Source organism: Oxyura jamaicensis, chromosome 4 (genome assembly GCF_011077185.1).
Source record: "Oxyura jamaicensis isolate SHBP4307 breed ruddy duck chromosome 4, BPBGC_Ojam_1.0, whole genome shotgun sequence".
NCBI classification, from domain to species: Eukaryota; Metazoa; Chordata; class Aves; order Anseriformes; family Anatidae; genus Oxyura; species Oxyura jamaicensis.
This window is the reverse complement of record NC_048896.1, coordinates 64,395,973-64,536,469: the sequence shown is the minus strand read 5'-3', so window position 1 is coordinate 64,536,469 and position 140,497 is coordinate 64,395,973. Positions and strand designations below refer to the sequence as shown.

The window sequence follows — 140,497 nt, the reverse complement described above, 5'->3', positions numbered from 1 at the left end:
GAAGGGCTACGAAGCTGGTGAGGGGCCTGGAGAACAAGTCTTATGAGGAGCGGCTGAGGGAGCTGGGCTTGTTCAGCCTGGAGAAGAGGAGGCTCAGGGGTGACCTTATTGCACTCTACAGGTACCTGAAAGGAGGCTGTAGCAAGGTGGGGGTTGGTCTGTTCTCCCACGTGCCTGGTGACAGGACGAGGGGGAATGGGCTAAAGTTGCGCCAGGGGAGGTTTAGGTTGGATGTTAGGAAGAACTTCTTTACAGAAAGGGCTGTTAGGCATTGGAACGGGCTGCCCAGGGAAGTGGTTGAGTCACCATCCCTGGAGGTCTTTAAAAGACGTTTAGATGTAGAGCTTAGGGATATGGTTTAGTGGAGGATTTGGCAGTATTGGGTCAGAGGTTGGACTCGGTGATCTTGGAGGTCTCTTCCAACCTAGATGATTCTGTGAACAGCACACCATTCAACCAGCTCAACGAAATTGCTGGTTAACTCCCTTGCAAATGGGACCTTCATAAAATAGCAAACCGACCAGCAGCATCTCTTTCATGTTTCCAACTTCTGCAAGCCTTTTGTCCCCCTTCAGAAACTGCTGTAGCAAAGCTCATGTTGCCCTTCTCCCCTCTCTGCTTGAAGATGCTGCAGCAAGGTCCTGGCTGTCTGCAGCCCCCAGTACCTCCCTCAAACAGATAACATGCCAGTGTGCCACAAAATGTTTGTCTCCAAACAAGACCAAGCCAAACAGATGGTGCTGAAGTTGAAAAGCACAGCCTCACATCCATCTGCTGTTGCTGGACGTGCATCTCCATTTACGCACATAAACACGTTATGCCAATTAGTGCCACACACATACCCAACATGCTAAAGTCAGGGAGAGGATCTACTACAAGTGAAAGCGGGGTGTTCTGTAGAGTCAAAAAGGAAGCATCCTTACTACAGGTCTACCATTATCAGCTACAGACCCCGGGCAATCACAATTTCCCATAAAGCTGCCATGGCCAAGCCAAAAGCAGACCACTGAGCACCTCTGAAGAACAAAATAAGCTAGCACATCCCAAATTTTGGCAGGGGAAACTCTCACTAAACACATTCTCATCAAGTCCTGAACACTGTGGCCCAACATACAGCCCAGAAGTCAGTAACCTAAAAGCTACTCCTCAGTCTCAGGAAGTCTCAACAGGCAGCATCACCTCACAGCACAAGCAGGAGTAACTTGGTAGGGTGCACCCCGTGTCGCAGCCTGAGGAGGAGTCAGAACTTGAGGACAGGCCAACAAGAGAAGGATCGATTCTGTCAGAAAAGGGAAGAGAAACTGCACAGTCAAGCTCAGTATCAAAACGGCTGCAGCTGCTGGGTGGTGTTCAAGATGAACTCTCTTACAGCCCCCCTCAAGGCAGAGAAATGCCTTTCAGCCAAACCATTATTAAATATTTCTGGCTCCACCTAATGTACTTATGAACATAGGGACATCAATATAGCTTAGTTCTAATTGGCAGAATAAGTTTAATTAAGAATGCTAAAAACCAACATCCCATGAAACAGTCTCAGTATCAGTGGGGAAAAACAAAACAAAACAAAACAAAAAAAAAACACTGAACTATTCAATGTGCAGAAATACAGAAATATGTACTCATGTTTTAGACAACAGCTAAGTCTTCTCCAAAATGTAAAGTAACGGAAGGAAGTTATGGATTGGCAATGAGTAAACCCCCAAACATTGTATCCAGTGGCAAGATGTGAGCCGCGGCACGAAAGGGATCAACTCATCTCTTGTGGCACTGAGTTTTTCCATCCAGCATGTGTCACCCAGGCATGCTGCATGGCACACAAGATGCCAGAGGAACAACACAGTGTCCTCATTTATCCTGCTGGCTGGGAAAACCCATGTCTTCCACTTGTCATAAGTGAGTCAGCTGCTGCTGATCACAAAGACCTGATTCTTCACACCTCCAGGACCCCAGCATTTTTCCTTCTGGAGAAAAGAAGCTCAGCATATTCATCTGCAATGAACAGCACCATACATAACAAACGTACTCATTTTAGGGAAGCCAGCCCCAGGCTCTCACCAAGCTGCCACCCAGCCCACCCACCTGCAGCTCCGTGCTGGGACACCGTCCTCGTAACTTCCTAACGCCCTGCGTGGCTGGGAGGCCAACACAGAGCCCTTCAAGGCAGCGTGTGTCCCTTTGGTTCGTTAAAACAGCAATCACCAGAATGCTCTGGTTGATGCACGTGCCAGAAAAGCGCCACAGCGTTCAGCTTCAAAATGACAAAGCAGGAGAGCACAATGGCCCATGAGATATCCCTGAACTGACTCACCTCATTCCTGCCTTACTACCTGATTTAAAAAAAAATAAAAATAAAAAAAAGGCTCAGGCCAGGCTCCCTCCTCACCTCACAGGCATCAGCAGAGGTCCCCAAAGCCCCTTGGCCTCACAGGCCATCGCCTCAGCACTTCGCATCCCCAACAGAGCTGCTCAACCCATGGCACAGCCCAAAACTGGCACCACCCGAGGTGGTGGTGGGGCAGCTCTGACCTTGTGTGGTGTTAGCAGGTGTCAGAGGGCTCCATTCTGGCCACTGGTCATTGGCAGCAGGAGGATTTGCGAGGGCAGCACCGGGGACACGCATACAGCCACCAGGTGAACAGGGCCACCATCGATTCCGGGTGCAGTGTCCCCCGAGCCCATACCACAAAACCAGTCCCACTCACAACAGAAGAGCGCTCCACTTGGGGGCCGGGAGCGGCCGCTGCATGTCGTAGTTCTCTAAATCCTCAGTACACTAACCAGCTTTTGCTTAATTGTAAAGTTGAAGAAATCTTTTGAAAAATTAACAAGCAGCAGAGAAAATTAACAAGAGGCAAAAGAAGACTTGTTTTTTCATGTTCTTCACCAAGGAAAAAAAATGCTTGAATGAAATGATTTGAGCTTAGTACTGGCAGAGGATCGGTCAAGAGGCATTTCTGTATAGTTTCCAAAGCTCACACATCCTGGGAATTTGGCAGACCTCCTGATAAAACAAGCCTCGCTCGCCAGTCGCCTGTCATCCCCGAGAGGGGATGGGGTTCACTGCACCCTCAGACTGTGCTGGAGCTGCAGGAGCAAGCAGGAACTGGGAGAAACCTGGCCACAGCCAGTTTACAGGGAAGGCAGATGAAAGGAAATTATGATCTGCAGACCATTAACTGAAGGAAGCACCTTACGAGCATGCCCTGCCTCAGGCTTTTTCCAAACCAACTAAACTCCATCACGATCAATAAGCCCTCGAAGTGGATCCCAGCCAATTCATACAGAGAACAAAATAAATAAATCCCTTGAAACAGAAGAATAGCCAAACAAGACAAAAGGTAGAGGCTGCAGCTGAGTGAGTGCAGCCAAAGGTAACATGAAAGGCTGCACTCAAGACACAGAAGTCCACTGGAGCATCTCAAAGCACCACCACTGTTATGCTGTACAAACCATTCTTTTCTCCTCTTGGTTTTTATTATTGCTCGAGTGGACGCCAGGTGTTCCCTAAACAGAGCTTCAGTTTCAGAACTGCTCCACTCAGATGAATAATAAGTAATTCCAAAAGGAAACAAATCCGAAATTTCAAATGCACTTCAGCAGCACAGCAGTTATTTCTGCTCATTGTCTCCACAAGCGAACCTTACTGCCTTCAAAAGGGTCTGTTTTCCACAAGAAAGGTTTCTAAACAGCAGAAAACAGGATTACTGTTAGCTTTTGCTTGCACAGCCCAGAAACCTTAATGCGAACCTGAGCGCAGACCTGCTTAACTCCAGACAGAAAGCTTTTAAGAATTTATGTTTTAAGGACTGTAATGACAGCAGTTGTCACACTGCAAGGAGCAAAATACTCCCATTTCCTTTTTATCCTTGTCCATTTGTACTAGCTACACCACGGTCCCCCCCAGTTTGGATACATTAGGACAAGGCAGGCAGGCGTGGTCCAGGCTTGACACTCACTTCGAGTGGCACAACCACTTGGCATCAGAGTTGTAGCAGCTAAAGAGCTGTTGACTGCTGCACCATCTCTCTTCCCTGACCAAGCTGAAAGGTAAAACTTGAGTTTTCCAGGGCTTGGATTTTCATGTGAACTAAGCTGTCCTAGGCTACAAGAGCATCAGAACAACTTTTATCCATCTTCTATCCAATAAATGAATTCTATCCAACTTTTTTAGCCCCAATCTGTGCACAACGATGCCAACAGCAGAGCTCCAACATAGCGAGCGCTGCCAGGAACATGTGCACGCGACATACTCTCCCCATGATGCTCTTCCTGTTGGATATAAGCATGTGTCACAGAAGGCTTGTTCCAAACTAAGTAAACTCCTTCAGGATCAGTGGAGCCCTTGAAGTGTGTTCCAGCAAATGCTACGGAGAAAAGAGTCTCTCCAAACAGAAGAGCAGCCAAACAGGACGAAAACGCTTACATAAATACTAAAAGTTTGGTAGCCAACTTTCTAAAACACTAAGCCTTGCAAAGAAGATTTAAGCGAGGAGCCAACAGCAGTTAAAGTGACCTTTACTAAGTCATTTCCTATACTGAACGATGCACAAAGATTTAGCTTTATCACAGTCAGCTTGATGATAACATACAGCCTCTGAGGGAAAAAAAAAAAAATGGGCAAATACCCTCTGGTGACAACATTTTTGCCTGCATGCCTTCCCAGCCCACCTAAGAAATGACTTAAAGGAACTGAACAATAGGAACTTGTCCTAGCAGGAGCATGAACTGTGGGACTGTTCCCTTCCCGAACACATGGCTTTTGTTATCTGTTCCCTTTGCAAATACCTGCAATTGCCAAAACCACCTGAACCACCTGCCGCAGCAGCACGCAGGGCCCAAGCCCTTCCCTTACATAACCCCTTCTCCTTTTGCACGCCATTCTGACCACGGTGCAGCTGCAGCAGCAGCAAGAGATCCATGCCATCTGCAGAAGAGTTCAGGCTTCTTCCTGGGGACCACACCTCCAAGAGCACCTCCAGCACTCATTCCAGCCACCACTGCGTGCCGTCCCCAGTACTTGAGCTGTGTTTCCATTAGCATTATTGTTCTCCAGGGAGGTCAGAGATGGCCCCACCTCCACATTCGAGCTCTGGCCCACTCCACCCCTTCCGCACAGAGACAACTGTTTGCCAAAGTCTGACCTCTCCCCATCGCTTCTCAGGTTTTTTTGTGACCCACCATCGGTCTCTCCCTGTTGGGCTAATTGCTCAGAAGCACAAATGCTCAGTCCGGGATGCTCAGCAGCAGGGCCAGAGCACACTGTCCTTTATGAGCCTTAATGTCCTTAATTGTACTGCTGCCAAACATGGGAAAAGGAAGCATCTGCCTGTCCCATCTGAATGCAAATGTGGTACAATGTCGGGGAAATCCCTGTCAGGCAGAAAAGGAGGGTACAAGTTGATTTCATCTTCAGTTGTGAAGCACTCACTATTACCTTTTTGTCTTCCACCCTGCAGAAACCAACAGCTTTCTCCAGGTAGCGTTTCAGGCCCAGGGTCTGAAGCAGTCATTGCTCTCTTGGCCTTACAGCTGCAGGTCACACACAGGGGGACACCAGTAAGGGCAAAACACGCAACAGAAATTGGTAAGCCTGCCTAACCATTGTTGCATTCCTCAAAAGCTTAAGAGCACTTGTTTTCCTAAAAAGAAGGAAAACCTTAAAAGATCTGGAAGCAGTTTTCTCCAGGCCTGTGATTTAGAAGTACTTATCTTGGAGACATCTGCAGAGCCAGTGAGAAGCACGCAGCATTCACAGGTGAAAGTTCTGTGGCATCGCTCAGATACAGCAACTCAGTCCCAACAAGTAACTGCCTGAGATAGCTCATCCCCAGATAAAGGAGGATGTGTCACGTTCTCCCATCAGAGCCAGTGAACAGTCTGCCCGGGTGTTAATATCTGTAGCTTTCCTCCTGGTTCCTGCACAGATCAGTTGAGGCTGGCTCTTCTCAGAGTCTACACACCCCCTAACAGAGGAGCTCAGATCCCATGCCCCTCAGACCCCAGGCGCTGAACCCAAATGGAAGGGGAGGGTGCTGAAGAGCAGGTTCCCTGCTCACAGTTGGCAGGCTGGGGAATGTTGGTTCGAAAACGAAGAAAGAGGGGAAGAGCACAACTGCCAGCAGCTCCAGGGCTGCGACGCCAAGCCCATCTGCAGCTCTGAACTGAGGAGCGCCACGCCACAGAGATCAGCTGGCAGGGGCAGAAGCGACAGCTCCAGGTGACGAGCCCATTCTGCGATGCAATTAGTAGAATGCAAACATTTGACAGATTATTTTGCTGTCGTGTATGGAAAAAATGAGATAAAACAATATTTTAAGGTAGTGCAGAGCAACTGTTCAAAAAAAGCGGAGTCTGAGTGCCAGTAAGTGCCAGCATTGAAGCTTCCCCAGCTCTACAATCTTATTGACACCCTAGATCACTATCAATTATTGTGCAGGTGTCAATGCTGGGCAATTGCTGCCACATGCTTGTGACAGATCAAAGCGCTAATCCTTTGTTAACTGACATTTGCTGCATTAAGCCTGCGTGAATGAAGTCAAGTTCAAAGGTACACAAGGATGAGATCTCACTTAAGGGGATGAAATCTGACACAAACTTAACCATTTCCCTGCTCCAGAACAGTTCTTCTGAAAGCACATTTTTTTGGTGCAATTACATTTTCTCAAAAATTACCTCTACCTATTTGCCCATTACCAAACAGGAACAGGGCTGAAATTTGCAATGCTCCCAGGATCATGGAAAAAGTTTCCATTGCTGTAGCCCACAGTTCCTCCTATTAAGCACCAGCTTGGCACTTTTGTCACAAGGGGCACATAAAGCCCATTACAGTGGGAGCAGATGCATCACTCTGATGGGAAATCCATGAATTCACACCTTCGTGCGCAAACATTGAAAGTTCCTACAAGTAACCTTCTGTTGTACGGGAGACAGCAAACAGGGCAAACATTTGTCGGGTTGTCGTTAGCTAAGGAAAGCAGTAGGGAAAAAATATTCATCAGCATGTCCTGGACCTGCCAAGAACATACACAAAAGACCTGGGCACCTACAGTTACCTAGCTATGGCTTGCAGCTGAAGTTGCATTAGAACCACCAGTATCACAAACGGGTTCACCGTTTTGTTCTGTCACAGAACCACCGAATATCCTGAGGCGGTACCAATCCACGGAGGATCACTGCCAGAAACATTGCTAACAGCTACATGGGCACAAGCCACGACGGTTTGGCAGAGGTCTCAGTCAAGCAGAACAAAACAGCAGAAGTCTTCACAAGTGCACACGGTTAGCCTTGCCCCTGTCTGATAACAAATATTTTACATTTGTTTTAGCTAAGAATGTCTGCCTAACACGTGTTATGAATCCGACTGACTGCAGAGGAGGTGTTTTATCAGATCTCCACTGCAGATTTATTTTTGAAAGCATTTTTAATTCAGCACATGAGCATGAGAAAGATTTAAGCTTGGCTCTTTATGCATCAATAAAAAACGTGCCACAACTTTTAGACATTTTGTGATATTTTTTTAATAGCAAAGGTATTTCATTTCAAAGGAAGCTTACCACTGGTACAGGAAGCGTTTTGGTGCTATTCTAGAACCCGTTCCAGAAAACGGGTAATTAATTTGGCTAAAATCTTTCTGATAAGAATTTGAATTAAGACCAAACTGGAATCCTTCAACGTGAAAATCTTAATTAATGGCTGCCCTGCACACAGATTGAAAACTTAGATCCCCACAATGGAAAGTCTTCAGAGAAATATGCAGCTGTAGAGCAGACACCCTACTTGGCCCGTGGGATCAGCCTGACCTGTGCCTGTGGAAAGCCCGCTCACCCTAGGCTTCGTGTCCTCAGACACACCTCCTGTGCTTAGGTCTGCCTGAGGATGGAGACTTCCTGCTTCTCTTTCAAGGTTACACTCAGGTTTCACACACAGCTTGATCCTCAGCTGTTCAGTGCAGCTACGCAATTTGCATTTGAACTAATGGGTGTTAAATATACACGTCTCTGGAACCATGCCCACCAAGCTGAGAATTCCGATGGCTACATTTGCATATGTCCACTTGAAACATGCATCCTTCTGAGCAGGTAAAATATTCCCACCTGCTGCAATTCATGGATTCCTTGATTTCAAGTCTAAGAGAGACCCACAGGACTATGCCCCCTGATCTCCTCCGACCTGGCAGGAAAACACAGAGCATCTGCTTTTGTGTTTTGTGTACAGGGAGCACACTGCTGGTTGCTCTCACTGCCCGATTCACTCCCTGACATCTAGCGTCAAGGCAAGAGCAAAGCCACGTGGCATAGTGTGGAATATCTGATCCTGCTGCAATCAGAAAACTCACTGACCTCAAAGCTTAACAAGTGTAAAATCTCAGCTAAGTAATTTGCTGTAAAAACTTCAAGTTATTTTTTAATTTACACAGTAATGTCCAGCAAAAACTAGTGGGCATAGCCCTGCAAAACAAAAAATGAATTTCAAATTACAGCCCTCTCTACACTGAGGTGTGCGCACCTCATGAAAGGAACTCTTCCTTCAAGATGGCTCTTGCTATAGGGAGATGTGGCATTTCTTCCCATCCAACTGTTTTTCCTTGACTCTGTCCACAAGTTTGCCTTGGGTGCTTGTTTATGGTGTGAAAATAAATTCATGATGCAAACTTATATAAATATCCTCCCTGAGTAATTCTGAGTGGGTAAGTTCCAGGAGAGAAATAGATTGCCTTGGAACAAATGGTGATTGTCAGACCACAGCCAGGGTAGTATTACACAGACAACTGCAGCTAATTTTTTAGAAGGCAAATGCAGCAAGAGGCTCTATTTCACTCCTTTTTCTCCCATGGCCACGTCTTTCTACTTCAGCTTTCAGCACATTTCCTTGCCCCACGTCACATGACAAGATCCTCACTTTAATTAGATGCCCTGTTGCTATTTCCTCCTTTTTTTTGAGAAGTGCAACCGTTCATTCTATATCTGTCTGTAATTTGCCTAAGCAGCGGTTATTCACATGGCTGTAGCAGCAAGCATCCACCATCCACAGCATCAAACTCCGGTCAAACTACGCTGGTGCTGGGGAACCCATGGCAGCACGGCTTTTTTGTGGTGCCACTTCTCAGGAAAAAGAGAAGCCCTAGAAGCTAACAGATTTATTTAAGAGAAGGCAGACTCATGCAGTTGTATACGCTATTACATTACAGTTGTCGTGTATTACATTACAATACAGTTGTAATTATTACTTCACAGTTTTATACTTTATTACATTTATACATTAGAGGGTGGTGAGGCACTGGCACAGGTTGCCCAGAGAGGTTGTGGATGCCCCATCCCTAGAGGCATTCAAGGCCAGGCTGGATGGGGCTTTGGGCAGCTGGGTTGCCAACCCTGCCAAGAGCAGGGGGGTTGAAACTAGATGGTCTTTAAGGTCCTTTTCAACCCAGGCCATTCTATGATTACTCCTTGACACTATTAGTGAGAGCTAAGAACTTGTCAGCACTGCAAGACAAAGCACACCAAAGAAGGTTCCAAATCCCCGTAGAGCATGAAGAGCACTGCTTTTTCCATGGCCTTCTGGAAAGTTTGGTCACGCTCTGTACAAATTTCTGACAACTACTGCTCATCTCTGGGCAGTGTTTTTCTCCACCTGGAGGAAGGATGATCGCCTCAAGCTGCACAGCTAACCAGCTGTTCTTGCCTGAAGCCCCTCAGAGACAAGCACTCTGTGATGTGGTGGCCCTTCAGCAGACACTCTCAGGACGCCTTATGGGACCAGCTGCGCTTTCCCTAGCACAGGGAAGCTTCTGGAGGCTCTTACGTGGGATGGCAGAAAAGCAAAGCAGGTTTCTAGACTGACCTGACCAGAGTGCCAGGTATAATTAGGGTGTGTATAGGGATTTCAACTTCAACAGGAGACTGACTGTTAGGAAAAAAGCAACAAAACCCCAAAGCTCTCAACAAATAAGCTGGACAACACTGGGTAAAGCCATGTTACATCCCTGTGGTTGTCTGAACTGCATGCCCCAGGGCCACGGAACTCGAGGCATTCCTAGTGCTTGCTCAAAGCACAGTACAATTTCTTTCCACACAAACTAATTTAACTCATCTTCACGAGGGCTGTTGCATGCCTTAGTGTCCTCCACAGCACAGCCAGAGCCAGAAACGGGGAGGCTTCTCCAGGTCCTGCTATTAATACATGCCACTTGTGGCTTACAGGGCCATTAAAACTGGCAGGGAAAAGAAACTGAAAGCAGACAGGCAGGAAGGTCTCTGCTGACCTCAAGAACAAACAGTCAAGCAAGAAAGCAGCAACTGCAACTGTGATCACAGACTGAACAGCTGTGCTCACCCAGCCCTCTTCACGGTAACTGAAAAGCACAGGGTGACAACAAAGCTCTTCACACATTTGGAGAGCTTTTCTCAACCTTGTGCTCGCAGCCATCAGTCAGCAGCATCTGACCCTTCCTTCTCAATTATGAAGAAAGGGACAAGAAGGTTGGATGGCAATTCACTTGAGGACACGAGAAACACCAGCTGACTTCAGTCAGAAACAGACAGACTGTAGATTATATCAAGTTGTAGAAAATACAAAGTTGTGTTCATCTACTTTTACAGAACTATGAGCAAATCCAGTGATCTATGTTTATAATTTTACCCTTCCAGACAAAACTCATACAGACTTACCACATAAATGGCTTTCTACTTAAATCTTCAGAGAGAGATTTGTTGCCTTTTTATAAGCTTTGTACCAATAAAAGAATAACCAGTACAAGAGCTACACACCTATATATTCATTGCATACCTGAGCAAGGTAACGAATCAAACCATAGCCGAGCTAGGTAACAAATCAAACACTAAACCACGTTAAGATGCCAGAAGGAAGCAGTGCCAGGCTAGAGCAGCAGCAGAGAAGAAAACAGTAACCATTTTATCCCGCACAGTATCGGTGCTCACTAACTTCTGACACCTGGCCCACCTGCAGGGTCCCTTTTGAATCCCTGACGCCAGATGATTGGTGTGACTTTCACTAAAATATACTCTGTTAAAGGTTAGCATCTCCTCATTCTCACGCAGCCACCCTTATTGCAATTGTCAGTGTCTGAACTAAGCTTGCAAGAAAACAACGCCTGAAATAGCATCGCGTTGTTGTTGGGTTACTTGATGCTGAGGAGCACCACAGGGGTCCTGGTTTAGGTTTTTGCTGCTTCAAATATATCACGTATAATGTCATATCTCCTAGAAGGATCATGCAGACTGGGATGTCAACACATGGTCCTTACATTTAGCTTTTTTCAGGTCTTCTTTACTAACCCACACCAACCATTTCTATTGGTCATTTTTGGTGCTGAAGCATTCCTCCGACACTGGAGGCCTACACACAGAGCACTGTCGCTCTGTGAACACAGACCGCACCCGTGACCGGCAAGCAGCAAGAGCCAGAGAGACACCAGATTTTCATACTGACCACAAGCACCCCAACCACTGCTAAGAAATCCACGTCTGACTCCAAATTTACCACTTCACAGAAACTTTTGGCACTTAGGCACAAAATCCCAGCACAAGAGCAGAGCAAGAGGGTGAAACCCCACCGGAAACCATCACACGTTTAGGGAAGTTCCACGCCAGTGCTGCTAGGAGCAGCAAGGGGCTAGTGCTGGGATATCACCTGCAGCAGCGTGCAGCTCTCCAGAGATGCAAGGCCCCACGTACCCAGACGCCACTCGGTTCCTGGCTGCTTCTGCAGCCCCGGTGCCCCTCCTGCCCAGGGCCAAGCCACGCAGCCCAGGGGTGCGGGAGGCAGCCCGTGGGTGTAAGCTAAATGCAGGCTCTGCGGGGCTGATGGTTAATACTGAAAACAAATCAGAATGGAGTGGCGGATACTATCCACAAAAGAGTTAATCTGGTGGGCAAAAGATTAAAGCCCAGCAAGGAACCAGGATAGCTCGTTAAAAATGAAATACTCTGCCTAATGTTTGCCCTTTTACTCATTCCATTCCAGAGCCGCTAGGGTAAATCTGCTAGCGTTTTGGCTTGTAGATAACCCGACTAGTAAATCAAAGACCAAGAGCACATAATTAGGAACTCATCTGTTCCAGATTATAGAATATACAATTTGTTTTCACAAGCAAGAGGACAAACCCCGTAATTTACTTGACATTTCACCACCACCTTGACATATCATCTTTCTGCTGGTGAAAATAAATTGCCTAGCAGCTGTGTTATATATTTTACCTAAATGTATATTTGGATCTGTCACGTGCAGTTTATGAGATTTGTGGCAGTTTTAAGGGGCAGAGACTGCTCCTACTCAGCTGCACACAGGCAGCATGAGAAAACATGGCAGTACATGGCATGGGGGTAAGCACGAAAGCAGCACAGGTGAGCAGGACAACTCCTTCACACCAATTCATCAGCACCAGCTCACTAAACATCATCCTTTATCACATTTGAATTCAAATTGCACGGCTGCAACACCCCAGTACTTGGGATCAGAATGGCACGAACAGAACAATTTTCAGAACTGACACCTAAATGGGTCTGTTGGGAAGCCCTGCACCCCTGGACAAGCACAAGGTTTTGTACTGCCCGGGGTACCAGCAGAAAAGCTGCCGATCTGTGCCTCACGAGCACATACACGCAATCACATGCCCTGCCAACAGAAATCCCCCCTCCAGCAGACAGCCGTTTACGGAGACGCATCATTAATCCATCCGGCTCGTGCTATATTCCCCTGGGAGTTCATTTCTCTGCTCCATCCATCCCGCTTAGATGGTGCGAGTGTTGAAGGCACGCTGAGGCACTCTGCAGGAACCTCAGCTCCAGCACAGCCAATTCCAGCCCCCAACAACCAGCTACGTAATTAGTAAGGCAGTACACTTGATTGAAGGCACATAAGAGAGAATGGTGTCTGCACGTCTCCATCTCTTTTATGGGGCCGTCCATTCCACCACAGGCACAGCTCTGCTCTACTTCCCTCAATCATAAGCTTAATGGGGGACTCTTGAAAGGAATAAGTTTCTGCAGCTGCAAGCACTGAAATAATTCCTGCTGCTAAAACCAACTATCAAACCCTAGATATCCAGTCATTACCTGCATGACAGCTGCCTTCAGAACCTGTTCCCTGGTACTCCACGACTCAAGGGAAGTCTCTATTGCCATCAGAGTGAAGATCCTCTCCTTTCACCTGGGAGTAACACTGCCCCCTACACCCAAGGCAGCACAGGCCACAGCTGTGACACATCTTCCTTCTCGCCTCTGACAAGGAGCTGCTGCAGAGACCGTGGCTGAATGTGAGCTCTTGCTTCAAGCTCCATTTGGCTGATTTTATATACTACTACCTCAAATACCTCCTTGCGAGGCTGGACTTCTCATGTCCCATACCGCCAGCGCTCTCATCAACTGATGAGCTCAAGCACAGCCCCGAGCACCACGGAGCCCTGGTAGCTCTGGTTGCTCAACACACTGCGTATTGCACACAGGAGCCAAATTCACTTCTCTCTCTAGCCTTTTGCCCTGAGAATCAGCATCTGCCAAGGGGCTACTTGCACACCCACGCAGCCAGGTGGGGCACGCGCATTGGCAGGCACATGGCAGCTAGCTTCCCTTGCTGCTCTCTTTCTCCTAACCAGACAGATGACATCAAACCATTAATAACATGCAACTGCTCTTTATTAGTTCGCTTGCAGCGTAGAAAGGAAAAACATCTCCCAAGAGTTAGCCATCACCAGTAAGTGGCGAAAAAAGCTCAACAACTAATTGGCTGAAGTGCATTTAATCCAGAAGGTCAGCTGGCTGTAAGAGATGAAAGGGCACCTTCCAAGGGATCAGAGTGCAAGCCCTGATCATAAGGGAAGCATCCTCAGGAACATTTTTATTACTCACAAGTTAAAGCAATGACTGGGACAGCCCCAGAAAATCCTTCATACACAGTAACATACTCTGCGACAAGGGGAAGAACCCACCTTGGTCCCATTCTCTCTATTTTGACACGCATAGGCTAGCTTTTTTCCCCTGTAGTCTCAAGTGACAACACTCGTGTACCATCACATGCTGTAGTAAAAACGTTACCACCAACACAAGCAATTTTTCCATCCACGTGAGCACATCCGTAGCTCATTTTGAAAATCTGCAGAAGGGCTTAACCACTCAGAGAGGCCGGAGTATCACACCTACATTTGGAGCATGACTAATTCTCAGGGGAACTGTTACCCTCGGGAGCATGCAGCTGAAACTGTCGTGACCATGGGGACTGTGCTATGAACAGCGTTCATCTTGCCCGCTCAGCGCTGCTGAAAGGAATAAGCACATCAAATCCATGTCGTCGTCTCCCCTCCACAGTCAAGTAAGAAAACCAGCGCTCTGCTGGGTGAGGAACGCACCCACCGGGTGGCCCAGGATTAACTCCCCAGAGCTGTGAGCCAGCACTGCAGGACGTGGGCACACCTCCTCCCTCACCCAAGCCCCTGGCATTACGGGGGCTTGGGACAAAGTTGCATTTTGCCTCCGAGAATTGCCTGTACGGGGCTTTTTGTGGCCTCCCATCACAGCCTCCAGCTGCTCCTTCCAGGAGCCGTCTCCAAACCCAGCAAAGCTGAAAAATTCAACCCCCCGAGGGATCCTAAACTTTTACATAAATCTTGTCTGCCTTCTATAATTTTTTCTTGTCTAAACAGATCATCTTTTCTGAAGAGGAACCGATAGAAGAGCACAGCCTAATTCCTGCCTCCAGGTCTTGGAACACAAACACTCCTGCCGAGCCTTCTCTCAAGCCTTCCTCAGAGGAATTTTAAGCCCAGAAGGTGCCACCAGGGACCAGCATAATGCAGCAGCTTTCCCTCCAACGCTAGAGATATTCCTGCAGGGCATATTCCAGCTAACACAAGTACATGGGTGCCTAACAAGCTACATAAACATTCTCACAAACCACCAGGAGGATGTTTGATAGAGGAGACATTAGGTTTTGAATAAAAGTTATTTAATATGTTTAAGAAAGGTGTTTTTTTTTTTTTTTTTTTTTTTTTTTTATAGTCCCAGCTCAGCAACCCGTAGTCTCTTCCTGAGACTCCCTAACATGCCAGCCTGGAGGGTTCTCAAGCATTCAGCACGACTATGCCTAATCTGTGCAAGTGCAGAAAACAAACTGCACCACTGCAAATCACCCACTAAGAGCAACCCATGTGATGAGTGGCAGGAGTCTGAGAATCAAGCAGCGTTGCTCAGGTTTTGCTGCAGAGGAGAAGTTGCTCAGTTCTAAAACAAGAGTTGAAGAGTAGGCGCAGCCTGCAGAGACCAGAGCCTTACGAGGCAGTTCCTACTGGCACTCAGGGGAAACAAGTCCAGCTCCTGTGAAGCTGATGAGCTGCTGCTGGCAGGAAGCAACGCAGTGAGGTCAAAGTCTGACAGCAATTTTCACAAGTAAGTGTTCTAGGGAAATTTTCGTCTCCTCTGCAACACGTTCCCCTGTGCTGGGCGCTGTTCTTGCTGCCCTGATTCAGGCTTTTACTAGCCAACTGCTATAACCACCCTTACAGAAGGCAGCTCAGAAGTTTCCAAGCAATTAGAGCTGCTCTAAGCCATGCACAAATTAATTACATCCTGGTACAATTAAGAGATACAAAGGCTACCCTTAACTGAGCACATCCAACAAGTTTGGTACAACAGCTCAACATTTGGTGTGATTTTGTCCTGCTTCTCTTTGCAAAACAGCTTGTATGCTTGTACAGCATGCAATCTTCTGCAGCTCAGACACTTCAGGTGAAGGCAAGGCTAGAAGCAAATCCCCATTCTGCCAACTGCCTGTCTAATGAGGCAAAAGCTGAAGACAGTGCCTTGCAGCAAGGGGCAGCATGGCTTCTTGTCTCGGCCTTCCCTTCACAGGTCCCAGGCAGCCGCTGCCACCTCCTGCAGAGGAAGAGCGTGCAAGAACTGCTCGCCACATCCTGTGGTCGCAGCCTTCCCCTGCAGTGGAATCTTCCACCATGGGATTTGGCTGCTCTTGGGGGAAACCTACCCGTTTTTATCGCCCTTGCATTAGTGGAGCTGCCATCTAGATTTTAGGTAGCTCTCCGGGTCACCACACACAACAACCATTCCCAGGAAATCAAAACCAACTGGAAAGCATGAATAAAACATGTCCTGTGCACAGCAGCGAAGAAAAGCTTTTATCACAAGCTAAAACAACACTGCATGCAATTGATTCCTTAGGGCACGCACCGAAACAACTCGCCGGTTTAAAGGGTAACTTTTTAATGGGATGTAAATCACGAAACATTTCAGGTACCCAAAGCGATGCCATTTCACAACAGACCTTTGCATCACCAGGCAGTCAGACAGGAGAGCTGCACTGGCTTCCCTAAGTAGCGTCTGCTTTCTGTGATCCATTGCACTGAGAAACTGCTCAGCCACGGCTCTGTGCAAGCAGTGCCAACACGAGCTCCCCTTTTACACAACACCAGCTTTCACGATTACAGCTCTGCTACCTCCAGCCAGGTGCCCTCCTGTAGTGGGTTTATGTGACAAGGTTTTGGTAGCAGGGGGCCATAGGGGTGGCTTCTGTGAGAAGGATCTAGAAGCTGCCCCATGTTTGGTAAGGGCCCCACTGCTGACCAGAACTGAGCCAATAAGTGATGTTGTTTGCGCCTCTGTGAGAGCATATTTAAGACAGGGGAAAAAAACGCTGCGCCACACAGCAGCTGGGAGAGTGAGAGGAGTGAGGAACAGCCCTGCAGGCGCCAAGGTCAGTGCAGAAGGAGGGGGAGAGGTGCTCCAGGGGCCAGAGCAGAAGTCCCCTGCGGCCTGTGGTGAGGACCATGGTGAAGCAGGCTGTCCCCCTGCAGCCCATGGAGCACCACGATGGAGCAGGGTTCCACGCTGCAGCCCGTGGAGGAGACCACGGTGGAGCAGGTGGCCCTGCACCGACGGAGACTGCGGCCTGTGGAAGACCCCTGCCGGAGCAGATTCCGGGCCGGACCTGCAGCCTGTGGAGAGGAGACCACGCAGGAGCAGGTGACCTGGCAGGAGCTGCTGCCCGTGGGGGACCCAGGTTGGAGCAGTTTGCTCCCGAGGGATGGACCCCATGGTACGGACCCATATCTGGAGCAGTTCTTGAAGAGCTGCTGCCTGTGGGAAGCCCACGCTGGATCAGTTCAGCAAGGACTGCATCCCGTGGGTGGGACCCCACAGCACAGGGGATGAGAGTGACCAAGAAGGAGCGGCAGAGAAGAATTTCTATAGACTGACCATAGCCCCCATTCCCCCGTTCCCCTGCGCCGCTCGGGGGGAGGAGGTGGAAGAGGGTGGATGGGGGGGGGAAGGTGCTTTTGGTTTCTTTCCTTTGTTTCTCACCTCTCTAGCTCATTCGTAATAGGCAATAAATCTTACTATCTCCCTATGCTGAGTCTGTTTTGCCCATCACAATAATTACTGCGTGATCTCCTCGTCCCTATCTCAACCCTTGAGCCCCTTTCATCGTATTTTCTCCCTGTTCCTCTTTGAGGAGGGGGAGTGAGAGAGCGGTTGTGGTGGAGCTCGGTCACCCACCCGAGCGAAACCATCACACCTCCCCATCCCGCGGAGGAGTCCCTCGCACGGGTTGGAGGGTGAGGGCACCCTCACAGCTCTGCCGGCACGGCTGGGCAGAAGGCAGCAGCCCAGGCTGGGTCATAACCCTACCGCCTGCACAGGGCTTGTCAACTTGCGGAGTACTTGAAAGGCACTGCTTTTACAGCATGCCATTCATCCCACAGCCTGCGAGTACAGCAACTCTCACCTGGGCGCAGCACCACCAGCTTTCTGTCTCCCAAGGCCAGCACCCAGGAGAAAGCCAGCTGCAAAGCTGCGCTGTGCTGCAGGAAGCCCTCTGGTCACCCCCACGAGAACAAATCAAGAGTTTGTCACAGCACAAATAGTCAAGTACAGCACCAGGTACAGCTCGGCACCGCCTGGTCTCCTGCGTGAAGACTGATGACCCTACTTTCATAATTTTTTTTTTTTTTTTTTTTTTAAGTCAACTGCCCATTTTGGAAAGTATTTCAAAGAATTCACTTTAAAAAAATGAACATCAGTAAGAAGGAGGAGCTCTCACTGCCCCAGACACCTTCTTTGATGGTGAAGTCTGCGACAGCAGCTCAGAGGGCAGTTACAGCTGGTGTTAAATTTACCAGGCGCTGACTCCACGTGGCCGTGCTCAGTGTAGAACAGCCAGGCCAACAACCTGGGTGAGATCTGCGGGTGCTCGCAGAGGCCTGTACAGCTGCCACAGCCCAGTTGCAGTTGCGGTGAGACAGAACCCATGTTTAATTATTGAAGCCCTTTAAATGTGACAAAGGCAACCAACTCCCTTCCAGGTACCACATCTAACTCCTGGAAACACAAAGACGACATCCTGGTCCTCTCTGGATTATCAATCCAGCTAAATCGGGGGGCTCCCTCCACCAGAAGGAACATCTCTCACCTGGGGGAACGCAATGACTTATTCTGCTAGTCCCGGCAGCCTGGGAATGACAGCAGCGTACCAGTGAGAAAGAGCTCAGCCTTTGCATCAACTCCCTCTTCCCATAATACAAGTTAATACTGCGATCTGTGCTGACAGCAGCCAGAAGCAATCGCAACGTGTCAACAAAGGAAGAGAACGCCTGCCAAGCCTGCAAGCGTGAGAAACAAAGAAGCGTCCTTGGCAGGACAGATGAAGCCTTCAACCATCTTCCCCTCTAACCATCCTAATTGCTTCAGACCCTCAGGAACAGGTAGCAGCTGGCTTAGAGCTGTCTCCTAGCAAGACATTTGAGTTCAAGTCAGTCAGCAGGAAGCTACGCAACAATTAAAGGATCACAGTTAAAGCAAGGCCCAGAAAAAGCCACCTACCCAGTGCTAGCGAGTGCAGGATCCGTGCTCTCCAGCCCCACGTGAAGCCATTCCTCACAGCGTACATGCAGAGCCAACTCCACCTGCTCCGTTTATCAGCAGTCCTGCCCACAAGCTTACTTTCCTCACAGTTCCTGAAGTTTTTCACCTTCAAACAGCTTCAGAAAGCTTCAGGCCTGACCAGACCATTAGGTCATCCTGTCTGACCTCCTGCAGATCAGACCCTGGCATTTCTCCGCTACCTCTGGGCTAAACTCAGCCAGCATTAGCTGACAAACAGTTTCCAGCAAACCTGCCAGTCTGGATGTCAAAGGAAAAAGTGGAAGTCTACCCTTTTCCTGCTTTTAGGAACTGCAGCCTTATTTTCTAGTTACAGTTGCACGTTCCTAACTTCTACCCATTTGTTATTGCATCTCTCACCCTACTTTAGTAAACATCCTTTCCAGGAAAGAAAAAGTATTGTAACACAGAGACTCCAGGGACTGCTTTTGAAAAAACTCAACAGCAAAAGTTCCTCAGGTCCTCCCTAAAAGGCATTTCCTTATTTTTTTAAACGCAAAAAAAATAATCTGACTTGGTTTTGATGTGTTGCCCCAGTACTTCGATATCCCCTTTAAAAGGGGTATCAAAATTTCTCTCAGTGGCTTTGCCAGGGCTAGCATGCAGACTAAGAAGCAATGACACACTTGCGTATCTGTGCCTAACTTTGCACGCACCCACTTTAAGGTCTTTGTTGCTTTAGTGACTCACCTGCATCCAGACCATCCTGCCTACCAGCACATCCTCACTGTAGTGCAGCAGCCACCAATTTAATCTGTTTACTTGCAGACTGCAAACCCAAATGCTGGACTGTGGCTGTTTCTGACAAAAGCCTGCAGCAGGTAATGATTCCTTAATCAACAGCTAGAATGAGATCAGTTCTCTCTTGGCCAACCAGCTGGGAACAGCTAGCACTTGCAAATCACCAACTCCTGCGATGCCGAGTACCTCTTTTTTCCCAGACCTATTACACCTGCACAATTATTTTTTTTCCAAGCTGAATGCTTCTACTGAAGAGACACCACGTGGCTTCTTTGCCAGCAACTGCTTTCCTGTAAGCCAGGCTGAATTGCACTACCACATTGCCAGCCTCTAATTCTTTATTGAATGAATCTTGTTTGACTTCTCATCTATCGTCCCTGGCACTATGGGCAGGCTAGCAAGCCTACCGATGAGCTCTGAGATCTTCTGAGCTCCTGGTGCACTGAACAATGCCCCTCTCCTGGCTCACTGCACACCCCACTAGGCAGAGAAACACCACTTACCACCCAAAGGTACATTTCAGCTAAAATTACCACCTACAAAATCACATCAAGCGTGGAGCAGGTAACTAGGGATTCTCGTGGCAGAAGCTGCAGCACCAGTTGCACAGATCAGCACAAGGCCTTCTGGCCCCATCTTGGGCGCCCAGCTGCCCCTGCAGTACAAACCTACTCTTCAGGCCATCTGTGTGGCCACTCCAGCCCTACTGGCTGCAAATGCATCCTCAGCTCCCAGCCAGGGACCTCCAGGGACCTTCATACTCACCTTCCCTTCTGTGAATCTCTATTCCGCACGACAGCGAAAAGGCTCTCCGATCAGAGAAGATGCCCTGAGGCAAGGGGGGCAGTTATTGAGCTCCATTAGCAAAACCCAATAGATCAAAATAATGAGTCAGCAGCTCACAAAGGAGACTTAAAGGCAGCTCTAGCTTTCCATCCCCATCTCTGTTCCTTCTGCTTTAAGCAGAAGGACAGGTGTGATGTCCAACTACAACTTCAGTGCTAGATGTAACTTCTATTCTTAACTTCATAAAAAAGCCTTCAGCAAAGAAGTAGGTTTTGCAGTTGTTTAATCTATATCCACAACCTTTTATCTTCATTCATTCTTTGTACCAAACTAAACTTAGGAAATACGATCAAGCCTGCCTACAGGTGTTTTTAGAGAATTTTAAACATTCTAGCACAGAAATAACCTGAAATTAAGCTGTCGATAACAGCCCAGTAAGCTTCTTTATAGAGAAGACTTTGAATTGTTCCAGCACCTGGCCTCCCACTGCAATATAGTCTTGAATGTTGTTCCCTCCTCTTTTTCCTGTACTTGTATCTGTTTACAACTTAAAATTATATTACACCATATCTATGTTTAAAGCCCCTGTAGTGCTGTAACACAGTTGAAAACAGCAACACATCACACATGGGAACAGACAACCACCAACTTGTTCCATTTTTACTCTGCAATGTCTCTAAATCTTAATTTAAGTCTCTGTGATTATTAAATGTACGCTTGTGGTTTGCAAGAGGCCTGGCTGCTCAGCTGGGGAGTGACAGGACTCCTGTCTTAGGGCGTCCCTTACCTTCATAAAGCAGATGACAAGAAAACAAGCACTACAAAGAAAGTTCAAGCGATACCATGATTTTACAAAGACGGTAGTACTTCAAAACCAAAACATCTTCAGGAGCTCTTATATTTTTTGCCACTTTTATCCATCACTGTGGTATGTACCACAATCATCTCTCTCCAGATTATGCATATGCTAATTCAAAGAACAAGAAAACAGTCATGCTGCTGCCTGTGACACTAAAGGCTAATGGGAAGCACAACAGAATGCCATGCCCAGGACTGACAAGATCAAGAGCAGGAACTATAAGGAGGGATGATTTCCTGTACTTCAGAGCTGAGGATTACAGCTGACACTGCGCTATGAACTTATGAAGTCATTACAGAACAATAACTGCAGCTTACCACGCCTTACCATTTCTTTCAGATTTTATACCTGGGGCAACAACTTAGACTGTCTCTATAGAGCAGAGTCAAGCTACACCGAGCATGCAGGGTAATGCAGTCTTCTTGCTTACTGGCTTTTTAGAACACTCAGTGGCCGTTTAAATGGAGCTCAGGTACGTAACTGCATGGTTTAAAAGCCAAGTCTCTGCAGCACTGCAGAGCTTGGTATCCAGAAATGATCATATACTCAGGTATCACTCTCTGAAGTCTCCTACAAACAAAAATGGAAGTGTGTATGTACCCTCAAGCGTGTAGAAGTTGAGATGATGATTGCAGCACTCGAGAGCCAACTAAAACATAACCATGCCAAACCTCTCCTTGAGCTGGGTAGTTTCTGTAACACGCAATTTCTTCAGTTGTTCCCCCAAAACCTTCCCTTCACACCGTGCTGTAAAATGCTTTGTCAATTACTTCTTTTGGAGTACGGTAGCACACAAAAAGGAAATTAGGAAGCACTTCTCATTCAGCTGTAATAAAAACGCTAGCAACCTGTTTCTGCCTGGACAGTGGGGGAATAGGAATTGTCATGATGGTAACCTTTGCTTTGCGACGAAACCAGGGTTTGTCTTTCCTGTTAGAAAGCAGATGAGACTGTACACAGGTTTTGCGCTAATGAAACCAAAAAGCAGCAAATAAAAAAAAAACTTGAAAGGAGACAGCTTTCTCTACTACACACTCTGCATTGAGGTTTTTTAACAGTGGAGTTTAGCAGAAACCACTAGGCTTGTAAGGCACAGAGTGAGCTCGCTTGCTGCATAGCCAAACAATCTCATTAACAAAATGCACTTGAACCAGCTCACTATAGTCAATAAAATAAACTGCTTCTTCAATTAAAAATAGCTATAGCAGAACGTGTCAAAGACTTGAGACCTTCCCTTATTACGGATGAACGCATCCTCCAAATCAACACAAGTGACATGTTGCCAGTTCTCCCACAGATATATTGAGCGCAGCAATAAGGATCAAAGTACCTAGTAGTAAACCTAAAGCTATTGAGCAGCTAACCAGCTAGTGATACCCACACAGTAACATACTCTGGATTATGAAATTGCCTTCTCTTTTTACAAAAACCAAAGCAAACAAACCAAAAAGCCAAAAGCATAATAAACATCTGTATATAATACCTGTGAAAAGTATTTGTTCCTAGAACTTTAGAAAAAATGACTAAACTATTGTGTGAAAAAAGCTTAAAACAATAATGAAAGTAATAACAATTTTTAAAACTTAATTTCTAAGGCAGAACAAAGAACAATATACTAACTCAACCTAAGGAAAGTCTACCTACCATACAAGTTTATATAAACTTCAAGTAATTTGGCTTAACCAAAGCACTGATCAGCAGTGAGTTAGCAGGGGGGAACAATCACTAAAGCAGATGGAGAAAGAAGCAAATAACTTGTCTGAAATATGATTCTTTAGGCTACGATTCAGCTTCTTAGGATTGGGATAGTAAGTGGCATTTTATTATGTTTTAACATCTGATAAAGGTTGAATAATGTCTTAGCTTTTTCAAGCCATAAAATATTGTTAAGGTTGTTGTAATGTACTTTGCTGTTCGTACTGAACAGGTAATAAAAATTGTTTGTTTTTTTTTGTTGTTGTTATAAGTTGCACAGCTCATCAGTAGTGACTTAATCTACACTAATACTTGCTAGGACACGAGAGGGAGGTGTACAAATATAAATGCTTCTTTTTTATTAGCCTGTACTGCATAAAAGTACTGTCATACTATCTATTTGCATTTTTATTGCTGTTTTAACTTCTATCTGTTAGATTTTTATTGCTGTTTTAACTTCTACCTGTTAGATACCTCAGGAATCTAGAAGAGAAGCTAAATAAAATAATGGTTGGTAGTGAAACTTTAAGCTGTCTGAATATGCTTACTTTTCCACTAAAAAGTGGAAAAGTGCTTTTTAGCAAGCATGAGAGCCATAGTTTTAGTTCCTGTAACCATAGAAATATTCTATGGAGAGCAGCACAGGGAGGGCTGGAATTGGTTTAGTTATCCAGATTGTTTTCTACAGTCTATTTACTAGTAAAGCTGGGCTCTAGAAGTGGTTTGATCTTTTTTTTTTTTTTTTTTCTAAATAAATGGTTATACTTTTAATTCTTTGCTGCTGCAATGAAATAGATGTTGTATGGTCATTAAGCATCAACTGAAGATGACTGACCATATCCCAGCCTAGCTTTCTTAATCCAGTAAGTTTTTTTTTCCTCATGAGATACTTTATGCAGTGATAAAAAATAGTTGACTAACTATAAAGAAAAAAGTCATTACATTGAAAAAATGTCTTGTGTTAGAAGAGATCTCTAAGCTTTCTTAGAAATTCTAAGACCTCTAAGCTTCCTTTCACATGTTTTTTTTCATGGAAAAAGTTATTTGGAGGTTATTAGGGGTGTCTTCCTAATGCATAGTTTGCACCAATTTGAAGGGTTTTCTTAGAAGTTGTTTTTACCAGATCTCCATAAGTAAAGGGAACTACGGTTCTGCTGGAGCAAACCATAAAACCAACACAATCTCAAGAACCCCAAGTTCAGTTACACAAACTACTTGTAAATAATGTTACATGTTCCCTTTAATCAGCCTGCAAAACTTGGGGAATATTTGCTCCTTGACACAGTATCCTGACCTTATGCCTTTTTCACCTATGGGAGAAAAAATTCACTCTGCTGTGCAATGACCCATCTGCGCATGCTGCGTAACGCGATCTGAATACATGTAAAGGCTCAAACCTAAAAGGCTTGGAGGCTGAGGACTTCTTTCTTCTGTGATCACTAAGGATGAACACAGTTTAATTGCAATACCCAAGTGGAAATGTGCTTGTTCTCCAGAAGAGCCCCTGCAACAGCTGTGTGCCCATCTCCATCTAGTGGGGAGCTGCCCATTTTGGCTGCATTAGGGTAGCCTGTAGCTAAAACGAGAAAGATACACACACCTCAGCCAGTAGTGTGGTTCAGGCTCAGAGGGATCAGCATTGCCCCTGTTCACATGCTGTCGTTGACCAAAGACCACTTCTGTTTTCAGCCTAGAGCTAGCCACCTGGCTCTCTGTTTCAAAAAAGGTTTCAAGGCACCCACCTCTTGCTTTCCAGAAGTCACTCATTCAGGTCCACAGGGAGAGAAAGTATTGCACAAACTAGCTTTGGACACATCCTGTTATGTTTTTTCAGAGCTGTCTTCTGAGGTAGCAAATGCCCTAAATTGGAATGCATGGCATAGCCACCTCCATGCTGCAGAAGACATACTCCCAAGAGAACAGTTGTGGGCAGAAGTCATTGTGACTTTCTTTGCACAAATGAAATTGTTTCATAAATAAAATAAAAACCACCAACCCTAGCACCAGACTAACGGTGACTGCATTTGTAGTTCTGTACCTAAGATAAAGTTCTCAGGCACTACCACTTCCAATAAGCAAAAGTAATTTCACTTGAAAATGTGGTCAAAATACTCTCCCTTTCCTTAAAAATTGACACCCATTGATGGCACTACCCATCTGCTCGTTTGTCTGAAGCAGTTGAATTAAGAACAATTGCACAGTAAATATTATAATTGTAAACTCAAATGATAGCTTGTTATTGGATCATGGAGGCAAGGTACCTTGAAGTGAGCCACCTCTCCCTAACCACCTAGATGATGGAATCACAAGTTTAGCAGTCAGCATGCTTTCTGTGTTCTTTCCTGTATGAAATAACCTGATTCCATAGCAGCTTCTTGCTGCTGTGAAATTATTTGAAGTAGAGATGTGCTGTCAGCCTTACCTTGCCATCCTGAAAATCCCTTTCTTTCTGGAGGTTTGCCCTGAAACTTCAGCACACTCTAGTAACTTGCAGCACACTCTATTACAAGGGCAATCTACAGGAAACTGAACTACATCTTGCAAACAGAACTGCCTGCACTCATTCGTCTAAACACTGCATTTGGGAGCTGTCTTGACTTTCCCCCACCAAGGCTTTCCTGCACAGATGACGTGACAGCAACTATTACAAGATGAAAATAGTTGCCACAGGCTACACCTGCATCACACAACGCAGCACTGAGCTTCGGTGTGGTCGAGAAGTCTGAGCAACAAGACTGCGTGCAGCACAGGTCTGAGCAGGGCAGTGGCAGCAGGGAGCACAGCCAGCCCTGACAGAATCCCAGCTGCAGCTGATGCTGCTCCCAGTGCTGGGGCCCACTCACCAGGGGCGTGCTGGGGAATCTGAGGCAGCGCTCTTCTGGCCTCGTCACCCAGCTCTCTCTGCTTCTGTAAACAGCGAATGATTTGGAAAGGATCTGAGGTATGAAGCTAGATAGGTGATAGAGCTTTCTTCTTTTTGTGCTGCTGGGGTTTGCATTCAGTCAAAAGCCTCTGCAGAGTCAATGTTTGTCACATCTTTTGATATCAACAGCAGAACTGGAAAAAGAGTCGGAAAGTGCATTAACATTTTGTGAATATCACTATCACTGACTCCTTCAGGAAAAAAAGTTATATAAGATACTTACTATTAGCAAATAGAAAATTTTCCAGGCGCTGTCTTTTCTCCTTCAGTTCCAGAGCCAAGCAAATCCTTTGTGGTTGTCTTTGTTTTGGAAATAGTGGCTCTGTGCAACTGTTCCTTTCAAATTCAGATGGTTCTGAAATTGCATTTTCTCCCAGGTGGGAACAGTGAAATGAGGGAAATCTTGGCAACAAACATTCTGTTGCAATAGGATTAAATTATTGTTATTGCAAAAGCACAAATTCATTTCCTTGTAGAATTAAACAGACAATAGCTTGTGCATCTAACTCAACCCCAAATCTAGAAGCAACATATGTTGGATGGGTCACTGAAGTTCTGAAGGGCCAACAACAACGTAAATGGAATCAAACACAAACATAAGCGATACTTGGTGGATAAGCTATGCAAACAACGAACCACTTTAAAGCACTGAGGCAGCGATGACAGATCCTCCCCAGAACAGTTGTTAACCAAGGTTACACCTAAAATGTCAAGCTGTAATAGTGCGACTAGCTAGAGGAGTGAGTTTACCACACAACTCAGTAGTTCACATCTGGGGTATAAAGTAACTCCCTGCACTTCACTGAACTGATCAAAAGCCTAATCACCAGTTTGTAAGGATGTATTTTTCCTCTGTTGATACTCTGACTGTGCATCAAATTGTCTTACATTGTCTACATCAATGTCTTTTTTCTTTGCCCCACTACAGTAGGCTTTAAAAAATTGGGAAAGATTTAAAGAACAACCTTAGAGGTCACCTGCAGATAAAGTCATTTATCCAGTGATTAGGCAAGGTCAACTCTAAGTTCTGATGATGCTGACTTGGAAAAAGGAGTGCGGCAAAGATGCATACAGTAGTCAGGATTTGTTCTTGGTCAGCTGGGCTTCTACTGCCACCTAGTGAAGTACCCAGCATCTTACCTGTGGCCGATACACTATATATTAAATAATATACATCTGCTGCGTTGGAGGGAAGCTATTTTATAGAAGAAAAGTGACCCTTGTGGGTATTGCATGCAAGCAAATGGAGTACCCAAACACATCTCTAGTAGACTGAGACACTTGTACTGGAAGCAGTCACCCCACAGTGAAGGACAACAGCCATCCAAAACCATCTGTGACAAGGATCTGGAAAATCTCCTACCTCTGCTCTCTTAGAGGAACTTTGTAAAGTGGGCAGCTTCTCCCTGTTCCCACATCAGCTCTGCCACCACTCAGCTTAAACTAGATAAACTAAAGGATGTTGTTATCATCATTCACCAGCTATAGATTGTTCAAAAAAAAAAAAAAGTCTAACAGCAATACAACTCTCAATGAATAAGTACGCCAAGGAAAACAAAACAAAAATCAAGGCATTCTAGCTGTGGATTTGGTAAAACCTTTTGACTGGTACATTGAGAACCAACATCCTCTGGCTTTTGAGACAAAAGAGTATGAATATTAACTAATAACTCAGAAAGTTATTACTGAAATATAAAAATAAGGTAAGAAAACTTGTGAAAACTGGAATTGCAGTTCGAACAAAATGATATAAGACTAAAAATCTAACCTCTAGGTAGGAAACAGCTCTTGATGGAACTTACTCTTGGCTCTCCATTATCAGAAGAGCTCTGTCAAAACCTTTCCAGCAGACTGCACGTTAAGATGTTTATCAGCAGACCACATGGACATGAATCGCCCAAGTATCACGAGAGCCAAAGAACAGCCATGCTGCCTGGCCTGTACACATAGCAGCTCTAAGACAATGGCTGAGTAGTGCCAGTAAAATTGACTCCCACACTGAGAGCTCATCGGTTACACAGAATATTACAGGGCTGTACATATATTGAACAGACACCACACTGTGTTGGTGAGCTCAGGCAGAGCAGAAAGGCTAAAAACTCAATTTTATACCATTAAAAACTCTGTGAGCTGGGCCATAGCATCTTGCTTCTTGTGATTCAGTAAGAAGAAGCGTAAGAAATGTTGATGCAGCAGTAAGTGCAAGCCAGTTAGGACAGAATTCATAAGCATGGCACTTGACATTTATTTGCTCTGAGCCACTCATGTCAGCAGCATTAAGTACACAACGCTTCCTATGCTGGGTGTATCTCATTGTGCACAACTGACCTGCACCACCCGTCCCGTTTCAGGTGTTTAATGCTTTGTGGTGCAGAATTCTTACCTGGCAGGCTCCTGCTACAGATACAGTTCCAAAAACACTAATGATACCTTTGCTGATTTACCACCTCATGCTGACCTAGAGAAGAAAAGAGAGCGTGCTTGGCTTCCCATACTTGATTTTCCGTTCTCATCGTCGGCCACGTCACTGCAACAAGTTCAATGTAGAACATTGGCCACTACCCCACCTTTTTTCTACAGCCACCTGTAGCCTACAGGATGACACATCGTTCTGGGCCCTGCTGCACCAATACAGTAGAAGGATCATTATTTTCTTTAGTTAGGGCTGAAGACCTGCGTTTCACAAACAAAGGAAGAACAGAACCGCTTGCTCAGTTTATATTTTCAGGGGCCAAAAGCAATGTTTCCAAATACCACAGTTACTAAGTTACTGCTTCAGGTGGGAAAAAAAAAGCCAGGTCCCTCCAACACTTAAACCAAGTGGCTCACTGCAGCCTTTATTAGAATAGTTACAACTAAAAGAAACATGGCACTTGCATTTTTCACAGTGGGATAAGCACCATAGAAAGAAATGGGCTACAAAGCTATAGCAATACAGTGGAAAACCAAATAACATTAAATAAACCAAAACCCCAGCTTGCTGCAGACGTGACAGTTTCTTCTACGTGGAAACCACAGCTTTCAGGGCAGCAGAGTGCAATGCAGGGGCAGCAACAGCATCATCCTATGCTCAGAGAACAGGGGGACTCTCACGCCAAACACAGTATCGCCTAATTGTGTCCTAAGCCGGAGTGAAAACAAGAGGTGTGGCCGTGAAGGTAGGCCATTCACTCAGTCCTCAGCCCTGTTCAGCTCGCTTCCTCCAGCACAGCAGGCGACTGCCTCCCCTCAGGCCACGGCGGCACAGTCACTGAGCCATCTGAGCCTCCATTGCCTGCGCTGTCCACTCTGGGGCTGTCTGACTGATCTTCTCCAGCAGGTTGTTAACCTGGAAACACAGTGACTGGATCTGCTTGTCCCAAGTTGGCAGAGCTTCGCGAGCTGCAGAAGGGAACCATACAAAACCAAGTCAGTCCTGGTAATTCCCTGTCTGTTCAACCACAACCTCCTCCTGTGGCACTGCCCTCACCTACCACACAGACAAAGCCTTCCTTGCAGCTACATTGTGCTCACTTCTGTATCAAAAGCTACAATGATTTTGGCTGTCTATTACAAGCCTAACTGCTGCCTTGCAAAGGAAGAGTGAGCAGAGAACATCCTGCAGAACATGTTCCTACAAGGAGACTGACAGAATCCAGTAGGTAAGAGAATATGTAACTGTGTAACTGGGATGGGTGAAGTGTGGTCCTCTGCTAGGGCAAGCTCTGCCGCCTCCTGGCCATAGCGAGGCACAGCGAGCTCACTTCCAACAAACTAATTTTCTTATATTGTCAGACAGCAACTCGAGAAAAGGTGATTCTGAATGATGCCAACGAAAATCCTGTACTCCAACTTACTCTCAAAATGAACAATTCCATCAATCTGATCAATGAATCCATTCATGCGGCCCTCAGTTATCATCTGAGAAGCTATCTTTTCTGCCTGAAACGGAGAGAGAAATATGTTAGGTAGCTGCTCGGTTTTGGAAGAAATGAAAAATGAATATGGTTCTGACAATTCTTATAGGTTTTTCATCATCTCTATACACGAGGGAGGAGGAAACCCTACAGAAGTGTCCAATCACACTCACTATAAGCAACATGAAACTTGGCTATTGTCTATTCCATATTCTGTACCTTTTCTCATAAAGTATACATTTTTTTTCATGTCTAGTATTGAATATTTAGTGATTTCCTATTCCTTAGCTATTTATTCTATTATTTACTAGAGTTATTCTTGTCATGTCTCTGAGGTAGCTTGTTTTTGTTTGCTTTTTAAATAAAAGAAAAAAGGCATAGAAAAAACAATACCTTAGCTGCAGGGATCTCTAGTAATGCTCCAAGCTCTTCAAAAGTAATGTTGTTGTAAAGTTTGCTTGCAGATAGCAAATTGTGTTCTATAACAGCTCTGTCCAGGATACTGGAACCTCAAGGGTTGGGCGAGACAACAGTTAAATTAGTATGAATCAAGTATTTGGCTTGTATTTTAAAACAGATGAAGAGCGTTGTTTTATTTTTTAAAGGTTGCATGTGCAGAACGTTCAAGTGTGTCTCTTTGCCTTGCATCAGCGTATACGACCAAAAAAAAAAAAAGAAAAAGTAATGGATTCCATGTGGTTAATTTTTTGAGACTGGCGGCTTTAACCCTTTTAGTTAATTTCCAGAATATTGAAATGGAGATAATCCTTTTGCTACAAGACCCAGCATCTAAGCTGAGGGAATATGACGTCTTGCAGCAAGTTCCTGGTTTGCCCAATGGTAACAAGTTTATTCCTCCCCTCTCCCCCTCCCTCCCCCTCCCCAATTCTTAGCAGCACTTAGGAGCTTCATCCAGGCCCCTGAGACGAGAAACCCTCATCCTGCTTGTCTGCTCTTGATTTGACTCATTTGCCCTGTAACATACAGCCAAAGATAGGCATCTTTTTCATTATGAACTAACCTGTATTCTTCAACAGAAAAGATACACAGTACAGGTCATGTACAAAGAACAGATTGACTTAAGGAAGACTGCAGCTTCCTCATAGAAAGTCCCTTTAAGTAGTTTTCACCTCTGATATTACAACAGAACTGTTTTTCTGTCTTTTTACTTTTTGTAAATTTACATTTTGTATATTTTTGCGTTGTTTACTAGGCAGTCTTGCTAGTTGAAGAGGTATTTCACTCCAGTGTTGTCATTCAGGAAACTGAATGAGACCGGCCTATTTAGGCTTCTGAAGTCATTGCTTTGCACCGTTGATCACTATTCAGAAGTTCCAGGAAGAATAAAGGTCAGTGTGACAGATCAGAAAACAATTCAGAGACCACATGAAGTCCCCATCATCCCACCACAATCTGTCAACAGTCAGGAAGAAGTTCAAATGCAGACTTTTCATGACCTAGAACATTTTCCAGCTGTCCTAGCTCATCCAAGTCACATTTCTAAGCATCCTATCCGCCCTCGGAACTGGAGAAGCTCAAAGGGATAAACTCACGTAGAGTGAGGCAAGAGTCAAAGCTAAAACAACCGGGAGAGCGTTAGTAAAAAGGACTTGAAATGGACAGAAAAATTAGCTTTTTGGAATTAAGTTTCTAGAAGATAATTTCAAAGTCTTAATAGCCAATGACAAAAGCAGCTTTACAACTGTACTCATGAGGGTAACAATCCAGGAAGTAATCACAAACAATACTGTGTTCTTTTCTATCACACTTAAACACTGCAACAGGCAATGCTGGATGAACAAGCGGCATTAGGATGCTTCAGAGAAATGCTTACCATCAGCTGTGGTTGCCTTCTGGTGAGGCATTAGCATAGCTGCAAACTCCTGCAGTTGGTTTCCACGTATAATTCGGTCAAGATACATTTTCTCCAAGATCCCATAGGCTGCAAGCTGCTGGCATCTTTCATCTTTGAAAAGCGTAGCAAGCATGCGAGAACGCTGCTGTCCTAGAAGAGTCAAGAAGAATGCTCATTAACTGCCACCACAGAATTCAGAATTTACAAGTAAACAACAAAAAGTTGTCTTCTTCAATAGACATGATTAACCACCAAAGCTCCAGCAGAGAGGACTCAGCTGCTTGCAGTTCCAGCATACTGTTTGACACTGACTTACTTTTGCATCTTTAGACAAGATGGCACCTTATCACTGGCAAAGGTGCAAGTATTCCAACTCCAAATTAAAAGAATGCCAGGAGATTATTGATGGTGTTCACAATTCTGGATTCCTCCATCAGTCCCCACATATAATGCGCAAGCTGACTTGCTTCAGGAACGTGCAATGTGTGCATGGGATCTCCAGCATGAAAACAAAATAGGCATTTTACCTGCTGATGCTAGAATAGTACAATGCAAAGCATGCTTCAGTGCCTCCAGTCGTTCGCTTTCATGGACTATGCTCTTATAGGACAGCTCATTGTATCTTTGGGCAGCCTCAATAAACTTCCTTCTGTAATCAAGAACTCGAGCGTAGCAAACCTAGAAAGAAAATATGTCTGAGTAACAGAAAACTAACACGGGACAGTTAGTTTTACATAGCATAATTTGCATTTGCTATAATTACTGCATTAGCAATTTTCAGCTGCCATAAACATTGCTTTAATGAATCATCAGCAAATCTGCGTCTTGAAATGATTAGCTTAGGTGAGGCCTTGACAAGCCAAGTAACGCAGCAGATGACTGAAAAGGCCTTTTCCAGTGCTGTTCACATGCTAAACTCTGCACACATCTAAAAACAAAGCAAATGAAATACTGTACAGCTGATAGTGTTTCTAAGCTTTCCCTTCACTAATGACATTAACAGCTAGCACTTAGTCAATTCTGTTTTTCACGTGTTTGCTTTTCTCTCAAAAGCTGTATCAGCACCTGATATTTCTTTACACTTTTTGCTATTCTAATGCATTCTAATCATTAGATTTCCCACCCAATATGCACTTTAAAAGGTAACATGAGATGTGTTTAGGGAAAAAGGGAAAAACAAACTAAAATCTCTTACTCTAAGTTGCAACTCTTGTCACATCTGCTGTGTTGAAGAACTTCACAAGTCCCCTTTTAAACCGCTTGATTGGTACTGTCACATTAGACCAATCACCGTCATTCACAGTTACTAAGATTTCATTTTATTAAATTTCATTTGAGAAAATAGTGTCCAAACTCTAAACACAGTAAATTGTTCAATAAACAGAAAGGTAAATTAATTGACTACTTTGGATGGAAAGCTATTTTCACAGATGGTACTTGCTATTTATTTACTGCTGGGGGGAAAAAACATCAACTGTTTCCAATATTGGACATGATTTTGTTTCCCCTTAGACTTACAAAGGTAGGGGACAATATTATCAAGTAAAACTCAGTTATTCTGAGCCACTAGAGCTGGCACATAAGCAACCTTTTTGGGTTTCTCTCGAAGTTTTAAGGAATCAGCTACCTAACTATTGCTAAGATAGAGCTCTCCTGTTCTCAAGGTCATTTAGAAGCTTTTCCCTTTGTCTCTTTTTGTGAAAGTTTGTGTGGCACTGTCTAATAACCATCTCTCTGTAGAATCATTTCCCTTTAGACAGAACTTAGTAAAGTTATACAACCTTATAATGGATTTGCAGTTGCTCATTAGTTGATTCATTCTGAAGCAGGGAAGCTCGATTAATATAAGCTTCTGCTTGAACTGGGTCATCATCTTCCAGATACAGCCTGGCAATTTTCAGGTAGGTCTCCAGTTTATAATCTACATTGTACTGTCTGCAGCAAAACAGAAAAGAGTGCTCAGAGACGCTCCGCTACTTCCTCTGCTCTTTCCTGTTCTAAAGGCATATTATGCTTCTTAAGTACTTGGCAGCTTCTGCTTTACCCTGCTTTATCTTCCCAAAATTAGTGCCCTCCATTCAGAGTATAGAAATTTGAGACGAAGACTAACTTAAATCTGGCTCCTACAAACACCAATAGAAATGGGTTTCTAATGGGGTGAAAACTTGCCATGAACAAGGAGCCACTTGGAGGTAGAAGGCAAATTTGCAGTGGAACAAATAGGAGCTGAATGGGTAAAACCTACTGCAACTCCCTCTACATACAAATTGAGAAAGAGAACAGAAAGGACAGCCAAGAAAAATAACAGCAAGGGTTTTACACTTGGAAAAAAAAACTAATATAAAATTTCAAATTATGTCTTCATTTTGAACTGTAGAAGCCAACGTTTCTAAGAACTTGCACAGACTATGTCAACATCTAATAAATAATGAAACATTTCCAGAGCAGTGTTTTGACAGACAACAACAGTTACTGCAAGCAACAGCCATCAAGCTATACTTGCATCGCCTGGAAAGTACTTTGGCCTAAACTACCTAAACTCCAAGAGAATAAGCAACCCCAGAATTCCCACTCACTGGTACAGTTCACTAAGCAGTGAGAAAGTATACTTTACAAGGTAGAACGATGTCTAGCATGGTACTGCTCACTTTTGCCCTGTTTCCAAAGGGATCCCCACCAACACTTGTGCTGCGTTCCTCCAGTCTTCTTCTTTCTCATAGATAGACGCGAGATGTTGCCTTATTGAAGCAACCTAGGCAATAATAAAAGTCACTAGCAAACGCTGTAAAATTTGAATGGTTTAGGGTTAACATTCACAGTCCTTTTCCTTGTTTGTACATTCCTCTCCACCTCTCAACTAATGTCACAGCAACCTGCATAGATACAACTCTTCTGACATGACGGTTTTCAATTCCTGCATCAAGTCTTTAAGACTGTAGAGTTTAAATACGGGTGCTGACTTGAACTATTTCCTATTAAGCTTGCAACTAGATAAAGGGAATCGGTGTTCAGGGAATAATAAGTAGCTATCTCTTACCAAACTTTTAAAGATGAAACAAGGCTTTTGACACTAGAACACCAAGATTCACAAAGCATTTCTTGCAGTTACACCTCATATTAGGCTGGAAAGATAAAAATTAGGTGAACTGTGATTGGATCCTAGCTCTGAAGCTTCAACTTTGTAGAGCAGCTGTCAGCAGGTAAACTCTTAAGTGGTAGAATCAGGGTTTTATAAAAATGCGTGGTTAAAAAAAAAGAGACATCATCTGATGCTGAAGATGTAATTTATGCATAATTATTGTAACATATGGGAAGGTATGGCAGTGCTAGGTTAAAGGATGGACTAGATGATCTTAGAGGTCTTTTCCACCCTAAATGGTTCTACAAAAGTGAGTTCAGGTAAGATATAGAGCAAAAGCTGCTTAACAAGAGTAAATGCAAAAAGACAAATATAAATCATGACAAACTGCCTTTTCTCCTCTAATATTAGATTACACAGGCTTTTCACATAAGCATCTTCTATAAGAATTCTCAAACAATGGTGAGTAATTGTGGAAGAAAATTAACAGAAAGGAAAAGATGTGGCACATTCAGCGGGTAACTGCAGAATAGGAATTTCAAAAATATTTTATCCCCCAATAAAGTGATTTTGGCTTAAATATAAGCATACGTATCTACAAATAGTTTGTTGTTGTTTATTATTATTATTTAAACAAAAGCTGCTTGTCAAAACAATTCAGTCCTTCCATCACTGACCTGTTCCCCAGTCGTGTACAATGCAATACAATGAGTACCAGTCAGTCTCAGGACAGTGCCTCCAGTTGCTCAAGCACTGTTTCACTGTAAGAAGACATTTTCTGGCAACAGAAGAGTTATATGCCTGGCATCCTGATAAGACACAATGTCAGTATTCTCTGCATAGTTCTAAACACTCCCTGCATTTATCTCTTTTCACATATATAGGAATGAAAAATGGACTCAAAATAGGAATGTCTGTTTTGACCAGTATTTTTAAAGACTTAAAATAGTCAGAAGTTGAGAGGAAAAAAGCCTGCAAACCTAAACCCACTGTCACTGGATTTCTCACCTGTTCTTCAAACGAAATAACTCTAGGTTGTATCTTCTCCAAGGTGAAGTGGTATATGTCTTTGGCTGTGCTGTCAGGAAGACTCGGAAGATGGGTACAGAAGTCTGTCAGCAGCTGACGTGAGATCACTAGACTGACATTTTCGTTCACCACTGGTTCAGAGACACATGGAAGAAAAACGTAAGATGGACACAATGCTTGTTAGTGCCTTCACCGTAAGCAATCCCTAGCCATCAATCCCTAGCCAATCATTTACTTTTTTATTAAAGTAATTCAAAATTTTACGTCTGTGTATCAGTGAAGCAGTGTTGTTTGTTCGAAAGGTGAATTGTATTCCTCCAGCAACACTAGAGGTCAGAGTTCTAACACCTAACAGATAACAAATAAACGGTTTCTCACTCTCATTTATAGTTTTTATAAGCATTTCATTCAGAATCATTGTTCTCAATAGGACATAAGAAATATCTTGGTCAAAATAAACCAAGTCACTACGTTTATTCACAATTTAAAAAAATTAAAACAGGTATAATTCAGAGGTAATCAATAGGCCACATATGTAATACAACACAAAAATACCTAGCCATTTATTCTGATTGCTTTCCAAGCTAATTTGAGACTGAAGGAGGAGTTTGTTAGTTAAAAGACTGCTAAACATCCAGTATCCATTTCAGCATTCAGAGCTTACTTGGATTTTACCTTCACACACTGTCACACAGACAGGTTGGAAAGTTAAACTAAAGTTAAACTAATTTAGAAATCTTACATCTTTCTTCAACTTTTGAACATGGTGTTGATATTTCCTTTCCTAATCATTTTTAAGTTCCAATAGGACCAAAAAATAATGTCTTCATGTAACCTCTTGGAGGCCTAACAAATGTGATCCCATGTATGTCTGGCTTTCACTCAGTTTGCAATTAATTATACCAAAAGCACTTACTTGCTTCCACAAAAGCTTTCAAAGCTTCAAGTTGTTCTCCACCCACCAACTGAATTGCTTTTTCCAGTATTTGACGATATCTGTCCAGAGGAAGAAAAATAAACAACATCTGAGATGACGTTTTCACTCACCATTTCCGCTGTTCTGCCTATTTTCTACCTGAGCCTTCCTCCTGCTTTTATTCTCTCTGCCTGTAAGGTGGATGTTTTTCCAAAGCATTGACATTCAAGTGCCAGGCACATTCACCTGAAATTGGTACCTGGCTCTTACCGAAACCCAGGCCAAAATCATCAATAATTTATCCAATCATCTCCTTATCTCTTATTATTTGTGCAATTAAGATGTTTTTGTTTAGTTTATTTATATATCCTTACACTAGCGCAGCTTTCTTTTGCCAAAAAGAGGTGGTACAGAATAAGTAAAGAAAATTGTAACCCTTGTGGAATAGCCTTACTTAAATTAGACAAAGGTTTAAACTGCCACATTCAGCGAAAAATAGGAACTGTGGTGGAATATGGAAGTTAGTAGCAGGTTCTGGTCCCGACACAAACGCATGCAGAATACGCATTTTTAAGTTCTAGGGAAAAAAAATAATAAAAAAAAAATAAAACATTATTTTTAATTTTCATGGTTCGAAAGGCCAGTGCAACTCTGGGCTTTAACCTAAGGACGCGTACTACTTAAGAAAAGCAAAAAATATCCAAAATGTAAAAATGTTTGAAGTGCTTTCCTCAAGAGACAGCTTAGATATTATTGGGGTTTTTGAAGAAAACGCTGGTTTTTTTTGTTTGTTTGTTTTGTTTTAACGTGAAGCTCCAAAAGGGAGAGAATTCCTCCAGGAAACAGAGGTAGTCAGGGAGTGAAGAAATTTTACTGACTGATCGGCTTCACAGCCTCAGGGAAGAGAAAAAAATCCACGTGAAAAATCACACAGCGAGAAGTGGGGTGCAGCACCCAAAACACGCGTGTAAGTTAAAGGAGAAAATTAAAGAAGAAAAGGGAAAAAGAAAAAATAATAGTATAAAAAAGAAATTGAATAAATAAATAAGTAATAAAATAAAGTAAAATAAAATAAAATGAAGGCTCACCGGCATCCCGAAGGACCCGGCCCTGGACTTGCCGCGCGGCCCCAAAGGGCCACCCACGCAAGGGCAGCACGGAGCCTCGGTCAAAAACGAAAAACAAGTAAAAAACGACCAAACCCTGAGGTAAAACCCCCTTTTTTCCCCTTCTTTTTCCTCATAACCCGCGGCCGCAGGGCCCCAGCCGCCACCCCGCCCCGCTCCGGGGGCCCCTCTCCACAAGAACAACCTCCCCCTCGTTGTCCCCGCCAAGGGACCCGGCCCCCGGCACTCACTTGCCCGCCAGGTCCTTGTGGGAGCCGCTGGAGTTCATGAGCTGCGCCAGCTCCTGCCGCGCCGCCGCCGCCATCTTGAAGCCCCGCCGCCCTCCTCCTCCTCCTCCCCGCGCCCATGGAGCCCCGCGGCCGGGGGCGGGAGCGCGGCGGCGCCGGTTGCCAGGGCGGCGCGGCGGAGTATTATGGGATGCGGCGGGGGAACGGCGCGGGGCGCGTGATTTTGAACAAACGCGGCCGCGGCGGGCGGGCGCCGCCGGGCGCCGCGGCGGGGGGAGCGGGGCGGCGGCGGCGGCGGGGGACGGCGGAGCGGAACGGAGCAAGAGGAGGACGAGGAGGAGGAAGAAGGGCAGCGGCCGCCCGGTGAGTGCGGGGGGCGGGAAGGCAGAGCCCTGCGGCGGCGGCGGCGGAGCGCTGACAGCCGGCGGCAGGGCGCAGGCTCGGCCCCCGGGGGCCCCTCCGCCGGTGCGGGGCGCTCCGCGAGGGGCTGCGGGGAGGGGGAGGCCCCCCCGGGGCCGGGGCAGGTGCGGCGGGGCCGGGCGGAAAATGGCGGAGCTTTCGAAACGGGGCCGGCGGCTCCCGGCCACCCCCGCGCCGCCGAGGTGAGGCCCCGGGCCGGGGGGGGGCGGCCGTTGGTGGCCGTTAGGGGCTGGCGGCGGCGGGTCGCGGCTCCTGAGGCGGCCCCGGGAGACTGCAGGGCCCCGGCCTGGCCGGCGGGGAGGAGCCGGTGCCCGCCCGGTGCCTCCCGGGGCCCGGCCTTTGTCTGAGGGGGGCCGAGGCGCTGAGGGGCTGGGGGCGGCCTCCCGGGGGGCCGGGGATGGTCTCTAGGGGGCGAGGAGCAGCACGACGTCGGGCCGGGGGTGGTAAAAACCTAGCGCCTCGGGCCGTCCCCTCAGCCTGCCTCGGGGGCACGGCGGGGGCAACCCCAGGCGGGTACCGGCTCCAGTACCTCCTCCGTGCCGGGGATCTTCCGTGGAGGGACCCCCCAGCGAAACGCAGCAGCCTGTCGTGCCCCAGAACACCCGCTTCGTGCACGCCGTGGCGAGGAGAAGCTGCTGGGTGCGTGCCCCGTGCGGATGTGCGTGGGGCGACGGAGCGGAGGTGGGAGCCGGCGCTGTGCTGTCGGCGAAGCGCTCCTCAGGGCTGCCGGGGACACTGCTGGAGAGGGCAGCCCAGGCAGCTTCACGGCTTATAAACGTCCTTGGTGCTTCCTGTAGCGCTATCGCTTTCAGAAGTTGGTTATGCAAGGCTAATTGTTGAGATTACGTATCGAGAAGTATCTGGTGTTTGTTTGTTTTGCTTACACTTGTGTGCGTGTCCAAGCCCTGACAGCCTGTTATCGAACACTGAGCGGTTCAGCTCGGTTTCTCAGAAAAAGCAGTCACTGGGTTCAGGTTGAGGAGCTGCTAACTGCTGGTCAGCTGGAAGTGTGACGATGGAGAGTGCTGGAGGATTCCAGCCTCAGAGATGCTGACACCTCACGTGTAGAGCTATCGCCTTCTTCTAGGTTTCAGAAAGCGCTCAGTCTAAGCCTCTTGGTTTCATTTTCTTTATGCTTGTTTCAAAAATATTTTATGGGAGAAGTAGCAAGGCACGCTACAGAGGGTTGTTGAGCTCTGCTTCTGCAACAAACTGTGTTTTTTTATGTCACTCACTTCTGTTTGTGCTCTGTTCCCTTCCTATACTATAGAGGTGGTCCTTTCCTACTTCAGATGTGCTTAAAAATGCTTTCTAATGTCCTAAAGAATCTGTATATTGCAGTGGTAGAATTCATTACAAATGCCCAGGAGAGAATCTCCTGTTTTTTTTTTTTTCTTCTTAGGGCAGGATCTCCCAGAGAGAAGCAGAAAAAGCTCTCTAAAAGGTTTGCTCCTAGGGCTTGTGTTTTAGCAGGCCTTACTCTTCAGTAGCTTGGATTACTCTGCCACTTAGAAAACCTGCAAAGCAGCATGGGGTTCCCAGGGCAGCCTACAACTAGGCTGGCTAGCTCTATAATGTTAGAAAACAGAAACATTTGTCTGACATGGAAAAAAGAAGACATCCAGAATAACCCCTCGATTGGCAGTGAGATGTATAGCTATGCAACACAACAGGTTCACGTTTGTGATGTTCCAGACCCAGGTACAGACTGGTGGCTCCTCAGCTCTTCCATGTGTGTCCCTGCCCTTTGCAAGCTGTACTTCTGCTCTCAAAGGCGTTCCTGCCCTGGTCAGAGCTCCATCCCTGCTTCCGGGCCGTGTTCTGATCCATACGAGTTCCAGGTACATACACAGCCCCCCAGTCTGTTTATCCCCTGCTTGTTTCCATTCTTCCTTGAGGTATCTGCAGTTTACTCTAGATACGTGAAGCCTTTCTGAAGAAGGTTTTACAAGCCTCTTTAGATGAATCTGATGTTCTTGGGATAAGTCATCTTCTGGTTTTCCTGGGTTCTCTTGTTTCGATGTTAGTTTTACCAAAAAAAAAAAACTCCTCGTGGTCTCATGACTGCCTATATAATTTAATCTGCTCTTTTCACCCCCATCTCACTTTTATTTCTCTTAAATGAAACAAGAGACCAGATCTGCAAAGCAGTAAAAGCTTTCTGTTAGAAAACGTAGTTAATTGTAAATATTGCAGTGTCGGGACAGATGTCCTGCCAGCTTTCATAGTTTTGCATTTGTGCTTTACCTTTTTTTCTATACGTTACTCTCCCATTTCTTTAGGAGGCTTGGAACACATGCCTATGCGTGTTCACAGCACTACTTGCTGCTGATGGCTCAGCTTCTCCCTGTCGGTTCATTGCTCTTGCATGCTTTCCCTTTTTCTTATGCCGTATAAGCATTTAGGCAGCTACACGTAGACCATGTGCCGAAAGGCTAATCTGCGTGAATCCCGACCTGGGCTTGGTTGGAAGCTGGAGCAAATGTGGGTACGTCCTGCCATCACGGAAGGACCTGGTTGCACTGTCCTCTCCTGCTGCTCTTACTTGCTTGGAACTGACTTTTTTGCTGCAAGCTGGCGCTGAGCTGAAGCATCCCCATCTCCAGGCACAAGCTGTGTAGGGAGTATTGATGCCAAGCTGGGAGGGGCAGGGAGGAAGGGAGATCGCTGGGCTTCCCTGGGACCCCAGCCCAGCTGGATCGTGTGCTTGGGCGACGTTTCTTGCTGTGGCTCTGGCACTTGCAGCTTCTGAGCAGACCTGTCCCATACACTGACTTGGCCGGATCCGTTCGTGGCTCTGGGGAGTGGGGTCCTGCTGGGTTAGCACGTGGCAATGGCTTTGCCAGAGGCCTGTTGGACCCCAGCATCAGCAGTTGGAGAAAGGAGGGCTGTGACAGCCTCGGGTTGGGTTTGGAAGGCTGGATCTAACCCAGCTCCGTTCCTTGATGTGTTCTGTCCCTGCAGCTACGAGGGAGAGTGTTGGGAGGGAAACAGATGGGCAGATGCCAAAGGAGGACAGGAGAGCTTGAGTAGTAGGGATGGTGTGGGGACTTGGAATATAACCAATTAATGCTGATGATGACAGGCCACGTGGCGGTCAAATTTGCAAAAGATGATATTTGAAATAACCGTGAAAAGATATTCCTCTGATGTTTTGCATTATTAATGTAATAGAAATAGGAGCAGGTGCTTAGTAGACAATTGCCAGTGTATTGACAAATAAGTTTTTTTTTGCTACTGGCGTTCCTTTTAAAATCATAATGGAAGCCGACATGACCCACAACTTGCCAAGGGAAGAAGGATCTCCTCGTAACTGCTGAGTGGGCAAGTGGATTTAATTTTTTCCTCCAGCCCTTCTTAAGAAAATGTCTAGCACCTCTTGTAAACATGGCAGAGGGACACGAGCCTAATCTTTTCCCCCATTAAAAATGAATGTACCAGCAGAGTTGAACTGTGCAGTGTAAAGCTGTCACATGCTGTGGGCTAGAGGTAGGTGACTTCCAAGGGGTACAAATTGCCGCAAGGCGCACCTTGCCTGCAGTGGGACTGCACAGGGCACCATGGCCAGCGTGGCGCGCAACAGACCATGCAGTCTTGGAAGGGGCTGCTGTGCCTCGAGTGAATTACGGTTGCCTTGGGAACCTTTATTTTGAATTTTGTGCCTATAGCTGGATGAATTTATGGTGAAGAACATGAAATGTCTCCTTAGATGTAACACCTGATTTTTTTCCTGGTGTTCCTCGCAGCTGATGAAAAAAACCTGCTACTTACCCGCATTATATAATAAGCATTTGGTAAGGAGCAAGGTGGTTGTTTTTTTTTTTTTTTTGTACAATAATTCGTATTGGCATGGTATTTGATAAATCTAGAACTGTGTTCCTCTGGGAAGGATGCAGACCAATTTCATCTATCTTGTCTTCTGTAGACAATGGCAAAAAGAATGGAAATTATTTTATCTGTTCCACATGGGTATTTTTTTTTTTCCCATGTCATCACAATTTGTTTTCACTTTGCTGTTACATATACAAACATATTGAGTTTGCAGGCTTAGATGAGTAATTTTCTCTCTTACCTCTGTTAATTGTAGCTTTCTTTGGAATGCTGTTTTTGAGACATGTATTTTTAAGGCCATCTCCAGTCCAGTAAGCTGAAACAAAAGACCCTCTGTTGAAAAAAAATAATAAAAATGCAGTGCTGAGTGATTTTGTAGTTCTCTGCTTTACAACAAAACAAACCCTGCAATTTTGAAGACAAAACATGAAGCAGAAAAGGGAGTAAGGAAATGGGGAATGCATAAAATGAATGACGCTCCTGTGCCTGTTATTGAAACAGTAGCACAATAGAGGGGTTGCAAATAATTGAGAAAATTGGCTTGTACCCTGAGATTGCCTACACACAGTCATGGTCTTAAATGTGATGATGTAGTACCAGACAAATCTTGGCTATACATATGCTTCCATGAAAGCTTTGCTGGCAAATGAGAGGAAAGATTTTGACTGTTGAGAGTCTGTTTAGAAGTGCATTTTCCCTCTTTTTGCACCATTGAACTTTGTGAGTTTTGGTGACCTGGAACAGTTGATGGGCACTGTACGTAGTGGGCACAAAGAGATGCAAGAATACAGCAAACAAGGAAGTGAGTTGGCATGTTCTTTGTCTTGCTTTGCTGTATAAAATGACCTGATAAAATGGTTTCTCTAATATATTTTTTTGCTGTTGAAAGCACCTGACACCAGCAAGTGACCTTGTTGTCTCCTTCTGACCTGTGGCTTGTTTCTGCGTTGCATGGGCTGCTATTCAGCATCCGTGGCACTAGGCAGAAGGCGGCAATCTGCGGGAACTACAAGCCTTGTATTTTTATACTGCTAATTCCAGCTTTTCTTGAACTAAGGTTGTTCTGTTTGCTGGGGTAATGTCCAGAACTTTAAACAAAGTAGCAGTGTTTTGTTTTTTTTGTCTCCTGCACAGAATGGGTTGGTGCTGGTGCTGCGAACTGGCTGCAACCCTGGCAGTAAGGAGACTGTAGTCAGTTTAATATCTACGGGAGGGAGGAAAGGTTATTACTCGAGTTGCCTGTGAAGAAAAAATTACCTGTTGTATATGAGGTATGGGATCTACTGGGGAGAAGCAGAAAACGGAAAGGAGGAAGGCTACAGGGAAATTTTTGCCTTATTTATTTGAACAACTGGCGAAAAATAAGAGCTGTATGCCTATGCACAATCTCGTCTTGCCATCGCTTACCATCTGCTGTTGCAGCCAGGCATTGGCGTTGCGGACCTTGGTTTGAGGCAGAGCTGTTGCAGAGTCCAACGTGCGCTGGGCTCTGGCGGGACATCGCAGGGCACCAGCTTGTTCTGGGCACCTCGGGCATCTTTATCGTGGACGGTGGCACAGCACAGCAAGGCAACCCCGTGGGACGGTTTGTTGGTGCAGCGCTGAGTCATGGCACACAGCCTGCCGCAGCTGGCTCCTTGTGCACAGCCAGCTCTGTGTCTCACCCCGTGTGACAGTGCTCATCTCCAGCTGCAGAAGTAGGAACCAGCAGCTTGCAAAATCTTCTCTATTGCATGTGTTTCATACAGATACTTGAGAAAACTTAGCGTAGCAGTTGGTGTTTGTGTTATACATATAGAAGCTCTGGGACCCTTCATGATGCCATCTTCAGGCATGTGAGAAGCTTGCATTGGAAGTGGCCCGTGTAGTTCTGGAGAAGAAACCAAGATTTCGCTAAAATTCTCATTTCACCTATTGGATTGGTATTTTGTCTCAAAAGCTTAATGTGATTAAGACTGGCACAAAAGCCAGTCAGATACTGTCAATCCTGGTTATTCAAATAAGTTTATTTCAAAAGCAATTTGGAGGTATTTATCTAGAGATTGAAGTGGGAGGGAGGGGTAAGGGTGTTTTTGGCACCAAGACCTAGTCATGGTTTGCCTGCCGGCAAGCTATTTATCTTCAGCTCAGTCCTGGGAGCGAGTATGCTTGTGTACTTGTGAGTTGTCATGCTTAGTACCCGGACGGCTGCTGAGATCTGCAGGTAGGTGTGTGGGTTTGGGGCAAATTATTGCAAGACTCAAACGATTGCATAGGACACATAAGGAATAAAGTTTTTAGTACAAAATGCTTAATTGTGCTGTGTTGTAGAGTATTTTTGGAAGTGAAATCAGGGTTGCACATGGTTTAGTTTGGGTTAGAATAAACCATGTAGCATACTTAGCCTTCTGACTGGGCGAAGGTGCTCAAGTATGTGTGTGATGTACTGCCTCATCATCACTCTTCCCTGTTCACAAAGCCTCAGTAAAGTTGGTGGTTTACAGAGCTGTTGTGATGAACCTTTGCACGTGAGTACAGTGCTAACGTGACCTTGTGCAGGAACTATTGGCAGCAGGCCTACCCTGCAAAGGTGCCCAGTGTGATAACACCTCTTATGAGTCTGTGGGGAACTCGCTATCGAGCCTTGAATGGCAGCTTCCACGCTCCTTGTTTTGCTGCTTGTTTGGGGCGATAGCACTGTGGGGTCTGAATTCTGCCATAGCCTGAACTTGGAAAGCAAGACCAATTTCCAACCATATTTAACAGACTGAGAAGAAGCACTTCTCTCAAGTCTGCGTTCCTGCGGCTTATAGATTTCACCTCTCTGGTAGTTTTCCAGTCAAGCTAAGTTCACTGTCGACATAGTCATTTTGACATCAAATTGTTCATGCTTTACTTTCGGACTCCTAAATACTCACAAAACTCAAGTATGTTCATGTTAGTTTCAGGGTATTTCTTTCGGTCTCACCACAAAGTTTGCATGGAACCTAAGGTTAGAAATGCTTCATTAATTGTACAGACCCAGCATCTACAGACAGGAAACTCGGACTGTTCATGGCAGCAACACCTTTGGAACATATTTAGTGATCATAAGAACACGTATGAAGTTTTATTTCTCTGAACTGGTGCTGTTGTGTGACATGAAAATGAGGGCTATAGTGTGCAAGCCAAGGGAAGGGTGAAAGGAAGTGTTCTGATTTTTGGTTTCCATTTTATTTTCAGTTTGCATTGAAGCTCTGCTTGGAAGTAGAATGTTGTTTCCCATTACAGAAAGCAAACTGTGAACCACTTTGAAGTGTTGTGCTGCAATAAATGTTAGAAGTGTCCCATTCTTTCCTCCAGGGTTGCAATAAGCAGCTGGCTAAACAGGCAGGGTTGAGCCTTATCATGCTGAAGCAACCTACACAGTGGTTCACTTCTAAGAGGAAAGGAGGGTGTACAGATCCGTACGGCACCTACTTGAGTGGTTGATACCGTTCAAACTTCTGTTTGTCGGTAATGGGAGCATAAATATCTGTCCTAATTATTTCATTCTCTGTTTGAGCCTTCTTAACATGGACATGCCACTCAGCTGTCAAATAAGCATGTATCGGTGGTGTTCTGCAAAATGGGGCCCTGTTGCATTCGCAGGGTTCACATAACAGGAACAGCTTTGCTCCTGAGCATGCTCTGGACTTGCCTTAGCCACAGCGAGAGTGAGCCCCTTACGGGCATTGAGCCCTTCTTGAGGAGCGGCTTTCTCGTCAGCTGGTCCACGATTGTCCTCAGCACCGGGCAGGAGTGCGCATCTTACACTTGCAGTGAGCCACCAACAGCAAATGCTGAAAGCGTGGACCGAGGGGAACAAACTATTTGTGTATGCAAATTGGAAATGCAGATTTGGTACGAGATGCAGACTAGTGTTAGTAAAACGGCCTAGATTTTGGCCACCTTCTTAATGGATGTGTGACTAGTGTGTGGGCCATGCCTAGGAAAGTAGTGTAACCTGTAAGTGGCTGGGTGTTCTGGTTAGGATTAACTCAGGAGAGAGTGTGGCATGACTTTTTCAGTAATGCTGTGTAATACCTCTTTATAGTCAGCCACGGCTAGTGCCTTCTTCTTGGCTTGTCTGGTTTCATAACTGAAGGAGCATTTGGGCCATACAGTGCTTTCTTCTTGTGGTGAAAAGGGGCTGTCCAATCCAGGTGAGATACCTGAGGGTTTTGAAGTGATGGTCTTTTAGAAAGCACATGTGTACATGTAATGTAAGTCAAGTGCCGACAACCTATGTGACATACTGTTTTCATCAAAAACTTGGCTGTGGCTTTTCCCCTTTCTTTCTAGCTTCTGTTTCACATGAAAGGGTTTCTGACTCATAGGGATTTTTGGTCATGTACTATGTCGAAGGTCTTTGTTAGTTTTGTTGTGAAAATTGCTTTTGTACTCTGTGTGTGTGTAATCTAATTTCTGCGGTGGCTCACTGTGATGCCTTGTGTGGGAGAACTCAGTCTGATGTGGCGAAAACAGCTACAGGTCGCAGGACAGCTGAGCCCATCAGCCTGTTGTGGAGAAGGAAAGTGGGGTGGTCACATGGTGCGTGTCACTTCTGAAGCTGTGGGTACCATTAGATCAAGGCTTTCTAGTAAAGGCAGTGTATTTTATCTGTCTCGATAAAACATTTCTGTTTCAAGGCAAATAGAAGATTAATTTTACTCAACTTCAAGCAAAGAGATCTGTGTTGTTGATTGTGCTTTTGCACTCTCTTTAAAGCAAGTCTGTGCAGAACAGTTTCTGCTGCTTGGTGTGCTTTTTGGCTTGCTGTACTTTATCTGTCCTTGTCACTCTTTATATGTCAGTGACCACAGCATGGAAAGCTTACTTCCACAAGTGAAGAACAAGATGCTTGTTTTCTGCCTCCCTGCCACATGCTGGAAATTGAGGAAGGGGAGTGGGAGCAGGTGGAGGAATGGCTTCTGCATTTTTCCCACTGAGGGGTACTTGGATCTCTTTTTTCATGGCAGCTTCCAACTAGTCAATGCTGAGTAATTTTACACTGCTTAATCTCTAGGTATTAATGCAAAAAATACATTCAGCTCAGCAGCCTTGTGGAACTTGGAGATTGGTGCTATTGAACAGTGTGCGTGAGCAAAAGCTGAAAAATTGAGAAGCGTTTAAGCACCTAAATTTTAATTGCATGTGGCTGGTAGTATCTCACATTTCCCAAGTAAATAACTTAAAAATTGTGAACCGTAATCATCAAGGATTCATTCTGTATTTCCACTGCTTCCTCCTGCTCTTGTCTCTGTTTGATTAAGTGGATGTAGAAATAGATTATTATTTCTTTTAACTCTTAATAGATCAGCATACTAGGAATATACTGATTTTAATATTGTAACTTTATACAAATATTGTGAGGGTTTGGAGTTGTTAAATCCTGAAATATGAGGTGCAGCGTACAGGCAGTTCCCCCATTGCACCTCTATTTGGCAGAGAAGCGATGGTGTTGCCGCATTCCTTTGAAGAGGCCAAGCACTCAAACTGTTACCCCTTTGGTGTCAGCCAGCCCTCAATAGGAAGCTAACAATCTTTTGCGAACTTTGCAGACCTTTGGAACAGCCGTGGCGGTGCCAAGGGGGTGCAGAGACACTTGTAACTCTGCCACTTCGAGGATTCAGAGCAGTTTATTTTCTGGTTCAGGACCTTCTGAACTGTATCCTGTTTTTCACCCCTGAGGAAGAAACTTGCAATAATGTACGGTCACATTGGCATCTGCTCATGGTGGATGATGCACAAGGTAGTTTTATAGCAGTTAGTTGTACAGATGGTACACATCCCCATGCCATTTGTCCCTTGGATGATTGTACCAGTGGTCACCTCATCAGGGTAGGACTCCACTCGGGTGTTTCATCGTTCCTCCTCTTGGAAGGCTTTTGCAGTCAATAGCTCAAGAACCCGAAGGTATTTTCCCTTGCTGGGTCCAAACAGCACCGCACCTCAGCACGCAGCTCTGCTCCACCTTCAGGTGGCTGCTGTGCCTGGCAGGGGTGCTTGCTTGCCATTTGGCTCGCTTCGTGGGGCAGCAGAGGGGGAGACCCCAGAGCCGTCCCTGCAACCAGGGGCCATGTCGGACGTGATGCCTTCATGAAGCTTTTGGGTTAGGGCTTCACTTTCCACTTCCAGGCGGGTGCTTGTGCACAGGGCATTACTGCAGCTGCACCCCGGACATCCTGGTCTCTCAGCCTTCCTGTCAGAGCATTTATTTTTTCCCCTGGACAGTTCTCCTTGCAGTGCAGAGCCCTCCCTGATGGCTGTGCAGACTGGGAGCTCAGCTGTTCTTACCCAGCTGGCGCTGCTGGAGGGGCAACGAGCTGTGCCTGCATACTGGGGCACACGGGCATTACACTGCCTTCTGGCTGACTGCTTTCCACACTACTGTTTTACTCTGCCCATTGTTTTGATATGGTTTTCTCCTGTTTATCATGATAGATCTGCATGTTTTCACAACAAAGGTGTAACAATAGCACTCAATACTTAACACGGTTACTTTCCTGAAGATTGTGCATTGGCATACTGGCAAAGAAAAGGAGAAAATAGATCGAAGTTCACAGGTACTTGTCAGAACCCTTATTTCCATTCCGTATTTTGCCAATGTCATCATGTGTTGATCCTCCTACTTAGAAATCTCTTTTAACCTTTGTGAAGTTATATTGATAGGAATGTGGTGATCATTTTTTTAATAAGACTTTTTAGAAACAAATACAGCATTCAGGAGTATTGGAGTGTGAGGTCAGACAACAGCAAGGTTCAAGTTGTTTTCTTTCTTGTGAATATCAGGTGTAGGTCTGTGCTGTCAGACGGATGGGCAGAGGTGGGCCACTAGAGCTGGTCTTCAGTCCCTGCTGCCCTCCTAACTGCTGTCTGCTCTCTCAGTAGACGATGACAGAAAGTAATTCAATGAAGTCATTGCTGCCAAACCTTGCTGATGATGCGCTTTAGTCCCTAATTTTTCTCTATTTATTTGCTTTACTATTTTTGGTGCGTATTTAGCTAATTTTATGTCCTGAGCTATACTTGGGTAGAGTCTTCTATTAAAGCAATCTTCTTTACGTAACTTTCTAGGAGAGCTTTTAATTTGCTGCATGACCATTGTTCTGTGGCCTGAAATGATCTGTTTGTGAAGCTGACCATACAGTCTTGGGTGAGTTCTTCAATCCGATGGTGTGCTTACCCACTTCTTTGGTGTAGGTTTTCTTTTGGTTGTCAGCTACAAACATCTAAATGCTTACTGATGCGTCCTTTCTGGAGGTGTAGGTACAGCTCTGGTGAGGCCAAGTGATTCCAAGTGTAGTTGGTGAAGCCAAAGAAACTTTGAAATCTAGTTAAAATAGTGGTGTATTTTCTCTGCTTGCTTGAAGGTCTCAGATCCGTTAGAATGTTAAGAGTTTGACCTTTTATTATTGGAAAACATTTTAGTAGAGGAGCTGAAAAAATGGAAACAGTATGCTTGCTATAAAAACATTTGCAAAAGTAAACAGCTAAGTGGTTGAGAAATCCTGGGTAAATACCTAAAAATACGATGTGCTTGGATGTTGAAGTGGCTTTTGATGACAGCAGCTTCTTATGCAGGTAGGACAAGATTTTCGTCATTTCATTTCGTGCATCTATTTCTGTTCTATCCAATAAACAAAGAAATCAAACAAGCGAGGTACGTTTGTGTTTTATTTTTCTTGCTGTTTTTGATGACATGAGCCTAAATACAGTAATGAAAGCCATCTGTAGAGCGGTAAGACCTCATACCTCAAGAATCTTGCAGTGTTGATGGCTGTAAACTGTTATTCCAACCACATGTAATGTTTCTTTTCTTTCAACTTCCAGATTTTAATGCCTGACTTGAAGCAATGTATTTCTTTTCGCTCCACATTTTGCTATACAGGAGGCTAGAACTCAGAGTTCTATTTAAAATCCTGACTCTGTTGCGTTTTCATTTCATTTTTTTCAAAGAGATAGAGGTATTTAGCAACCGTCTACTGGTTTGTAGCATAACCAAATGATAAGAATAAAGAATATAAATAAGTTCCTTTTGAACTGTGTAACTGTTTAGATATAAACAGTGTGTTCTGCTTATACTGCTAAAATATACTAAGAATGGCCTTTCTTCTAGGGAATAGCACTTAGAAATGCAAGTTAAAACAGTATTGTTTGAAATAATTTGTCATTATCGAATTGGTTTTTCCACTGTCTGATTTACATGATGCCCTCCTTCTCAAACATGGAAGCAATCATTACTTGGATTGTAGTTGACCCTAAGAGCCTTACTTGTGGATCCTAGCCCTTGGTTCCTTCTCGGACAGCGCAAGTAGTGATGGGTTTTTGTGCAGATGAGCTCCAAGCAGGTACGACTGAAGGCACAAGCCTTAAGTTGTTGGACACAACACAGCTGTCCTGGGCGCAGGTTGAGCCACAGGGTCAGTCGTTGTTACCACAGCGGTGGGGCTGTGTTTCCAGCAGCATGGTTCCTGACTTATGAATGTCACTGAAGCACAAGGAACTCAGTCAGCTTTCCCTAGGAAGAAGGAAGCTGGATTTGTGGGCTGCTTCTCCTCGTGCACGTATCATGGGCACTTGAGGGTGTGTGGAGTACATATATCTGTGCAGTGCCCGAGCATGCTGAGGGGTCAGCAAATGGAGGAAGAGTTTCATTGAGGAGTTGTGTGCAGCCTCTGGCACGGATGCGGTTTCAGTGGCAACGGTGGATGCAGCTGCTCCCAGCACTGTCCTTAAGGTTTCTCAAGTGGGAACTGACTTGGGCTTTGAAACTAACTGTGGGTTTGTTATCTGAGTTGGTCCTTTCACTAATCCATGCAAAAAAATCCTGTTAGCATTCAGGCAGGGTAGTAATTTTTTGGCTTTTAGGAAGCTTTTTGAGTTGGGGCTCTATGTTATCTTGCAAGTATAAAAAGAAAAATGGAGTTGCATTTCTCCGTGCCAGCAGAGAGGAACGGATGTTCACCTTGGAAGGGCAGGGCTTTAGCTTGGTCCTGCGGCTGGCTTCTGGGGTAAATACAGCCCCTTTCCGGGCAGCCGTTTGTTTGCCTGACATTTCTGAAATGAGGATTTAGACAAGGATGAACCCCGTTACTTCAGCTCTGGGAATCAAGTCGCTGAGGCAAGATACCTTGCTAGTAGATGTTGACATGTGTGATAAAAGTCATCATTGTCTACTGGATTTGCAAAGCTTTTTATCTCCTGCTTTATATCTCAGTAAGCTTAAATCTCTGTGAACAACATACCACATCTTGGGGGGAACACTTTCTCTAGGCATACAAATTTGCCAAGAGTGGACTAGTAATCAACAGGAAGTTGACACCTTTATCTGACTTTAATGGATCATGTTGAAGAGTTTTGATGTAAATTCTTGTTGTAATTAAATCCGGCTAAATGGGTTAGTTGTTAAGAATTTCTGCTACTACATTTCCTTTTTTTGGTGATGTCATTCGTAAAGCTTTGCAAAATGTCTATTTTCTGGAAACCGCTCACTTCTCTTTTTTTTTTTCTCCTATTATTGCAGTACCTGCTCTAGTCACCACTGCCAAAACTGCTACAATGGAGGTGGTTTCAGCAGAAGTGAACAGCTTGCTCCCTGAGGAAATAATGGACACCGGGATAACGCTGGTAGAAGATGACAGCATCGAGGCAGTTATTGTGTCATCACCGATGGGAGATTCAATTCCAATGGAAACAGAACTGGAAGAAATAGTGAACATAAGTTCCACCGGTGACTCTTCAACTACGACTACAGCCCCAGTCACCGCAGAACCGGTTACTGCACCCAGTAATCACTCAGGCGATGCGGCGGTGAACACCGCAACTGCCAAAACTGAGGGAAACTCAATAGTAAAGCCTGCCTTTCAAAGTGGCCTCCATAAACTTGGTGCTCAGACCCCAGTCACTATCTCAGCCAATCAGATTTTTTTGAACAAGACTGCCGACCTTAAAATAGGCAATCAGAGTATTAAACCGGATGGGCAAAAGCTCATTGTAACAACTTTGGGCAAGTCTGGCCAGCCCATTGTTTTAGCGTTACCCCACAGCCAGCTCCCGCAGGCGCAAAAGGCTGCATCCCAAGGCCAAGCCGGAGACTCGAAGGTACAAGGCCAGCAGATCAAAGTTGTTATCGGAGGCCGGTCAGAAGTGAAACCTGTTGTTGGTGTCTCAGCTTTGACGCAAGGAAGTCAGCTGATAAATACTGCCGCCCAGCCTTCTGTTTTGCAGACCCAGCAATTAAAAACAGTACAGGTAAAGTGAGTTATGCTGATGAAACCTCTTTAAAACAATTCTGTTGGTGCAACTGTTGTCTGCTTCCTTTGCTGACTGGCACATGGTTGCTTTCAGCCTTCGCATTCATTCCTTGTATGAAAGCACAGTGCTGCTCTTAGCCTGCTTTTTCATCTGTGTAGGTATTTACAGTCTTAATGTCTTGTACCTCTAGCTACTGTCGAGGAATTTAGGGTTTGCCTCAGAGAAAGTGAGCTATCAAAACTCATTAAAGAGAGTTTTCCCATTATTTTCATTTGATAAAAATAAATTCTACATGCTTTCAGAAGACTGAATTGAATTCTTTCTGCCTGCCATTTCTTTATTCCGAATGTGCACGGCTTTCCTCTTTTATGATCAAGTAGCTTCTGCCTCTTACATTGAGCTTGTTATAAATAAAGTCTCCAAAGAACTGTACAGTATTTGAGAAGTCACAGAAAGGTACATCTTGCCTGCCTCAAATCTGCTTAAGCTTATCAATAGATATTTATCAGCTAGACAGGACTGTAAGCTGGATGTCTCTAAGCGCTGTTTCCCAACTCAGGCATGGATCTGGAGATAACTGAAAACAGAGAGAATCTGATGGGATCTGAAAAGGTGTTGTAAAGACACAAGTTATTAATGAAAGGGCCTGATTTTCATCTGATGTGTGGCAGAACTAAATGTGAGCAATTTCTTTCTAGATGACAGTGAAGAAAAACTAGAACTCAGTGCAGGTGGAAAAAGATTATGGTGGAAAAAGATTATTGAAATTAGTGAAATGAGTAAGGAAACTGAAAGTATACGAATGAAAACAAATTTCCTGCACTTGAAGTTTTTCAAGTAACTTTTCGTGCTACTTTTAAGCATGCCATGAGCACTGGTAAGTTCCCCAGCTAGCATTTCATGGTAAGCACACATAAGCAACTGTCCACGTAGTTTGTTTTAAATCAACAGATGATCCCTGCACCGGTATCTGCTTTCCCCTCCTTTGTTGCCATGTCATATCTCCGGACAAAAATGTTTAATAGTTACGACCATTTTCAATATGTCTATGCACTCTATATGTGGCTCCTGTTTTTGTGCCTTAGATTGTTAATGATACAGTTGTCATTACAGCTTTCAAAAAAGCTATGTCACCAGAGGAACGTGTAACAGTGGACCATTTCCTACTGGCTTCAGTTACTGCCAACTAGCACATAAATGAAACAGTATAATATTAAGAAAATAACTGCGATGAGCTTTTGCTTCCATGAGATTACCTGTGCCATCAGTGACTGAGAAACTGACCCAGTGATTGCTATCTCTTTGTCAGGAGGAATTCTACAGGTTCCTTAATATAACCCGTTATAAATAGGCTTGCATCCCTTTGTTAATCCATTTAATTGCAGTTGGGTTGAATTTGTTTGTTATGGTCTTTCTATTAAATCTTTGCTTCCTTTTGCAAAATGGAATGAATTGTTAATGCCTGATATTCCTTTTTTTCCCCTATAAGGAGATGAGGAAGTAGAAATGAAAAGCAAGAAGGCAGAGTTCAGTTTGTTAAAAGTGACCGATACTGCAGGAAAGACAACTACATGTGCAACTCCTAGACAGTACGTCTCCCTGTGGGAAATTACTTAATTATCAAAAGGATATATGAGGCTAGGTGAGAGATTCATGGTCTTACTCTACCATAGATGACAGGGGAGGTAATCCACACTTAGAAAATGATGTCATGTGTTAACCCCATGATCCTGACGAGCCTCTCAACCTTTGAGTGCCTTCTTGGCACCTCCTGAGTGGAAAAGGAAGCAGTGAATGCTTCCCTGCTTCCCAAGGGTCTTGTGTAACTTAACTCATGCAAAGTGGTTGTTTCAGATACAAGGCAGCATAGCAGTTTGACGTTGTGCTGAAAAAACGAATTGATAAAAGGTGAGGCTTAGGTGGTGATGAGCTCTGTACAATTCTCTTTACATTGTCAGTGTTGTAGGGGCTTTGAAAGTCAAAAATAAAATCCTGTTGTCTTACTGGAATCTAATTGTGACGCTTGACATCTCAGCACTTGAGGAAAGGCAGAATTGATAGAGTTCTGCAAAACGTGCCTTGGAATCCTGCTCCCTCTCTGACTGCAATGTTAGAGATATGAAGCTGTGGGGTGTAGAACACAGTGGGACCTTGGGCTTCTTCTGTAGTAAGAGGTTTATTGCTCTCCCTTCCGTAGACCTTCTGTAGATCTGAACAGTTTGTCATGATATAGTAGAAACCACTGCCCTGCACATGTGGACAAAACAATTTGGCCAGTACATGTTTTCAGCCTGGGACTCTGCGTGCAGGCCTAAAAAGCATGACGTGCTGGCATACTACCTGGCGCTTGTGTGAGAAGCAGAGGTCCAGACCCATCGCCACTGCTGTGGCTGAGCTGCTCCAACCTGAACTTGTGTCGATGTGGTGGCTGGCTCTGCATTTCAGTGGTTACATCTATATGTCTGTAGCTACTGTGGCAAGACAACTGCCACGCCATCAGTGCAGCTTTGTCTCACTGTGGGAAAATAACCTCACACGCTCCCTAAGCCCACAGCAGTTCTCTGCTCCTGACTCAGGGTCCTTATTATCTTCTGTCAAGTAGGCTGTTGTCTTCTATTTCCAGACTGTGATTTTTTTTTTCCTTTTATGCCAAGTAAAAATTACATAGGGTGTGGCTCCATGGAGGAGCTCCCATGAGGTCATCTAGGGAGTGGATTTATTCTATGTTAGCTCCTTTGTGGTAAGTGGCTGGGGCTGTTCCTAGCCCACAGTAAATTCAAGGTATGCGAGTGCCTTTTTCTGTAATAATATCACGTTGCTTGACAGTTGAAGGCTGGCTGGTCATGGAAGCACACTTGTTCATCTTGTTTAGTGGGAAGAGCTTAGGGAGACACAAATTAATCCTTGAAATAAAGATGCTTGCACATTAAGCTTTTCCTTTCTGCAGGGAGAAGGCGGCTTCTGTGTGCTTCTTAAATTAATAATTTTCTTAGGGAAGAGCTCTTTGCCCTATGAAATACTTCTGCAGTCTAATTCAAAGTAACTTTCCGAGAGCGTGCTTAGCTTACGTAGGCAAAAAGGAATAATGGTGACCTCCTTGTGATTAGCACAGGCAGTGACAGAGGGCTCCAGAGAAGTTGCTCTTGCTGAAACGTCGAGAGGACGTTCTGTCACCTTGATTATTTCCTCTGGTGTCTCCAGTCTCTGCTGAAATCGGTAATGAGCTTCTCACCTTAGCCTGGGAGGCTCTGGCAGACACTGGGGCTATCGGTGCTTCAGAAAGGCTTGCTGCCAAGAGGCAGCCAGTGGGGCTGCCCGCGCTGCAGGGCCGAGGGAAAGCATACTGTTTTTTCGCCACGTTTCTGAAAGCCTGAGGGAGTTCAGTCATTTCTTAGAAAATGTAGAGCTTCTGCTTCCCAGTCCATCAGTTTACCGGAAAAAAAAAAAAAAAAAAAAATCTTGAGAAGGGTATCGCAGGTTGAAGCAGGGCTACTCATGTTGACCAGCTCTTGTTCTGGGATTTTTACTTTTCCCTGAGATACTTGATGGTAACAGTTGGCTGGTATTTTACAAGTGTTTATGCAAGTAATTTAAGCATGGATAATGACTGTTACTGGGAAACAACTGCTGCTGTTTGAGTGCTCACTGTTCCTGCTAGGTGTTGGCCATGTTCTGAGCCAGACTTTGCCCTTGCTTCAGAGACTAGAAGCAATAGCAGTTAAACTACAGTGATAATTTATATCAGGATTAGGATTAATTTCAGCAGCATGGCAATCTCCAATCTAGCACTGCCCGGGGTTGGAGCTGCCTGGGGGCCCTTGGCCTCAGCCGGGCACAACTCGGGCACGCAGTGTGAGGTTTGCTGTCAGTGTGAGGCCAGGAACTATGGTGCCATCCTGGGGCTTCCCCAGCTGTGCTGCCGGCATGCTGCAGGCAGCCCAATCGTCCTCACACGCCGTCTCTGCGGGCAGCCTGCTGGATTTGTTGCACATTGCCGACCACTTGCAATGCTTCAGCGTCGCGCTACTGTAAAGGAGGTGTTTGCAGTCAGCAAATGCTATAAATAGGGTTTTTGTGTAGGAAACCACAACATCCAGCCTACTTGATTGATTCATTTAAGCAATTGCATCTTTCTCAGGCTGTTGAAAGTAGCTGTCATCTCTGTATTTGTCTCCATGTGTAAGGTTTCTCTGCTCGCTTATTTGAGTAAAAGCAACAGATGTGCAATCTTGATGTGGTTCCCCACGTTGATGCCATCTCATGCCTCTGTGACCTTGCTGCAGGTGGTGGCTGGTGCCTGTGGGATGCACACAGGCATGTGGGGCAGAGGAGAGACAGGATGGGACTCATCTGCAGGTCTGAGAGACAGGATGGGGCTCATCTGCAGGTATTGCTTATGGGAGAAGATCCTAATGCTTGCCCTCATCTGCTGGCAGCCTCGAGAGTTGGTGGTTTAAAGCAGTCTTTGAAAGAAGTTACCTCTAAGCTGAATTTTCCACTCCTGCATGCCAGGGTATAGAAACAGTTGGGATAGACATGTCTGCTAGCTGCCACTTCAGTGTGGAGAAGGGAGGAAAAAGTTCTGATTGTCCTCGTTACCAAACCCTGCTGAAAAAGCCTTTAAGTTGAAGCAGTCAGTCTCATTGAATTGCACGTACCAGTGCCTGGTCCAGCTGCACTTCAGAGGGGAGATGTCACAGAAGGGACGCATGGCCCCCTACTCTTGGGCCTGGATGTACTGATTTGCTTTTGGCTAGCCCAGGTCCAAAAATTTCAGGGGCTGATGATTTACGTTCTCTTTTCCCATTTGCAGGGTAGGAGTGTGCTGCTGTGTCAGAACAGGTGAAGAAATGTTTCAGAGCAGTGAATATACATTTCAGAGCTGTGGTAGTGTCATTTAAGTGACTCAAGGAGCAACTTATGTCCTGGGTGGCTGAAAAAGTAACTTTTTTTAAAACTTGAAATTTTGAGACTTGGCTTGTAACTTGAATATTTTTGACATAGGCAGGCCACATGTGAGAAATATTTTCAGGACGCCTTGAAAATTAGATATGTTTGTTCAGGGATATCTCATGAGGTAGCTGTGAGGGATTTGGCTGTCCTGCTTTGGTGGCTGGCTCTCTCAAGAGGCATAGATGATAACCCAGTTCTCTCCAATGTGAGAAATGGAGCTAAAGTGTGAGATGATGAATTATTCTGTCTGTGAATATTGCACTCTATCTTGTATGATGTCATTAACATGATGATTTAGATCCAAAACACTCAAGTTATTTGAGAATCTTTTTATCCATCTTTCAGATTGCGAAGAAGACACGAACCCCAACTTCTGGCCCAGTGATCACCAAGCTGATCTTTGCAAAACCAATCAATAGCAAAGCCGTTACAGGGCAGACCACTCAAGTGTCACCAGTCATTGCAGGTTGTACTTACTTGACTTGTTTTGCTTTATGATTTTTAAGGTTATTCAAAGAGATGGCAATTGTAGGTTTTTTTTTTTTCCTGTGTTGATTTTTATTATAGTTCCTGTTTTAACACCTCAAGCAGTTGGGGGAAAAATCAGCAAAGATTTTGATGTAGGTAGAAGCAGATAAATGTATCACAGAATCATTTAGGTTGGAAGAGACCTCCAAGATCCCCTAGTCCAACCTCTGACCCAACACTAACAAGTCCTCCACTAAACCATATCCCTAAGCTCTACATCTAAACGTCTTTTAAAGACTTCCAGGGATGGTGACTCAACCACTTCCCTGGGCAGCCCATTCCAATGCCTAGCAGCCCTTTCTGTAAAGAATTTTTTCCTAATATCCAAGCCTCCCCTGGCGCAACTTTAGCCCATTCCCCCCTGTCCTGTCACCAGGCACATGGGAGAATATACCAACCCCAACTTGCTACAGCCTCTTTTAAGGTACCTGTAGAGAGCGATAAGGTCGCCCCTGAGCCTCCTCTTCTCCAGGCTGAACAACCCCAGCTCCCTCAGCCGCTCCTCGTAAGACTTGTTCTCCAGACCCCTCACCAGCTTCGTTGCCCTTCTCTGGACTCGCTCGAGCACCTCCATGTCCTTCTTGTAGTGAGGGGCCCAGTAGTGGTCAGTAACCTTACACTTTGCTCATTTAGGTGACTTCGACTTGAATCATTTGGGGGGTTGTATGCAGGTAACATTTAAGGCATGCAAATTATTTCCAAAGGACGCACTTAGAAAGCCAGTCACCTTCAGAGATTTGAAGGATGTCTATCTGTTTCCAGACTGACCCGCTTCCAAGCAGGCCTAAAATATTTTCCACATATGAATGTGTTATGTCTTAAGGAACCAGGACTTGTGCTAGTTGTAAAAAGTTGTGCATATGCATCTGAACTAAGGTTTTTGTGTGTTTCAAAAACAAACAAGCCACTTCAAGAGGCATTACCTTTTCATTTGGCAGTACGTAAAAACTGACAAACAGATAAAGAACCACAACAGAAATAGTTTTTGCAAGAGTTTATTATTCCATTAGATTTCTAAAGCTTGCTGCCTCCAGAGTGAAAAGAAATGTGCAGGTCACAACAGATCTGAATCATATTGACTAGCAAATGTGTTATTAAAGAAATTAGCTTCCAGCTTTTCAATCAATAAGCTGGAGAATAGCAAGTACTTTTTTTCCCTGAGCTGGCAAGGTGAAGATGCTTCTCTAAGTGAAGTCTTCATAAACATCTTCCTTTCCTCTCACAACCCCAAGCCGCCAGTACAGCTTACCAGCTCAGAGAGATTGGTATCGCTTTAGGGAAGGTGTAGCACACGTGTGTTCTGTTTAGATTTTGTGTGTTTTTTTCTCAGTCAGATAGATACTTTTAATTGCCTGGGCATTTCTGAAAACTGAGGTGCAAGTTGTAATTTTGCAAGGATTGTCAATATAAGCAGCCAGATTCTGTTTAGGAAGCTGATGCCAAGGAGCGCAAAGGAGATGCAGTGAGAAAGGGAAAGCTATCACCAGGGAAAAAAAAAAAAAAAAAAAAAAAAAAAACTAGAAGCACTGATTACTGAATATGGTAAAATTCCCACAGATAGTGACATTTTCAGGTTGCATGTGGCTTTAGCAACCAAGTGTGCTGTTATTTAGGCTGCACACAAGTGAGGGTTATCTCAGAGCATATAGACCTCAGAGGAGGGCAGCTTTCTACGTGGATGATGCTTGATCATGTTAGTTGCAGTTGACCCAATTTTCACGTCACCAGTTGGTTTTGGATGGCAAAGTTACACTGCTTTTTCTTATATTTTTATATATATAATATGAGAGAACTGCTGAGCGAGAGGCTGTGACAGAAACACATATCTGAGCCAAAGTGCAGCAGAGGAAGGCTCAGTGGTCAAACACACTGGAAAGCAGCTTAAAAGTATGAAAAAAAATCTATTTTCTGCTCTTCCAGTTTTTGCAATATTCATGAGGCTGATTTTGTGATTTGGAGCTGCTGTTTTTGATGTTTAAGCTTCTTTGCTACTGCAAAAGCAGATTGTATGGGGAGTTACACCTCCATGCATATTTTCACAGGAGTATCATATATTGTGTTAGGCAGTGAAAAAGCCAACCACCAGCACAAACAGAATGAAAAAAAGTCAAAGTTGAATGTAGAGAGACACCAAGCGCCTTTTTGGTGGTCACTGTCATAGAGCTGCTTTCTGCTGGCAGAGTATTAAAGGGAACTGGCCCTCCACCCCTTCCCAATTCACAGTTTTTCTGTACACTGGCAGCAGCCCAGGGACTTGGTAGCATGCTGCCAGCTGGCTGAGTGTTTGCGTGCAGCGCAGGTGTATTGGAGGGATGCGTGCCTGGGGACACTGTGCTGGCTTTCAAGAATTACCAGCTGGATGCCTCAGAAAGCTCAAAGTAAATGTCAGTTTTATTAAGCCTGAGAAAACTGTTTCTTCATTTGTAGTAATGCAGATTGTTTCAGCTTTCTTTCTGAATCTAAGTTAAAGAATTCCACTGTCCTTCCTGGTAGGTAAGGTACTCTCAGAGGCAAGGATCAACAGCGTGCTAACCAGGGAAAACTTGAGCTTTACAAGTTCTAAAAGGGGATACTGAAGCTGACCGTGTCTTTGTTGATTATAGGCAGGGTTCTTTCGCAATCTGCTCCAGGAACACCACCAAAGACAATAACGATCTCTGAGACTGGAGTTATTGGATCCTCTTTGAGTACAACAACACAACAGACACCGAATAAAATAGCTATCTCACCACTCAAATCCCCCAATAAGGTAAGGACCCCATTCTGGCTGCAGCCCTCCCGTCCCTGCTGCAAAGTGATCTGAATGGAGCTCTGTGTTTGAGTCTTGGCTACGAGCTGTCTGTGATCCTGCCACTCCAGAGTCTCTGTTGCGTGGCACTGCGCTCTGCGTTAATGGCCTACGCTAGGTTTTTCAACCATCTCCTTTAATGTGGTTTTAAGTAAATGCGCAGTACTGCATTAATTTCCCATTCCTGTCACTTATTGCCATTCCCTCAGCATCCATTCCCAGAGCAGCTGTTCTCCCCTAGCCAAGCGCTCAAATAATCCCTTTTTTTGTCTTTAAATGCATTCATAAAAATTCAACAGGCTGTTTAAGAGGAGACCTTGGTTATGTTAATAGGTTAACATTTACTAACTGTTGCCTGGTGCTGCATAGATAATTTAGTCTTCTCTAATCTTGTCTGACATAAACGAGATTGGCAATGAGCCTTGATAGAACTGGAGATTGGCACAGGCAGGCAATTGATAGGAAGATAACTCATGCAACGTAGACAAGCATCACAGCAAAGCTGGGATTTTAGACCTGATTAAAATTGCCTTGAGAATAGGAATATCACTGGAGAAAGGATGATTGGGGAGGAGGGGGGGGGACCAAGATGTATAATGCATGCAAACTAAGTAGCAAGTATGAAAACTAGCACAAGAATTAAGATTTTCTTATTTTGGATGTGCTTTTAGCTACGGAGAGTTAGACAAACAGCAGAGGATTTGTGTTTCAGAAATATTGCTCGGAAAAACATTGCAGGAAAGCTGTTGAGTAAATCTTATAATAAAAATTAAGAGATGAGTGGGAGTGAAAAGGCTTTGCACTACCTCTTGAGTTTACTGTAGATAAATAATTCTAAGTATCTTTCAAAAACAAATCATTTAAAAAGCTGAGTTTCTTTTTGTTAAAACTTGAAGTAGGAATTTTAAAAAGTTGAAAACTGACCTTGGAAGGGTTGTGGGTGTTTAGAATAGAGTATTCAAATGATGCGCTCTGCAGAAATCTGGTTGGAAAACTGGATCATTACAGGAGTCAGAAAGTAAAAAATATTGGAAAGAAAAAAAATGAAATAAAAAAGTTGAAAAATACTTATGAAGCTCTTATGTTTTGGCTGAATTAATAGCATAAAGTGATATAGTTTTTCCTTCCCACTACCCTCTTCTAAAGCTTCCATTTATTATGAAACAGTCACGGTGCTGATTAGAAAGCTTTTACTCAGAAATCTATCCCGACAATGTTCAGGCTGAGTGTGCAGAGTTTTGGGGGGGGGCGGGCAAGGAAAAGAGAAGCAGTGCTAGCTTTCTGCATAGGACTTTCTGTGCTGGAAACCGGCAATGCCTTGAAGTTTCGAACATATCTACGTGCTGTTCTTGCACAGTCAGGCCGTGTGAGTTGTGACTGAATACAGCGCCCTTGTTTGCAGGAAGAACTTGAGCTACTGTGGGAGAACTGTACCTCTCTCATGAGGAGGGGGACGTATATGTACAGGGTCTTGCATGCTGCTCAGAGATTTAAACTGCTTCTTTGTTTTGCCAAGCAGCTAACAGTGGTGTCAGTGGCCTCCCAGCCTCCCAGCTCCCCCCAGAAGACGGTGGGCGTCCCACTGAATGTAGCGTTAGGACAGCAGATCCTCACAGTGCAGCAGTCAGCACCCTCCTCCCCTGGGAAGGCCATAGTCAACCACACAACCGCGCAGGTACAGACTGACTTTTGTTTAATTTCTAGCGTGTCTGCGTCTCATCTCATGCTCATGAGAATCTACAGTGCTGAACTGCAAACTGGCAGTCCCAAGGTGTTCTTGTAGCAGCATTTGCTTAAGAGTTGGCAGAAGCATTGCTCGGAGGAGCAGGCACTCCTCCCGTCGAGGGCTGCCAACTATTGGCAGCACACTCAAGGGCACGCGCACTTAGAAAGCAGGTGCCCAAGCTGGAGAAGTCCCACTTGGGGCATGTTCTCGTCTCTGCGTATTAAATCTCCCAAGTCATCTGAAAGACACCCTGTGCTGGTAGGAAGAATTCCTGGAGTGGTTGGTTCTTTTCCACCAACGAACACTGTATACCACTGACTAGGGCTGTTTCCTGGGTGTTTCTGAGGCTTGTAACATTGGAGTTCATATTCTTGTGGTAAAGGTCTGCATAACCAAGACACTCGTCTGAGACCTACAGAATTTAAGTCGGTAATTCCATCTGTCTCATTTCTAGAAAAAATTTAAGGTTCTCCATATAAGCTTGGATAAGTTGTCTTGCATTAATGGAAGATGAGACAGAACTGAGCAGTCTATCAAACTACAGTTCTTATTTTATCCCCCCTTTTTATCTTAGGGGAATCTTTTTCTACCTGAATCTCTCTACTCCTGTTTTGGTAAATACACATGAATGTGTACGAGTGTAAATGAGCAAGGTGGACATAGCTCAGGCAGTGGACACAATAGCATGCACTGGAAAAGGCCAGAGGCTCAGAGAGATTTTACTAGTCTTGTCTTAGCATGGCATGTGATAATGGGAATGGTGATAAGGAGACATAGGCGCCAGCATGATTTGATTTTTCACAGTAAAGCTGGCAAGATTGTCTGTTTAAAATGTTTTTTTTTTTTAAATATGAGATCATTGTAATGCAAGCACTCGAAGTGACAGAACTGAGATTCCTGGGTGGTAGACATATTGAGATCTGATCGAAAACTATCTGAAATAACACAAGGGTTTCCCTTGTCATCACAGGGCTCGAGAAGATACCCTTTGAAGAGCTGTCACTTAAATTTTACAATTTTTCCCAGTTGTCTTTGGACAGCAGTCAGAAATTCATGTGCTAGAGGGAGCTTTGCTCAAGCTGGTTTCCCTGTGAGCGTGGCTGTGAGTGTGCTTGCAAACAGTACTTGTTTCCAATTGGTCTGAGTTCCTGAGGTTTCAATATATTTATTTAGGAAAAAAAAAAAAAAAGGTTATCCCAGGGAAAAACTTACATAAAAGAGTGAGCTTGTATTTCCAGTCAAGTATGTGTGAAGTGAGATTTCATTCTTGTAGGTGCTCGAAGCTGGGAAGCTAGGAAAATGGTATATCAAGTCATATCATTGTATCAATTAAATTTAATATTAGAACTTAGTTCAAATGTACATGATAGATTTAATATCAGTTTTAAGAGATTCTGAGAATAAAAAGCTGAACTCCAAAAGAAGTCGGATAAAAGGAGAAAGAAGAAGAATGAAGTCACATTTGAGGTCATCAGAAAGAATGGTATCATTCTGTTATCAAGCCCATACCGTTACGAATGTTTATAAAAATAATAGACATAGACTTGTTATTGGTTTGTCCTTTGAGAGAAATTGCAAAGCTAAAGTATTGTGAATTTGAGATGTACTGCTACCCCGGCTGTGCGGCAGCACTGGCCTGCCAAAATCCACTTCTTTCTCCTTTTGGCATTTATTATTTAGTAAATTTGTTTTGCTGCTGTTCATTGTTCTTGCTTCTCTCATTTCACAGCCTGCCCACTTTGTCATCTCTTCAGTGATCAGTTTATGGATTCTGTTCCATTTGCACATCGAGTGCTGCACAGTGACTTGTGTGTGTGTTCATCATAAACTGCGTCCAACAGGACGTATCTGTACATACAGATTAATCGTGCTGCGGTCCAGTACGAACAGTTCTGCAAGGAGTTCTTACTGTGTGTTTTTATTAATAAGAATATTTTTAGTTTTGTCCTCTGTTTGATTTTGAATACCAAGTGAGCAATGTTCTCCTTAGTCAGCTGAAGTCTAATTTGGCATACACTGTATCTTGGGAAGCAGACTGAGGCATCCTACTCTTTAAAATATTAGTTTACTCGGGAGTTTGCTGTAAAGAATTGAAAACAGAACAGAGTTTGCTTTGCACCAAGCTTTGGCTGGCGTTGTATCTGTTTGCGTTTTTTTTTTTTTTACTCTGGAAAGCAAAAAATGGGGATAACTGACTGCCTTCTCATGGATGCTAATGGATCAAAGAGTTCCTCACTAACGCATGGAGGAGTAGACATGCTGCTGTTCTTTCTGCCTTTGTAAAAGTAACTTTATGCTCTCTGTATTGGCTTAATAGGCTGTGAAATCAGCAGTGCAGACCATTACTGTAGGAGGAGTGGGTACATCTCAATTTAAGACAATTATTCCCTTGGCAACTGCACCCAATGTTCAGCAGATTCAGGTACCTGGAAGCAAGTTCCATTACGTCAGACTCGTTACTGCCACAACAGCCAACAGTTCAACCCAGTCGGCCAGTCAAACTCCCAGTACAAATACACAGCCTCTCCAACAGGGTAAGTGCTGATGCGGTGTCTGAACTAAGTTTTTAATCCTTTGTTTGGTTTTTGAGGATTTAAATAGTTACGTAATAGAAATTTTCAAGACTGCCAGATGTATCCGAGTTTGTGGTGGGTTTTGAAAGGTTTTGTGTTCTGCTACCTCAGGTTTGTATGTGGAAATGCTCCTCTGTGTCAAATGGTTTTGTCGTTGGGCCTGAATCCCTGCAGCATTTTCTGTTGCGTTCACCTAGCGTACCAGCATGGGAGTGACTTGTGGCAAGTCCCAGTTTCTTGGTATGAGAAGTAGGAAGCCATGAGAGCCCACGTAGGTCTTGACAAAACTACTGCAATGTTAAGATCCTTCCATATAAAATGCATTAGAAGTGCCAAATGTTTCTGATGGTTCCTGTCCATGCTTTCTGGAGCTGTGATGGAATCAACAATCTGAAACCAAGCTGTAGTATTTTAGTGTCCCCTTGGCAAAAGGAAATTGAGTGCCCAGATTGGGTGCACTCTGCACCCAAACTAATTTTTAAACCATAGCTGCTAAACATACACTTGCACTCTTGTGCGCATAACTGTTCATGTAGGTGGTGTTTTGGCATAAGTGTTGCCTGTTATGAGTTTGGTCAGTTACTCTCAATGTAGTTGCAGTATTCAGTGTCCTTGGATTCTCTGCATATGGAAGTCTTGACTCAACTCTGTGCTGAGTGAATAATGCGTGTTAATGTGATGTTGTGTCTTGGTTGCAGCAAAGCCGGTGGTGGTGAATGCGACCCCAGTGCGGATGTCTGTTCCCATAGTGCCGGCCCAGACTGTGAAACAGGTAAGCTGAATGTAAAAGGCATATTACCGACTTGTCAGCTGGATGAAAAAGTCCAATTTCAGCACCATCATGAAATGTTCTATTAATAGAAGTGCATTCTGAACAAAAAAAAAAAAAAAAAGGAGGGCAAGATTTCATCAAGACTTTCTTTCCAGGTGGTGCCCAAACCAATCAACCCAACTTCCCAGATAGTCACTACCAGTCAGCCCCAACAAAGACTTATTATGCCAGCCACTCCACTGCCACAGATACAGCCCAACCTCACCAACCTTCCCCCAGGCACTGTCCTGGCACCAGCACCTGGCACAGGAAACGTCGGCTATGCAGTCCTTCCTGCTCAGTATGTCACACAGGTACAGTCTTAACCCAGAGATAAGTAAGAAAGTAGTGCTGTAATGGAACATATTGCCTTCCAGTTACACGTCCTTGCTCCCCAGCCAAGGTGTAAGGCTTAGTTGTATACTTTGTCAAAATCTGCCCAATGCTGAGAATGAAAAGGAGAATAAATGAAACCCCCTGCTGAAAGCTGACTAGCCAGTCTGTTCAGACAAGAATTCAGTCAGCCTGTGGCATCACCAGTACCAACCTTATTTTTTGGATCCCTTTTGATTTTGTTAAAGCTGCTATTTGTCCCTAAAAACACTTGTATTGCATCCTTCCTGTGCACTTGCCCGAATGTTCTCCTAAAGTGAAGAATACAGTTTTTTGGAAAACTACTCAGACATTTGGTGTTCTGGACACAACCTGTCTCCTTCAGGCTGTCCACCGTAGGTCCACATCTCCTGCTATCTTAGCAGGAGAAAAGAGCTGTGTGTAGGTAGAAAAAAAATGTAGCCCAAAACAGTGTCACCTAGCAGGATCTTAGGGGTGATTCCTTTTACTTAATATGAAAAACAATGTGTGGGTCCAGGCTCAAAGAAGAGTCGGGATGTAAATAATTTTGTTTTAGTTAAGTAATAAGGGGCTTGTAGGTGAAAGGGGCTACTAAAGCCATTTGTGCAGAAAGTGATCCTGATCTGTTGGTGGTCAGGGATGCTTAAGAAAACAAGAGTGAGATGTGTGTTTTAAGGAGCTGGAACTGTTTGTGGTCTGAACATTTGTTTGTAGTCTGTGTTATCCATATGTCTGTAGACACTGTGTTAAAGAACAAAAATATCATCTAAAATACTAGGGTTTTGCTAAATACAAAGACTTGAGCTTGTTGCCTGGTCCAAGTTCCACAAATTTCTAAATCTGTGCTTGCAAGCATGTTAATTTTGTAACAGTATTTGGAAAGCTAATTAAAATACTTTGTACAAGTCCTCCTGAGCATGCTTTAATTTATTTCATGTTACACATTACCTTTCTGTTTTGTTAGTTACAGCAGTCATCATATGTATCTATAGCAAGCAACACTGGCTTCACAGGGACATCTAGTATTCAGTCCCAAGCACGGCTGCCGTTTAATGGGTGAGTATTTTGCAAAGTATTTTTGAAAAAAAAAAAAATGGACAGCAAACCTGCAGTATAGGCTGATGAATTTACAGAGTTTTCTTTAGTTCTATTATAAAAAAAGGCGGGGATTCAGATGTTGGGTTCTGTGGGGTTTCTAAGGACATCAAGTATACTGTGTTGAGGTTAATAATTTTGACTTAAAGGACATGTATCTAAATAATAATTGAACTACCCTCCTGATCAAAGCTATTGCAGCCCCCTCCACCAGCTTTGTTTTTGTTTTCAATTCCTATGGCATAAAGTTGACCTGAAATTTTGTTGATGTTTTTGCTTAATTTTGCATCAGAGCCTGGGAGCTACAGGCTTGAGCTATTTTTCCACGTTGGTAGAAAGAGGTACTGGTTGATACAGGAGCAAGATGCTTAGCACAAACAAATCCAACCAAGCCTCAGAATGCATCTCAAGCCCAAAATGGTTCATAATAGGAGGCTTTTTTTTTTTTTTTTTTCAATATTGTATTTTCACTTGAAAGATGAAAATAACAGCTAACATGGGATATTTTTCCCTGCGTTGACCCAGCCAGCTTTTAGCTGTTCTGCACTGTCCTTCTGCGTTATTATTTGTTGGAAATTGCGTATGCCAAGGTGCTTTTCGTTGCTGCAACCTAAACTATGATGCAAACTAATCCTTAATCCAGATGCAGCTGTCCAAATGAATGGGTTTGATTTAATCTCCCTGGTATTATGTGCAGAAATTGCTGGATAGGGATGGAATGAATCTCATCAAAAGCGATTAGTGACAAAATCCTAGTTTTTAAGAGCAGTTAAAGCCTGTGTTTGATATAAAACTCATCTTTGAGCTGGATGCCATGTTTGGCTTGTTTGCCCATTGTTCTAGGTTTAGTCAATTTTGTTGTTGTTGTTCAAAGGTAAAAGCACAATCTTAATCTATGAACCTTTTTTGGACCTTGCGTGACGACAGGTTCTGGGGAAGTTTTCTCTGACTGCCATTTGCAGTTGTAGTGCATCCTCTAGCTTTAAGCTTCATTTCTACCTCAGACATTTAGACAGATTTGCAACAAATAACCCAGTTTTTTTCTGGGTTGGAAATACACTATATATAATAGTTACTTACATCAGCCAAGAACCTAATGGCAAGGGAACATAAAGACTTTTCAGAATTTTCATCATCAACCATTTACTTGAATTTGAAATAGGAAGAAACTGAAACTATTAAAGCTGTGTGTATAAATAGATGCGTTTTGTGTATAAATAGATGCAATAGATGTATAAATAGTGTATAAAAGATGCATTTTCCCCCCCTCCACAGAATTATTCCTTCTGAATCTGCAAATCGCCCCCGGAAGCCTTGCAATTGTACAAAGTCTCTATGTTTGAAATTGTAAGTACATCCTGTTTATCGCTAAGCCTTATCCTTGACACCATATTTATGCCAAGAATCAAAAGGTAGTGTTTTTAAGTATGTCAGAAATGTTATATCTAGATTGTCATTTAGAGCTGCTGGTGACACTGGTGGAGATGTCACAGTGCATGTGCCTTCATGTAACTCGTGAGCTGTATGGACCCTAACATTTCATAATGTTAGGGTTCATAATGTGCCCTTGTGCGTGGTAGAGCCAATTCCACTCAGCAGCTGGAGTTGCAGTATTGCTGTGAGTGACATGACATCCCACAGTATCATCAGTGGGCATCTACTATGCTTTTGCAAATCCCTTGAGTATGCCATGCTATATGAAGTACTTCAGCAAAATTGGGCTGTTACGTTTTTGTTTTTGTTTTTTATGGTTGGTTGTGTTGGGTTGCAGGGATAGTTGGTCTGTTTGTTTTAAACATTTGAATGGGCAAGTGATTCTTAACTGCTAGGTCGAAGGCTCAATCATCTTCATGAAATCTTTTGCTGTTTTATTGAGCGTATTTGTAACAATTTGATGTAAAAGAATTTTAAGTTGAGGAATTTAAGTTCTTTGCCTCAAGCAAATTCAGGATGTGGATTTCTGCACCATATCAGGAGGAGACAATAAAATTGGTCTGTGCTTCATGGAATGTTACTCAACGAAGAGGAAATCATTGGTGTGGTTCTCCAAGGAAAAATGATGAAGTGATATCTGAACCCGTGTTAAGAAATGTGTTTAAACTTTGCAGTTTGGATCTCTTTTCATGTAATGGACCCCACACCTATGTGGGAAGGTGTTCCCTATACTGCCTAGTCTCAAAACTGCTTGTTGCAGAGAAGACAGGGTAAACAGGAAGATGTCTAGCTATTCCTTTGTTTAGCCTTTCTTTCCTCTTACAACATAAGGTGTTTTCTTCATGGTGCCAAATATCAGTTAGATGCCTGGAGTTTTCCACAGATTTTAGTCTTTGGCTCTTGAATGCTCTGGAAACTCTGAGAGAATAACGGCATTGTTGCTCGTGTCTTGCACCAGCAAGAATGCTGTTTAGCTGCCACAGGTGCTGCCACCTTCAGAATGCTGTTTGGGAATGTGCTGTTCTGGTGCATCATTGTAATTATATCTTTAAGTGGCTAGGCACTGATGCAGAGCAAACAACTAACTCGTTCTGGCAAAGGTGCTTTCTCACCAGTAGTCATACTTCATGTGTCTGTAAGGGGAGTTACTTTTCCCAAATTAATGTTGCAGATTATTACATAGCCCATTCTACAAAGAAGAAAACTCCAAGGTGATTTGCTCAGTGATGCTCCGGATTGATGCCATGCCAGTGCTGTTTGTTCTGAAATCTAGGACCGTTGCAATGCTGAATTTTAAGCAGGAGAGAAAGGAGAGCTATTACAAGTTGTTAATGCATTTTATGTAGTTCATCCTTGGGAGCGTTCAGGATGCTAAAAATCACCAAAATGCAATTTGACCAGATGGAGGGTTCTAGTGGCATCCAGGGCAGCCATAATCTAGTTCTTGCAGTGTTACCAAGGCAAATGACAGGAAGTGGATGTCAGTTTGGCAAGGGATTTAGGCTCCTAAAAATGAACACAGATTCCCAATGGTATTTGAAGATCAGCTGAAAAGGATCAGCCATTTCCATCAACTATTGTTGGAAATGGTACTGGGAGCACTGGAACCTGCCAGAGTTTCTCATGGCATGAAATCATGTTTGAGCTGAGGATGTATGTGGTGTGTTTCCATGTATCAGACCCACAGGGTGATGGGATCTTGTTTTTAATGGGAGGTAACACAGGTGCAGAAGAGAAAAGGTGATGTGGTAGGTTATTCCTGTTGGTATTTTGCTGCTTCTTATTTACATCCTTTCCCCTTGAAAAAGTCTCCAATAATGAGTTTTATCCTCATTCAGATCCTTTCCACAGTTACCCATGCTTCAAAGTCTGAGATGTACCTGTTAATCATAGTCTCTTCTTCCATTCCTGCTTTTCTCTCATTCTTTCTTTAACTCTGCCTTACTTCACAGCTGACAATAGCTTCTGGGCAAAGCTACCAAAAAATGTTCCTTGCTGCGTTAGTCCTGTGAGATGTCAGGTTGCCTGTTAACTTGCTGTTGCAATCAGTTGCTCTTCGTTTTGACTGTATGAGAGCTCCTGAAGGCTAACTTGAACCAGCAGGGTCAGGAACTACCTATGAGGATAACCACCCAAGGACTGCCATGGAACCAAGTCCTATTAGCTTCTTGTTCTGCTTTGAGGACCTGAGCTGTCTGAACATCAGCACAGACAGACTCCTTGTCCATGTGGAGCTCAGCATAGGGTGACTCAGGTGTTCATCAGTGCATATGCATGGTCACCAGACTAGAAATGTCTGGTGCTGCCAACAGTAGTAACACCAAGGTAACGGTCATGTTTACAAATGCCTTGTCTATCTTCCGTTTCAGGTACTGCGATTGTTTTGCCAATGGTGAATTCTGCAATAACTGCAACTGTACAAACTGTTATAACAACCTGGACCATGAAAATGATAGGCAAAAAGCAATAAAGGTGAGGGGTCTTTTTTTTCTCCTCTTTCTGATACCATGGAAGGAAAGAGCCTGTTCCTGTTCATATAGATTTCAGTGTGTTGTGGAGTAGCGCCGTGATTGGACAGCAGGCCTTTTAGTTTGCTTCAAAGATAGCTGGAGTGAAACAAGTAGCTGGTGCCTTCCGAAGCCACGGTATGGGGCTGGCTGGGTGGGTAACACCCTGATCTCCCACATGTGCAAGATGTAAGCTTTTGCGTTGCATTCGTGATTTCTACTCCCTACATACATTGTCTGACCTTTTGGATCTGCTTTGGCAGGCCTGCCTTGACAGAAACCCTGAAGCCTTCAAGCCCAAAATAGGTAAAGGAAAGGAAGGAGAATCAGATCGGCGACACAGCAAAGGGTGTAACTGTAAACGCTCGGGATGTCTCAAAAACTACTGTGAATGTTACGAGGTAAGAAGTATTATCTCATCTTAAAGATGCGGGGTTTTCCTTTCAGTGCTGCAATTTTGCTGCTGTGCTTTGTCTTTTGCTCTTTTTCATGTTGCAATAATAGTTTTAGGTCTGTCTTTTCTTCCAGCAGTTTACACGTAGAAAGCCATGTGTTTTGCAAGATTGATCACTTTCTGAGTTTAATTTTAAAACATGTAATAACTCTGAACACAGGCTTGGAGCTCTCCTTTACTGAAGAGCAATATTTTCAAAAGAAACCTACTGCACCGCGTCCCTAGGAGCTCAAATAGTTATTGCAGCATTGCAGAGACACTCCAGGATGGAACATGTATGTGGAAGCCAAAGGCAAAAGTTTGTGTTGCATCAGATAACTGATCGCTCTACAGATACAGAGACGGTGGCAGACTGACCTGTCTCAAAGTTTAACCACTTAAATTCTGCTGAAAATAGCAGATTGGGAAAGAAAGGCATGAGTGGGATACTGTTCATTTGCACTGGATTCAAGCATAAATTCTGGGAAGGCATCTCACCTTGAATTTAAAGAGAGGATGACTGCCCGAGGATTTCTGATAGTGGCTAATTGCAAACACGCTAAAACAAGATCACCTTTCCCCTGTGGGTGGTCATTAAGGGTGTCAAAGCTGTGACAGGCTTCTCACATTGTTTCTTTCAGGCAAAAATCATGTGTTCTTCCATATGCAAATGCATTGGCTGCAAAAATTTTGAAGAAAGCCCAGAGCGAAAGACGTTGATGCATTTAGCAGATGCTGCCGAAGTTAGGGTCCAGCAGCAGACGGCTGCGAAGACCAAGTTATCTTCCCAGATCTCAGATCTCCTAACAAGGCCAACACCAGCACTGAGCAGTGGTGGGGGGAAGTAAGTTAACGCAGCTCGCGGTTTTGCCTGGTTCTAATGTGCTTTTTTGGATACACAACAGGTACATCTCTGCCATCTTCGAATGTTATCTAAGCTGTAGGACCAGGAGCACTCGGGTGACTGGAGTGTTTTGTTCAGACAACTTTGTTTCCTGTAAATCTAGTGTGTGCCATATTTGGCTATGTTCAAGCGTGTAACTAAGCATGGTTGCCCACATGCTGCCAGGAACCATGCACTGAAAGCTGGAGAGTTGTTCTGTGTACCTGGGCAGGTCAAAATGGGCTTTGCCATGTTTCTCAGTGGAGACTGGCCCTAAACACAACGGTCTGTCTGTTCATTTGACTGCTGCTCTGGCTTGTTCACTGCCTGTTGGAGTGAGTGGGTTCTTTGGTTTTCTGTTTGTTTCAGGCTGCCCTTTACGTTTGTAACCAAGGAGGTGGCTGATGCAACTTGTGAATGCCTTCTCGCGCAGGCTGAGCAAGCCGAGAAGTTGGGCAAGTCAAAAGCTGCGGCAGAGCGCATGATCCTGGAGGAGTTTGGACGCTGTTTGATGAGAGTGATTAACTCTGCGGGCAAGTCCAAAAGTGACCCTTGTGCCATGAACTGCTGACGCGTGCACAAGAGCCACAATGAAGTGGACTGAACAGAACACTTAAGGCACAGGGACACTTTGGTTTGGCATAGAGGATTTAATAATACTTGCTAATTTGGTGCTTGTTTTAAATTGATTTGCGGAAGATGAAACAAGAAAATATTTTATATCAAAATTTAGAGCCTTTTAAATCTTAACTAAATCCTCTTCTATGTAAGATGATGCCTAAAGGTCAATTTTTCTTCCTGATGTACAGCTTTTAACTTGGGTTTCTTAAGGGCAAAATATAGCTGTTTTCTCCCCTTTCCCTCAAAATAATTGCCTGAAGGGCATATATAAATGATTATAATATATATTATTTACAGTATATGGAGTTGCATTGCTTTGTGTGTACAGGAACATGCAGATGATGGCAAGAACCAGATGACACTTTTGGCAACAGGCTCATAATGAAGAGGTATCTGTGTGTCGAAGTTAGTTCTAAAAGGCAACGTGTGGAAATGAGCATCGAAATGGAAGGTGGTACCTACATGTGGGACGTAACACAGCATGCTTCTTCAGTGCACAGAGCAGTGTGAAATATGCAGGCGAGTACATGGGGATTGCTTGCAGGTCTAGTGTTGGACAAGTGGTTGAGAATCTCGTTGAGCAGACCCCAAGGAATCTGGAGGCAAACTGGATAATTGGGAATTTTTTATATGATCATGGATGAGGGCTCAGGTGTATTTTAAGGTGGAACTCAAAGGCTGATGGTGGCCTGCTCTTGAAAGTGAGGAAGAGCAGCTGTGCCACAGTGCCAAGCTGTCTGCCCAGCGTATGGTGTTAGCTGACTGTGCAGCAGGTAGGTGCTGCTGCTTGCGTGAAGCTCTGTGTTCAGAAGCCTGATCACTCGTTGCAGGTAGGGATGTGCAGTCCATTGTGTTTTCTAGGGTGAAGCTGTTGCCCTGGAGAAGTGTTTGAGTCCAAGAAGCTGAGGTCACAGGAGACCATGGAGCTCCAGTTGTCTTAATGAGGACTTGAGACGATCTGGCTTTAAATGACCTGTGACCACAGGTGGAGGTTACATTCAGCCTGGTTGTGTTTCCATGATGCTGCTTCTCAGTATCTTGGTGGTTTATTTGGCGTAAGGGATTTTTAAGTGTTGTTTAGAATGACGGAGAGTGCTGTAATGGGGGAGGATGCTAGCGCAGAATCAAGATTGCTGCCAAAATAGATTTATGGATCCTTTGATCCAAAAAGGAGGAAAACATACCAACATAACACACAAATCACCTTAGAGCTCTGTGTAGATTGGAGCAGGGGATTTTCTTCAGTATTTGTTACAGGCCATCTCAGATCATGTTTTTGATAGTAGAATACATTTGCAAAACCAACGTGGTAGGTTACTTGCCTAATGTGAATGTCAATAACAATTTTAATAACTGTCTTATTGCTGCCTGAACAAGATGGCTTTTCTTTTTTTTTTTTTTTCCAAAAAGGATTTTGCATTCTTCATGTAAAACAGTAAACGCAGAGATGTGGCAGAGCTCTTCTTCCAGGTTTTCTGGCAGGGATAAGCTGGGAAAAGATAGGAGCCAGGCAAATGTGCAGCAGAGCCGAGCACCTACAGGTGTGTTTGGCAATAGGACAGGAAGAGGCTTCTGCTCCGTCTTCACCCTGTGGCCCTGTGTGGTGAGCAAAAGGCCCTTGGTCCTCCATGCTTCCTTGTGCCCCCTTCCCCAGGATGGCTCAGGAGCATGAAGGCCCTGGGAGGTGGGCCGGTTTGGTGTCCTGCTGGTCACCGTCTGAAGGGCTCTGCCTGGTAGAAGCATCTCCCTCAGCATAAACCACAAGTCTGATAGTGCAAATCTCTGAGAAAGGAATCCATCTCTCATGTAAGTAACTATTTTCTTTCCATAATTAAGACTTGGGTTTATTAAAAGTCAGTACAGTAACTTTACATGTAGATAGGGCAGATACTCAGTTTACTTCTAGTGAGCTAACATAGTATGTCCAGTAAGATTTGTATAAATGTAAATTAGTGTAAGTGAATAATAACTACGTACATTATTTTTTAAACAGATTGCAATATGCCTTCTTTTGTTTAGACTTCGTGTTAATTTTGTATATATTCTGTGTCTTACTCTAAATTGCACCTTTTGTGATGTGTATTTATATACAGTGTGCAGAAACACTTGTGAAATTTAGATTACAGTTGTAATTATGTATGATGGCATTGCTTGAGAATATTTTACTTGTAAAGACTTTGAAGGTGCAATCAAATGCTCTTAGTTTTTTTGGTTTTACTTTGAACAAGCTTTCTCCAATATTAAGCTGGGATTCCTCTCTCCCCTCTCCCTGGTGTAATACGTATGGATTGGGTTTTGTACTTCCTTAGCCATTTGAATCAAACTGCTGGACAAGATTTACAGTCAAGCCCATCCAGTTACATAAAAATAATTGGGAACGGGGCAAGGGTTCATTTTCTAATTCTGTTTACATCTGAAAGTAGAAAAAATAAATTTATATTTACTAGACCTATTCAAAGAATACACTTTTCTATATTGTAAAAATAAAACAGTCAGATAAATCACAAAGAAAAATAAACATTTATACTATTCTGTAAACACTCTTTTTGCACTCCTTTCCTTCAGCACTGACAAATATATACCAAAGAATTGCACTGAATATCAAAATCAATATATATGTTACCGCTAGGCTCTCTTGGAATGCAAGTACTGGCTTGACTTCCCAATATGCGATCGAATCCTCCCAGAGATAAACTCTTGGTTGTTAGCATATTTTGATGTCTTTTTCTAATTAAAAAAATAAATAAATAAACTTTAATAAAAAAATGTAGTGTTTGCAGGGCAAGAGTTGAGCAAAGAAAAATCCACAAGGCTGGACCACTGAGCCTGTCTGCCACATCCTTGGGGATAGCAGGGTGCCATACAGATCTGAGTGCAGGACCCTGGGCCAAACTTGCAGGTAAATCTTTTTGTGGAGCCTTAGGCTGCTTGTCAGTAGGGCACGAGGCACTGTTTTGGTGTGCAGTTTGGGTCATCTTCGGCCTCTTTGGGGTGGAAATGCGTGACCCAGCCTTGCAATGGCACATTGCTGGGTTTCATTGGGGAGCACAAGTCAGTTAAGAGAGTCTGGGGATTTCTTCCTGCCAACTAAAAGCTGCTTTTATTTTTGTGCATCCACTTGCTTCGTTCAGGTTTCCCCTTAACAGCTGGGTGGAGATGATGTACGATCAGTGCTCGTGAAGTCTGAGGGGTGTCATTAGCATGGTTAGCGAGCTAAGGATGGCAGGGGGCTGAGCCTTTTCCCTCGGCACCCTACCTGTCAGGCACCTTACGCTGCGGGGAGAGGGGCAGGGTGTCTGGCCAGGGATGCTGGTACCCCCGGTACACGAAATACTGATGTGCCCGTCTGTCTGCGGCTGGCTTTAGGCTTTTGGCACGGGTAGCGTAAACATGAACTGAACGTGACAGCAGGGAAGGGAGGGACGACTCGGGGGTGCGAACGTGTGCGCAGGGAGGAGGACGCTGCGGACAGGAGCAGCGCTGTGGAGGCTGAGCAGCGGCCCTGAGAGCGGGCTCCTGCCCCGGGCTCTTCCCCTGCGTGCAGCCACCTCCAGGCACAGCCGGGCCCAGCGCCATGCTGCTGGCGGAAGCACAGCCCGCGCTTCCGCCCTTCCCTTCCCTCCTCGCGGCCGCCGGAGCCCATTGGTAGCCGCCGCGCACCCGCCCTCGCGTCCCTCTTTGCTATTGGCTGACGGGCCTTCACTCAGCACCGCCGCTCGCCCGTCGGAGAACGGCGGGAGGGCGGCGTGAAGCCAGCGCTGAGGTCAATCCGCAGAGCCGCTGGGCAACCAATGGTGAGCGCTGCTCGCGGCAGCCAATAGCGGCGCAGCCCCCTCCCCTATATATAGCGGGGCGGGAGGGGAGCTGTTCTCTTTCCCGCCGCGCCGCGGTAGGGTGCTGGTGGCGCCATGGGCCCGAGTCGCGCTGCGCTGCGGGGTGCGAAAAGGTTCAAAAGCATCCCCCTAAAACCCAATAAAAAACCCGAATTCCCCCGAGCCGCTGTCCGATGATGAGCATCACTGCTGTTCACATCCCGACACGCTGTGACGACCGCTGTCGAGCTGAGGACGGCGGCTCCCCTCACCCCGTGCCCCCCGTTCGGCGCCCCTCACTGACGCCCCCTTTTCCCTTCTCCCCTGTCGCCAGGCCCCGGCTGAAGGAGGAGCCCGGTCCCCGCGGGAGCAGAGGCGGAGCCCCCCCCGGTCACCGCCCGGAAGGCGCCGGCAGCGCCCGGAAACGGGAGGCGGCGCCGGGGCTGCCACGTTGGAGCGGGCCCGGGACGGGTGAGAGCCGGCGCGGCCCCCGTTTCCCCCTTTTTTTTTTTTTTTTTAACCCCAAATCCCCCTCAGAAACCACGCTCGGGGCGGCGGGGCTTTCCTCCACGTTACACCCCTCTTTTTGGGGCGGCTTCAGGCTCTGCTGCTCTCCCACCATCTGCCGCAAAGACCCCATTTTCCCCCTTTTTCTAAGCATCGCCCCGCCACAAACACCCTTTTCCTCCCATCCCCTAACGAAACCAACTCCTGGCATCCCCTAATGCAGCCGCTATCAGCGTCCTCCTCTGCTTAATCTTTATCTTTTTTTTTTTTTTATTATTATTTTTTCTCCAGCAAAATGAAGCTGAAGGAGGTTGACCGCACTGCCATGCAGGCATGGAGCCCTGCCGAGCAGCACCCCATCTATCTGGCCACAGGTGAGTTCTGTGAAGCTGCTGTTACTGCCTTATAATTGGAAGGGGTGGCAGTTAGCTCATGTCTGGGAGGCTGGCGGTAGGTGACAACAAGCTTCCTCTCCTTCGTGTCAGGGTAAGGTGATAGCAACCCTCGTTGCTGGGACACTGCCCCTTGTTGCTTGTCTGCCACTTGCCAAGGGTTTCTGCCCGTCCTCAGGGAAAGATGGGCGTTCTCCCAAAGCTTTTTCTATTCATAAAAAACCCACTGAAGGCAACCACAGAGAAGAGAATTGCATAGAAATGTAAGTAATGCAAACAGCAGCCTGACTGTTTCTCAGAGCCCTTTTTGCAAGCATGACTTTTTTTAATGCTGCTTTTGGAGCTGCTCTTCTGCGTAGCATCTTTTCCTCGATGAGCCCGCTCCTTTGCAGGTACGTCGGCCCAGCAGCTGGATGCAACCTTCAGTACGAGTGCTTCCCTGGAAATATTCGAGCTGGACTTATCGGACCCTTCGCTGGATATGAAGTCCTGTGCCACCTTCTCCTCCTCTCACAGGTGAGCGGCGGGGTTGTCGCACGTGGTTTGCGCTGAAGGGCTGATGCGTGGGCTTTGGCTGCAGTTGAGGACAGAAGCTCTGCTGAAGGACGTCATTACAGCCATGTAAATGGGGCTGTATTTTCAGCTCTCGGGCAGTAACTTCAAGGCCTAAAGATCTAAGATTCTTTTGTGAGATTTTTGCCAAATGCAGTTTCCTGGGGCCTTAGAAGTTAGGTCTTGCCTTTAAGTAGATATGGAGGGATTGAAATGAGGTCTCTGCTGCATTTGCACACAGCAAGGCCCTGTTTCAGGACGTTCTCCAGATTCGGATAAATAACAGTTACAGTGGCTTTTGCAGGAGGAAGCACAAGGTGTGGGGCTGCTGTCAGTCCTGCAGCAACACTTTCCCTGGCTGCTGCTGTGGCTCGCAATCCCTGCCCTGCAGATGTTTCTCTTCAGATACGCAGGGCTGGAGAGGAACAGCCAGCACAGGCCCGGACTGCCTTATGCCTGAGCTGTGGCAGAGCTAGTGCTGACACTCCTTGCTGATCTACTGAGGGCAGAATGATGACATTGAGCCCCTGGGATTTTTTCTCCCTTGCTTTAAATGTGTCTGAAATTAGTCAAAGCTTGCCAAGTGGCGTTTGCTTTACTGACTTTCAGAACCTGTCTGCTGTGGCCAGGAGGATGTAGAGCTCCTTTAAAAATGCTTCTCTTGTTGAACAGCACAAGTGTTTGACTTTGCCCCCAGAAAGCACATTGCAACATTGCAAAGGAGGTTTTTGTCTTTTTTTTTTTTTTTTTGAAGACAACAACCCATGCCTTAGCTTATAAAGTACGTCAGGTTATATTTTGGTGTACAGCAAATGAAAATAGCTGGGCAAACAAATCCAGAAAAGATGAATTCAGCAAGAAGTTTTGCTAACTGTCCTGTGGAAAATGTGACGCTGCTTCTGTAGAACCACTCTTTATCTTGGAAGGAGCAAAGGGCAAGAAGAAAGTAATGGCACAGTTAACCCTGGGTTTTGTTCCTCATCCTTTCTGCTTTCTTTTAGGTTATTTACGTGTTGAATCTTGCTGGTGATGTAATGCTAGTGCCCTGATAGCCTGTTGCTCACCCCGTGTGTTCTAACCTTGCATAGTTAGGTGCAGAACCGCAAAAATCAGCGTACCCAGAGAGGGCCATTTCGGTTTGGTGTGGATGAGCGCACCATTACCGTGACCTGGGTGCTGTAGCGGGACAGTGACCACTGACACCGAGCTGCTGAGCACTTGGTGCTTACAGTATCTGTCAGCCAGCACATGCTCTTTGTCTGGCCTTCCCCAGCATGTATTTTAACATGCCAAGCTTGATGTGCTGTGAAGAGATCAGTCACAGGTAATCCCGAGAAAGCCAAGAGTCCAGCAGTAACACAGTGAAGGCTCAAGCAACTGCTCACCACCTTCCAGACCGTGTGGGTTTGCATTCTCCACGTGTTAACACCTGCCGTGTGACAGTGTGGTGTTTCAAGCAGAAGCATACCGTGCTTTGCATGGCTGAATACACAGGAATGCTGTCTTGATTATTTAACAAGTTGGAGCTGAAGTAATTTCTTCTTTTTTTTGTGGATGGACACAATGGTTTGAAAACATTTCCGGAAGTATATTTAATTCCTCCAGTTCAGCCTGGAAACTCGAGTGCAGTCCAAGTGACACGTGTCTGATGTGAGCAAGCCACTCACTGAGTATCCAGCACAACAGTTGAAAGTTTGCCCTTCCAGGAGCGCCTACAAGGAAAAGGATTTGGATTTTTTTTAATAGCTCCACCGACTTTCTCTCCCTTGTACGAACAGTTGGCCACATGTAGCAGAGGCTTACCTCCAGGCTGCAGCCTGCAGAGTGAAACGGGGTAGGTGGAGCTGACGGTGGATGGTTGTAGCCTGTGGGTGTCTGTCTTGCAGGTACCACAAGCTGATCTGGGGGCCGCACAGCATGACCGCAGGCGAGCGAGTCTCCGGAGTCCTGATCGCTGGGGGCGAGAATGGGAATGTCATTTTGTATGACCCAGCCAAAATCATAGCTGGAGACACCGAAGTCATCATTGCCCAGAAAGACAAGCACACAGGGCCCGTGAGAGCACTTGATGTCAACATGTTCCAGGTAGGTTTTCTGCTGTTTGACATGCACAGACATGGATGAGTGGCATGTCTTAACAAGTTACTACCTTACACGTATCGGTCCCTTTACCAGCCTTCCAGAAGGTTGACCTAAATCTGCTCTTTGCATCTTCATTAGTAAAAACCTGCCCTGTTGCTGGCATCTCGGGAGAGGGAATGAAGACTCATAGGTGTCCAGTTGATTCCTTCCCCTCATAATTTGATGTTGTCAGTGTTGCAGGTGTTTTTAGCTCGGCCTCAGTGTAAAATAGAGGTGGTTTTCTGTGCTGTTTTAACCAGTCTTCCCTTTCATTTCCCATAGGATGTGCTGATTTTGTCCTTGTGACGTTTTTCTGGGCTGTCACTCTTTTCTGGTGACATTTGATTTAAGGTGTCCCCTTTTGGGAGATGGCATCAACATCTCTAAATCTCCTCCCTGGAAAAGAGAGGCAGAACAAGCACACTGTACTGTGGTCTCTTATGGCAGAACAGCTCTCAAAATCAGCAAGCTTGCTCCATCATTAATGAGAGTTTAGTTCCTTGTAGATACAGCGGCTTGTTTTTTCTTCAGCCCCCTCCAGCTGCAAGGGAATTGAGTTGATTTCCCTTTCTAAATAGCACTTTTGTCCCCGGACACTTGCTTTCAGCAAGGCCATCCTTTGTTCATTGTGACTTCTCGAATGGTTTCCTCTCCTCTCCTGCCCCTTATGAAGTCGGGACTTGCTGGTCAGCAGACGTGGGATGCGATCAAAGGGCGTCCAGCAGCCCCTGCTCGCACCTCCCCACCCAGACTGCCGCATCCTGGCTGCAGCAGGGAGAGCTGCAGCACTGCCTCCCGGCCTGCCCCATCCCACACGTGGCACTGCTCTTCTGTCCGCTGTGCAGCCCCCTCATGGGCGATTGCCGCTGGGGCGGAGTGATCAGGAAAACAGAAATTTGGCTGTTGGCATGCCACTCTGTCTCTGTGTATGTTTTATTAACTCAGCAATCTCGAACGTTGCTTTTATTTCCTTAAGCTGCTCTGTGTGAACCAAAGGCTATATCCTGAGCTCGTATGAGAAATTGGCGCAGTCTTGTCCATCTGATGCTTCCCAGCAGCTAAGACTGTGAAAGCTGATGCTGAAAATACTCTTAGTGTCTGTTAATGTGTCTTACAGACTAATCTGGTGGCCTCTGGTGCTAATGAGTCTGAAATCTATATCTGGGACTTGAATAATTTTGCCACGCCGATGACTCCAGGAGTGAAGACGCAGGTACTAGATTGGTATTTGTTAAATGTTGTAAACTAGTGAAAAGCAAGAATGTCATTTATGTTGAGAGCTCATTAAAATCAACTTTAGAAGTTATATGGAAAAAAGAGACGATAGAAAGCAATTAATGGTAGTTAGTGATGAACTGCATTTCTCTCGATAATTGTTAGAGTCCTTGTACAACAGTTGTTTCCTATTAATGTAAGTAAAAATATAGTGCTTTACTGCATATTGTTCCCCACTGGCTTCTTGAAAAAAGGTCAAGAAAATCGGGCTTTTGCTGCTTGCACTGGGCTTTTATTAGTCCGTGGGGTTTGAAAAGCGGGTATTTTTGTTCGTGTGATGTGCCTCTGTTATGGCAGCAGCCCGTGTCCCTTCAGGAGAGCTCTCTGCGTGCAGCCAAAGTAGCTTTCAGTGAACGTGTATGGCAGCACGTTGGTTATCACAGCGCTATGTTTTGACTTCCATTAAGTCTCATGGAGAGTTTTTGCCCGGCTTCATACAAGGGTGACCAACCACCGCTGCCTTTCTGGGAGCACAGCCTGAGTGCTGTGTCGGTCAGTACCATCGTGTGCAGCCCCGCGAGGAACAGGCTGCTGTCATTCCCCTGCAGCAACTCGGGATGTGCAGACCTGGTTATCCACACCAGAACTGCAGTTACATTTCTGTTTCAAGGAGTGTTTAGGTGACAGCCTTTAGCCTCTCTTCAAAGATCTCTGGGGAAGAAAATAGCCTTTCGTCCTTGGTCTTGTGAAGGAGCTGGAAGAATGAGAGGAAGTTGTTAAAAAAAACATGTACTTTATGCAGCTCTTGTTAGGAAATTATGCAAGAACTTTGTAGTTACTGGAAAATCAGTGTACTACTGCGTGGGAAGTTGGAGGCAATGAAGTAAGGAAATAGAATGAGCAGAAATCTGGAGTTCAAAGATTTCTACTTTAAAACTGTTAGTGTGGATACTTTGTGTGGGATGGGTACTTCATTATCACATGGACAGATATTTTGGGAACCTTGGTTTTGTTAAGGATCTCTGTGTAGGATTTTCTACGTTGACAGCTTTTTCAGGGCTCTACCCTGCAGCAGGTGTATGTAGGAAAGCAGAATACTCGCAGTACCTGGGATGAATCTCCTTGCAAACATGTTATGTAGCGAGGCCCAAAGAGAAAGCATTTTGAGGCCTTGCTTTGTTAAGGGTGTGACAGGCTGTTCTGTGTGCCCGGCAGCCTCTCGAGGACATCAGCTGCATCGCCTGGAACAGGCAAGTCCAGCACATCCTGGCATCTGCCAGCCCCAGTGGCCGAGCCACTGTGTGGGATCTCAGGAAGAACGAACCCATCATCAAAGTCAGTGACCACAACAACCGGGTGAGTTAGCTCTTGTGAGGAGGTGTGCGGGGAGCTACAGGGGGTCTCTTGGCATGGGGTGCTCCTTCTGTACGTGACACGGAGATTGTGGTGCTTGCTCCAGTTCTTTACAACACGATGAACATCAGTCAGTGCTCTTAGAAGGCTGTGTACGTGCAGAGGGCTTGCCTTTCACCAGTAGAGCTTGACAAGGGCAGATCTTGAACAAGACAGTATGAAGTCACCTTCTTGAGAGGGCCTTCAGGAACTAACTGCATCTCTCCTTGCTAATGGAAACAAGGAGAGCATCCCACCTTGAGTGCAGTCAGAAACAATGCCCAGAAATATAGCTGCAAATTGGCACTTACCTGAAGACCCTGCTTTCCTCTTGCTTAGACCTGTTTAGGCTGGTTGTCTTCTGTTCTCTAGCACTGTTGAGTTACCCTGTGCTGTGGCACGATGTTATCCTTCAGATGCACTGCTCGGGCCTGGCATGGCACCCCGATGTTGCTACCCAGATGGTCCTGGCCTCGGAGGATGACAGATTGCCCGTGATTCAGATGTGGGACCTTAGATTTGCCTCCTCGCCGCTGCGTGTTTTGGAAAGCCACACAAGGTATGAGAAAAGCCGGAAAGGCTTCCTTTTATGGGGCCTGCTGGTTGGAAAGGACAGGCCTCACATTAAAAACACCTTCCCCCTGAAAAAAGTGACATTCCTGATTTGTTTTATGCTGTACAAGAGGGAGCTGGAGTTCAAAGAAGTAGCAGAAGCTTGCTTTAAAAAAATACAAGTTTGCACGATGTAAAGGCAAACACACCCTTCTGGTACACTGGTATCGACACTCTCCTACAGAGAGTGTCGAATTCAATTTTCATGTATGGTGGCTGGACCCTTAGAGCTACTCATGCAGAAAATAGCATCTATTTCAGTATATCAAATGCTGGTAACGTTTAATAGCTTCTTAAAACAGAGGGAGGAGGGGGGAGGGCATTTTGAGGTGGAATGCTCAGATACAGTACCAACTCAGTTAAACACATGCTCCGAGTTACCAGTTTTCATTTATATTAATCTGTTACTTGGTTGTGACTTTTCACACAGGGGTATCTTGGCCATTGCTTGGAGTATGGCAGATTCAGAGCTGCTGCTTAGCTGTGGGAAGGATGCTAAAATTCTGTGCTCCAACCCTAACACGGGCGAGGTACTGTATTCACACAACTTACTGAAGTCTCAGTCTGTTTCGAGATTGCACAGTGGCATATGTAAAGGAGCATTTTTTAAAAGCCATTGATTTTTCTCGTGTTGTTTTACCCATTCTAGCAGTATTTGCTTCCCTGAATTTTCACTGAGAAGGGGAAGGAGAAGGGGATGGATCTTTGTTCGCAGTCCTAGGAATTATGCTGCTGTGGGGTATTTCTCCGTGTTTACTTGTGGTTGATACGTGTGCCTCCTTGAGCTTGTCTTGGTGCTGCAAGACTGCTCCCTAGTCTAGCTAATCTTACACGTGGGTCCATACTGCTTTTCTGCACCTATTTAGTAGTGCAGAAAATTTATCTGTCTCATAAGGGATAGACACGGACGTCACTAAACTGGGTGGATCCTCTTTACAGACCATGTGAGCATTTGCCCCCAGACCATGACACTGTTGGAGGGCTTCTTGCCTTCAGTGTAGGCAAGACAGTCCTGGTGGACAGGGAGATACGTGTTTCCAAAATTCAGACACGGGTGAAGTACAAAAGCTGAGTAAGACAAAAAGTGGGGGTGGTAAATGTGTGATGTAAGCTGGATGCTGTGCTGCTAAGAAGGCTTTACATTCGGATGACTCATACCACTTTTTATTTAAGGTAAAAGTGTTTCCTAGGAGACAGCAAGGCAGCTACCATTTTGTTTCTTCAGCAAAAAATTGTTAAGACAAGTGAAAAATAATTTCTTAGTTTGTGGTTAAATGCCTCCTGTAGCAGAAGGCTTTTCTGGTCCGGGGCAGGAGAGACCGTCTACTCAGAGTGCAGGTTTTAACTTTCCCAGTTATCCCCCAAAAGTCAGTAGCAGCACACGCAGCACAGACATATGCTTCCTGCCTAGCTGGTCACGTGTGAATTAAACAGAAGATTTAATGGGAGGAGGAAATAAAGCAGCGGTGTGTGGTAGTGTCCTCTGATCGTCACATCCTGCCCACCATCAGTGTGTACGGGTAGTGTGGAGGCTGCTGGGGAGCAAGAAGAGCAGCTTGTTCTCAGGGCAGCCAGGAAGATGCTGTTGCTGCTCATGGTGTTTCCTAAAAGCTCTGATATGTTGGACTTGGTTTTGTTGCCCAGGTGCTGTATGAGTTGCCAACCAACACGCAGTGGTGCTTTGACATCCAGTGGTGTCCCAGAAACCCTGCCGTCCTGTCCGCTGCTTCGTTTGACGGGCGGATCAGCGTTTACTCCATTATGGGAGGCAGCACGGACGGCTTGAGGCAGAAGCAAGTGGACCAGGTATTGAGAAGCATGCAGCTGAGAAAGTGGACGGGGAGAGGAAAAAGCATGGGCTCAGGGAAGCCTTCAGTGGGTGTTGCAACTCTGTGTTCACAGGAGTACTAATCCAGTGCAAAAAAAAATCATGCTGTTTGGCTTATTGGAGATGGCATCTCAGAATTCCCCCCCCCCTTTTTTTTATTTTTGTCAAAGCTTTCGTCCTCCTTTGGGAACCTGGATCCATTTGGTACAGGACAGCCCCTCCCGCCCCTGCAGCTTCCCCAGCAGACTGCCCCACAGAGCGTCGTTCTGCCCCTAAAGAAACCACCCAAGTGGATCCGGCGACCCGTGGGAGCATCATTCTCGGTAAGCAGGGGCCAAGGCTGGCCAGGCAGGGAGCGAGACAGCAGTAGCACCTGCAAAGTACATCTGGAAGAGGGGAATTGGTCATCATGCTCCATCTTGGATGATGGTTGTAATGCTTGTCATGCTCCACCTTGGATGATGCTTGTGCTGAGATGCTTGTGGGAACATCTGGAGTGAGCAGTTGGGACAGCAAGCCAGCAAAAGCATGACAAAAAAATGCTTGGGAAAAAGCAACTGGGGAGCCTTGTGTTCCCACTAGGCGCTTGTTTTTTTTCTGTTTTGGGAGCTAAGGCTTTGCTTTTATTTCTGTGGTGTTGGCTCACATCAAAAAGAATGCCTATTTGGGGGGTGGGGGACAATAAGTTGGGCAAGTAGCTGAGACTTCAGTGCAGCTTGAAGGTATCGTCTCGCTGCAGAGAAAAATAACTCAGCCCTAATGGAGGTAGCTGGAGTCTCTGTAGCAGCACGCAGGCCAAGGTTCCTCTGCGGTTGTCGGCCTGGCAAGGCCCTGCTTTTCATAAGAGCAGTCACCTGCTATTCAGCTCCACTAAGGGCTTGTTTTTGTGACTCAGAGGCCATTTCCCAAGAGACCTACAGATTTTAGGCAGTCCACTTGAAATGGATTTCTGTGCCAAAATACTACCCGATTTTCAGCAGTGTATGTCTGCTTATTCATTATCTCATCCATGTCTAAATCAACTTGGAGCTGTAAACTGAAATAACATAAGCCCCTTCCATTTTTTTCCCCTTTGGATTTCTTTCCATGTGATGAGGTCGTTCACTGCCAATCTCTCGGTAGACTGACAGACAGTAAACTAGCTGCCACAAGCGGGGTACACATCATGCTTGAGCGTGTAGTTAATGATGCATAGGATCCTGTAGTGTGTTCTGAGTTTACCCCAGTAGGCGGCCAAGCTTCATGTAGCTGCTCACTGGTTGCCCTGCAAGTGGGATGGGCAAGAAGATAAGGATAGAAGTGAGAAAATCCATGGGCTGAGATAAAGACAGTTCAATAGGTAAAGCCAGAGCTGTGTGTGCAAGCAAGTTAAGATAAGGAAATTGATCCAGCCACATCTGTCTTCATGCAGATTTATAGCCATTGAAGGAAGTGGGGCTTCGACATGTGTCATGTTTTCTTGGGAAATGCCATAACTTGGAAGGTCCCTGTTCCCACCACCACTTCCTCTTTGTTTACCCCAGCTTTTATTGCTGAGCATGACACCATATGTTATGGGATATCCCTTCGGGCAGTCTGGGTCAGCTGTGTCCCCTGCCAGCTCCTTCTGCACCCCCAGCCTCGTCGCTGGCAGGGCAGCCTAAGAAACAACCTCAATGCTGTGTAAGCACTGTCCAGCAACAGCTAAAACATGGGTGCATTATCAACGCTGTTTTGGGCAGAAATCCAAAACATAGCATCATACAGGTGGCTAAGAAGCGAATGAACTGTATCCCCGCCGTAACCAGCACAACGTTGCAGAAGCATGAGATAAGCTGTTTGTGCTGGCCACTGTGCAGACAGATTTCTCAGGAGTTCCTAGACCAGGTCCTCAGCCTGAGGGGAAAAAAGGCATAGGAATAGTTGTGTCTATAAACCCACTTGAATGTGCACACGCTTACCAGCAAGCTGCTTCATTGCATAGTGTCATGTGCTGGTGGAAGAACGCCATGAGCTGATGCCAGGAATGATTGTCCATTGAATGATAAGCATATATGCATTAAACAAAAGCATGCATACATATGTGTGTGTGCATAGTTTGTGTATACTTGTATTTTCACATGTCACGTGTGTCCTCAATTCCAGTTTGGAGGCAAGTTGGTTACATTTGAGAATGCCAAGCCTCAGCAGCAGCCAGGCATCGATCAGCAGCAGCAGCGTCACCACGTCTACGTGAGCCAGGTTGTTACAGAGAAGGAGTTCCTGGCACGCTCCAACCAGCTGCAGGAGGCTGTGCAGTCTGAAGGCTTCATCAGCTACTGCCAGAAGAAAATTGACATGGCCCAGGCTGACTTTGAGAAGAATGTGTGGGCTTTCTTAAAGGTAACAATAACAGCAGTCGGGGACTTCCCCATGGACCTGGAAAGCCAGTGCAGACATGGTTTATTCTGCATGTTACAGTGTTGTAGCAGAGGAGGAGTTAGGAACAGAAAGTGCAGACTGGGGAAATGGTGCTCGTTAGGCTCTGTTGGTAGGGGTGGCTCAACAGAAGAATGAGAGTCCCAGAGTCAGGGCCCTTGGGACACCACAGGAGAAGACACAGCTTGTGAAAGGTGTTTTGTGTTTTAGTCATCCCCTATCGCTACGTCTTTGTGCCTGCTTTTCACTGTTTGCTGTGAATATGTAGAGGTTCCTAGGTGAAGCAGATTTGCAGACAGTTAACCTCCATTAACCAGATTGAAGCCTTGTTTAACTCCTCAGCTGCCCAGCTCACTGAAACCTTTGTCATGTTTGTTTTTTTTTCCCTCTCTCAGTATTCACAGTCACTGTTCCAGTCAAGTGAAAAGCCAGCTGGGTGAGGGTGTGGAAATGATGAATTGAAATATATTCTTTGTAACTTTTATTTAAGGTGAATTTTGAAGAAGATTCACGTACCAAATATCTTGAGCTGTTGGGATACAGGAAGGATGACCTGAGGAATAAGGTAAATGTGCCTGGGAGCTGTGCTTGTGTTAAATGCTTTGCTGCTGATGGCTGTATCTGCCAAGTATAATTGATGTAATCATTTACATGTGGGACTGCAAGAGCCACTGCCGGTAATCCATAAGCTGTTCCGTACATGAAACTTTTATACACAACGCTATTTTCAGTGTGTTTCTCATCAGACAGTATTTGTCAGCACTGAAGCTTCCTAATAGCTGTAAGACCAGTGGTACTGGATCCTCTGTGTAAACATGGCTGACTTGAATATTTGTGTTATTTGAGGAATTCCTTTGTTCCAGATGGTACTAGAAACCTTGAGTAATTCTGATATTTTTACAGCACTTGCGGTTTCCTCTGGGTTTTATTAGCTATGTCATCTTGCAATATGGTTGTACAATAAGAATTTCAAAGCACCCGACATACTTCAGAGGCCTGTTTACATCTGAGTGTCCCTTGCTGATGGGAAATTTTCACCCATCCAAAGCTTTGGTATTTGTTGTTACAGTTTGTGTGATCTTGTTGATGTCTGACATCTTGATTTTGTAGTATCACTGAATCTCATCTGGTCTTAGGCCTTCTGGTTAAATAGGCTGCCCAGGGAAGTGGTTGAGTCACCATCCCTGCAGGTCTTTAAAAGACGTTGAGATGTAGAGCTTAGGGATATGGTTTAGTGGAGGACTTGGTAGTGTTAGGTCAGAGGTTGGACTGGGGGATCTTAGAGGTCTCTTCCAACCTAGGTGATTCTGTGATTCTGTGAACATGCAAGCACTCTTCAGTGTTTCATTAACTACTTTGATAACCCAGGATAGTCCGTTTTTGTGGGGGCTGACTTTTGGTTTTAGGAAAAAAGAAAACAAAGTTCACACATGACTACATTTGGAAAGGCAAACTGGGTTACAGGAAGCAATTTGTACATCTTAGGAGTGGAACATTCTTCCAAGATGGAAGAACATTGTTATCTTAGTGGTATAAGGGGATACTTGCTGTGCATTTTGGCTCCTAGCTGCTGGCAGTGCTGTACCCAGGAACTGTCTATTGCTTTATCAGTTCTGATTCAATGGATATTTGAATGTGTGACTCAGTTCCCTTGTATCAATCTAATGTTCGTTTTGAAAGAGTGGCTCTGTGAAAATGGCATCACGTTTATGAATTAAATGGCCTCCAGGCCAAACTCATTATGGCTAGCAAAAACATTACCTTGTCTGTAACAGTTTGTCCTCAGCATCTAAATTTTTATAGTGTGACTCAAAGACAAGCACGAGACAAATCATGTCTTCTAAAAGCAGCTTGCAGTTGAAGTACTCACGTGCAACTTGGTCCCGCTTCTGCAGATGGAGCAGTGCTGGTACTGTGGGGGCAGACGGGAGTCCACCGCCACTGCTGCTCTTGGGCTGATGGGCACTGCCCATGGGGAAGAGCTGGGCGCGACTGAGTTGAGTGGCCTGGGATGCTGGACTTAGCCCATCGTTTTCCTGAATCACAACTTGCTTTTCATCTTACTGATAGAGTGGGAAAAGCTTAAAAAAAATAAAATAAAGCCAGTGACTTCAGCTTCTTGGAATCAGTTAGTAAGAACGTGGTGTTGTATTTTATTATTTTGAAAAGCTGGGATTGTTATATGTGAGTCAAGTCCTGGTTTTCTCCTTTCTATTGTATACTAATGATTTAAAAAAAAAAAGAAAATTATCCCTAGCTATTTGAGCTTTTTTTTCTTTTTTTTTTCTTCTTTTTTTCCTTCTTTGTGAAAACCAGCCTGTGGAGGTAAAACACAGCTTGCTAAATTCAAGGCAATAGATGATTATTAGCAGCATTACTAAATCCAGGCTTCTAGATGTCCAACTAATGTGTTTTTTTGTGTGTGTGTTTTAAACTCGGTACATGAAATTGGCATTTTGAGGGCCCCAAAATGAATCTGGAGTCTTGGTTTGCTTTTAAAGGCAGTAAAAGTTGGGGATTTAACTCTATACCTTAGAAAGTTCTACCCTGAGGCCATATGACTGCTGTGCTTGAAACCACAGCTTCCTGACCAGTTCCCTGTTCCAGCAAGGTTGTCACCATTTCATTTTCCTTAATCAGTGCAGACAGAGGGTTTTTTCTTGTATGCTCTGATAATATTTTTATTACTGTGGTTTCCAGCAGCTCTAGTGAGGTTTGAGGCCCTCAAGTTAACAATTAAACCTTTAGAGACATAGAGAAGTTGTTGTTTCCACCAGAGCTTGGGGTACACAGGGCTTAGCAGTAAATCCATCACCAGGCTGGGAAAGGAAATGGCTCTAGCTTCACGTTGACTGTTGTGCAAGCAGCAAAGTAGCTACGTTTGCCAGTTGTACGGTTGGAGAGATTGGTGAGAAGTCTGTCCCTAAAATAAACGGGCACTTAATAAATCTTGGTTGTTCTTTTTAGATTACGTCAGCTCTGAATAAAGAGGGTCATGCAGACGGTGAACTGGGAGAGGTAAGCAAAGACGTACGTGTTCAACTCTCTGTGTAGTTTTATAATGCCATCGTAATGTGCAAAGCAAGAATAACTTAACTTTCTGCTTGGTAACTGTCCCAGACAGAGTGAGTCAGCCAGAAATAAGTCAGCACAGGACAATTTCCTACATTCAGTAGGATGAAGGTACCTGTGTAGGATACAGGACTGCTTTTCTGCCCTCAAACCTCCTCTCATTTTCTATCAGTGGGCCGTCACAGGTTTTGGTGAAAGGTCTCAGGGATGTCCCCCTACTTTTTCCTTTTGCTGCCCACGTCCCACCCGCCATTGCACTTTGCTGTCCATGAGGTAGGACAGAGCCTTGCTGCTTGGCGTCTGGTGTCAAGAACAGCACCTTCCCCGGGCTTAAAAATAAATAAATAAATAAAGACCAAGAGTTGGTTCTGTAACACTGCCCTGCCTGACAGATTCTCATCATGCAGGCACTGCCTGTAGTAACAGCCTGAGTCCACCGTGGGGAGCGTTGTTCTTGTGCTCTGCGCATCCTGGATGTTGTCTGTAGTGGCCTAATGGGGAAAAAAAGATTTGCTGCACATTTTCAGGTGTTTAAGATTGAAAGATACCGTGCAGTAGTAAAGAGCAAGGAAATAGAGGCCTCTACCACGTTTGTCGTATTGGCGCATGTACTGCCAATGCATTTCACTGCTTTGCAGGCTGGCTCTGACTATCGGTTGGAAGGTGGCTGTTCTCTGCAGTGCAGAGTATTTCTTTCTCTTCTGCTGGCTCTTTTTATTTTATGGCATCTTCTCTCTGCTGAAGGCTCCTGCAGAATCTGATGCACCTGTACCGAACGAGAGGGATGAAAGCCAGGCTGCAGAGGAGCCGTTCTTGGGAGAGGTATCTGTTGTCCTCTAGACTAACCCTGTTAGCATTTCATCTTGTTGCCTTTTCCTGCTGCTGAGTATTTCTGGAAATGCAAGAAGTTACTGAGAATGAGGAAAATGTGGGCTCTTGTTAAGTTCCACGGGGCTTTCTCATCAGTCGCAGCCATCACACAGACAGGTTTTGGTCGCGGTGAAGAATGTGTTCCTTACCTAACAGTCCAGTCAGCACCAGACCCAAGGACCATCATCGGCCGTAACTTTCACTCTGACATTTGGCTAACACATACTAAATGATCTGCTGCCATCACTCTCATGCATTCCTCATTTTTTTTTTTTTGTCTTTTATCACTGCTTTCTTCTTTCCCTCTGGTTGATAAGTTACTGAGCAGTCAACTTATTGCTGCTCTGCTTCTGTTTAGAGCCCTTTGTGGAGATGTAACTGTGATACTGGGGGAAAGGGGAAACACTAGTTGGTTCCACTGGGCGCCAGCCCATTTGCACCTGAACAGGGAGTATCAGTCTTCAGTAGTTAGCTCTCTTAGCTCTGTTGCAACAGTTTGGCCAGGTTTATTGAGGCCATTCTGTGCTCCACACCAGCGCTTCCTGCAGCTGTTGTTTGCTTCTGCCTGTCTGAACAGCGCTGTTTTCACGAACAGGTCCGTGATTTGAACTGAGGACCCAGCCTGTGTTGCATGAGGTTAATAGCACTGAAAATATCAGTGTCCCCCCCTAGGGTAGAATTTGAGCTGTTAGCCCAGCAATATTGATTTGCAGCATTGTGTGAGCTTCCCAGTGGAGTCAAACTCGTGCTTGTCTGTCTGCAGTTGTCTGTGACAATGAGGATGGTGGTTAAGGGCTCACGTGTTGGAGCAGTGCAGCTGTCAACTCCACATAACAGCATGTTAAGGACACCAAAATGGAGCTGTCTTTAGCTGGCATGCTTGACTGTTAGTTTATCAGCCTGTAGCAGTGAATCCCTGCATCTGTTTGACCGCGTGAGGTTTTTACCGTACGTGATTTACAAGACACCTCATAACCAATCTCTTCTAAGAGAAACTTCCCAGCCAAACACAACCATAGCCTGACAGCATGGCTGGTAAATATTTGTGAGGTTGGCCTGGAGCCACGGGTGATGCACGAGGGAGTGCTGTCGCATACGTGAAGTGAACGGGCCCAGCCACAACATGCTCTCAGCTGATACCAACCATGCGTCACGCAACATCTGACAGCAAATTAATTTTGCAGACTGCCTCTCTCATGAACCAAGCGTAACGCTTGTTGCAGTTTTGCCTCCCTGCTCCAAATGCTCTGTCAGCTGTGTGGCTGTTGTTCATCCTCCCCAGTACTGTTCCACGAATCAGCATGTAAGCAGGGTGTTCTTACCAGGCCTTTCCTCTTCAACTTCCACTGCTTGTACTGGCACACCGACTTACAGCAGAGGAGACCGTTTTTTTCACAATTTATGGTGGAGAGAGACTTGGTTCTTGGTATTATAAATTGAGGAGAGGTGCTGAAAATCCCCAAATTCAAAAGCTTGCAATAATGACCTCCATCTTAATTCCTGGGGGAGCCTTAGAGAAGCTGCCATCTGCTGAGCACTCTTGTACGGATCCAGCAAAGTACTTAAGCCTGGGTAGAGCACTCTGAACTTCTGTGTTCAAAGCAGAGCACACATCCATGTGTTTGTTAAACTGGGGTGTGTGCCTGATGCAGGTGTTTGGAGGGTGAGCTGAAACTCTACATGGAGCAAAATGAAACCTGTGCGGCATTATGGGAGGCTCTTCTTGGTGGGGACTGTACATGGAATAGGAGGGAAAGGAGAACATCTGATTTTGTGGCTGTTTTGCTTTGAGAGGGTTGTATGTGTGTGGGCAGGGTGCACCAGTGCAAAGCAGTACCCAGGATCCAGGTGTCTGGTTGGTGGTTTTTGTGGTCGCCAGGTAAGCACACTTAGGCTTCCGTAAGCCCTCAGTGGTGGTAAATCTGGGGGGTTTGCTGCTTTTTTCCCCTTGGCATCTACTGTACAAAAAAAAATGGTCTGTTCACAGAGATCAGAGCTTTTGTAATGGTGCATTTACATACACCAGAGGTTTTTGATAAGCACACTGTGAGAAGTCTTGACTTAGGAGCTGACTTGGTGCAGGCACTGGGAGAAGTTGATTCCATGTGCTGAAGCACTTTTATAACAGATGACAGGTAATAATCTTCTTCTTCAAAACTAATGACCTCTTAGGGGACTGGCAGGTGAAGGTCTACCTTAACTCCTAGTGCAGGAGCCATATTGTTTAAAGATGCGTGTATGCATTCCAAGTGGGAACCTAATCTCAAAAAACTTGCTTTTTCTTTCTCTTAGAGGGTGAAAGACAATAAGCAAGAAACTGAAGATTTGGGATCTGCCAAGAAGACGTTCAACATCTCTGTCAGTGGAGGTAAAAAAAAAAAAAAAAAAAAAAAAAAAAGAGAGAGAGAGAAAGGGGGGGTATCAATTTCATTGTATGTGCTGATGCTTATAAATAATAATGTTGCTACTGGTGTTCCAGTGAGAAGGAAACTTCTGCACGGATTATGAAGGATTATGACTGGCTTCTGTTACTCCTCTCATTGTACTCATGTACCTCGTGGCTGTAATGTGGCTACTCTGAGAGGGATTACACTTATCATAGAAGAACATGCACCTGGTCAGGCATGAAGCATGTTAACCTCACTGTTTGTAAAGAAACTTCTAGGGGATCTTGAGTAACACAGAAGCCATCCAAACCCTGCCTAGGTTTGACTTTGTTTCCAGTAATGTATGTGGGGGAGTTGTTTCAGAGGTTGTTTAGAAAAATGCTGCCTGTGAAGTACCAGCATCTTGCTCTGCAGCAAGGTAAATGATGCTTGACAGCATCCCACCTGAGCGTCCTGTGACCACAGTGCAACTGGAGATGAACTTGGAGCATCCCTCTAAGTACCTGCGTGGGGCAGGCTGCTTTGCAGAGGAAGTTGTGCAGTGTTGTAGAGCTGGACTGGATCACCAGCTGTTGCATTTCTTGGTGACTCTTCTGCCATGGTCTGAAAAGGCACTTCTCTCTTGCAGATGTGGATGGCTTGATTACCCAAGCTTTGCTGACTGGTAACTTTGAGAGCGCAGTAGATCTCTGTTTGCACGATAACCGCATGGCTGATGCCATTATCTTGGCCATCGCAGGCGGACAAGAGCTGCTTTCTAGGACACAGGAAAAGTACTTTCTGAAGATGCAGAGCAAAATCACCAGGGTATGTATCTTCAGCTAAGAAACAACCTGCATCTAGACTCTTGACAACCCCTTTTCACCTTAGAAGTTTTCTTGCTATCTCACAGGTTTGTTTCTGTGGGAAGCTAATATGTATTCCAGTTTTCCACAATGTCTCAGAGCAAAAGGATTTTTTTTAATATATTTGATGGATAAGAGGCACAGTGCATGGATATCACTGACGTGTTCTTCACCTTGTTTCCAGTATCTCTGAGATGCACGTACACTAGGAGATTCTCACTGTTAAATATCTTAAACAGTGTACTCTTCAGTCTCCTGACATGTTTTCAGGTGCTGTGCAGGATCTGTGCTCAGTGCCAATAGCTTTGTTAAGTAATGCCTGGGGTCAATCTGAACAGATTTTGCTGATGCTTTGTCTCGCTGTGTGCACAGAAGGTATATACAAGGTAATCTCAGCACACTGCTGCTGTGTGCAGGAGGCAGCATGTTAGGGCCAACCAGTTATTGATTCTTCTCAGATTTTTGCCATGCTAGGGACTGCTGATGCTGCTCTTCTAAACCTTCCTTTGTGAGTACTGACATGACCAGCAAAAGAAGGCTGAGACAGGAGAAGTGGCCTTAGAAGAGCAGATGACAGCTGGTGTCTAGCAAGGATGGCTGCTTTTACAGGAGGGGAGAAAGTTCCTCTTACTCTTCAGCAATACACTGGCAAAGAAAGGCATTTGATGCAGTAGCAGGAGGCAACCTATAACCTGGGCAGCTGCTGAAGTAGTTTCCTGGAGCAGGACTGACTGCCACACAGCACAGTCATTTGGGGAGTTAGAGCACTCAGCCTCACAGGCTGCAGCCAGCCCGTAGGTGGAATTTTGTTGGTCACCATCTGTGAGCCAGTTTGAGATGGGAACGGTTTGCATTTCTAGTATGACAAGAGGAGAATCTCAAGTATTAACACTTGGCAGGTTTTCTTCCCCCCAGCTTCTTTGCTGCATTTGGTCTAAACAAAAGAAAACTTGGTACCAGGTGGGAAATGAGTGCTTTACTGAGTTCATCCTTCAGAGAAAGGTGTTTTTATGGAGAGCTGACCTTATCTCTGCCTGTGCTAACAAGTGGGCGATGACCTTGTTGTTACGACATTGTAGTTGTTATTCAAGTGGTGGTGGTTCTTTTCTGGCCCAAACTGCACCCTTAGTGCTTGTTCAGCTGTTTCTGAGCTTGAACTCTTGGCATGACAAGGGCTTTGTTCACTAGACTGAAGCACAGCTGCCAAGCCTGTCTTTTGTCTGAAGCAGAATAACTGGAGGCGGTGTTTGAGACAGAAGAAACTGGAATTTCACTTTAATGGGTTGTGGACAGACAGCCTGTGTGCATGAGTGAGGGTCAGGTTACCACAGCCGGCTCAGATGCAGTGGGAATAAGTCAATCAGTGGATAGAAATTACACTGTACTGGGGGAAAAAAAAAAGGAAATCCTACCAAGATCGTAACTGTGGTCTCTCTCTTTTGGCCCCAGCTCATCACTGCAGTTGTAACAAAGAACTGGAAGGAGATTGTGCAGTCTTGTGATCTGCAGAATTGGAGAGAGGCTTTGGCTGCTGTGCTTACTTACGCCAGGCCGGATGAGTTTGCAGCCCTTTGTGGTAAGGATGCTTTACAGACCAATGATATTTATCCCACTTACTGCAAAAACTGCACTTTGCTGCTGTTTTTTCCCTTCAGGTAAATTATTGTAATGCCTCGCTAGCTTCTTTGATGGGTCATGCAGTTCTTCAGTACCATTGCAGAGGAGAGGAACCTCTGGCCTACTGTATTTCTTGTATGTTCCCTGCTTTTCTGGGCCCAGAGGGGACACCTCCGAGCAGCTGTGTTTGTGCACCACCTTCTGTGCACAGCCACTGGTCTCCGTGAGCATTTCTCCATGGGGCACAAGTGGAAATGTTCTAGAAAAGGTCTTCACTCTTTACCAACAGTGTTTTGACTTGGGGGAAGATGCGCTCTTTCCCAGGCACTGAGCAATTGGCATGCCTGCCTTCTCGTGTGCTGTGTGGCAGGCAGTTGGCTGGGTTTGTGCAATCCATGAGGAAGTTTTATTGCCGATACTTACATGTCCGACGCTTGTGTGCCTCTCAGATGTCAGCCACGGTGTCTGTCGAGCTGTAGAGACGTGTTTCAGTGCACACACAAGCCCTGAGCATTTTGACAGCTTTGCTCGTAGTTCCTTGGCAGTCATGTGCTCACTGTTCTGAGTGAGGATCCACAAAAAGCGGGTGATAGAGAAGGCAATGATGCACCAGCCTCTTGTCCTCTGTCATGTCAGCCAGTGGACTGTCCTCTCTGACGTGTCTCAGGTTTGCAGGCACTTGGCAAGTCCTTGCTGCCACGACATGAGCTCCCTCTGAGGTGACCTGTGCTGGGCACTGGAGTATGTCCTCACAGGTGGATCCCAGAGGCAGATGCACAACAGGTGTTGAAAGCTTCCTGTGTGCCAGTAGCAATGGGGAGATCAGCGAGGTGGTTAACAAGCATCATCTTTGCTCCTGTTTTCCTTAGATCTCCTGGGTAACAGGCTGGAGAGCGAGGGGGACAGCCTTCTGCAGACGCAGGCCTGTCTCTGTTATATCTGTGCCGGCAATGTGGAAAAGCTTGTTGCCTGCTGGACCAAAGCTCAGGATGGAAACAGCCCCTTGTCTCTTCAGGTTGGTATTGCTGTGAGGAAAGAGGTTGGAAGTAACAGACGGGGATCCTGTGGTGCTTAAATCAAATGACCTGTGTAGAGTTCTGATGAAGATAGCTGCTTTGCATCTATCAAGATGCAAAACTTTTGCTTCTGGAATGGGTGGTTTTAGTAGAAACGGCAAGTATATATATGGTAGCAGAAATTATTTGGTGAAACACAATGGCCCTGTTCTCTTCTGCTCTGTTCTTTGTGGGGTCAGGCTAATATGCTTTCTGTATAAGAGACCCGTGGAAAGTCTTAGGGCCTAGAGTGCGTTTGTGAAGAAGTGACTTGGAATGGTCACATCTTCTGCAAGTGGTGCGTACTTGCATGTTTTTACTTCTGGAATAGATGGCTATTAAAGAGGAGAAATCTAATAAATATGATTTAAATGTAGAGAAACACTGTAGGAGGGATCTCATGAATGCTGTCTCTAGGGGTTTGGTTTCCAGCAGTAAAATACATCACATCTAGCAAATATCTTGGGGGAATAGGAGGATTGATAACAGTGAAATGAAGCAATTTATTTTATAGTTTTTAATTTTTTTAATTTAAGTTTCAATTTATTTTATAGTGTAATCTTAGTTTCTTCCATCTGTTCAGGGCCTTTGAAGGACAAGTTTTAGAAAGTACTCAAAGTAATGCCACCTGATCATGCTGTAATTCTCTATCTTTAGAAAATTAAAGGGAGTGGAGTAATTTGGATATTACTTTATTTTTTTCTCCCCACTTGCAAGCTGAAAAGTTCTTACCCATCTCTTGAGTGTGGTGGCCTTGTTAGACTTGACTTCTGTGTGAATTCACATTTTGATTCCGTTGTTTTGCGCTCTCAGTAATATCAAAAAATAACAGTCATAATTGGTGTGCTTGTTAACTATGGTAAGAAATGGCTGAAAGTCCTAGAGGCTGGTGGGTTTGGTGATAATTTTTTTACTTGCCTTTTTTGAAGTACTGATTCATTAAGAAAAATGCAAGGCTATTACCGAATAGTCAGTCAGTCAACGCTCCTTATTAGCAAAGTATTGTTGAAATCCTTTGTGGTGCACTCTTAAATCCGTCGTTAGATTTGAATGATGGCAAATGAATATTTGCAGTACCTTGCAATATAATGTAGTTAGAGGAAGAAAATAGGAGATGAGGAAACTACCAGGAACATGTTTCTGTAACTGAGCATTCGGTAGAATCCCAGCCCAGAGCAGCTCTGGTATTTGGGGACGTACAAGGAAGGCTAATCAGGGAGCATTCCTGGTGAGTACTGGGAAAATCATCCTCACAGTAACAGCCAGAAAGCCATAGACAAGTCTCCTAGTGCAAGTGTTAGATGCTTTTGATACAGGTGGTTAAGAACTGACTTAGTCAGATGCTGCAAGCAGATAAAAAGCGCCCCAGCTTGAATAGCCCTACTCAGATAGTGGTGATGGGCGTGAAGCTTTCCATCCAGGCTCACTGCTCTCACCAGAAGTTTTTACAAAAGAATATTCTTTTGGTGCACGTGCTCAATGCTGCTAGGGCCCTGAGATCCTGTTTAATAACCTTACTCTTTCAGCATTGAGATGTAGCTGCCACAGCTTTGCCATTTGAAGGCACTTGGTGCACAGTTGCTGTTTGCTGTTGTCCCACATTGTGCTCAGGGGTGTCTGTCCAGCAAACCTGCACTTGACCTGGACTTCTCATCGGGTGAGAAGGATCCTGTAGGGCTGCTGAGGAACGGGTTGGCTGGCTCTTGTTCTCATTTCTTGTTTCCTCTGTCCTGACCTCCTAGGATTTAATAGAGAAAGTTGTGATCCTGCGCAAGGCTGTGCAGCTCACCCAGGCTGTGGACCCAAATGCTGTGGGGGCCCTTCTGGCTGAGAAGATGAGCCAGTACGCCAACCTCCTGGCTGCCCAGGGCAGCATTGCTGCAGCTCTGACCTTCCTGCCCACCAGCACCAACCAGGTATGTGGCCTCTGGGCTTCTTGCTCCCCCCTCACTGTTAACAGGCACACTTTGAGCAAGCAAAGATCTCTGTGTAGTTCAGTGTTCACCTGCAAAACTGCCTTTGGAAAAACTCCTCAGTGTGCTGGTCAGGCTGTTGACCTTGCTGAGCTGGCAGCATGGCCTTGTTCTTCTCCGTCTTTATTTCTTAGCAGCCACTGTCTGCCAACAAGGCTGTCACTGTACAAACCAGGCACATATGTACCTTGGTACTTGCTTCTTTACTTCCTTTCATTTTCCCCTCTTCCATCAGCTGGTATTAACAGGCAGGCTGGCTTGGGAGCGATGCAGCATGAGGTGGGAAGCAGGTGCAGGTTTCCCAGTGGCAGTAAGGCTGGCCCAGTAGCTGCCTTTCTCCTGCAGGAAAGATGGATTCCAGTCCAGTAAAGCAGAGCAGGCTTCTTAGAGGCAGCTCGTTGGCGTGTGGCTGGTCAGCTGCTCGGTGAGATGCACTAGGGATGCACTGGATGGTGGGCAGTGCAGTTAACCTTCTTTCCTTGTCCTCTGTCTGCAGCCAAACATCGTGCTGTTACGGGACAGGCTTTGCAGAGCCCAAGGGGAGCTGCCGGTGAGACAGGAGGCCGTCAAGGCACCATACGACAGACAGCCCATGCCCAAAGGACGAGCTGGCGCTGTGGCAGGGCAGATGCAAGGGCCTCAGGCCCCAGCACAGCAGTATTACCAACAGGTAATTGCTTTTTGGCAGTCGCTGCAAGACATTGTGCTTGGGTTCTGGAGCATGACGCAGAGGGCACTTTGTTTTCCGTTCCTGTGGGCCACGCTGGGGTTCTGAGATACACCTTCCAAGCAACCTGGGGGGGAAATGATAGGTGCTGCTCTTCAATCAGTACGGATGCCTGATTTATTCCTCATCTGGAAATATCCCTCACATCTTATCAAGTAGCCTAGGCTTGAAGATGAGTTTGAAAAGCCCTCCTGACCATGCTGAAGGGGAGTGTAGGTAGCATGGGCAGCAGGGGGGACGGTAGCAGGCCTGGGCTGAGCATCAGCTGTGCCAGAAGACAGACCAGGTGAGTATGGGACTGTGGGGCTGGGAGCTGTGCCGGGGTGAAGAGGAGGACTGGGGAGGCAGGTGCCCTGGTTTTACCTGCAGGCTGAGGATGGCGCTCATCAGACCAGGAGGTGGGATGCCAGCCACAGCTTTTTGCTGAGTGGAGTTGCACTCACGGCGTGGCTCTTGGCCATGTGCAGAAGAGATGGGTGCAGGCACAGGCCTGTCACCCAATGCTGCTCTTGGGGCACAGAAAAATAGGGGCAGGATGGGAGGACGGCTGGGACGAGGTGGGGAGGCGGGCTTTGTTTTCTCCCTCTTAATGACTGCGGGTGCCTTCGCCTTCTCTTGAGGGCATTAACAAGGCAGCCTTCTGAAGGGACAAAGCCTTCATCCCGTTTGTACAGCGTTACCTTGCTAACACAGTTGTGTCTGATGTTAAATGCATTGCTGCTAATGATGAACTCAGCTGTTCTCTGCTGCCTTTCTGACCTCCCTTCTCGTAACCAATGAGCTGCAATGAGAAGCAATGCTACGCTTCCCTTTTGGCTGTGGAAAACAGCACCTTGCCTCTAGATGGCATGAGCTTAGCAGTGCTTTTCGCAACACAGTCCCCCATTCTCCTCCTGTCTCCCAAATGCCTTAAGCTAGTATTTAAGAAAGCTGAGCACATGATTAAAAGCCTGCAAGTACCACAGGCCCTGGAGCACACTGAGGGATTTGCCCTCTGTGCTCTTGGCTTTGTGCTCAGCAGGAGCTACAGGAAGGGCTTGCAGCAGACAGGGCGAGGTCCAAAAGGTGCCCAGTGATATGCTGGTGAACCAGAATGGAAACAAATTACATACTTAAGCCCTACTATCTTTTGGTTGATTTTTTCCCTTTTAAGCAAGTGGGTATATTTGACTTGCGGAAAACAGACTGCACAATCAGTAAGATTGTAAAGTAGGTATGTTTATTCAGCGCTGGGCGGCACAGGGGGTAGTCCCACCAAAGTCGTGCGCACCTGACGCAGCAATTTGCCGTGGTTATATGCAGCGAAGAGTTACATATGCATGAAGTTTCACGATGAGCCTATACATATTCACAACCTGTCCCCGCTTCATATTAAAGGAGTTCCAAGGAGTCATTTCCATAAATTCCTCCCATCTGCGCTTGCGCAGTATATCCTGGTGGTGGTTGCTGGGGGGATGAAGATTGATGACTCTTCCTCGTCACCACTAGCTGACCTCTTGTCTTTGTGCAGGCTCGGTTGCTCCTTGGCTCTTGTCCACCTGCAGGACCAGTTTCTGCCACTTTCTTAAGACAGGCTCACACTCTTATTAGGAGACTCACCTTGGTAAGGGGCCCAAGGCTTCTTGCTTTAGTCAGTTTGCACAAGGCACCGTAGTGAGCAAAGACACTAAGTAGCATCCTAGTTTAATGCCGTCAGCGCTCTGTCTCTACGTGGTAAGATTCTGCTAACTCCCTCTTGTTCCAGCTTGAGGCGGCATTTCTGTAATTGTCGTCCCTAATAGGAACATATCGTCAAACTTCCATTTCCTTTTGGCATAGGATTTCACACCGTTTTTCGTCTTTTTTTTCAAATAAAAATGCCCAAATGATGGAGGGTGGACAGATCTTTCAGATAACTCCAGGGTTAAAAGCCTTATGCAGCTGTTGTACAGCGGATGGCAGCGTTGGCCTCCAGCATTGGCCTCGGCACTGCGCAGGGTTAGAGAAAGATGCACAGAAGTTGTTGGAGCTTCCCTTCTGCCTGCACCCTGGGAGAAGCAGTTAGCGTTAAGATGCTTGTCTGCGCCTGTGCAAGAGCTTAGTTTCAGATTTTAACTTCTTTAATGATTCAGAAGCTCAATTTAAATGCTTTGTGTGAAGCAGTACATTTGAATTTAACAAAGGACTTGTGATTTCCAGCTGTGGTTAGCGATGCTCAGTGCCATGCAGTAGCCTGAAGAGAGCTTCTGCAATAGGAATACGTGATAAAAAGGGCTTAGCAGCAGTCATGTTGTGGGCAAACCCAGCTTCGCTGGCACATGTAACACTGCACAGCCTTTTGTAGCTTCCTCTTCACTGTGCTGCATCTTCACTCTGTGATTCACTTTGGCTCCAGTGCACGGTGATTTCAGCAGTCTTGAATGCACTTTTTCTCCTTCCTGTGTGATTTTTTTTTTGGCTGTGTTGGAAGTGCCAGCATGCAAACCTTTCTCTGTTGCATCTCAGTTTGTGAAACCTTTTAGACCTTCTTAATGTTTTTGTTTTCCATGATTGGTATTTCTTTGTTCAATTCAGGTTAGAATTGCCCCTACTGTCACTACCTGGAGTAACAAAACTCCCACTGCCCTTCCCAGCCATCCTCCTGCAGGATGTCCCTCTGACACACAGGTATAACCTTCATTATTCCTCTCTGAGCCCCTGCTCCACCCCGTAAGTCCCCCGGTGCAGGCTGTGTGCCTGACACAGTCTGGCGCGGATAGGCGGAAGGAGCAGCAGCTTTCACTGTACTCAGGTTTTGCTCCTCTGCATCCTCTGTTAGACATTTTTGTTTAAAAAAAAAAATCATGGTAGCCCAGGGTGATCTGAGTCTAGTCCTTGCCCCATACTGGGATATTTCAAGTGTGACAATATGTTTTTTCTCCCCCCTCTTTCCTGCGTTATGCAGGACAATATGTTTTTTCTCCCCCCTCTTTCCATCAGAGTTAACGTTAAAGTCACTCAGTTGAAAGCTGTGGATGGCAGGGCTCTCCCAGACTCGCTGAGCGGTAGGCAGTGCTGGCCAGGAGCTCTTCCTGGAGCAGGAAGCTGCGTGCTCCTCTGCCGCTGCTGAAGTCGCGCTGCACGTGCAGGCTGTGCTTTCAGTGTCACGCAAGCGTTCGCCCCTGTGCTGGTGGCTTTTCAGGGAAGGCGGCTTCAGGCCTCTTAACTGTGAACTGATGATTTCGTGACGGTTCTGCTTCGGCACTGCTGACCATCACTGACTAAACCCTACCTCCCCCCGCCCTTTTTCCTGCGCTCTCGTTTCACAGGGAGACAACCCACCTCCTCCGGGATTCATCCTGCCGGGAGCCGCGAACCCCAGCGCGCCGCAGCCAGCCGCATCCTCAGCCTACAGCATGTACTCGCAAGCCGGGGCCCGGCCCGCCTACCCGCAGAGTGAGTAGCTGCAGCTCCCCTCTCCTTCCCGCCCGGCTGCACCGGCCAGGTGATCGCGGGGGACGTTCCTGGGGACAGCCACCCCCCTCCTTGGCGCTGGGAGGGTTTAGACCGATGCTCTTTGGCAAGAATCTCCTGAGATGACCTTGAGAGATGGGTGGAGAAGAGACGGTAAAGTTGAAGAGGTGCGGGGCCCCCAGTGAAAGGCTGTGAGCTTGCACTGACTCCCCGAGGATGTGGTTCACTTCCTGGGCATAGGCTTGCCATTGATGCAAACCCTTCCAAGAGGCACCGTGGGGACTGCAGCGGTCCAGAACCCTGCTGAGTGGCGTGGTGGCTCAGGGGAGGAGGAGGGGGCTCCCTGCAGCCGAGGCCATCCGTCGCCCTGGCTCCCAGTGTGAGGCTGAGGTTGGGAGCGGTTCTCAGCTGGCTGGCAGTGCTGAGAGCGCCAGGCTTTGGTCTGAGGGGGGAAGGGGCAGGAAGCAGAGAAAACGTGCTCCTTTGTCCTGAATTACTGACTGAATCTCTTCTTTTCTCCGTTTGTAGCATATCAGGCCACACAGCAGTACTCTTTCGGAACGGGGGGACCAGCTCTCTATCAGCCTCAGCAGCCTCTCTCTGCCCCTGCTTCAGCCTCTTACCCGAACCCTGCCACTAACACCACCCCTCCCTACCTGCCCTCTGCCCCTGCCCACCCTGCGCCCACCCCGCTGTACCCGGGGCAGCCTCAGCCCTCCCCCACCGGCCCCAACCCTGCCTCTTCCTTCCCCCTCCCTCCTTCTGGTGCATCCTTTCAGCATGGCAGGCCAGGACTTCCAGCAACTTCTGTGGCTTATGCATTGCCTACTGGACCAACAGGTACTCTGCCTGCAGCCAGTGACCTTCCTGCATCCCAGAGAACAGGTCTGCGCTTGGACGGGGGGCAGGCGGGGAGGGGGTGGGATTACTAGCTCGGTAACTCACATACCTGTGCGCACGTTGCCTTGTGAATGCTCTGTACCAAGTTGGCTTGTGCCAGTTGAAAGCGTTTCTAAACCACGTGTCGCTGCAGCCAGTGCTTCCTGTCTTGTGCCAGCGAGACCTCCCTGCCTGCGCACAGCTCGTGTCTGGCCCAGGACACGGTGCTCCAGCGTCGTCTCCTTAGGAGGCTGTCGCATCCGGCGGATGGATGGTGGTGCTGCATTAACCTCCTGAGGCTGGCACCAAAACCTGCCACCTGCTGAGCGAAAGAGAGAAATGAGCGAGGTCTCAAAACCGCTGCAGAGCAAGTCCCAGTTGTTCTCGCAGAACACTTCTGCGAATGGAATTCTTCAGCTTGTCCCTGTTTTGTGAGCAGCAGGTCAAGCCCAGGACTGGCAGCGTGTTTAATTCAAATGGCATTTACTGTGGCACCAGCTCACCTTTTTTTTCTCCCTAGCCACTTAGCACGATGGGGTTTACTGTAGCTGTCAATGCCTTAAAAGATAATCAGAAGTGATTTAGAAATGCTTTTGCATGGCCTCTTTCCCAAATGTTAATCAGAAGTAGGTGTGCGTGGCTGGCCCTAAGAGCATGTCTGAGCACACACCGAGCTGAGGAGCGATGTCTCCTGGTGGCCCTTGGGACTGCCCGAATGTATTTGTGCTTGCTGTGGGACACTGACCTTGCTGAGTTTAACCAATCTGTCTCGTGGCTGGCGGCCCTGTAAAACAGCAGCTTGGTGTACATCGGGCCTTGCAGGAAACGTGCTTCACATCCAGGGGTCCGGCTGGAGAGCCAAGGACCAGGCTCAGGAGCAGAGGGGATGTTAGGCAGGATCTGAGGGATGCTTCAGGGGTGCTGACTGGCTGGTCCTAAGGATCACACTGTGACTCCCTGTCGTTGGGCTGACGCAGTGCAGAAGAGGCATCTTGCCTTGGTGTTGGCAGCAGACCTGTGAGTAGGTGCTGCTGGAGTCTGGGAGCACACCTTGAGCACACTGCCTTCGCTCACAGGCACGTGTTTTTGGCGGAAATGGCCTTGTGCTCCAGTAAGAAACACAAAGGAGCACAGTGGGGCAGCCTTCGGGGCTGTGAGGCAGGGAGAGAGGCCTTTTCCCTCCATCCTGCAGCCACACTTGGTGTCCTCTCTGTTACCCTTGCAGATACCCTGCTGGGACCTCCCTTGGCCCTTTGTTATGGGACAAGTCAGACTTGAATCGCGAAGCCGGAGGGATTAATGAAAATGTAGAGGAAGAGTTGGAAAGGGTCCTGGGGCTGGGGGTTGGAGCAGCACACGATAATGCAGACAGCATTGCACCTGCACCCCCAAATAGATGCAGGGAGCAAGGAAACTGTTTGTTCTTACCCATTTTACTACTGTGCTGGCGTCACTGGCAGGCTTGTTGGAGGTGGTCGCTCACGAGGTTTGTGGCGTTAACGCGCGGTGCTGTAATCCATGGTGCGCGCTCAGCAGGGGAGGCTCTCTGCTTTCCCAGCAGCAGAAACAACGGACAGCAAGGACGACACCGGCCTATTTGTGACACCCTTGTGCAATTCACAGGCTGCGGTCTCACACAGCTGTCCTCGGCCACTTCAATTAGAAGGGAAGTTGAAGTAGTCATTGTCAGCGTTGCCTTGCCATGTTTCCTTCCAAACCGAAGAGCTGACTGCTGAGCTTGTTGTACGTAGTTCTGAGAAACCTCCAGCGCTGTTTGCGTTTCTCCCCGTAGCTGTGGTGAGAAGGCGGCCGGCGTGAGGCACCAGGCCCTCAGGAGCCCAGTCGGACTGTGATTTCCAGGGCTGTGTGGCAGGGGTGGGCTTCAGGGCACTGCAACGTGTGCCGGGACCGGGCTGCTGGCACGCAGCCGCTGCCTGCTGCTAGGGAGCTGTCGAGAAGGTAGAGGTGTCCAGCAAGCACACTCTGCTTCTCATTTATGCATTACTCCTTTCAAAAACACAGAAATAGGAAGGGGAAAAAAACTTGCTGTGTAAATGCTTCAATTAGTGTGTCTAGGCTTTATATGCCAGCAACACGTCTTCCAGAAACGCAGCGCTGCTCAGGGCAAGGTGCCTCGGTATGAGATCCCCCAGAACTGCAGCAATAACTCTTAGCTGTAGCTCTGTCTGCTGTGATGCAAAGCATGCAGCTGCGCTGATCGTGGCTTTGGAGTGCTGTGCTTCTGGGTTTTGTGGTGGTCTGGTACAGGAACACCAGGTTTCACTTGGCAAATGCGATTCATTAAGGGTGGCTGGGAGAATGACCTGAAATTCAGGCTTGAATAGCACCCAGCCGGTGAACTGGGTTGGGTTTAGAGATGCACTTAACAGTTCTATTAAGATCTCAGATTTTTTATAAGTGTATGCAGCCTTAGTATGTCAAGCCATACTTAGAGCTCCAGCCAGCAACTAAGCCCATCTTTATTTTCATTTTCAGCATCTCTCTTTGAACCTGCTTTGAAGGGAGTTGTAGTTTTCAGAGTCTCGCGTCTTGTTTCGTATTGTGAGCTAAGGGATGTGTCTGCAGCAGAGCTACAAGCACATCAGACCAACATCAGGGACAAGAGTTGTTAAATCCTGGTGCTTCTCTTCTCTTTGCAATTATGAACAATGTGTTGGCTCTGTGGTGCCATCTGGATCTGTTGCTTGGCCACCAGGCAGAGCATCTTTTCTCACAGGTGTAAGGCTCCTGCATCTCCAAGGTACAGATGAGAGCCTTGACTCAGGAAAACAGGTGACATCCACCGTGAAGTCAAACCCTCAGAACATCTCCTGAAAAGCTTTCTGCAATGGTAAAATGATGGTGAGGAGATGGTTGCTAAGGGTAATGGTCTGTCGGTTGTGCTGGCCTGCAGGAATAGAAAACGAGAACACAGGAGCAGATAAAGAAGTGGGCCAGGACTCCCACCTTCTCTTAGGAGTGACTAGAAGCACTGTTTTACTGCATGGCGAGAGGAAGGGATTTGGTTTTGGGGTAGGCAGACAAAAGCAATTCCACAGGCTGGGTTGGTCAAATGACCCCTGTCTCGCAACTGACATTTTAATTCAGTTAGGCATTTTTCTCCTGACTTCTCATGCTTATCGAAATTAAATCGCTAACTTAAAACTACAGGCAGATTGTCTTTTAGGTTTGAAGAAAAACTTTTTTTTTTGGTTCTCTTTGCGTTTTATCTGCAGAAAACCTACCAGCTCAAGACCAGGCCTCTCCCCTGGCAGGTGAACTAGGTACCTCTTAGGCTGAAAACGATTACAGCCACTACGTGAAATTAATTGAACAAACATCAATAATGCATATGTTTCTTGGAGAACATGAAGTGCAATGCTGTTTGCCAATTACAACTTAATCAAATCAAACTCTAATTCCTTAATTAAAACCAATAACAACATATCTGGAGTTTTTAACCACAGAATCAAATGCTGTTTTGCCTTTTTTTTTTTTTTTTTTTTAAAGCAAATGAATCCAGGAAATTAATCGCAGGCTGGGAGGTTTTCTTAATGTGCTAGCACTATCAGCACTGCAGAAGTTAGACTTCCTATATCAGAAATACCCTGGGAAGGGATTTTGGCGACAGGGAGGAGCAGAGCCCCGGGGATGCCGGTACTGCCTTTGGTTCACAAGAAACCAGATGTGAAAGGGGGTTTAATTTGCTTTTCATTTACCCCACCAACGTGCTCTGGATGTGAAACTTGTTCAACAAAAGCCCAGGAGAAAATGAAATTTCAGATCATTTGAACGAATTCTGCAGTGGTGTTATGTTCTGCTGTCTGAGGTGAATTGATCATTTGCTAAGTGAAAAACGCTGTGGTGAAAAAGTCCATTGGGCAAGGGTTTGGTTTGGGCTTTTAGTGGCTTTGTGCAATAAATCCTGGTGGCTTGTCGAGCCCACGGTAAAGCTGACAGAAAATGACACGTGCTCTGCGCTGAGATGGGACCCATGCCCAACGTGCTAACGCTGAGCGTGCTGTGCTTGAGGAGCAAAAGGTTTGGTAGAGAACACTGCCCCGGCCTGGGAGTGAATCTGCTCAGACCTCTGTTCTTCAGCTCAAAACAAGTTGTCCTTGTTGGACCAGGCTAGATTTGGTCACCTTGATCCAGCAGCTCTGCTCTGCTTGCAGGGCACAAAGCAGCCATAAACCTGCGATCACTGGCAGGGGAAGCCTGGCTTCACGGCTCCGTGTGTCTCCGCAGTGGCTGGGTGATCTGGGCTGGAAATGCTTAAGGCTCCCCTTGCCTCTTACGCCTGTAATTACCTTGTTGTGTTGCTGGGGAACATGTATGACAAAAAGTACTGATGACTGTGTCATATGGTAGGAGACACCTTCGCAGGTAACCGTCAAGTTGTCTTAACGCAATCGGTCTGTGTAGCAGAGCTGTGTTTGGGCCGTGGTAGGCAACTGCCTGCCTTTTCGCAGGGTCCATCTGTTTAAAGCAGTTATCTGGCAAGAGATGTGCTATTTAAAAAAGAGCTTCTGCTGGTAGAGCTGTGGCAGGGAGCCAGCCTGGCTGGGCTCAGAGGCAGCACCGTCTCTGAGGTACTTACGGTCTCTGTTTTCTTTCTGTCCCAGGGCCTCAGAACGGCTGGAACGACCCTCCTGCCCTGAACAGGGCTGCGAAGAAGAAAAAGGTATTCAGCCTGGGAAGTCCTGCCTCCAGACCATTGAGCGCTGACCATTTCAAAAGCAGTAATTTAACCTGCTCTTGGGAAGCTTGTTGGCGGGAGAAGGAAAAAGAAGGGTTAGCTGCAAACAAAAGCCACACCTTGTGAACAGAACACAGCCTTCATGCGTTTGCACTATGCGGTATCTCTCTCAGAATGGTTAGGCCTCTAGAGACAGTGATTTTGTGCTAGAGTTGTTGTTAATGACAGCATTGATTCTGGTTTGAATGAAGAGAATACCTTGGACCGTGTTCATTGCAGTAAAGCAGATGAGTTTTTCCAGAGATGATACTTAAGCGAAATGCTGAGGCTATGCAAATTGTTATAGATTACTGACGATGCTGGAGCTGAAAGAAATTTATCCTGATTAAGGGGTGGACCCTGAGAGATCTGCTAAAAGTAAGATAATTTTCGTGGTACAGACAATGTAGTTCTGTAAAAACAATTTAGATTGTGGGAGGACAAAATAACGGGACGGTTGGCATGGAGCAGAGTGAGCCTTTTCAGGTGCTGCATTCGTCTTGCCTACCTCCCCAGCAGTCAGTGTCACTTGCAGGTGCTTTTGGGAAGCAAGGCAGTCTGGAGTATGTGAAGTGTTAGTCGCAAGGAAAAAAAGCTGGAGTAGGCAAGATAAGGTCTGTGCCAAGGCGAGGGCAGAAGTCTGCTGTGAGCCTGGGGCTTTGGTCTCTGCAGCTGGTTTTGAAGCTGTTGGAGGACAGACCAGGGGTGTTTTGAGTGCTCCTGGCTGCTCCAGTGCTGGGACATGTCCTACAGGCAGCATGCTGCCTTTCAGGCCTTCAGTTCTTGGGTAGGAGGGGAAGAGTTGTCAGTGAGAACAACTGCCAGACCTGAGGGCTTGAGAAAAATCCTTCTGCGAACGGGGCCTTTGCTACTGCTGTGTGCGCATCACGGCCACAACTTCTGCCACAGCCAGGGCCTGGGGGTCGGCTCCCCTCCCAGGGAGGAACTCTGTTTAGTCCCATTGCTCAGGTGAGTGCTGAGCAAACCTGTCCAAAGTGTTCGTACACTTGTTCTGCTCATGTCCGCTGCATGAGGTAGAGACAGGCCATTACAACACGACACTCTGCATAGGCTGTTGTACAAAAGTAGGGCTGTCTTGCATTTCATCCAACGGAATAATTTGCAACTGTTTTCTCCATAACTAAGGATTTACTGTTTTGCTCTCAAAAGTCTGCCATTGTGTTTCACTATTTATAAGCAGTGTTGATGCAGTAACAGGCATGTGTTTCTTGCTGTCCCAAACCACTGGATTAGTTCTGGCAGCATTCCTTCAGGGTCACGTTCAGTGTTCTGTAATAGTTCGTTTTCTCTGTGCACACCCAAAGAAACATGCTTATAGGCATGGGAGCTCTCCATTTCATTTGGATTCCCAAGTGATTTGTAGCAGAGACTAGCAGCTCATTTTCGTGTCTCTTCTCTCTACCAAATGTTTCCAAAATACCCACAGGTAAAGACTGGCTGATGCTCAGGGGCAAATCTGAGCTGCGCTCATAATCTGTCCCAGTGAAAACCTGTTTGCCAGAAGCTTGAAAGCCTTTCAGAAGCTTTATGCGTGTGTTGCTAGCTGTGACCTACGTAGTGCATGGGCAGAAAATTAGTCTTGAAATCAAGACATAAAAATCTAAATATAATGACCAGTGGTAAGAACGGATATAGGTGTAGGTGGTTCTTTGCGTGCAGCGGCCACCAGAGGAAGGGGTTTGTTTAGCCAGCTCAAAATCCTGTATCGCCATCGATGTGGGGTATCACCCTGTACCTCAGGGGCTCAGCTCTCCACCTGGCTGAGCTCCCAGGTGCTGGGGTGGGGAAGTCGGTGGGAGCTGGATGCCGTGCTCTGCCACCAGCAGTGTTGATGCTGTTCCTTCTTCCCCAGGTCCCCGATAACTTCATGCCCCCGGTCCCCATCACGTCCCCCATCATGACCCCCCTGGCAGACCCGCAGTCTCAGATGCAGCAGGCTCCGGCACCGCCCGCGGGCGCTCCCAGCTTCCAGGCTCCGCACCTCCCCGCGGGGCAGCCGGCGCTGCAGGGCCCCTACCCGCCTGCCCCCCAGCCCCTGGGGCCGTGCATCGTTCCTCCCGCTGTCTCCAAACCCAGCACCGAGGGGGCTCCGGGGGCCCCGATTGGCAATGCCATCCAGGTAATGTGACCCTGCTGTTTGGCGGTGGGGGGTGTGGGTGTCAGCAGAGCCCTGGGGATGGGAGACTTGCTGTACTTCAGATGTGCCCTGCAGAGTTCTGAAGCGCTAGTTTTGTGCCATGATGGCCTTTGGCTCCTGTAGTCTCCACCTAGCTGCTCTCTTTGCAGTTAATTCCCTAGTAGTATGGAGTAACGAGCTCTTTGCAACTGCACTGCTCTCCAGAGGGAGTGGCAGCAGATGCTCATCATGTCACCTCCACGCACCCTCAGGGAAGAGGTGGAAGTTGGGCCAAGCTGGCTAGTAGCGCGACCGGGTTTAGTTAAAAAGGACGTGTGGTAGCAGAGTGACCTGGGAAGCCTGACTTGCTCTGTTTGTTAGCACGTGCAGGCACTGCCAACAGAGAAGATAACCAAGAAGCCCATCCCTGAGGAGCACCTTATTCTGAAGACCACGTTTGAAGCTCTTATCCAGCGGTGCCTGCTGTCTGCCTCTGATCCAGTAAGTCCAGTGTTCCTAGTGTCCCTGTGTTGAGGAGCATGCACTGGTAGCTTCAGCTAGGCTGGCCGTCACAGCCCGTCGACAGGCTGCTTTGAGCAGCCACAAGCAATGCATAGAAAAGCCACGTACAAATGGCATGTGGGAATCGGGGGGCAGAGCCCAGCCCTGCTGACAGCCCGGCTGCCCAAGCAGCTTCGCTGTGGTTTCTTGTCCTCAGCATGGGCACAGCACAGTGGTGCTGTTCACAGTCGGTGATAACCCCCTGCAGATCCCCCTGCTGCAGGAAACAACGGGTAGCCGAGGAGTGGAAGGTTATGAGCTGTAACACAGCCACTGGAGCTGGACAGGAAAAACATATCCTGTGGCAGTCAGTTTGTTCTGAGCAAGCCATCCATCTCCGAGCTTCTCACTTATCTCCAGCGGTCAGTGAAGAACACGCTGCCCCATGGCCCAGATGCTGACGGTTCACCTCGCGCCTGCTGGATGCTGAAAGGTGGATGATAAAGGTTGGGGACGTCAGGACTGCCAGGAGCTGAGATGTCAGATAGCTCTGTGGCTGTGGGAGTATACTGGGCATCCGATGCCACTAATATTAGGCCTGCTCTACCATTTCAGCTGGCTCTGTAGTTTTGACTTGGTGTTTGCAGGTACTTATTTCCCCCTGGGTCTCAGTGCAACAGCTTCATGGTGGATTCACCTGATTCCTCCTTTGCAGAACGTCTTAGAGGCTGTAAACCCTGCTTTGGATGCAGCCCATAAGGTTCAACAGCATTTGATTGCTCAAAATCCTGTTTTTAAAGGTTACCCTGTAGAACAGAGGGATAGAAGCCACATACTGCACGAGGCCCTCTGACCTTTTATTCCTTGAATGAGTCTTCCCTCTTCTCCTAGACGCACAACAAAGGCAAAAGCATTCAGTTCACATCTGTACCCAGGGATTGCTTTCCTGCTCTGCCAACACAATTTGCTTCTTTGCTTCTTGTTTGGCCTTTGTTCTTAGGCAGAGCAAGCATTCCTGGCACGTGGCGCTGGGAAACACTGCCCTGACTGTTCCCATCAGTTGTCGGCACACGCGCAGGCACTGCTCAGTCATTGTATGCCAAAGGGGAGAACGGGTACGTGAAGAGTGTTACTGCTTAGGGCTGGAATGGGAAGCACAGAGTCAGGAGAACAAACAACTTCAACTTGTGCCTAATTTCCTGTGGCTGGAGAGATGTCTTGCTGCATATGGAACGCAATTTATTTTTCTTTTCCTTAGCCATTTGTAAAATCAAGTAAACGTGTGGATCTTTTCCCAGGTTTTGAAAGGAATATGTAGGAAGGTCATGTATCCGAGGGCATTACAAAGTCCAAAAGGCCGTTCCTAGCATGCTCGTTCTGTGCGTGCCTCCATCCCTTAACTGCTGAGGGGACTTGCACTAGTGGCACGAGAGATCTGTGGCCTGTGTTCTCTTCTACGCCCTTTGCCATCCAAGCAGCTTCCCCTAATTTCCGGCACAGCAGGCAGCCACCAGCCTGTCTTTACACCTGAGCTAGAGCATTCTCTGACTTCTGTTTTCTCTCTGCAATTACTTCACCCAGGGAAAATTTCCCAGTAGCCAGGCAAGGCGGCACTACCCTAGATGAAGATGTATTGATGTGTGTACTGATGGAGGAGAAAGTTCCAGTACTTACGCGCACTGATATCATTTCTGCTGCTATTGACCTTCTACTTCTCTTTGCTTTTGTAATTGTAACCTGGATGACTGACTTGTGTTGTTTCTCGTTATTTTGGACTAAAATATTTTATTTCCGTAGCTGTTTGTATAAACAAGCGGATAAAAATGCATTTCCCTAGCAGTTGCAGTGGCGCTCCATGTGAAATTTAATGGGATTATTTTAAAAGTCTTTTGTGGTGAAGTCAACCCAGAGACACCAATGGGTGGTTCGCTCCATCAGGGAAGCAGAAGGAATCTTTAAGAAGAGTTAGGGTTAGGCTATTAGTTTTTCTGTTGACAGTGAAAACTTATAAACAAGTTTTTGGTTTTACTAGTCATATAATGAAAAATACAGCTAGAATTTGCTGTAAATGATAATGGAATTGTGCACAGTCAGGCTTCGATGACTGCATGTGCCCTTAAGCTCTCCGTGACATCATTAGGTATTTAACTCCAGTAATATTTTTTCCAACTGTTACAGTGCTTTGCCAGTGAACCATAAAACAGTGCCCCTGCTGCAGCTCGTGCTTTTGTCACTTGGCACACCAGCTGTATCTGCAGGTTTTGCAAGTGTCCCTCCGGCTGTACCTGTAAAGCTTACTATACCTGATAGGTAATGAGAACAGTTGCAGCTGGAGAACTACAGTCACATCATCTGGTCTTTCCTAGCAAAACCAGGGGAGAAAAGTACAGAGATGAGTTAAAATTATGTGTTTTCAGCCAAGGAATTTGATGGGTTACATGGGCTTCTTTGCAGTGGAATCAGCTCAGAATGGTGTTCTTACCATTGCTAATTCTCAATGTGTTTTTCTTTTGCAGCAAACCAAAAGAAAACTAGATGATGCGAATAAACGCCTTGAATGTCTATATGATAAACTTAGGGAACAGACAGTAAGTTTGTGTTTTGTGTTTTTTTTTGTTTGTTTGTTTGTTTTTACCATTTCACCCTCCATCAGATACTGCAGGTTATGGCTAGGAACTGGCATGGCCCCCTTTGCAGTATGTAGCCATTGACCGTTCATTTCTGGCAGCGTGCTTCAGATGTGCCTGTGCAGATGTGGCGGTGTTGTGGGGTCACAGCGTTTATGGCCCTGTGCAGGGACTGAGGGCAGAGCCCCTTGCAGTAGGCACTGGGTGAATGCGCCAGGAGGGTCCCAGTCCCCAGCTGGCAGAGTCGGACAACAGAGTTTCCCCACTCCCAGTAGGGAACGTGAGATGCATGCAACCTGGAGTCAAAAATAAAAAAAAAAGTTGCAGACATCCGAGGCTCACAGACGTGCCCAGGACTAACTAGCACTGTTACTTCTTCAGGACTTAAGTTGTTTTAGCACTGTTACTTTTTCTCTGTGCTGAGCTGCCTTGTCTGGTTTCCTTACAGCTCTCTCCAACCATCATCAGCGGTTTGCACAACATTGTGAAGAGCATCGAAATCCGCAACTACATGGAAGGACTGAACATCCACACGCACATAGTCAGCACCAGCAACTTCAGCGAGACCTCGGCCTTCATGCCGGTTCTCAAAGTTGTCCTCACCCAGGCCAATAAGTTGGGTGTCTGAAGAAACCCTGCACTTGCAAAGCCTGTGCTGGAGGCTTATCCAAAGAAGTGCATTTCTACAGCAAACATGCAAGAAATGGACCAAACGCTAGTCCTCACGGCATGTTGCGGTAGAGTGCTGACAAATGGCATTACACTCTCCCTGCAGAATATTTTAGGCGGGCCTTGGGGCCCTGGTGCTTTTCTTTTTATTTTAATCGTTTCCTCATCCCTAATGATTGGTCTACAAATAGTGTATTTAATGGGTGATACCCCATATTGTCAGTTTTTAGATGCATGTTATACTGCTAAACAGCGGCTTTTAATAACAGATGTATGTGTGAAAACAAAAAGGTAGGTTGTGTATCAGACCCTAAAACAGATTCTTCCCCTGCACCCCACTGTTCCTTATCCACCAGATTAAAGAGTCTGATCCTATTATAAGTGTATTTGGTCTTTCATTTTATGAAGCTGCTTGCAAATCTGTTATAACAATTTACATGTTAAATAGCTTAATTTTGCGCAGGGGAAACCGAACAAAATAGAGGCTACTGTGTTATTTTCAATAAACGTTAATTTATTAAAATGTGTCTTGATGAAGTGCAACTTGGAGAGTTTGAACCTGGATTACAGTGGGGCAGCTTTATCTTGCTTCAGAGATGCAAGGATATGTTGATCTCACATTGATCGTGAAAAAGCTCTGCTTAACATTTACACTGAGGTGTTTACATTTCAGGGATTCTGAACACATCTGCGTGCATTTCTCAAAAGCTAAGGGCAGAAATAATGCAGAGTGGCTTAAGCCACCTGTACGGTGAGGTAGCTATTCCCTGTGTAAACAAGATGCCGCTTGTTTCTTGCAGTCCCCTGCAAGTTTGCACTGCAAGTATGTGCTGTGCTGGGAAACTGCAGCCAAGCTTCTGCTGGCTGGTAACAAGAGCTGTGGGGTGGGTGTTGCAGCTCAGTTGCAGCTGGATTTAAGTTTTAAACATCTCAAACAAGTGTGCCATGTCTAGGAAGAACAGTTGGAGGAAGGAATTGTCCAGTTTGGAAGAAAAAAAATAACAGGACTTGGCCTGTGCAAAACTGCTTCTCATGAAAAATGCCTGGAGTCTGCGCATGTGGAAATCAGATTTGGCAGTGAAGATCGCAAGAAATATTACAAATAATGCAATTCACAGACAGGTTTTGTGACTTTAAACTGATAATGAGTTATAGATTTGTCAGGGACAACAGTTGTGTTCCTCTCATGAAATTGAGCTTAATCTTATTTCTTTTCCAGTATTTGCTGACCTCATAAGCTTTTATAATTGGGGAACATAAAGCATTGAACTGGAGTCCCTTTGTTTCAGGAGTTTAAAAAGCCGTAGGAGTAATTTTCTTCTCATTAATCTAGGTTATAGGTTTCTTAGCAGCGTTACAAGTAGTTTGTGTTCTGCTCTTGGCATTCAGAGGGCTTGAAGGTACCCTGCTTAATTTATCCATGCACTTAATAAATCTGGCCGCAGCAGGCTCCTGCGCTGGCTGAATCAAAAAGGTGAGGAATGGTAATGGTGCTGGAAACCAGTAACAGTGAAACAACAGCTTCCCTCATCTCAGTGGGAAAAATGTTCACATCAGCAGTCCTGCTTCTGATTGCTGGGACTGCATCACCTAGGGAGTGTTCTGCCGCAGCTCCCTGCCTGGTGGGATGTTGCAGCTCTGTGCTGCAACGGTCTCTCTGAGTGCCTTCAGGAGCAGACTCGGGCAAGAAGGAGCAAAGGTAAGCGGCATACAGACAGTGTACAATTTCTATGGGAGGCTGCCTGTTTCATATGCAAACAGCTGGGGGAGAGAGTGATGCGCCGGTGGCAAAAGTGGGATGCACTTGGGTAGATAATGTGGTTGTGGGCTTAGAAACACACAGCACAAGCACTGCTGTAAATCAGAGGGTTATTGCTTGGGAATTAGAGCAGGAGGAGCTGAGAGGACCAGCTGGGACCAGCGTGGTACAATGCGGCCTTGTAGAAGACAAGCTATGGTTAACGGTATGGCACAAAACCTCTCGGACTTCCAGCTGGGGGAAGGAGGATGCCAAGCGACAGAGGCTCAGTGAGGCACGTGGCTCTTGGGGACTGGAGATTTAGTTTAAAGGGAAGAGGCTAAATAAACATTGCGTGTTCACCTGGTGAATAAGAAGCATCAGAGCACCAGGTAACCTGAAAATGCAGAGGGCTACAAACACAGAGGCCAACTGGAAGCTAGCGAGAGGTAAGAAGACTTAGAAGTAGAGAGAAGAAATGGGCTGTGAGCTGCCAGAAGTAAAGCTGGGCCATCCTCTCAAGATCATGTAGAAAGCTGCACTGCCCCTTACAACACAGGAGTGGATGCAAAAATCTGCAGCTTCTCTTCCAAGAACAGCTGAGATGAACAGTAATTGTCCATCAGTTACGCTGCCGTCTGTTTTACCTTCAAGGAATGCCAAGCAATTTGCCACCCATCTGATATCACAAATGCAAATGGCCAGCTTGGTTTACAGAAGGCAGTGAAGCTCTGCCAATTTACACTGGTAGCAGAATTTGGCCCCAAATAGCCCAATTTTCATTTTACCTAGTGAGAATAGATTTATACTGTGCCATTAACACCGATCAGGCTACTTGTGGTTGCTGCGAGTAATACTGAAAAGAGACAGAAGGAAAATCTAAGCACGTCTTCTGCAGGGGTGTTGTCTGGCGGCCTCCGACAGCAGGCAGTTCCTCACTGCCGCAGGTATCGCCATCCCCACAAAACCCCTGGCAGGAGACTGCAGCAAGGGCAGCCTTAGTGGAGTTTCTCCCACTGCCGAGGCCACTGGACTGGAAGCTCAGGGTTTGGCACAAGAGTGCGTGCCAGCCCCAGGCAGGACACACAAGTAACGGAGCAAAACCCTTTTTCTGCCCGTAGACCTCTGTAATGGATTTATCTTGTTCTGGCTGGCAGGAGCCCAAGGTCAGCATTAGGCGTGAATGCTGGGGATTGTCCTTTAATCTCTGCAGCACTTGCAGCCCGTGCAGTGTTTACATCAGGCTTGTTCTGTGTTGTGCCTTTCAGATAACATCGTTCCCCAACATACAGATTGGGAATGTGGATCTGCAGAAGGGAGCATATGCCAGGCTGCCTGGGCTACTGAGAGAGAAGGAAAGGGGGGCCCTACAGCGCCGCCGTAGCTGTTTCCCCCAGCAGCCAGGAGGTGAGGGAGCACCTTTTGGAGGGCAGCTTGCCTGCGGCCAGGGCCAAACAGGCTGCGGCGGCCGGCTGGCTGCTCCTCCCTCCCCTGCAGGGGCTGCTGAGGCCCAGCTGAGTCGCTCAGCCTTGAATGAGAGCCGAGGGCACCTGGCGAGTGCTCTGAGGAACCCACACCGATAGCAGGAAGAGTTTCAATGCGATGCAGGGAGGTGCAGCACTAAGCCCCTGGCCTTGCCTTGCTGCATGGCAGGTCAGGTGTTCCATGGGCTCTCTGGGGGTCCTGCAGGTCAGAGGTCTGTCCCCACACGGGCAGGCAGGAGACAGGGATATGTTTAACGCGAGCCCCTCTCAGCTGAGGCGAACCTGATTACAATTCCCATGAGCTTCAGAGACGGAAGCATGCCTCATTCCAAGCATTTCTCCAGCAATGCCCCAGGACAGCAGCAATGGGTGACCTTGCCCCGAGGTCTGTGACTGCCCCGTACTGTATGAAGGAGGATTCTCAGGAACCTGCTGCCTTGCGGCACTGGAAGCATTTCAATATGTACATAGTGAACATATATTTCTCATCCCTCCGATGTCCTGGGCTTTGTTTCCTACTCTACCACTTAAGCCCTTAATTTGAAAAATGCTTTGTGGACACTGCTTATTTTTTTCACAACAAGAAAAAATGAAAAAAAAAAAAAAATGAGGTCAATCTTGTCAATGTTTTAAATAGCAGAAATGTGCTGGTAGCAGGCAGCAGTAGCATTAAAATGACACTCACGGTGTCCCCACAAATCATCTGCCAACTTTCATTGTTGCTGTCCTCTTTCTTCTTTCCAGGCGGAGAATTCTAGAAGAATGTTTAAAATATATCAGAAACAATCTGGGGCTTAATTATATGCTCTCTGCTGATTCAGTTGCCTCAGGAGGTGTAGTTAGTAATTAATTAGCACAGCATGCTCATGTGTTTCATACCAGTATCGCTCACCAGGGTCTGTGTCCCTAGCCTTCGCCCCACAGGAGCCCATGGCTCAGGAAAGCCACTTTCACTGGCTTTCTGTGGGGACCCACAGGGACTCCATCACCAGGACAGGCACCCGCATGCTGCCATGGGGCCCAACACAACGCACAGGGGTTTCTCTTGCTGGGGAGGCTGGAGGAGGATACGTGCACAGGGGCAGGAGGTGCCTGTGCTAGCAGAGAGGAGCCAGAGACTTGCTCAGGTCAGCAAGGCACCATTCAGCAGAAAGTCTGGCTGGGTTGCCAGCAAATGCAAGATGCCCAAAGGAGGGGAACGTTCTAACATGTCCCTCTGAACACTAGCCTAAGTTCTCATTACCAGCGTGTGTGCAGCCACCACATATTTTCCCCTAGGTGCAGCTGACAAAACCAGGCAATTCATATCACAAATTTCTGAATCACGCTCAGGCTACTTTGTTTTGTTTTGTATTTCCTTTGCTTCTGAGAATATGAACCCTGGGGCATTTACAAAGAAAATCCCATTTCATCTGTGTTGCTTTGCTTGCAGCTATTTGGTTTTCTTCTTTGGGCGCTTCTGGCTCACAGAAATGACAGTCAGATTTGCAAAGTCTTTTCTTTGCATCTCCTGCTGTGAGCCACAGCTTAGCCTGGCAGTGCAGGTCTCTGTCTGCTCCTCATGGCCCTAATGTCATGACCAAAGCAGCCTGGTAACTTTTTAAAAGCCAGGGGCTCCCAAATTGTACTGCTGCTCACAGTTACCACAGTGACCAGGGGCTGACACCAAAGCTCTGCTGCTTGAGTGGTGATTTCTGGGATCAGGGGAGCAGTGATGTGCTCCACTCACGCATCGCAAGTAGTTTCCTGGTGTGTTTGTCTCTTGCCAGGGTGGCAGGACTGTTTGTGGTTGTTGGTTGCTGGCCTTCAGGAGCCACTATTCATCTGTGCAAGTGTGGAAGACTGACATCCACCCCGAGCCCACATAAGCTGGGTCAGGGCGAGTGCTTCCACCTGGGTTCTTAGAGCTGTGCTCCCTGCATGCTGTACTCCCTTGCTGCCTGGTAGCGCTCCCGTTGCGCTCGCCCTGTGTCCCCACTGCACGCGGATGGCACTGTGCCCACCTGCATATGGCATGGGCAGGACAAGTGGTGCTGTTTACTCTTGGAAGCCTGAGGGTCTCCTGCTGCACCACGGCAGCCAGCACATAGAGGTTCTTTCTGCTCCCAGCTGCCAAGAGATGGAAAAATCATTGAACGGCTCAGCCGTCCCTCCCGCCTGCCCCCAGCCCGAGTCCTGAAGGGATGTCACATCTCCTCTCACCCTCTCTACCCACAGCCCGATAAATGTCACCGCCCTGCGGGCTTGTGCCCCCTCACAACACCCTGCCCCTCCTGGGGCTGGTAATTATACCAGTGGCCGGTGGGAGCCCGAGGGGCAGGCCTTGGAGCCCTGAGGGGAGGGAGCCTCTTGGGACCCTCAGGGGCAGCCACCGGGGCCACCCCGAAGGGTGGCTGCTGGGCCCCCGAGGGGCAGCTGTTGGCACCCTGAGGGGAGCCCGCTCGGACCCCCCTGAGGGGCAGCCATTGGGCCCCTGAGGGGCAGCTGCTGGGGCTCCATGTGGAGACCGTTGGGGCCCTCAGGGGTGACCGCTGGAGCCCTGAGGGGAGCCCGCTGCACCCCGAGCGCCGGCCGCTGGGCTCTCTCCCCTCAGCGCGGCGCCAGGCGGCGGCCATTGGCTGTCGCTATGCGGGGCCCGCTGCCGACTCCTCCCGCCGCCCGCCCGCCCACCCCCCGCCGCGCGGTGCGGGAGAGCCGCGGAGCAGGGGCAGGAGAAGCCGGAGCAGGAGAAGCAGGAGGAGGAGGAGGAGGAGGAGGAGGAGGCGGCGGCGGCGAGGAGCGGAGCGGAGCGGAGCGGCCGCCCCGAGGCGCCCCCCGGCCGCGCTGCGCGGTCTCCGCCGCCGCCGCCGCCGCCCCCCCCGTGTCGCTGGGAGCGCGGCGGCGAGATGGCGGCGGGCGGCGGGCAGGCCATCGTGTGGCGCAACGTGGTGCTCATGGGGCTGCTGCACCTGGGCGCCGTCTACGCGCTCAGCCTGGTGCCGAGGGCGCAGCTCCTCACCCTGCTCTGGGGTGAGTCCGGCTGCCGGGGGCGGGGGGCGCCGGGGGCCGGGGGCTGCGCGGTGGGGCACCCCCCCCCCCCCCCCCCCCCGGGGGTTGTGCGGCCGGGGGGGGCCGAAAGCCGGCCGGGGGGGGCGGCAGCGCCGGCCTTGGCTGGGGTGGGGGGCGTGAGGGGCCAGGGGAGGCGGCGCCGACCCGGGGAGAAGGGCTCTGCGGGCAGCAGGCGGCGGGAGGCGACCGCCGGCAGAAGACAGCGGCCGCAGGGATCGGGGACGCGCTGCCGGCTTGGAGGATTCCCGGTTTTGTGCCGTGGGTCCGGCTCCGGCCGCTCTGTGCCCCCGCGGGAAAGCCTCGGAAACTGCCGGAGCGGGTCTGTTGCGCCTGGGAATGAACTCGTCCGTCAGCCACCACCCGTGCACAAGTTCTCATCACGGGAACCATCTCTGTGGAGGGGAGCTGCCTTCCGGAGCAGCCCCCCGTTTCGCACCAGCCCCAAACCCCCAGGCACACACACTCCGAGCAGGGTTTTAGGGACATCGCGTCCCGCCTGGCTTCTGTCCCCCTCCCCGCCTCAGCTGCGGCAGGGGGACCGGCAGAGCCCGGCCGAGCTGTGTGGCTTGGGCCGTCCCCTGCCCGCTGGTTTCAACCCTTCTTGGTCCCCCAGTGTGTGGCAGGTGGGCTGTCTCCTATCCTTGTGGCCTTTCTGAGAAAATGCATTGAAATCTTCTCTGATTCTGCTCAGTCTTAATTATGAAGCTCCTAAAGGCAGGAGCCGAAGGATTGAATGACCAGCTTCAGCCCTCCATCCTTCAAGGTATTTTTTTTCTGGTTGACTTTGCAGAGATGCTAAATAATAAACAGATCTCGACGACTTTGCAACTTAATCCCTTTCTCTCTCCTGTTTCTCGATGCTGTTATTTTTAACAGCCACCCAACAGCAGACTGAAAAGTTTTTACAGGAGCTGGCTGGGCAGTTCCACAGGGGCTCTTCAGCAGGGAGCAAGCATGCTGGGTCCAGCCATCCGGAGCGGTGGGCGAAGTAAAATACAGCACCTCCTGCAGAATATCTACAGCTAAAGTGTGTGCCATCACGCTGGAGGCAGGGGTAGACAACAGCAGCGTTGTTGTTGCTCAGGTTAATGAACTTGGCGTCATTGGTGCGTGGCAGGATGCGGGCAGCCGTCGGTGGCTCACTAGTGCCTGCCTGGCTTCTTATTTATCCTCCCCAGAGACATCTGTAGCTCAGGAAGCACTCGGCTGGGCTGGGCTGGGTGCTGCCTGCACAGTGCAGGGCACACTTTTCCCTTAGTGAACCCACTTGGTCGTCCCTGATGCACCAGCACCGCTGTGCCACCTCAAAAACAGCTGTCCTAGCCAAAGTGCATGCTCAGCAGGAGTCATTTCCACTGGTAATTTATTGACACTCGTCCAGCCGTACGTAATAGACAACGGAAAAAAGCTGGCAAGAGAAGGCTCGGCTGGGTGTTTGCTCAGGATTATCTGTGCTCCTCTGTTCCCATTGCTTCCTGCACAAGCACGTGGAGGCAGGCGTTCCAGCTCATCGAACCCCACGCGCTGCTGGGGCTGTGGACGGGATCCCCCCTAGCTGTGTGTAATACCGCCAGGCTGCCTGGAGAGCACTGGCAGTTGGGTTATCTCTCAAGGGATGCATGCTTACACAGCTTAAAACGCCGGCTTTTGGGTTTCCTGCTGCCTCCCTGGAACTAGTGCTGCACCTTGGATACGACCCCTGCTCTGCCAGCCCCTTCCTGTCCTTCGCTGCAGTTCCTGGGGCCCCCAGGGGTGTTCAGCCGTCGGTGTGGTTTCAGCAGCGCTTGCTGGGCACTACCATGTGTGTTCACGGACATGAACTTGTGCGGAGGGGTCCGCAGTGCACGTGGCAGGTTCCATCCCTTCCGTAAGCCTGGAAGTTAAGTGACCAGCCGGCGCTCCCCGTCAAGTGCCCAGCCAGTGCTTGGGTTAGTTAAACAACACAAAAAATCCCTTTGGCATCCTGCAACAGAGAAAGTTACGGCCTCGTGTCCACGTGGGAGGGGAGGCTTGCCCCTGCTTTTCACGTTGCTCAGGACATCCCATCACACGGGGGCTGAAAGCCGGTGGGCCCCGGGGGTCAGCGTGGTGCCTGCAGGGCTCTGCCATCACCTCCTCCTCCTCCTCAGCCCTTGTGGCAGGCGATCGGCGCGAGGAGGCACATGTTGCTGCTGTGCCCTGCAGATGCGGGTTTATTGGTCTGGCAGGGTTCAGCAGCCGCGTGTGTTCCTGAGTGCCATCTGCTGGCTTCTCGGGTACCAGCCGGTTTGGTAGCGCGTCTGTGCAGCGTGCTCGCTGAGAGAAGCCCCCGTTGTGCTAGAAGCTCCACGCAGATGGTGGTAATAGAAATGCTGGCTCCAGAGGAGCTGCGCTCTGCACCTCCGAGAGCTCTCTGGAAGCAGGACGTGGAGGTGCTGTCTGCGTTACAGGTGTGGATTGGAGGCGCTTGATTTAAACTTCTGCTGTGTCTCCTGCTGCCGCTCTGCCAGGAGCACCCTGGGGGTTCTGCAGTGGTTATACTCGGGCAATTTCTTGCAGGCAAGATTTTGGGTCAGAAAACAGGTAGTGACTGCTTTCCTCTTAAAATTCTGTGAGGAGGTATCCAAGGTTGCCTTGGTAGGAGGGATTTACTGAGCAAAACAACCTTTCCTCGCCTTCATCTCAGCAGAGACCGCCCTGCTCCGAGGTGTGCTGCTGCAGGACATGTTCCTGCCGCTCAGATGTTTTCCCTTCCCTTCCTCGCCTGCTCTGACTGTTGCTGGAGGTGACTGCTTACAGTCTTACCTGTGAACTTCCCCACATTCAGCTTTCAGTGCATTTATGTGTTTCCTATCTGGATCCCGCCCCCCTGCACTGTTGATTCCTTTTTGTTTTCCCCTGGTTTGTGTGCTGCATATCACATATGCACCGTGAACGTGGTAAAGGACTGGAGAAGGCATCTTGTGCCTGTGTGCATGCTGCGTGGGCCCTCCATCCCCTTGCTCTCAGCAGGAGCGTTTCAGGCACTCCAAACACGTCCTTGCAGCTGGGCAGAACATGCAGGGCAGTGAGCGATGGAGCTGCTCGCGGGCAGAGCCTGACGTGCCACCAGGCAGAGCGGCACCAGCCTCGCAGACCGGCTCGACTGGGCTTGCTGCGGTTGCTTTCAAGGAGGGAGAAGCACTGCTCGCTCCTCTGGGCTCACCCACCAGAACTCAGTCTGCATCCTCATCACTGCCGCTGCGCCTTCCCTCCCTGCAATTACGGTTGCACTTGTAATTAGCGCTGATGTTGTAATTGAAGCCAAGCAATTTCTTGTCCTGTAGGGACTGTCAGAAGTCTGAACAAGGCAGAAACCTGATGTGGGCTGCTGTGGCTACCTGGCAGGGCTCTGAGCCCTCTCTTTGTGGAGGAGAACTGTGTTTTTCCGAGAGGAAGAGGGGCTGGTGGTAGGGCAGTGACTGTAAATGCAAAGGGCTGAGCCCCTGCTTCCTCAAGGCAGAGCTGCACGCCAAAGGCCAGTCTCTGGAGCCCTCTGCTAATGGCTGGAGTACACACTTCCTTTCCTTCCATGTCTGAGGAACAAGAGAAAATCAATGCTAGTTCTTTGTCAGTGTTTTGAGAGCACTTGCAAGCCAGCGGCGCCCTTGCCAGCCTGCGGATTGAGGACAGCAGTGAGGTCACTGGGAGAGAAGTGAAATCTGCCGGTGGTTTTGTGATGACGCGGGATCCAGCTGAGCCGAGGGAGGCTACACAGAAGCATCACAAATTTCAGAGAAATGAGAAATCAAAGCATCTCCCAGCCTTTTCTTTTGATCTAAAAATACATAGAAACTGTGCGGCATCTTAAGGCAATCTTCAGTTGCTGGTGAGTTCAGGGAATCTGTGTGTGCTTCCTAGGGGAATTACAGCGTTCTCTGGAATACTTGCTGTCATCCGCACTTTCCACTGCTCTCTTGGCTTTATTTGTGTCACTTTGGCCGCAGTTGTCAATGTGAACGTTTCTGCTATTCCAACCGGAATAAAGCCTTTTGTATACTCAGCCAAAAGGGCTGGCTCTGGGGAACGTTCCTGAAAATGCGTACGCAGGCATGTGCATCCAGACGGAGGCAAACTGGGTGTCTTGGGCGGGCGATGGCGGAGCCAAGAGGGCGCGATGGACATCTTCTGGAGCTCCTCCACCCTGCCACTGCCAAACTCATCTGCTTTGCAGCTCCGAGCTGCCTCCCCTCTTCCTTTTGATGTGTTTCATCTTCTCTTTTTCTCTCTTGGTTCAATTTAGAGCAGCTCAGAGAATGTGCAAATCTAATTTTAGATGAACCCGCTCCTGGCCTGAGATTTCACACGTTTGCTCTTCACACGAATGGGTGGCTCCCCTGAGAGCTGGCGTGCACTTCCCAGCAGGCGGCTCGGGGAACTGGTGCTTTTCAGTTCTCGGCTGCTGGCTTGAGTCCAGCCCATGGTGCTTTTGATGCCAGCCTTTGACAGCTGGCAGGGCTCAGCGAACAGCCGATGGCCTTTTCGCTCTGTCTGTACGCAGAGACCCCGGTTGTGTTTGCGGACTGAGCCCTGGTGTCGAGGCAGGGTTTTCTTTGCCCCGCTGTCTGTGTGAGCTGTTCAGTGGTGGCTCTGGGCAACTGCTGAAGTGGATGGCAGCGGGACCTGGGAACGCCAGCGGTAGCTGGGAACGTCCATGTACCTTCCCTCATTTGGGCAGTAGTCGTGCGTTAGTCCTAAACCTGCCCGTGAACAACAGCAAAAACCCACAAGTGAGGAACAGAAGGCGGATGGAGGATATGCAGATGTGCTGTAATTTTTAGAAAGGGAAAAAATCCTAACCGTAAGGTACAGAACTGTTACATATTTATAGCAGTCAGCTTTGCAACGCTCACTCTGTGCTTGAGCAACTTGCTGTTTGTGTTTCTCATGCAGTTCTCGTAGCCTGACGGAAGACCTTGACTTCTATGCAGTCGATTATTAAAATTCCCTTGCAAGCAATTTTGCTCTGGCTCAATAAGCTGAGGTAAATGTCAGCGTGTAAATTCACAAACGTTGCGTGTCCATCCCTGTTGGCTTTAACCCTCGCGTTGCTATTGACGCTACAAGTCAGGTTGCGATACCCCTCCGCACACAGCTCACCAGACCCCGCAGCGGGTGGGATGAAAACAGCCCGCGCTGAGATGCAGACGTCTTGCCAGGCTTGCTCATGCAGGTTTCCCCAAGGCTTTCCCACGGAAGGAATATTTCCACCCAGCGGCATCATGTCACGAGAGGGCTTCATTGTGCAGCGGCACGGGGAGGCTGGGGCAGCGCTCAGCGGTCCGACGAGTGTTGCTGCCCCACGGGAGCCGTCGCCGAGCCTCGTCCTGCATGTTGCAGCCCATTTCTGTATCGACAGCAGCACCGCTGTGGACACACTATTGATTTTTGTCTCCCAACGACTATTTTTATATCTGCTGCTGTGTCCCTCAGAGATGATGGCAATTTGCTCCGTGTAACTGGGTTATGTTTGACATTGGCGGCGTGTGGATGGTTGCTCTCTGATGCGGTGCCTCCTTGAAATCAGTGTCTGAGAAGGATGGCCAGCCATTTCACCTCTTTCAGCAGCCAGCGCTGTCTGTTCAGACATGCAGACCTCACCCAGTGCCCCTTGGATTTCTTGCTCAGGTTCATTTGCTGTTGTTTTTTTAACCAGGTAAGGGTCCAGAACCCTCACTAATCCTCTGGATTTGCTACCTGTAGATACGTATCCCATCTCTAGCGTGCTTTGGGAAAGAAAACAAGTTCAAATTGTGATGTTAAACACACAACAGACTTGGAATTCTCAGGGGGAGAGATTTGCTCCGATTTAAGCCACCACTTAGAGCAGAGGGTGTTTTTCTGATGCCTCTGGAGGTGCCACAACCTGTGGCAATATCCCGTCTTCCTGGAGGTTGGCCCCTCAGATGCACAGGTTTTCAGAGGAGTTTGCTGATTGATGTAACACGGGTTTTCTGGAAATCTGGCCACGGGAATGATGAGCTGTTCTGAGAAAGCTGACCCAAATGCTTTACACTGCTGGTCTCCCATCCCATCCATTTTTAAACAATTTGCCTGGTGTAGTTTGCCGTGCTTCTCCCTGACTGTGAGCTGATACCCCTGTGCCTGCTGTTCAACATCCCATTGATGTCTCGCTGCCCTATCGTGTGGCAAGCTCAGAATATTTTATGTGCTGGTGGTGATCATCCTTGCAGGTGCCTGCTTCCCCAAGCACCTCATCCTCCCTGCAGATCCCTGTCTGTGCTTATGGCCACCGAGCTTCATCGCTTTGCTTTTTTCTATCCTGGCAGATCCTTTTTTCAAGCCTTTTCTGCATGGATCCTTTTGTGTTTCTTAGCTCTCTCGCTGCTGCTCCGAATTTAGCATCCTCTGCAGTTGTAATTAATATGCTGTTTGCCTTTGTTTCAGGTCATTAATAAGCATGTTGAATAAAAATCTTCTGCCTATTGATTCTGGCGCGTTCCCATAAATAGCATCTGTGCAGAGGCACCGCGTACTTGGAGCCTAGCAACCTGCCGGCTCCCTGTGCTCGCAGTGCTTGAACCTCCGCTCCCTCTTCATCTCCTGTCCCCTCCTCGGCTTCTCTCCTTTGTCCCATCGTACGGCTCACGCACTGCTTGTTATCCTTCCCCTCTTCGGAAGCGTTCTGTGTCCACTGCATCACACGAGCTCGTGGCTGGAAGCGCTCCTGCCAGACCTCCTGCATGATGGATGAGAAAGACGACGATAAACCATGCTGGCCTCTTCTTGGCATTGGTACAGCAGGGATTAGTGGCCAGGTGTCATTTTCAGGCACCCTAATGCCTGCCAGAACCACAGCAATCTGGTCTCGCTGTTCGGTGCGTTTGTCCAACAGGATTTGCGTCTGCTCTGGTCACTGCACTTCTGAGGTGGGTTTTTTGTTATTTTTGTCCTGGGGACGCTTCAGCCCTTGGGATTTGTTGTAGGAAAATTCCTGCTGTTGCGATTCCTCCCCTGCAAAGCCAAAGAAGAGGCGTGCTGCGTGGGTACGAAGCCCAGCCATTCCAGCTTGCCTTTGTGCTACAGAAGGCCCAGCAAGCTATTCTTCTTGGCGATACCTCTGTCTCCATTAACGGTAGGCTAGAAAATGAGATTCACAAGGAAGATGCTCTTGAAATACCAAATCCCCTGAAAAGAAGAGACAGGTGAAGACAGGGGATTTCAGTCCCTAGGACTAGCATGAGGTTAACAAGGGAAAAACCCACAGACAATATGTTCTTCTGATGATTCAGGACTATAGCCTTAATATTTCTGTGTTGCCTGGATAATGGCAGTGTTCGGTGTGTCACAGATCTCTTCCCACAATTGCAGTCATCTGAGCAATTTGAAAGGCTCTATTTTGTGATGTTCCTGCCACATCGTTGCTTCACCAGCCCAACACGGCTCAGTATCACATACAGAAAATGACAGGATGGGTTTCCCTGCACTGTGTAAGACAAGTCTGTGTCCTTGCCGTGACAGGGCATGTGTCAGAGCAGCCAGAGGAAACCGGAGTGCAAGGTAGTTGTGGTGTCAGCGTCGTTACTGATCCGAGCATTGTCAAGCAAAAAGCGCGAACACCACGCAGGGAGCGTGTGTGCGCCTTTGGGTACCTCCCTTCGGGAAGCAGGCACGAGTCTGGATTTGGCAACAGACTTCAGCGCCACGCTGGCCTGCACAGCTGAACCTTTTCTGGGAGTAGTGTGAACGCTGCAGCCTGCTGGAAAGGGAAATACATCCTCGGAGACAGAATCGACAGCAGGTTTTAAGAGACATTTCATCTTTATTAGGATCTTTCCAACTCCTTTTGTGTGTTGAATTTGTGAGAAAGGCTCTGTGTGCTGTGCAGGAGATGAATCCTGGGCACATACATAACATGAGGCAGTCTGGGTAAAGCTGTTTGTAAGGATCCACCAGCAGCGTGCATAAGGTCCGTTTACTTCTTCAGTCTGCAGGGGTGACAATCAGCATCAAATACGGGTGCCATTTTTTCTACTAAGTGCCTTTTGACTGTGTTTTGTCTTCAACACTGTAAGTACAAGCAGTACGAGTTGGGAGTGGATAGAGGTGGACAGTAGGCACCCACCTACGTGTGGAGATTTTAATTTCCATTTTGCAAAGACTGCTGTTCTACATTAAGTACCGGAGAAAGCTGACTGAAGATTCCTTTCTTTCCACTGCCTGCCTATCAGGGTTGCCTGCTGTTGTGCAGATGGACACAAGTAACCCGCCCCCCCCAGCCTTCACAGACAAGGTTTCCCCTTTTTTTCCAGGAACTCTACTTAGGTATTTGAATTAGACACGTTCTGGTGGCGGCATGTCTGCACACAAGCAGCATGTGTGTTTCGGGTAGCAGGCTGCCCTGGCCAAACAGCACGTCACCTTACACCGTGCAAACTCATTTCAGGTCACTGTGAGAAATCAATGCTTCTTTTGGAAGGAGACATAAGAGTCTACTATCATGGCAGCTGGGCAGCCTAACTGGGAGTAGCTGAAGTGTTCCAGTTCATTTGTGATTTCTTGCTGCGTTGGCCGTCTGAAAAATGCTCAACACAAGTTTCCTTGGCCAACTTGGTAATTACGGAAAGGCAGTTCCAGAAGCTGAGGGAGGCTGTGAATGCTGGTCTGCCTGCTGCATTTATATGACCGACTGGAGCTCCTTACGATGAGAAAAGTTTTTATTGTGGAAACTCTGACATGGTTTGCATTTGTGGGGGCGGGAGGTGATGCTCCTCAGTTAGCTGGCAGATGGGACTTGAGCAAAGACCTGTCTGGAGGAGGCTGGCAGTGTCTTGTTTGGAGAGCTGTCACTGCTCTTCTGAGATGAGTGGAGAACCCTTGCTCCCCTGTACTGGGCGAAGGCACACTGTGTGTAAATGCATCGCGGCATGGTGCTTCAGTGCTGCCAAACTCCACTGAGCATCACACCAGAGAAGCAGGAAGGGCTGGGAGGAGAAATGCCACATCCCAAGGTGGAGCTGGGCTGAGATCCTCCCCTCGTCTCCTGAGCATCCCTGCAGGCGTGGGCAGACAGGGGCAAGGAGCAGCTTTACAGCCAAGAATGCAATACTAAGGACAGCTGACCCCTGGCACACCTTTCCTTTTCTTTTTGTCTTTCAGCCTATTTCTGTTTCCTGGTGACAGCCCTGGGTGTGACAGCTGGTGCGCATCGCTTGTGGAGCCACCGCTCCTACAAAGCCAAGCTGCCTCTGCGGATCTTTCTGGCTGCAGCTAACTCCATGGCTTTCCAGGTGGGTTAGTGGTTGCCTGTCCTGATTCTCGGCCTCCTGGCAGCTTTACCTGCTGTGCAGGGATCCCTTCAGCTTAGAGACATCAAAAGCAATACATATGTATATATCAGCAAAAACACGTTTGCTGATGATGCACGGTGTTGGCTTAGGGGATGCAGAGCCCCTCGCACTGCCCAAGCAATACTTAATATATTGACAGTCCAGGAGCAACAGTTATTGAAGGACCAAGTCAAATTGCCCAGATCAGGATCTCAGCAGCTTCTCTTACCAAGGCCAGGCCCCTTGCTTTAGAGGACAATGTAGAAACTTGTGTAAGGGACGACCTCATGCAAATACATCTGCATAATGGGGTCTCTTTGTCCAGCCAGGCAGCTGGAGTTTTTCACATGCCCAGAAAGGAGCGTGGACATCCTTTCACACAGTCTTAAATTGTCTCTGTTTGATGCCACTTTTTTGGCAGTAGAATTTAAATACATTTGCAAAGAAGTGTGTTACTAGCTTTGTACTTCCTGATAGGCAATATCAGACTTCAAAATCTTTTAGTAACGTTCAGCTGGTGGTAGGAGGTAGCCCAGAACCAGGATTCCCATGGTGTGAACGTAGTTGTTCCTTTGGCTGTTCCAGACAGATATATGCATCTGTGTTAGCATTACACTGTCTAGCTCAGCTGCCATAACTTGTTGTGGCACTGCATACCACGTTTTTACCTTTTTCCCTCCAATATGTTTGTATGATTTCATGTACCTCAACAGAGGATGAAGGGAGTCCCTTTATCCGTTTCTGTACTGCTCATTTATCATCTTTGATTTATCTTCTTCCTAAGGTGCAGGGTATTAATCCCGTTGGTCCCTTTACACCTTACAAAGAGCACAACACTTTTGTTTGAATATGGGGTATGTCCCATTTGACTCTAACCCCCCGTTTATTCTGAGCTGTGTTCCAGCCACTTTGTGCTCCTCTGTTCCTTGCAGAGCTTTACAAACCCTTTGCTCAGTGTGTTAAACAAGCGTCTGGAGTTTTGAAGAACCCCCTGGTGCTGTACTCCTGTTTTACAGCAGATCTTATCTTTCATGAGTAATTCCAATGAGTGTGCCAAGCTGGATTGCAGTGAGCCTGACTGCTGCAACGGCATTGCCTTCGGCTCCCCTGGGTTTGGCTCTTGGCTCTGTTGGCCTCATCATGGCTTTTGGCTGAGGACATGGTACAGTTCCGAGGCAGTAAGTACTTCAGGGTGGCTTCAAGCTACCTTTGTGCCCTTCATATCAGAAGGAAAGTGGAAGGCCGAGTCACCTGTTCTCAGTTTGAAGTAGTCTGAAGCCCGTTCTAGTGACCATGACACCAATTGCCTGCCCAAGCCTGCTGGCACCAGCACAAACAGGCAGCAAGCCAGTTTTCCTGTCTGTCTCCCTCCTGTTGGCTTTGGGAGGAAGCGGTAGCATTGCAGCAGCCCCGGAGGCTGCCTTCTCGAAGGGCAGGGGCAGCTCAGCTGGGACATGGTGGTTTCTCCCCAGCTAAGTGTCGTTGCACTGTCCCTCCTGGCTGTCCCTGTGAAACAAGAGAGCACCTGTCCACAGCTGCAGGGGCTGTTTGCGATTTTGTGTGAGTGCATCGGCTTCGTGATGCAGCCCAAGTGTGTCATCACGTTTGGGTCTGCAGATTTATTAAGGGGCCTGCTAATGAAACCTCATGTCTGTGTCACTGTCACAGCATGATGCTGTCGTGCTGCTTCGGAGGGGGTTTCACTCCTGCATTTACCTGAAACTTCATCAAGAGTGACACCTTCCTGAAAAATGGTTGCTATTAATGCGCTCGCAGTTACATGTGTGGCGCTCCAGTTGTTGGTGTATTTATTGCCAACAGTTCTGGCCTCTGGCCTTTGTTTGCTCTTAGCCCTTGTGGTTTTAATTACATGTGATTCGGTTGTTTCACAGCCTCCTTGCGCTTTCATCCGGAGAATCACATTTTTGCTAGTCCTGCAGGTGTTTGCTGTGGTGTGAGAAGCCAAGTTAATTTCTCACAGTGTCATTGCTTTGACCTGGTTACCTGCTGTGCCACAAGTAATTTTATCAAGTGCTCTTACGACAAGCTGATCGATAATCTCATTGGAAATATCATTTCTGGTTAAGAAAGAGGACCTTTCCTAGGTGTGTGCTTCTCACATAAGCCTAGTTTGGTTTTAAATGCCTTGATCGTAGCATCTCCTAGTCCTCTGGATACCCCCCCGAAGTATACATCTGCCACTTGAAGCAATGCAGTGGCTTTCATTCCCTTTCATTTCTCTGCAAGGGAAAAAGTAAAACGGCAGCAAGGTGAAGATCTGCCCTTGCCCTCATTGAGGAGCTTGGTGGCTTCCTTTGGTTCGCTTTGCTCAGCTCAATTCGCTTTCTTGGGCAGTGGGTTTTTGTTCCTCACCTGTCTCTTGTGGTCTCTTGCAGACAGCACCTTTGCAGTGCTGCCATCGAACTCTGATGCGTTTCAGACGGACTAATCGCTTGTTATTTTTAGTTGTTCCTGGAGTTGTTCAGCAGCTCGGGGAGCCTTGGTGCTTTCTCTCAATTCTCTCAGCTGAGAGAATGAGCAGTGATTTCCATTATGCTTCAGCATAGGGCTTGGGTCTCACAAAATACAAACTTGCAGAGCTGTCGTTAGCCTGGGTTTGCTGTGTCCTGCAGTGCGTCCTCTGCCCCGATGGCTGCCGCTCTGCGGTTCTCGCAGACACCACAAAGGGTTTCCTCAGTTCTGGGAGTGAAGCTGCTGTGCTTGGTGGTTGTGAGTGCTGCTGCTGTTCCAACTCAAAGCCTTCTTTCTTTGGATATCACTGTTTGGGTCCCTCCCTGCCTGTGCAAAGGTGGAAAAAACACAGAAAAGGACACTCCGCTAAGCATTCTGTAGTTGAAGCTCACAGTGTTGTAGGTTCAGGTATTAAATAGCTTTTTTTTTCTTTGATGCAACTGAATTCACAGATGAGTGTGCGGCCAGAGTTTTCCAAGTGTTGCGCACGCTTACGATTCCCTGTGGTAACAGCTGAGCACCACTGCAAAACACCCTTCAGCTGAATAATTTCAGAAAGCCTCTCTCCAAGTCTGATCTGGATCCGATGCTGATCTGGTGTTGTGGGTCTGAGGCTTTTATTCCAGCCTAGCTGTAAATGCAAGACTTGGCTTCTCAAAAAGCAGGCATGTTTCTTTTGACATCTCAGTCTCGTACTCTGGTACACACCCCTGCAGACAGAGCAGTCATTTAAATGGAAGTTTTACTGTGAGAGACACATCCCTCCAAACTGGTTGCTGTCCCCATGCGTGCAAGGAGCTGGGGCCTCTCTCCTCTCACCCCGCTGTGCTCTCTCCGCAGAATGACATCTACGAGTGGAGCCGAGACCACCGCGTGCACCACAAGTACTCGGAGACGGACGCAGACCCGCACAACGCCCGCCGTGGCTTCTTCTTCTCCCACATCGGCTGGCTGTTTGTGCGCAAGCACCGGGACGTCATCGAGAAGGGGAGAAAACTGGATTTCACTGACCTGTTGGATGACCCCGTTGTCAGGTTCCAAAGAAAGTAAGTGGGAGCACATGGCCATCGTGTGGCACAGGGTGGAGGGGTCCTGACCACCTCATTGTGGCTTCTTCCTTGTTGCTGCCTGTCCTCTTTCTCCCCCAGGAGATCACTGCCACCCTGATGGCAGGCAGTAGGGCTGCTCTCCCTCTGCCTGCAGTTGTGGCTGTGCGCCTCCTGCTCGCAGCCTGTCTTGGCCAGCTGCGCTGCACAAGCAGCGTGCCCTGTCCTCGTCCTTTTCCAGAAAGCCAAGGCTGGCTGTGAAAACAGCCACAGCAGAAGCTGCCAGGCTCTTGGCCTTCTCCTTTGATCAGTGGAGTAGAGGCTGTAATCGCTACCTGCTGTAATGCAGAAGTGCACCTCTCATTCTGCAAACCCATCTTTGGCCAGCGCAGACCGAGTGCTTCCTCTCACAGGACTGTCATCCTGCACAGCATTAGTTATTTCCCCTGAGAATTAGCGCAGACCAGGTTCAGCTTGCTACATGCTCTGTGAAACGTGGGAATTGAGCAGCACGCTGTGTTCTCTATGTGAGTAACTGCACCGTAGGTGGAAATGGAACATGCTCCCTGACAGCAAGCGTTTGGTACAGGTGCTCTGCATACCACATTCGCCTATTTGTGAGCATTTTCTGGGTGAGGGAAGCAGCTGGCTGAGTCCTGAAATCTGTCTCACCTTTGCATTAGAGTAAGCTGTGCACAGGCAGAATGTTCCCTGCATTTGAGGAGCTGCAGGAGGCAGGAATTCACTGCCCTCTGTTCTGTCATTTGTTGGCTCAGTCAGCAGTAGGTGTTTGCAAAGGCTCCCTTGTGGTTTGCTGCAGCACCTCTTGGCTGTGTTGTTCCCTTTACCAAGACAACAGCAGCCCACGAGAAGCAGTCTCTGCTGCCTTGGTTGTGCTGCAAACGTTGCATGGCGATGGTGGCCGTTTTGTGCAGGGAAGTTGTGTTTCAGCAAATGCCAGGGCTCGGGATTTGAATGTAGGGCTTCCTTTCCCTTAGAAGAAACATTCAGGTTCCTCCTTTTATGAGGCTGAAGTGGTCTTTTTGACAGCACAGAAAAACAGCGGGTGGTCTGTTGGCAGCTGCTGGCTCTTAGGTGTGCCTGGGTGCCGGGTTTGCAGCCAGCACTGAACTTCCCCAGGACCTTCAGGCGCTGGTCTTGAGGTTTTTGCTCCGGGACTGGGCCTCAGCTGTTGAGCCCCAGCGTTACCTGCTGCTTCAGGGTTTGTGGCTCTCTTTGCATTTTGAATTGTGAACTGATGTCATGCAACAGCAGATAGTTGAAAATTTCCCTGCTGCTGTGTGGCTCCTTCCCCTGCAGTACCCAGTTCGTCCTCTGGAAGCCCAGGCAAGAGTTGGCAGTGTTCATGCTGGCAGAGCTGAGGCACACTCTGTTGCATGCACAGTCTCTCTTTTTTTCATCCCCATCAAAGCCTTCCGTTTAGTCCTCCCAGCTGTGGGCAGCAGTCCATGAAGGCACACACATTCCTCGCTGAATATTGAGAGCCCTGACAGCCGCACAAAGGCAGAGACTAAAAAGCAGCCCTGGTCCCTGCCACATCAACTGCTTTTGGCAGAAGAGGCAACTTTTCTGATGCCGAGCCAGTGGCACCCTGGCCTGGCTGCCAACGAGGAACTCGGCTTGGTGTTCCTCCTGGACAAAGGCTGTTGCAGCTGCGAACTGCCGAGGTGTCTGCCTTCTGAGGCTGGGGAGAGCGGGCGGGCAGGGTGGCAGGACAGCCTCTCAGAAGTGAAAAGCCAAGTGCTGGCTTGCTAATAGCAGGTTGCTTAAAGTAAGCCTTTCTGGGTATTGTTTGGAAACATCCACAGTGTGAATGATGCTGAAAGGTAACAATAGGGACCACTAGCGATTTTTTCCCTAACACTGCTTCTGACACATTAACATAGTTCCTCTCAAAAAAAAATAAATAAATAAAACAAACACCTCAAGCTCCAAAGAACTGGATACACCTATAGTATACTGAGACATCATTTCAGTTAGACATGCAAGAATGTTCTTGTGGGTCAAGCTTTTTCCTCCATTGTTGGAGTGGGTCCTGAATTAGCAGCAATTCTTTTTCTGCCATCTTTCCACAGCATCCTAATAGTCATAGCTGTTCCTTACCTGGCACTTTTCCCTTACACGTCTCCTGGCGCTTTTCAGTGCAGTGAGTACTCGTGTCACTGCTTTAGAGAGGACAAGAATGGCAGCAGCTGTCCCTCCTAGCTCCTGGTAGTTGCCTGTGGTGCTGAGCACTAGCAAGGCTTGGCACAAGAAGGATGCCTGCCCTAAGTACGTACCACTCCATAGACGTGGATGTCTTGGTTCAGACTGTTCCAGCCTGGCCAGGATTACCACAACAGATAAATGCTCTGAAGACACTGGCGCCTTGCTTGGAGCAGCCCCATTCAAAGCAGTCTCTCCAGTGCTCCTTGGCTCTGTTCAAGTTCTTCTGCAAAACAGCCAGGAGTGTGGAGCTCAGAGAGGTTATGGGGCTGGCCCAGGTTACGCCAGGGGTTTCTGTGGGACCCATGCCTCCTGATAGCCCCTCGCTCCCCTGCCATCGTCCCCACCATGGTAATGGTGTCCTTTTGCTTCCCCGCAGGTATTACAAGAGCTCGGTCGTGCTGATGTGCTTTGTGATCCCCACCTTTGTGCCGTGGTACCTCTGGGGCGAGAGTTTGTGGAACGCCTACTTCCTTGCCTCCATCCTCCGGTACACCATCTCCCTCAACGTCACCTGGCTGGTCAACAGCGCCGCGCACATGTACGGCAACCGCCCATACGACAAGTACATCAACCCCAGGCAGAACACCTTTGTCACTCTGGGAGCCATTGGTAGGTGCTGTAGCCCCCCACAGAGATCTGCAAACTCGGAGCTAAATCTCGTCCTGCTGCAGCCTAGTTGGGGTTTGTGGGCACCTGCAGCTGTCCCCTGCTTTGAGCCAGGGCTTGGAGGAGGCTGCACACGCTCAAGGAAGTCTTCCCCTGTTCTACTGAAGAATGCTCTGCTTCTTGTTTGGATGTCAGTATCCCTTCTTGAAGCAGTTCTGGTTTTCATCTCTGAGTGTTTGGGGTGGGAAATGCCCCTTCCTGCCAGGGAGGGAAAGTCAAAAGCTGTAAAATGGAGGCGGTCAGGGGTCTTTCGCATAGATCTCCCGTAGCCAGGGATGCAGCATAACCTGCACGGGGTCAGGACTTTGAAAACAGGGGTTGGGACGTCCCACCCCAGCATGGTCCTGGATTCATCAGCGTGCCAGCCTCACAGTCTTGTAACTCCCTCTCTGTTTCCCAGGTGAGGGTTTCCACAACTACCACCACACCTTCCCCTTCGACTACTCCGCCAGCGAGCTGGGCCTGAAGTTCAACCCCACCACCTGGTTCATTGACTTCATGTTTTGGTTGGGGTTGGTCACCGACCGGAAACAGGCTCCGAAGGAGATGATCCAGGCGCGCAAGGAAAGGACTGGAGATGGCAGTGCTTGAAGAGCGGCGCTTCTCCCTGCGGCAGCGCTGGTGTGCGCGTGCGGGCACCCCCTGCTTGCTCGCGCTGGTTGGAGTTCTTTTCCTCTGGTTAAAATTAGTTTTTTCAGTTGAGCCGAATTTATTCCACAAGTTCGGGTGCAGGATTTTGTCTTTATTAGTTGTTTTATGTCCAAACTTCAGACAATTAAGTGTCAAAATGTTCTATATTATTTAATATTAGAGTTAAAACAGGAGAGAGATTTGATTTTAGTCACTGTAGTTCATGTCTGAAATACATTGTAATTTGCTCGTTCATGGTAAATGTGGCAGGTTGGAGGGACTAACTATCCTTGTAAAGTGCAGTGAGGGGAGAATTTGTTTCTACTCTTAATCAAACATTCTTTTGAGACATGATTCTTGGAGAGGCCGGGGCAGGGCCCAGTGTGCTGTGTCAGCTACAAACTGACGGCAAGGACCAGTAACAGCACCATGGAAAACAGGATGTCCAAGGCGAGTAATCGGCCGAAGATCAGTTTGACGTTAGTTTGAAAATCTGCTTTCTTCTTTTTGTTAGCCCTGTTAGCCAGACCAACGCGCTGCTGTCTTTGCTAAATACGAAAACCATTTATTGCTGAGCGGGCTTTTGTGTTGAAGATTAGTCTCTATACAGGCCAAAATACAAACTGATGCTATGTTGAGATGATTCCTTTGTTGTCGCATATACATTGTAATTTGTAACGGTACAGAGCTCAACAATGTCTTAAGCCAAATAAAGCTTTGGTTTCGATGTTCGGAGACCTGAGTTATATTCTAATCAGTCATGGCCATTGATGCATGCATATTTTAGCTCCTTTTGCACAAGAGGCCTCTTCATTTCTTTTTCTGCCTTTGACTAGCAGGTCTTTGAAAACCGACCTTGATCAAAGTCAGTCTCTACTAATGTTTCAGCTGCATGCAACATCCATTGGTTTCTGAGCAAAATATAAAGACAGTTATGTAGCTTCTGAATTTAACATTTAACAGTTGCCTTGATTAAAAAGCAAAAAAAAAAAAAAAGCAAAAAAAAAAAAAAAAAGCATGTGGAATGGGACATAGAGCCCTTTGTGTTAGATGTTAGCCAGTGCAGGAGAGAGGCTTTGTACTGTCAGCACTGGAGCACTTTTGAAGATAGAGGGCATGATTTTCATTTATAAAGCAGGTCACCGCCTTGTCCCTCGCAGAGGGACTGCTCACTTCTGGGCCACTCGGCCCCACGCCCCGGGCAAGGCAGTGATCTCGAGCTAAGTGAGACTCGGGCCCAGATATTTTCAAGAAAGATGTAGAATTAAAAAAGCCACGCAATTTAAAATCAATTCTTTTTTTTCTTGTTTCTTGTTTTCCAAATGATGCCATATAATATTAAAGAGTTGTCTTTATTCTGTATTTCATCCAGCAGGTGTTTTAACAGTGTTACTTTGCCATTAATGTTGTGTAAACTCTTGAGTGATTTACAATAAACAGTTATGATTAGGCCGGCTGCTGTGCTTTGTTCGGAAATGTCTCCAGAAACGAAGGGCTTTGTGCAGCATACGTCAGAAGCACAGCAGTGTTTCACTTGGCATTTCCAGGTATTCTCTCGGTGCAGCACTTCCAAAGTACCTGCCCCCTCCATGTTTGTGCATTCCTTGGCGGGGGAAGAGGGCTGTTAGCACACAGAAGGGCCCCACGAGACTGGATTGCTTTTGGCTTAGTTGCCAAGCTGATAAGGAGGGGAACAGAAATTTAAAGCTGACTTAAGCTTGAAAGGAGACCATGGCAAGTTCTCATGTGTGAAAATCCCAATGCAGTTGGGCCATTTGGTAGAATTACACAGCATGGTGGGAGGCTTCTCCCTGCTGCCCCTTACTGTGCCTACGTACGGTTCTGGGAGGCTTCCCACCTGCTGGTTGGAAAAACAGCAGCATGGGGAACGCTGCTTCCCTCGCCGAGGGCTTGATGGGCTGGTGGAGAGCAGCATAAAGCCTTCAGACTGATGCCAGAGATGGGCTTGGACATGATGTGTGGGTATAGGAGCGAAGTGGGGAAGAGGCAAATGCCTCACGTTAATGGTTCTTCCATCATGTTTGTGTAGCTTCCTGGCTGGAGAACTGCAGTGAATGCACTTCATGGCAGCTTACATACACATCTTCCTGTTGATCTTTATCATGTTTTAGATGTCTTTTTTCTTTTGTGCTGCTATCACTTGGACTTCCCTAAGCTGATCCTTGTCAAGTACATGCTGTAAGAAGAGTAACTGGCCCTGCAAAGAGACACAGGCTGTTTTCAGTCTGACTACCTGAAATTATACC

General features: G+C 46.9%; 4 protein-coding genes across 20 annotated transcripts; 3 read left to right on the top strand and 1 right to left on the bottom strand.

Annotated features, from left to right (window-relative positions):
- The first annotated feature begins 22,205 nt into the window (after window positions 1-22,205).
- Window positions 22,206-75,705, top strand: LIN54 (lin-54 DREAM MuvB core complex component). Of its 6 annotated transcripts, none has more exons than XM_035324587.1 (15): window positions 22,206-22,210; window positions 38,363-38,401; window positions 51,816-52,543; window positions 57,845-57,965; window positions 60,631-60,776; window positions 62,335-62,490; window positions 64,859-65,075; window positions 65,813-65,886; window positions 66,042-66,239; window positions 67,244-67,335; window positions 68,650-68,721; window positions 71,178-71,280; window positions 71,579-71,716; window positions 72,390-72,592; window positions 73,001-75,705. In XM_035324587.1, exons 3-15 carry the CDS (start codon window positions 51,851-51,853, stop codon window positions 73,200-73,202), a joined length of 2,415 nt encoding a protein of 804 aa, XP_035180478.1. In that variant the 5' UTR covers window positions 22,206-22,210; window positions 38,363-38,401; window positions 51,816-51,850; the 3' UTR covers window positions 73,203-75,705. The 6 variants fall into 6 exon arrangements, with proteins under 6 accessions (XP_035180478.1, XP_035180479.1, XP_035180476.1 ...); XM_035324588.1 differs by having other exon boundaries at window positions 62,332-62,490; window positions 67,250-67,335; XM_035324585.1 differs by having other exon boundaries at window positions 62,332-62,490.
- On the bottom strand, window positions 28,720-38,186 carry COPS4 (COP9 signalosome subunit 4). The gene is made up of 10 exons (XM_035324591.1): window positions 38,042-38,186; window positions 36,685-36,764; window positions 35,748-35,899; window positions 34,309-34,412; window positions 33,442-33,595; window positions 32,188-32,338; window positions 31,640-31,810; window positions 30,199-30,314; window positions 29,746-29,830; window positions 28,720-29,290 (listed from the first exon to the last, which is right to left on the bottom strand). Exons 1-10 carry the CDS (start codon window positions 38,113-38,115, stop codon window positions 29,157-29,159), a joined length of 1,221 nt encoding a protein of 406 aa, XP_035180482.1. The 5' UTR covers window positions 38,116-38,186; the 3' UTR covers window positions 28,720-29,156.
- A 1,632-nt stretch (window positions 75,706-77,337) lies between the features above and the next one.
- On the top strand, window positions 77,338-116,134 carry SEC31A (SEC31 homolog A, COPII coat complex component). Of its 12 annotated transcripts, none has more exons than XM_035324558.1 (29): window positions 77,338-77,535; window positions 77,863-77,945; window positions 78,356-78,479; window positions 80,402-80,600; window positions 81,754-81,849; window positions 83,067-83,207; window positions 83,660-83,802; window positions 84,286-84,385; window positions 85,500-85,661; window positions 85,854-86,006; window positions 87,808-88,044; window positions 88,571-88,645; window positions 91,048-91,098; window positions 91,897-91,974; window positions 94,315-94,390; window positions 95,038-95,216; window positions 96,704-96,830; window positions 97,741-97,886; window positions 99,669-99,842; window positions 100,396-100,569; window positions 103,180-103,272; window positions 103,914-104,040; window positions 104,587-104,898; window positions 108,174-108,221; window positions 109,563-109,621; window positions 111,549-111,815; window positions 112,194-112,313; window positions 114,830-114,901; window positions 115,389-116,134. In XM_035324558.1, the coding sequence occupies exons 2-29, from the start codon at window positions 77,867-77,869 to the stop codon at window positions 115,566-115,568; spliced, it is 3,792 nt and encodes a 1,263-aa protein (XP_035180449.1). In that variant the 5' UTR covers window positions 77,338-77,535; window positions 77,863-77,866; the 3' UTR covers window positions 115,569-116,134. The 12 variants fall into 12 exon arrangements, with proteins under 12 accessions (XP_035180449.1, XP_035180448.1, XP_035180447.1 ...); XM_035324557.1 differs by having other exon boundaries at window positions 104,587-104,943; window positions 108,174-108,212; XM_035324556.1 differs by having other exon boundaries at window positions 104,587-104,943.
- A 5,458-nt stretch (window positions 116,135-121,592) lies between these two features.
- Window positions 121,593-139,682, top strand: SCD5 (stearoyl-CoA desaturase 5). Its single transcript, XM_035325514.1, has 5 exons — window positions 121,593-121,840; window positions 131,018-131,148; window positions 134,500-134,705; window positions 137,311-137,543; window positions 138,001-139,682. The coding sequence occupies exons 1-5, from the start codon at window positions 121,717-121,719 to the stop codon at window positions 138,189-138,191; spliced, it is 885 nt and encodes a 294-aa protein (XP_035181405.1). The 5' UTR covers window positions 121,593-121,716; the 3' UTR covers window positions 138,192-139,682.
- Window positions 139,683-140,497: the final 815 nt, after the last annotated feature.

What these genes read in the sequence shown, in the direction of transcription:
- LIN54 (XM_035324585.1), top strand. Translation starts at nt 51,851, where the DNA reads ATGGAGGTGGTTTCAGCAGAAGTGAACAGCTTGCTCCCTGAGGAAATA. An exon ending in GCACGGCTGCCGTTTAATGG is followed by an intron (nt 67,336 to 68,649) that starts GTGAGTATTTTG and finishes CCCCCTCCACAG; the next exon opens with AATTATTCCTTCTGAATCTG. An exon ending in AAGTCTCTATGTTTGAAATT is followed by an intron (nt 68,722 to 71,177) that starts GTAAGTACATCC and finishes CTTCCGTTTCAG; the next exon opens with GTACTGCGATTGTTTTGCCA.
- SCD5 (XM_035325514.1), top strand. Translation starts at nt 121,717, where the DNA reads ATGGCGGCGGGCGGCGGGCAGGCCATCGTGTGGCGCAACGTGGTGCTC. An exon ending in GCTCCTCACCCTGCTCTGGG is followed by an intron (nt 121,841 to 131,017) that starts GTGAGTCCGGCT and finishes TTTGTCTTTCAG; the next exon opens with CCTATTTCTGTTTCCTGGTG. An exon ending in CTAACTCCATGGCTTTCCAG is followed by an intron (nt 131,149 to 134,499) that starts GTGGGTTAGTGG and finishes CTCTCTCCGCAG; the next exon opens with AATGACATCTACGAGTGGAG.
- COPS4 (XM_035324591.1), bottom strand. Translation starts at nt 38,115, where the DNA reads ATGGCGGCGGCGGCGCGGCAGGAGCTGGCGCAGCTCATGAACTCCAGC. An exon ending in CACAAGGACCTGGCGGGCAA is followed by an intron (nt 36,765 to 38,041) that starts GTGAGTGCCGGG and finishes TCCTCTGGACAG; the next exon opens with ATATCGTCAAATACTGGAAA. An exon ending in GAAGGCAACCACAGCTGATG is followed by an intron (nt 30,315 to 31,639) that starts GTAAGCATTTCT and finishes CCAACCCTTGAG; the next exon opens with GTTCCAGTATCCTGGACAGA.
- SEC31A (XM_035324556.1), top strand. Translation starts at nt 77,867, where the DNA reads ATGAAGCTGAAGGAGGTTGACCGCACTGCCATGCAGGCATGGAGCCCT. An exon ending in AGGAGCCGTTCTTGGGAGAG is followed by an intron (nt 91,975 to 94,314) that starts GTATCTGTTGTC and finishes TCTTTCTCTTAG; the next exon opens with AGGGTGAAAGACAATAAGCA. An exon ending in ATAAACTTAGGGAACAGACA is followed by an intron (nt 114,902 to 115,388) that starts GTAAGTTTGTGT and finishes GTTTCCTTACAG; the next exon opens with CTCTCTCCAACCATCATCAG.